Source organism: Pholis gunnellus (genome assembly GCF_910591455.1).
Source record: "Pholis gunnellus genome assembly, chromosome: 9".
NCBI lineage: Eukaryota > Metazoa > Chordata > Actinopteri > Perciformes > Pholidae > Pholis > Pholis gunnellus.
The window spans coordinates 12845714-12979771 of NC_136535.1; the positions used below are offsets into that span (position 1 = coordinate 12845714).

Below are 134058 nucleotides of genomic sequence, written 5' to 3' on the forward strand. Positions count from 1 at the left end.
ACTCGGGCTTGGTTGCTTTTTCTTGTCAGATTGTTTCTTCTCCTGCAAGCAAGTAATTGATTCCATTAAGCCAGACGTGCTGGATGAATCCATTATGCTGTTTAGTGTTGCACAGGTTGTTGGCTTGGAGGTTTGAGGATCATGGAGTGAGATGGTAAAAAAAAAAAAAGACTAATTTGTCACATTTCTTCACAGTCAGATGCCTTGATCATTTCTGTCCCTGCAGGCCTGCACCCGTGACCCGCCTTAAATCACGTCGGATCCTTTGCAGTCAGGACTTGCAGAGTCCTCACATAACACTAGCAGGGTTACAAACCTGCAGGAAAGCAAATATGAGTCTAAAAGAGTAATTTATTGTTGTCTGGCTTTGGTTTTTGTTCAGCTTGTACTGGCTTTAGGCAATACTTTGTTACCTGCTTCCTGTGTTTTTTCCACAGTGCAATAGGTCCATCTGGTGGACAAATCATGACTATTTGTGACCTGGTAATACTTATAAATTGTTTCACAGTTTTTCAAGTCTGTCTTTGAACAATGGTCAGGTATAGCCCATATGCCCACAGAAACAGTTTCTGCGTGCTCTAATCATTTCTCCTGTTCACACTGGCCCTAAAGAGATCCCTCCTTAATACAACGTAAGGAATGGGGCATAACATACACAGTCCTCGTTCTATATGCAAAAATATGTTCCAAAGTCTGAAGCAATCATGTGGCTTCAGCAGTCTGACATTGACACATCAAGTGTACTGTGTCCAGAATAGAGAGACCTATGATTGTGGGTATACAAGCCATTGTTGCGATACAAACATGAAACAAAGCAGTGTGTGCCGACCTTTTTCACACCTCTCTAATATTTATATATGATGAAGATGAAAGATGAGAAGGGCCTTCTGTGTGTACCCTGTTGAACAGCCAATCAGAGTGAACTCTCTCACCGACGGGTTCTGCCGCCAATTCAACATACTCGATTGGCCGAAAGGTGTCAACAAGGTCGACTCGTGCCAATGGTGTGAGACACTCAACAGACAGCTGTTTAGATGTCCAGGTCTTTTTACAGTAATGGTATTTGTAATGACTGATTAAGATCCCTGTGACACCATGAGCTTTCTGGTTTCACTGTAAACAGATTACCACCGCCCATTTTCATTTTAAAAACATTTTTTAAATACTAGTTTGCGATGCCCCTCCCTTGATGGGCCTTTATGCAAGTAGCACCAGATCATCCAGGACTACATGACAGATCCCTCTTCAAATGTCAGTGTGAGTCGAAGGTGATCTCATTCACGATCCATTTTGAGTACAAAGTTCCACATATTGAACAGAAAAATGTCTGTCCAAAGGCGAAAGGGCACCTTGTAGCTTACCACAGACGGGATGAGTGACAATTATCACGGGCCTCCAGAACAGCTTCAGTGCTCCTTGACAGAAAGCCTCCAAGACAGAAAGCCTACAGGAGAGGTGACCACCATTCCTCCATAAGATATCCCCGCATTCAGTGGTGGTGGTGGAGGTGTGCTCTTTAGCCCGCAGGTGTTTACTTAGGCTGTGATCTTAATTTCCATACTCATCAAACCACAGTGTCCCTTTCTCCTTTTATTTAATCACTTTTTCCTTGTCAAACACATATTAGCCAGGGGTCCATGGCGCGCAAATAACATGTTGAGGATGTCTTTATTTTCACCAGCGTTATTTTTAACAGCGTTAGTTATTCCAAAGGTTTTTTGCAAACGCAAGTTACCCTGACTCTGCACTAAACTAAATCTCTTTGAAAAACTTTGAAAAACTTCAAGTAATGTTGTTCACCTCGGTTAAATTTGAATACATTTGTTCATGTATTTATGGTAGGTAGGCAGAGAATGTTCGTTTCCATGGGTACTGCTACTGATGGATATTTCCTCACTCATCTCACGTAATAATCATTGTTACCAGGAGAGATGTGTGATGCAGTTTGGTCCACCGATGAGGATGTCACCTTCTCTTAACCCTCTCATAGCACATTGTTAGTCACTTCTGCCGCTTATTTTTTTGGAAAAAGGTCTATAATTAATAAACTCAGTCAATTAGTGGTGATGCAAACTGAACCTTAGTAAGTCTGTGAGAGAGAGAGAGAGAGAGAGAGAGAGAGAGAGAGAGGAGGGTAAAAGGTGTTTGTGTAAGACCATAAACTCCAGTCAGTGTTTGCATGGAATAAAATGCTGTGTATTATATGTGATATAACATTATTTTCGAAGAGTGGCGTGGCTTTAATTGCTATACACACATAGACACACATAAGCAAACACAAACAAGCACATCTTTACACTCTGCATCATTTTGCTATGTTTTTCCTGTTTTTTTTCTTCATGCTGATGTAATAGATGAATCAACAAGTAATGGAAATATGCTCAGGAAGGTAAGTATGATCTTCAAACACACTGCCTTTTGTATTATAGATGACAGCTCATGATCTGTCACATGCTCACACACGCACTTGCAGTAGTCATCAGGTACTAAGTGTACAGGTGCATGCATATACGACTAAATGCATGGTGTCAGGGTTGCCAACTGAAGTTATTGCTTTGAATTTTAACTATGCATTCAGAATTTGTATGTAGCTGTGAGAGCCAATGTTTTCATTCGTGTCTCATATTCATCAATATTTATGTTGTAACATTTTGAAATATGGATTTAATGGTGCTCTGTTAGATCATGTGACAGATCATGTGACACTTCAACAAGTGCACAGGTGGACTTTATTTAACTAATCATGTGACTTCTGAAAGTAGCACCAGATTGTCGGGGCTTTTCAGGTTTGTTTTGTTATTTTTGTTTTACTTTTTTTTCCCATTTCTCTTCACCAATGACTATTTTGTTAAGGTCCATTACATACAATCCCCAAAGAATCCAAACAAAATGTGCAAGGCAAATTCATAACAGGTCAATTAGCTGGGCACAACTCTAATATTTTTCAAATTCACTTTAACTTGCATAAGTGTAACTTATTTGAAATATTTTTTTAGATTTTAAAGTGTAATGCAAAATAATTTAAGACCAAATATACGATACAATATGCAGTCTCTGTCCCAGTCAATATCATCTCGACAATGTAGCAACGTGAAGCTGCATGAATTAACCCTTGGCCACTAGGGGGCAGAATACATCATAACAAGCTGTCAGACACACAGCGACCATATTTATGACTTAGAGATTTAAGTTGTTATGGCTGTGCATTTGCAAACACACATCCTGCAGACCCAGAGGAACATTAGCATTCATTGTGATGTTTATGTTGACCTGATAAATTCAAGTCTAATATTCACGCTCTTTTAAGCTCTGTTTTAGTCTCTCTCAACTCACAGAAAATATGATTTGCTCTAGCTAGATTAGATTCTAAATTTCCATTTTAACAGTTAAATGATGATCTTCTGTGGTTTCAGCACTGCGAGACATCCATTTCTCAACGGCATTTGATTCAGTGCAAAAAACATCACTGAAAATGACCGTAACATGCACTGCGTGAGTTTGACATGATGTAACCCATAAAGAGTTAAGGGATGAGTCATTATGAATTCATGGCACTAACTATTCATCCTGCTGTCCTCATTCAGTTTTATTTCTCTCTTTTATCTAAATACAATGTTCCATTCTGTTTCTGTTTCTATCTCTGTGTCAAGTGCTACTTCATTAATATTTGATGTGACTTGGGATAATGATGCACTTAGACGCTGTGTGTGTGTGTGTGCGCGTGTGTGTGTGTGTGTGTGTGTGTGTAGGTGTGTAGGTGTGGGTGGATTCGTGTTTGGTGGCAGAGAGAGGGAGGGGGAGACACTCAGTTCTACAATTTAAAGTTACAAAGCGTGCCGTGCTGAATTTAGGATGAACCACCAGAGGCCAGTAAGCAACAGAGAAATGGTAGTGTGTGATTTGTGCAAACATGTGTGCAGATATATGACCATATGTACAACTGAGTACATTATTAATGAATTTGAAGGGTATTTATACAACATATCGCAGTCATCTATCATTGATTGGCTGCTTCTATTTCATGGTTATGATGAATTGAGGCAGAGACACAATGAGGTTTTACTTCATATCACTCCCATGGTTTCATTTTCATTCCCAACCCAATATTTTACGGATAAATGATTTATTGGATGTTGATGGCTTTTAGTCTCACAATCAAAGTCTCACTTCATTAGTTTTAATGTCATGTCGTTTGGTTTTATGACTCAGTTAGATGTGTATCGGAGTAGATGCTGCGATGAAAATACAAGGTTTTAGCAAACACCTTTTTCTGTGTTAACACAAGGACAATATTGGTCATAACAGGCCTCATTTCACAGATTATCATAACTCTCTTCAAAGGACTCCACAATCTGTAAGGAGTGGAAGGTTCTGTTAGTGTTTACCAAACAGGTTTGCAGAGATTAGACTCTGTTTGTCATTAGAGCATCAAGTATCAGCGGGCAGGAACATCTGGATGTATATCAATCTGCGGATTGAGAAATATACTTCTTTGATCTAATTAATTCAGTAGAAAGTGAATATAAAAGCTAGAAAACATCGCGCTGGACTGTTTCTGTTTGTCACTCTGCTGTTGACATGCGATCGATGTCTAGAATTTTACGATTCAAAGTCTGATGTCTAGCTAGAGGACTCTGATTTTCATTTTTGCACAAGGCAGCCTTGGCCAACCATGGCAGCTCGGGGAAATTGGTCATTACTGCAACAAAATGAGTGGACATTATGTGTCACTATATTACTTTCAGCACCAAGTCTTCTTCCCTGTTAGGAAACATACATATGCTTACATCTAATCCAGAGTTAGGTGAGCTAATTATGTGAATGTATTCTCATACGGTAAATGTTATTTTTTTTGTGAGATTGTGTATCTCTTACTTTCCAGCTCTTCATCTAACTACCTTGATACAAGTATTTCCTCCATGAACAAATTATGCGATGCAATGTTTCCTATTTTCCAACAGATTCTGTTTCATTACACTATAGGCCTACTCTATTCCTTGTCTATGAAAACCTTTACAGAGTTGCACTCTCACCTTGTGCCTTTTCATGCAGTATGCATAAACACACAAAGTAGGTCACCTTGCTGTGTGATGCTGAGCTCAGCTTGTGTATACCTGTGTTTGTGTTTTTAAGCCTTGTGGATTGTGTTTTGTCCTCTTATTTTCCTCTCTGTGTCCCCCATGGACCCAGAGATAGTCTAGTCATTAGACTGGCTGTAAGTCCCTTAGCCCCAACTCTAATTCAATTACAAGACCTGAAGTCAGATGCACTTACAGTCATGTTTGCATCCATATCGATATACCTTTGAACAAGGCTGAACATCCATAGATACCGAAAAGGCTGAACATCCACAGATAGTGATATAATACTCTGAGTGAGAACATGATAGAGGGGTGAAAATAAACAAGCATGGGCTGTCATCATGCAGATCCATGTTTGCTTTTTTAAACAAAGAGCTTAAGTCCAACAGTACATCACCAGTGATAAATAGAGCACTACAAATCTATATATTTATGCACCACTGCGAGAACGCCCATGAACCATCCAAACAAACTGAGAAGTCCTTCAGCCTGAAAATCCTTGAAAGCTTCCCGGGAAGGATGAGTGAAGGCCAACTCACCAGGGTAGAGGATTCACATAAAGACACACACACAAATCTGCCTCTGGCCAGCCACAGGGAGTTTTGTGTCCCTCTAAACCTGCTTTAATGTTGTATCTAATAAAACTATCCAGCTGTTGTAATTACAACTTAATCATTGATTCAATTGTCTTTTCAAACACATGCCTCTGGTGACGAACAAGGTTAATATGTTTTCCTATGACAGTGTCCATTTGGATGATAACTAAGTATAACACAGTATTTGTCTTGACCTGAGGAGAAGGTTGAGCCAAGCCACGAACGAAAACGCAGCCTGATGCACGTGAGCAATTCCAAACAGAACATGTAGTAGTAGTAGGCAGCGTTTGGCCCAGCCCCAAATGACTACCGTGAGAGGACACGATGATGACGACAGCGCGTAAATCGGCAGCTGGAGACGAGAGGTGCCCTCGTTTGAACGGTGAACACAAGTGCCTCCCAGAACTGTTCCCGGAGGCTCCACATCCAACGCACCGGAAAGCTTTGATTACGCGTGCGTTCCAAGTTGGATCGGAGAGGGATATTGCCCAATGTCTCTCTCACCATCCCCACGGTGTGGTTTTTTAAGAAATGCGGTGCAGGTTGGGCCATCCTCACATCTTTGCAGCGAGTTAAACTACACCGGATAACGAGTCCGATTTGACCAACTAACAGTGCCAAAGGAGACAGAGAAGTTAATTCATTGAAAAATGACTACGACGCACGTCAGCTCCCCGGTGCCCAACCAGAGCGACCTTTCCACGGCCGCTCACGAGAAGACAGACGTCCCCTCGGAGGTGGAGAGGCAAACCCGCCTGGTGATTTTCGGCTTGTGCGTAATCTTCGCCGCTGCCACCTTCGTCGGAGGTGTGTATTCGCTGCTCTCTCTCCTCCGAATGAGGAGAAAAACCTCCCTGTGTCTTATTGTGGCTTCCATGTCGGTGGACGACCTGCTCAGTGTGGTCCCTCTCTCCCTCTTCATGCTCTTACAGTGGGAGACAGCTGGAGGTGGAGGGTCGGGCAGCCTGTGCACTTTATCTGGACTTCTGTACGTGTTCCAGGGGGCTTCTAGCAATATGAAGGCTTGCCTCATCGCAGCCTACACTTTTTATGTCACCAAGAGATTTGGAGTTCTTCAATCTGTCCGCCGGCCCCTAAGAGTGATGTGGGCCATTGCCGGTGTGTGGGCGGTCAGCCTTGCCGTTAGCGTGTTACCTTTGTGCGGATGGGGCAGCTTTAAGCCGGTCTCTCTCGGGTGTTTCCCAGAGAGCGATAGTTTTTACACCCTGCTGCTTTTCTCTTTATATTCCCTGTGTTTCTGCGGCTTGTTGTTTTTCTTTATCTCCCTCACCTACCAGCTGCTGTGCTCTAGGGAGCCCCAGAGGACTTTACTGTACCCCAGCTATTTGGATATGGCGAGGGGGCTGAGTGGCTCCGCTCCCCTCTGCGACCTTCCTTCCTTTTCCCGGGACAGCCTGAACAGTAGTTTCGGTGCTTACAACGAGCTGAGTCCAAGTTCATGCGGGACGGAGCTCAGGGAGAAACAGGCCAGCGGTGTGTCCGTCAGCGGACAGAGGACAGCAGCTGTCGGGGACACACCAGTTGTGTTTGCACAAAAGCGCTTCTCCATGATCCTGGCGGTTGTCCGAGTCATTTTATGGATGCCAATGATGGTGAGCAGCGTGATTAATTTTTTCTTTCTAACAACAGATACGTACTTTCAGCGTATGCCTTGCCAGATCATGTTATCCAATAGTCTTCAAATTATTTATGTTTTTGTTAATTAATGTCTTATGTTTGTACTAATTTCCAACTTGTTGAAAGGTGTTAGTTAGTTCAAAATGGCAGTAAAACTACAAACCAAACAAGTAGAACTGTCTCATTATATTGAATATATATTAAATAATATTCAATAAAATCACTTTAAGATAAACCTCCTCGCACCATTTAGACTCACCCAACCAACGTGTATGTTCTTAATGGGGAAGGTGAGCAGAACTAATCTCTCTTTTGTTCAACCAATTATACTTTCTACCCTGAAGACTAGTGAAGGAGTATGGAATTGTTTCAATGAAGGGTCAACAAAGAGATGTAAGAAAAGTGTTCAACAGCCAACTAGAAACTCATGGCTCTAATGTAGCACATGACAAGACTGCCAAACATATTAATGCCACACATCTCCTAACCGACCACCATTTCGGTTTCAGCTTGTGCATATGAGCTGTAATTTGTTTTTGTTGGAGACCCATTACAAACCCCTTGAGCCCACTTTGGGAAAAACTACAGTATTTTCTTCAATTTATTAATAATCTGTTTTGAAAGCATTTAGACATTTCGTCATGGTTTGTAGTCTCATTAAAATGATGACTGTACTGACATTAAAACAAACAAGCAGCAATGATTTTGTCACAACCAGTGTCCCATTTAATTAACCCCTAAAGGCCTTTAGAACAGTATTTGGCAGGTTTTAGTCAGTACCTAAAGGGCAGCATTTACTGGGGTACATTGTGAAACACTTTACATGATTGCCACACAATGAGCACTGCTGTTTCAAGAATTGTTCTGGTTCAAACCCCAAAAATGAATTTTTGGTGAAAAATGCTTTGCAGCCAGCAGGCAATGACGGGCAAACAGAGTTGCCATGCCAAACGTTCAACACTGAATGTGCAACAACCTTGGATATGATTACCACAGAAAATGTTCACTGATTATAAAAATTCAACGAATACAACTTGAAAATTCACAATGAGTTTCTTTTTTTTTCTCTTTTTCTGTCTTTGACAAACAAACAAGTCAACCTACGATGGTTTGTCTTTAGATATTTATTATTTGTATCTGTATCATCTACAGTTATGTTATTATTTTTTAAATGCAGGTCAATATCAGTACAACAGTAACTGTTGCTGGGCCAAAATGGCTGAATCACATAAACACCAATAAGCAATATAAATGTATTTCAATTTAGTACACCCATACACAATACAATAGTGCACCTCTCTCATATTGTTGTGTACAACTCACTTCCTCATGCATATATTACAGACTCCTCAGTGAATTAATGTCCCCTTCCCCTTCATTCACAGACTTTGGTGCTGGTAAGCCACACAGTGAATGCACGCAGCTACTCCCTGGAGACGCTGAGCTTCTTTCTCACTCTGCTTGCCCCTGTGGTCACTCCATTATTCGTGCTGTCTGAGCGCTGGATCCACATGCCATGTGGCTGCTTCATAAACTGCAAACGGGATCCAACGCAGGAACCCTCAGGTAAAAAAAATGAAGTCATAGAAATTGACCAACGATTCAGCATCAAGTGTGTTTCAACATAATTAATTCCTAAACAAGTCCCCCATTGTTATATGGCGGAAAGGGTACCAAAGGTGTAATTACATTATTCCCAATAACTTTTTTCACAGTGATGAAAAGAAGATTTGAGTTCAACCTTTCCCTCCAACAAGGCTATGGAGTGTACAAGTTGTCCCATGCCACCGTGTCTCCTAACAGTCCACCCCTCGAGAAGCCTGCCTATCACAGCCTCTTTAACTGTGACTTCCCTGATACCCGCCTTGATGCACTAGAAAGTGGGGGACTCTCCAGCCTCGGGCCTGGTTTTGATTTCAGCACCACCTGCCCTATGGACAGCTCCTCTCATGCAGACTTATCGTTGGAAGTGGTGGCCGGTGGAGGAGAGGCGCTGGCTGATTGTTCACTCCCTCATGAGAACCATGGAGATGATGGAGACTTCCTCTGTGTCTCTTCGCTTCCTTCTCATCACCGGGAGCAGGATCACAATCTCACTGACACGTCGTCTGTGTTCGAGGGCCCGGAGAGGAGGCTGTCACATGAGGAGTGTCGGAAAATCGAGCTGACAGACTGGGAGTGGTGCAGGAGCAAATCAGAGAGGACACCCAGACAGGTACACCACTGTCCAGAGTCAGCAGTTTATTCGTCTCACCATTAAATTAAGTCATTTCTATCTGTCATTCTGTGGTTTATGGCTGGCAATAATTGATCTTCCACACTCACACTATATTGCTTTCCAGCCAGTCAAACAACTGCTACATTAGCCTGCAACATATGGTGATGTACTCTAGAGATGATCGTTTTGGAGTGATTAGCATCCCAGGACCATAGACTGGATGGATTTTCAATCTCTGTTCAATCTTCATTTCTGTGTTTACATTTTGTTTAAAGGGGAAATTAAATGCTGTGTTGTAACAAAGATACAGAGACACACAGCTGTTGGACTAGGATGCGGCCTTTACATAACCAGGCTATTGAGCAGTGTGTGCATATTTGTGAGTTTTTGACTGTCTGAATGGCCTGAATGGTTTGGTAGTCTGTATCTCTGTGGGGGAGGGGGGGGGGGGGGGGGGGGGGGGGGGGCGTTCTGCATCTGTGAATATGGCTCTTCATAATCAAGCTGACAGACTGGGAGCTGCGCATGTGATTAAGATAAAATGGTTAAAGTCCCCTCTTCCTTCGCCTCTCTCATCTCCTCTCTCTGCCTCTCTTTGTTGGTGCTAAGCATCAAAGGATTTTGACAATTAGAGTATCTGATCAAGATACTATCAGCAGCATACCACTTGCAACAAATGTTATTTTGTTTTTTAAAAACAAAAGAATTCATTCATTGATGCTCCACTCTAAAATCAGATCAACTCTCAGGGCTCCACTCAGTTCATTGATTTAGTCTTGTGGTTTCCTGGAAGATTTAAGGCAGTGTTTACAGTTTCAAGATCAGATCAATGAGTTTTAACCTTCAGTGGTGGTTGAATCTCTGTATTAATGAATATGTTTGTCCATAGCTATGGTTTGATAAGAAAATAGAATGGAGATAGTCCATTTTTGATTCAGGGTTTAGTTGAATCAAACACAAGCTGTGTATCGATGTATCTGTAGTTAAGTACTCATAATGTGTACATGCATTATTCCCTCAAAACATGTTCCTAGCACATGATACACTATCCACGAATCCATTTTAAATCCATTTCTTTCTTTGTTGTTGACATCCTGTGATCTTGTAATAGCCGCGACAAAGCTTAATTCTCTCTTCGCTTTGTTTGCCCAAATGAAAGGTATCGTGGAATTGCAGAATCCAGACACAGATGAGAGAGCTGCCTCACTCTGTTCCAGAGAAACAGCAGAGCAGCCACATGCATACCCTTTTTTTAAACAGCATTACAGCATAGTAATTGGGACTTTTAGAGCAATGACACTATGAGCCTGTTTCAAAACTTACTGGGACATGAACAGGCAGTGGAAACATGCGTGCATACATGTGCATACGCACAAACACACTCACTATCTCTGTCTCTCTTCCTCTCCCCTCTCTGCTCTACTTATAAGTCTGAAATGTTTTGGTTTGAAAATCACCAGAGGGTGCAAAATCCACGAAGCATGCATATACAGCTTGGCTTTGGCACTCACTTTGCATCATGTATAAGTCTGAGATGCTCACTGCTGCTGTGTTGTGTGTGGGTGTGTGTGTGTGTGTGTGTGTGTGTGTGTGTGTGTGTGTCTGTCTATCTGTGTCCTACTTCTTAATTTCTTAGTAACAAACTCTATATTATGCTCCCTTAGGCCTTATTCATTGATTGGGGTCATTATATACAAGAAGCCTACAATATACAATGTGTATGTGAAGCCACACACTAGACAAAAAAACTAAACAAAGCTACACAGATCCAGCAACATCCCCCCTTGCCAAACACAGTCTTAATAGATATACAGCTCTAAATTAGCTCACAAACACAGATGTATACAAATGCAATATACAGTATACACACAAAGCCAAACGACAGATGAAAGCCAAGCATAAATAGTTTGGGATTTATTGCGCTTCCTGGCTTGTTCCTCATTAGCAGGCTAGATGTCATTACCCAGCGTCTATCCTCCTTACTGTCAGCCCTTCCGGCCTTCAGCATCCACAGGGGGAGGTGGAATTAGAGCTTAAAGACATCTTTACCCTCTCTGTGACTTTATGCTCTCTGCTAGCAAGCACAGACTGGGGGGGGGGCGCGTTCACAAGCCCTCTCCCAGAGGGGAAACTGAAACCTATTTACCCTTCTGAGAGCACATCCAAAACTGTAAATGAATGTTGTTCTCACCAATAAGCTACAAGATGGAGAAAGAAGACACAAAAACATTGATTTGGAATGGACAGTGGAATAAGAAAATGACACAACAAGAATCAATAACATGTTATGATCTGTATGCCTCCAATAACAGATATCTGACAGTGTTGCTTGTATAAAATAGGTGGGGTGTTCATACTTTATGTTATTCATGTGTCAAAATATAGGCACAAAAAGAGTCCATGACAGCAGCTCTCTGACAATGTAGTTAGGCAGATCGGTGCTAAATTTAGCCCGCTCACAATGATACCATCTTGATGTTTTCGTATTTACCTTGTTCATCATCTTTGTTATGTGAGTTAGCATGCTAACATTAAACACATGTGTCCAGCTGAGACTAATGGGAATGTCATTAGCTTTGCAAGTGGTCACAAGGATTATGGGGCTGGATGAAAGTGGGATCACCAACAGTTATTAAAATTACAACATTTCAATCTTAACCATAAAAGTGACCGTCATGTTGTGTGATTGTGATCTCATGAGAATATACCCATAACACGTACACACACACACACACACACACACACCTACACAAGTACACGCACACACACACGTCAATGCACTTCCCACATTGATCCTCAAAGCATTACTTGATGTGGTTTCAGCTCAACATGGTGGTCTCTCACTCTCTCTCCCTCTCCCTCTGTTTCTCTCCATTAGCAATGATACAAAGACAATGACAGGAAAACAGACAGAGTCAGGGAGGACAAGAGATTGACAATCCTTTTCGTTTCTATTGTGCGTCATACCCAGAATCAGATCATTATATTGAACACAATCTAAATAATTTGGGCAGCTTAATGAGACCTGTCACAGTCTCCCACTGTCGAACCACAGGATGGCTCTCCTTCCCCCTGCCAGCAATATGCATTTTCTCCAACACATCATGTTGACAGAAGCTCACTTTGATGTACTGTATGATGAATTAATCTCTTGGAAAATAATATTCAAATATGACTGTAAAAGATGAAATATGATTGAAAATGGGAGTGATAAAAATGAGCCCTGTAATTGAAAAATGATGACTGTGATAAGAAACCCAAAAGAAATTTGATAGATGTTTTACACACTGAAATTATATTATTCATATCATATAAATTCTGATAACAACTAAAGAGTTCATAGATCATATAGACCTTTTTGCTGTGAGCGTAAAAGGTCTCTGGTTGCCTATGGAGCCCTGACTCTCATATAACCGGCAGTGTGCTGTTGAAAGGCCTCTTATGTTTCAGCCTCATTAACTCGTGGGATAGAAATGGTTGGTCAACACATTCATCTCCTTGCCCGTGACAAGTTGACATCATGGACAAGGTGTAAGCTTAATTAGTTTGAACAAAGGGAACGAGATGCAAAAGGACCATTACACTTTTTACTCAATAACATGAAGAGCAGCCAATTGAAATGTTGTAATTTGCATGATAATATTCTCAAGAAATGAGACCTGCCAAGTTAATACGTGAATAGAAATGTTGTGGTGGATGTTGACTGAACTGTATTTTGCTCTTTACTTTGGTCTTCCTACGCAGCGGTCATCAGGTCTGTCAATCCCCCTGTGCGCCTTTCAGGGCACCGTATCTCTGCAAGCACCCACTGGGAAAACCCTCTCTCTCTCCACCTATGAAGTCAGCAGTGACGGACTCAAAATCTCCCCCAACAATACAAAGAAGGTAATAGCTCTCGCCGCAGTCTCTACTAACATTTTAAGGGTTCAATTCCTGTTGATTATAGGCAATTCATCATATGACTTGGGAAATACTCATGCATATTGCTTTCTTAGCCAAAACAATTATATCACGCTCATGTCTGGAAATATATGAAGGTAAGTGACTTGACTCGAAGCAGGAGGAAACAGCTCAAACCAGAACCAAAAACTACAAGTTGTGTATTGACGAGGAGTTGTGTGCTGCAGAAAAGCTTTGGATAGAGTCAGACCGGCTGTATCGCTCAGCACCCAGTCTCTATGCTAAACTAAGTGAATCTCTTCTTGGCTCTGTAGTTTCAGAAGTATGTCATATGTCATTTCAATCATCTAAGTCTCTGCAAAAAAAAGTGTAATTGACAAAATGTCAAACTATTCCTTTAACTTAGTCTTCAATTTGACCAATTACTGTCAAAAACAACTAGTTTACATAGACTTTGTCAATGTCCTATTGGCATCTGGGGGGAAATAGTATATAGCTGGAAGCATTTGGGAGTAGAGAGAAATGAAATAGCCCTATAACAAATCTGTGATGTGAAATAAGACATGTATGCACTGAAAATAGACTTGTATACACTGCATTCCAAGATGACTAATGGTAAGCCATGAGTGATCCCTGTGGTGGAATTGGGTTAGTTGAATTAGGACTAATGATGATTATATTGTGACCCCATACTGTTTGGGAATAACTTGAATTATAAATCTTCCTCTGCTTCAAAGGTGGAAGTGTATCGCTCAAAATCAGTTGGCCACGAGCCCAGCGCAGACGACCCGGCACCAGGAGGCCACGCTGGAGACGTGAACGTCAGCAGCGTAGGGATGGGCATGGAGATCGGAATGGGGATGGGTATAGGAGCTGGCGTGGGGGACACCAACGTCAAGATTCACCTTGAGGTTCTGGAGATCTGTGACAACGACGAGGCCATGGACAGCGTCTCCATCATCTCCAACATCAGCCAGTCGTCCACCCACGCCCGCTCGCCGTCGCTGCGTTACTCTCGAAGGGAGAACCGCTTTGTCTCCTGTGACCTGGGCGAGACGGCCTCCTACTCTCTGCTCATCCCCAGCGGTGGCAACTCAGAGGCAGAGACCATCAATATCACTATACCTGACACGGTGGAGGCCCACCGGCAGAACAGCCGACGGCAGACGCAGGAGAGCTCAGGGTACCGTGAGGAGATACAGCTGCTAAATGAGGCCTACCGAAAGCAAGCTGGGGAGACGGAAGAGTGACATACACACAGGATACCAAGAGGGTGTCTCTCAGGAGGAGGTTGAAAGACAAATTTCCTAATCATTCCACATCACCACTTTCCGATCACCACCCTTGAACTGTGAGGTGACCCAAATAGACATTTAACTTAAGACTGTTATGAAAGTCTGTTTGCCTACTCTTGTACTTCCTCTTCGGGTAACATCATGAGAGCACTTACATCACCGAGTACATAGAGATAGATTAGCCTGAAAAGGAAGAGAGATGGATGTGAAGAGTAAGAGAGAGAGAGAGAGAGAGAGAGAGAGAGAGAGAAACAGTATTCCAGGCAGAGCATCTGTATTCCTTGGGAGAGTTTCACCATATGGCAGCCTGTCACATATCTAAAATAGATACAGCAAGAGAGAAATCCACTTAGACGTTGAAAAGGAGGGGCCAAGGTCTAGTCACACGTCTAATATGAAGCAGCTCCTGTACACTACGTCAGCGGTGACTCAGCGGTGAGGGGAGGGGTCACCTGACCCATGTGTCTGACTCATCCCTGTGTGTGTTGTTCTGCACTTTTGTGTGTGAGAAGTAGCCTTGCCGGTAAGGCTGGGGGGGAGACATATGAGAATAATGGTTTGTAATCTCAGCCACCAAAAGTATTCACGTTTCCTTTATATGAATGTGCTTATTCTACATATATTTATTTGAACTCTGGTGTGTTTTCCTTTGCGTCCAAGTGCTATGATCAATATGTATTTACACAATTAATGTTGCCACTATCGAATGAGAGAGAGACCACTATCAACGCTGAAAATCTGAAAAATGAAAGGAGAGGCCGAGCATATGAGGGAGAGTGCAAGTGATTATTGAAGAAGAGGTCGATGGGATACTAATGCTGAGGAGTTTTCTGCCTCATGCACATTTAGTGCAATTTAAATGAGTGACATTGTGCATATTTTACTACAGTAGGCAGCATATGAATGTACATTTCAGAGCCACTTTGGGGGCTCATCTGCCCATCCAATCAGTTAGCCACTGGGCCTCTCACTTTCTATTGAAGACATGCATATATTCAGGACTGGAACACAATTTTCATATATAGTATATATATATGTAGGCCTATTTCAGCACTGTTTTTGAATGGTTACATGGACTGTAAACATCTGTCAGAAGCATATAAATCTTCCCTTTCCTGAATAATGTTAATATCCATATCTATATGCACATTTACATGTACATGTGTGTGTATATAATTGCAGTAACATAGTAAAAATAGGTATTTTAGAGTAACTAATATATATTTATTTGAGTTTGTTCTATTATGGTGTCTTTTATATGTCAGCCGTTTGGTTGCGTGATCTTCAACACAACATTGGCATTTTGTGGACTTTACTTGCTGGCGTTTGAATTGTCCTTTAGCGAGTCCACTTCATCAGCTGCCGCATTTCCCATCCTGCCGAAGAATGTTGTCATTAAAGATTCATACCAGAAAATTGCCTCCAACTGCATTGCGATGTCAAGAGCTCCCAGGCAAAATGTAAAAGAAAATAATGTACTGAATGAATCATACTGAATGTAAAGTAGTATTCAATGTCAACCATTTCAGCTGTTAATGGTGGCAACGTTTGTTCAGCTGAGCACAGCTTCATCTCACAGAGTGGAAGTAGTTTGATCATCTGCTTATTTTCACTTTCAGACAGGACAACAGCTCAGCTTCTGGTCTTGTGATCAATAAACTTGCTATTTGCATTTTTTTGTGAGAGACTCTGACTTTCACTTTCTCAGTCATGTCAACCATCTGAACTGGTTCGGTTACACAAAGTACTCAAATGCGATTCTTTATTCCAGAATAAAAGCAAATACAGTGCAGTGATTAACTAAGAGACTGACCTAGTTAGTTAGCCACCATCTTTGGTTGTTGTTTGGTTGTTGTGCCCCTAGGATGACATGTGACTAATCCTCAACCGCTGTATAACAATGTATTAATGCTCTTATCTGTGTTTCAGCTGACATAAAATCAGCACTAAAGACATGATATTTGCTTGTTTTTTTAGGAAGGTTTCACAAATTATATTTCTCCATTGTGTTTGTGAGCACATTTAAATATATGTCTTTGTGGAAGGAGAGTAGAGGGACAGATACCAGAAAGCAAATAGTAGGAAAGCAGGAGAGAATTTGAGAAAAGGGCACATGGCAGCAAAAACAAAAAGTAAAATAAAATGTAAAACGCAGTTATTAAAGACATATGCCAGCAGCTATTCCTAAACTTTTATCATTTCTCTCTGAACCAAGGACTTTCACCTCCCACTCACAGCTTTATTATGTGAGTGTGATTATGCTGAAGCAATACAGTGGAAGTAAGCCTGCATCAAAATGTAGCATCAATGGCACTGCTTGCGACCTCTAGCTCAACACATGCGGCGTCAGTGAATAGCATGCTTTGTTGAGAATGTACGTCTGAGCCAGAAGAGGAGAAAAGAACCAGCCAATGTCAAAACATGATGCTTTTCATCTGAGGTTTTCCATCTCGGTTAAATTATCATTTGTATGCATCACAGGTAGCCCTGAGGGTATGAAAACAAGTTGTGCAGAAGAATCCGCAACAGCACTAAGGGGAGTGTGTGTGTGTGTGTGTGGGGGGGGGGGGGGGGGGGGGGGGGGCTCAGCGCATACGAAACAGTCCGTTCTTACATCAAATACTTTTGTTTTTACGTCTCCCTCCACAAAGTCTTTCTGGTATTTCTCCCTCTCCCCATACATCTCAGATTCCCTCTCAACATGTTCCTTTACGCTTTCCTTAGTTTCTCACTATTGTCCTGCCTTGCTTACTCTTTGACTCCAGCTCATTTTCAATCCCTCATATGTTTCATTCAGTGTCACCAGCTGAGATATTGATTGTGCCCACACGTTTCAAAATAATGACACGGATGAAAGTATTGGCAGCTGAGTCGAAACCCTGTGAGCAACTGCTAATTCAAACAAAGTTTAGCTCATCACAGTCGATTTCAAACCGAGCCCTGCTCAAAGACAAGACTGAATCTATTTCTGTCAAAACTTAGAAACAGAGCCAGATATGGATTTAATGTGAGACAGATGATGAAAACAAACTCCTCAAGACACAGATTGAAACTGAAATTTCCCAGAAACTAGATGTATCTTTCACACCAAATGACAATAAATTAATTAATGTCATCCACGAATTATCTTCTTTCACTGCATCTGCGTGATTGTCTGTGTGGGCAGCTGCATTTACTTTAATTACAAAATGGTTGATGACACCATGAATGTGGACACGCTGCACAACTTTTCATTTCACAGACTATAAAATCAAACGTTTCACATCTTCGAATGTATCAGTGCTACGATAACGACGGAACGGGAGATTGGGTGAGGAAGAGAAGTTGATTTAAAAGTGGTGATGCATGATATTTCACGTGAGCGACACAGAGGTCGAGGGTGGGTGGTAGGCTACTCTGCAACCTCTCATGTGCATCATGCACAAACCTCACGATTATGTGGCATTTGGGCACTAATTGGGTTAATATTGCCTTCATTTTAGAAGAAAAATGCAGAAGGAGAGAGACAGACAAACACATCTTTCACTCATTCAAGTTTTCTGCTAATTTAAAACAAGACAATGTTTGACAATGAGACAATGAGACAGCGAAGCGTAATTGGTAACCACCACTGAACAATGCTATGCAATTATGTTTATGCATTTCAGTTAGAGGGTGATGGGTTTCTTTCACATTTATTGGAGTTGATAAATATTTCAGGAAAGAATGGACTACAATTTAATTGTGACTTTTTTATTTTTTAGAAACGTTTTCAGAAACGTGAGGTTAATGCTTTAGCAGTCTAGCAGTCATGGCAGATCTTTTTCATTTGGCTGTAACCTTTAAGGCCCCGACAACAGGTCATTCTCTGATGTTCCACTGAGCTGGTAGGGTTAGCCCATTACAGCAGTTTTTAGAGCCTCAGGACGTTGTTCATAAAGTCACATTACATGTTTTTTTCCCAATCCTTGATCCTTCAGTGACTCAAAACGTACTCATGTCTAACTATTGGCCATAGAGATGAGAATGATTAGGTTTCCTTGTAAACAGGAATGTCAGGGTTTGGGTCTGGAGATTAAATAGCCAAATATTTCATTTTTTGTTATATGGTATGTACAGAAGTCAAACATACAGCGGGATAATACAATACAATGCCTGAAAAATGCCTGATAGAAAATCCATGTTACACAAAGAGAAAATAAAATATGGAATAAATTGGGTATTCTGGGAACTGATCAAAATATGTTTCAAAATAAATGTATTCTCAATCACTTCAAATGCATATTTTAGCAAAAAATATTTTCAGAGAATCTTATTGTTCACAAGATACTCAAGATTCTTTCCTGCATAAATAATGAACAATATAGTTTTTTGTTTGCTTGTTATAAGATGTCCAGAAAAAAAAGAAGCAAAACTGAAGATCAAGCGAAAAAGATTTCACCAAAGGGACTATCAACAAAAGAGATGTGTGATCATGACACCTCTGATAAATGGAGTCAGTATCCTACATCAGGATTACTTTCAGCTCTTACAATTTTTTGGGAAGAAAATACAACAACAGACGTGTTAGGCTCTGATTTTTGATGTCACACAGTTTTCTGACGGAGCCGTTCAACAATCACAGCAGCGATCTTGTTATTACACTGAGCCTAAAAGCAAATTAGCCTTCAACATCTGAAGCAAATTAGTTATTGCAATATCTGTTTATGGATTGATGAGAAGTTAACATTACAGTTGCCTGGCTAAGTAAAAAACATGGTAAAAAATATGCTACCACCACGTCCACCAACCACAATTCGAACAACCAATCACAGAGCGCTGCCACGAGCATATCAGGCAGCTGGAAATTATTTCTGACGTCATTTTTGTGCGACATGCCGATGGAATCGAACAAGCGCCATATGAAAGTGTTGCATGTTGACAGCGTCATCTGCATGTAAACAACTGTATCAAGAAATGAACTGTCGGCAGCTACGTATGTTTAACTTCAGTCTCTGACCCACACGTCCTTTCAACACATCCAGCTAAGCACTGACGCTTAGCAACGTAAGCATTAGCGAGGAGCTAACATTACAATACATCGTAACGTTACGTTTTAGCATTCGTTGCTACCACCGCTTTTTACGGACGGCGGCATGAGTTCTGGCTATGGTGGTCGAGGAGGGAGGAGAGGCAGAAGAGGAGGTGGAGGATACAGAGATGGAAGCAGAGAAAGACGGGACAGAGGAGGTTCGAGTGGACACAGTTCCGACTTTGACCAGGACCGAGGAGGAGGTGGACCACGGGACCGTCCTCCTCCACACCTGAAGGGACGGGAGATTGGTCTGTGGTACGCAAGATACGGAGCCGTGAGGAGGAGGCAGGGTGACCGGAGATCGGTATGGATTGTGTTTGGTTGCGTGCTCTTGCACATTGTGTTGCGCAGGGCAGGTTGTCACTCCATTAGAAACAGAGAGCAGGACCTTAAGCACAGATAAGAGTCTGAGGCACTCTGAGGGCGACATTCCCTGCTAACCGATTTATGAACCCCTGTAGTAGACACCTGAGTGCCTGATTTCCAATGCAAAGTGTGGGGCATATGCTGATTTAATTGAAAAAAGGTTAAAAGCACAAAGTCTATGTGCAGATATTTGCACCCTAATCGATGGGCAAAATCCTGCAGATAGGTGGTACGTCACCCAGATCCTGACACATCCTATTCTAGCTCAATGTAGTAGATAGATAACGGCCTCAACAATAGAGACACCTGCCCTGAATGTTTTTTTTTTAACTTTGAGTCATAACTGTAATAAGTTGTTTGACATTATCAGAGCCGAAAACACATTTGTTGATTTAATTTACTGGATCGTGTGAATGGGCGTCTAACGTCTGAGGGTGACAGAATTGGTTTCAACCCTTAAAGCAAGCCAACAGAGTTCACGGTCCATGGCAGAGAAGTTACAATAGAAGTTGCATAGTGCTAAAAGAGCAAGTAATCATCCAGCTATCACTGAAAAGCAAAAATAACTTAATGTGTATCGCTGGTACATGGATTTTATATTTCAGAGGGATTCAGTTGGATTTTTCAATAATTCACTCATAACATTGCTTCAAACGGAGCGCTGGTGTCACATTTGTACAGGTTAACTGCAATGTTACGACTGAACTTTCCCCTTTTCATGTCCATGTGCAGCGGGCGGTGGTCCAGATGGATGAGGCCAGAGAACAGCATATTACAAAGCTGCTCAGCTCTGTCCAAAATGATCACCCTGGTTCGTGGAGAGATGCGAGAGCCTCTACGTCTAACAGCTTGCAGACAGCTGCAAATAACAGCAGTCATTGGTAAGAACAGCTTGTATAGCTATTCTGTTCAAGATAAATAAAGAAGATAGGAGCAAAAGTGTCTGGAGTGTCAGTTATTTTTTTTTTAGCTGCGAGTGCTGTTAAAAATGTCACTCTAATTTGTGAATGCAGTTACTTCGATGGCGACATGTCTGAGGAGGAAAAACAGAAGATTGAGCTGAAGTCTGAGGACGAGGAGGAAGAGGTTACTCCAGGCCAGAAGTCGCAACGGTAACTTTGCAAGCAAATAAGATGCATTGCTCCAAAAAATATAGTTCAATATTTGATGGTGTTCCATGCCACAATCACAGAACAACCAATATTGTCTGGTGATCCACCGTATTGTGGGTATTTACGCACTTTATTGTTTTTCTGTTCAGATACTTCTCCCGTGCAGTTGTTAAAGATGAGCCTCCGGACACGTGGGATGATGAAGAGCAGCAGCAGCAGCAGGAGAAGGTGGAGAAAGAGACGCTGAGAAGGAAAGACAAGGACCTGGAGTTCTTAATCCAGGAAGTAGCCAGAGACAGTTCACTTGATGACCGCTTAAAGAGAGACCTGCAGACCAAGAAATCAGATGCGAAGTACAAAGAAATGCTGGTGAGCAAACAGATTAGTATCAAGTTCATGATGTTGAATGTAATGATTTTATCATGTGTCTGCAAATATTAAGATGTCCACTGCACCAGACTTTTGTTGTTGGTTTGATGCCCAACATCATTTATATTTTTTTAGATAGGATGCATACCATCCAATTCAAAGGGTTGCATGATTATTTCTGTGGGGAAGATTGGTTTACTAAAGAAATGAAGAGTGGAGTAAAAATAGCCAACGCTAAAACGCAGCATAGGCGTCTTAATAATTAGTAAAACCTGCCCGTTAATTTGCAAGAATTCTTTGGCTTGTTTTGAGATTTATCGGTCAACAGATGTTTATCTTTATGGATCTGAATAGTTTAGTATAATACAGAGTACGGTTGGGAAATATGGGGAATTAATATCCCACATGTAAAATATTGGGAAATGTTTTAAAAATGAAATTACAGAGCAGATTAGTCCCAATATTGTAATGTCACATTATTCCACTTTGTGAATATTGAGGAATTACTGAATTATTGTCAACCCACTGTTCAGAATCTGGTTTGTAAGTTTAGAATAAGAGATGTTTTGGTATTTAAAAACTGTACTCATCATCAAGTTATAAAGAAAGAATGTCTTCTCTTTATTTTATTGATTTTCCTCAGTGTTAATAAATGTTTCCAATTTCTTTGCCTTCAGAAATTCAGGGAAAGACTTCCATCTTATAGCAAAAAAGAGGTAAGCTTTTGATTCCACTAACTCCTAAAAGCAAACACTCTTCCGCATCATTGTGTATTCTGCTAAATGAAATATTATCCTCTTCATCTCGTGACCTTTCCTCTCATTTGCTGCCATCTTTCTGTACTCAGGAGCTGGTTGAGCTCATCAACTCGAACCGTGTCCTGGTGGTGAGTGGGGAAACAGGGTGTGGAAAGACCACCCAGGTTACCCAGTTCATCCTCGATGACTACATCAACAGAGGCGTGGGCTCAATGTGTCGTGTGGTCTGCACGCAGCCTCGCCGCATCAGTGCCATCTCCGTATGTACATTTTTCGTTTTTTAGCTCTGTGTTGAATTACATGTTGCTTTGTGCATACCAAGGATATATGTGGTTGTGTTGTATTATGTTTATGGGCTGCGTATGTCATTTCCTGCTTCTGTCATGTAATTTAGATGAATATTCTTCAACAATGCTGATCGTGTTCTTACATTTTGTTTTGTGCGTCCTCCCTCTCAGGTAGCAGAGCGTGTAGCATCGGAGAGGGCAGAAAGTGTAGGAAATGGAAATTCTTGTGGTTACCAAATCCGCCTGCAGAGGTAAGGAAGTCTCTTCAAACATACGTTTTATAATGTAATCAACATAACTGATGCTATAGCAGCATCTACGCTAACCTCTTTAGGAGCCGCCATTGTTCGCCTCGCACACACCTAAGCCACGCCCATAGCTGCCAGTAGCTCGAACCGGATGTTTTCCAGCTGATTGGAATTTGATAAGCAGTGGAGAACAACCTTTAAAACATTATGTTGTATTGTAGTTCATTCCCATACATGCTGCTCAGAGTAATCGCAGTGACCGGCTGGCACAGTCGTAGCTAACAGCTAACATGCATTATGATGAGTTCAGTTTAAAGAAGTCCCATGAATAGGCTCTATGCACACGGTAGTGTTGACGGACTTCTGGTAAAAACTCTGCTAGCTTAACCACTTCCGCTGTAGCATATCTGTCCAGTCTACCCGTACCCTGGGTCAGACGCCCTCATCACCTCACTGTAAACATTGAGCACTGCTGGTGTGTAGCAGTTATTAAGCTATTCCGGGGTCACCCAAATTAACATCAAGGCTGGCAACACATTCAGGACCATACTTCTGTTCTTCACAACCACATTTCATGCATCAACAACTCCAAATTACGCTGTAAAAGCTCCTTCATTTCCATTTTGAGTTCACATCAGCACTCGCTGGAGGTTTTTCCAAACTCTTCTCAGTTCAATCACTTGCTAAGATTTATAATAGCTTATAACCACAAACATGAACGTTTTATTTTATTTTTTTTATTTAAAGATGAATGACTACAGCAAATGATGGAAGCGATGAGTATTCAGTGATATAATACATTTAGAAAAAGCAGAAATAGATAAACAAAATGAAACATCAAAACACCAACAATGGTCATCAGCGTGCAGCTCATTCTCCCGGTCCACCTAAATGGTGTGAAACCCAATTGTGGCAATTGTCACACTGGACCCACAGCCTTATATTCTCTTTCCAGAGGAAAAAAAAGACAATTGTCTCGAGTTGGCATGCAAAGATTGGGGGCAGGAAACTGGCCTGTTGGGGGCACAAGCAGATTGAGGGGCCAGTGATCGGAAAGGTTGTTCAATAAACAAACATAAACCTAGATAAAATCTGAGTACCATGTTATTACCATAGTTCTGGGTTATATACCACTCCAGATCAGTCACTGGGGCTGTGAGGTTGCACAAAGCTTCTTTAGCTGCCACACAGGTACACCGGCAGCTATGTTGCTGCACAGGATGGGAATCCCTAGAGGAGATTTGAAAAATGACAGTTACAAAATTAACTGTAGCCAAGTAACTTAGCTACAGTTAAAATACACTAAAAGTAGAAAAGCTGAATTGCAGACAAAATGATTCATTTAAGTTGTACTCATTTAAAACAAGGAACACAGATCGTAAACGCATTAAGTTAGCAGTATCACCAACGAAGAAAATGGTTTATTCTGCATCATGTTGGCTAAAGTGTTGTTGATGCTTTTATTAGATTAGATTATATTGTTTTTTAGCCACATGACCAAAGCCAGTGGAATTTGTTTGTGGTACAGTATTTTGTTCCCTTTAGCACAAATACATAATGTGGCCCCTGGCAAGCTGCTCCTTCAGCAGTTTCTTTAATTTTATAATAAACATGCTTGATTGCTGTTATCAATCTAACTCACTGTTATTTATAATGTTTTCTTATCTTTATCTATATGCTGTTGGATCATTGCTATTGATGATCTTATTAGGTCCTCTGTGTATTTGCTTGTTGTATGAGTGTGTGTATGTGTGTGTGTATATATATTTAGAATTAACAAAGTCATTTCAAGATTGCTATTTAATGAAGAAACTTTTCTTCTCTAATACTTGTGCAAAGTATGATAATGCCTATTGCAACAAATTACATGACTTATTAGAAAGCATTTTCTTTATCGACAACATTTTTTTAGCAACATCAATCTCAGCTTTATGTGAACTTCTGTGTACAGACTGAGCATCAATATGTCGCCGCTTTGAAATAATCTTTGTGTGTGTGTGTGTGTGTGTGTGTGTGTGTGTGTGTGTAATCCTGAACTGGAAAAGGAAGATGTGTGAAAGACAATGTTGTCTTTCACACATCTTAGTCATTTAGATTTTGACCCCAACACTTTGTTACAGTCGCATTCACAAATGTGGACTGAATGAGACTCATTCTGGCATCTTGCGTCTTCACTTTGTACTCGTCTTAATTAGTGTCCTTTGGGAAATGTTAAGTCTTTTTTTCTCTGCTTCTATTTCTCAGCCGGTTACCACGGAGACAAGGTTCGGTCCTGTACTGTACGACAGGCATTATTCTTCAGTGGCTTCGCACAGACCCGTAAGTTCCCCCCCCCCCCCCCTCATCATCACATCACCTCCCTGCGTTTCTTCTTCTCTGCTTTTCCTCTTTGTGTCTTTGTTGCAACTGTCCTTCCTCCAGTCTCTTATTCCATCTGCGTCACTCGTGTTTTATTCCCATTGGTTTGTGGTTGACTGTCTGCCGTCTGTGGAAGGTGCATTAGTATGGCTCCTCATCCTCAAAGGCAGAGAAATGAAGACACACACACACACACACACACACACACACACACACACACACACACACACACACACACACACACACACACAGCTTTTGTTGACTCATCCTTGCATTCTGAGTGTCTTCAGAAAAAAACCCCACAGAGACTAAGTGAGAGTGCCAGCTTCTCTTGTTGTCTTGCTTCATGGTCTTTTCAGAGTTGGCAGAGCTCTAGTGAGTCATTTTAGGACTACAGTCGTCTGGCAAAATGCTGCAACTCTTTGGCATTAAGATGTATTTAAGCAGCAGCTTGCTTTCAAGCTGACAGTTGTATGGACTGCAGCTATGTTTACACTTGTCAGTTTTTTGCCTCCAGCCATCAAGTGATACGTTTATATTTAAAGTCCCACAGAGCATTTTGATTCGTCATTAAACTACTGCTGTACAGATGAGCCTAATGAGGCCTAATGAGGACACTGCATTCCAAATCGCATATTTACTTTTAGTACATACTGCAGCTGCCCTTACTAAGTATGTTTTGTTGCATGCCGTTTGCCTTAAATTGGGACATACTACTTCGTCATAACAATGCACCTTGAACTATGACCCTCTTGCTCATATATCCGCTGATTGTGGGTCAGAATAGCCAGAAAAACATGCTGGCTTGCGTACTGCAAAATGCAACTTATACTATGTATTGGGACATACTAAATCTTATTTCGGGCATACTAAACAGTATTGTCGTATTGGGTATTGCAATGCACAGAGTGACCCAACCTAAAATCCACCACCGACTAAAACATTTCCCTTTATTTATTGTGTATGTGTCAGATTGTTGTCCAGCATCAGCCACCTGGTGTTGGACGAGATCCACGAGAGGAACCTGCAATCTGACGTTTTGCTCGTCATTGTGAAGAACATACTCACCCTTCGAGATGACCTCAAGATCATCCTCATGAGTGCCACGCTCAACGCAGAGAAGTTCTCTAAATATTTTGGTATGACATGCCGAAGTTTGTTCAGCACTGGTCTTGCAGGTTCGTTGTTTTGGATTGTTCCTCCTTCTCATCTAACCGTTTCCCTGCGTCAAACCTGTAGGCAACTGTGCAATGATCCACATCCCTGGTTTGGCGTTCCCGGTTGAGGAGTTCCTACTCGAGGACGTTGTGGAGATGACCAGGTAGAACGACACTGCTCCCAAACGCACACATACAAAGACAGTCGCACACTAACATGCACACACGCACACACAAATGCAAAGATACAAACGGAACCACACCCCTTTTTGTTTTACCGGGGTCTTCTATGAAGTGGTTGGTGTGTCTTCCAGGTATCGTCCCCAGAATAAGGACCGTCGCCCATCAAGGAAGAGAAACTTTTGGCAGGGGCACGCCTCCAGGCCTGAGAAGGAGGAGAAAGAGGCTGAATACAAGGAGAGTTGGCCCACGTATGCACGCACACTGCAGGGCAGGTGAGTTGGTGAGAACAGCCGGGTAGTTGGATTGTTAGAGAAGCTGCCAGGTTGATAGATGTGTTGTGTAGGTGGCGAATGGGAGGATATGGCTTTGTGCCATTCACATTTTAAAATGAATATCTCCTTTTCTTTGTGAATTTGAACTTTAAGTTTACCTTAGTGTTTAAAAGCTGAACTTGACCCTTTGATAGATTTGCTAGGTAAACACTACATTTATACATCTGCATTACAGTGTTGTACCCACGAAAAAACACTGCACCAACTGTAATCTACTACTGAATCTTTGTTGTGTGGTTTTCCATTCCGCAACTGCTTGAGGGGAGAAGCTCAACATCTCAATAAAACTCTTCTTGAATTATTACAGCTATTTGCAGTGAAGTCCTTTTTCTTTGCCACCATTTTTTACTGCTAAACAATGAAACCTGTTTTTCTCCCTGTAATCATTCCTGCTGTCCATGCTGAGGTCTCAGCAGTGAGTTAGACAAATCAAGTTTGTTCGAGATACAAGAGATGTATTTGTCATTTGCACCTTTTTAAAGGTATACAGTGGAATTCTTTGAACAATGCTCACTGAGTCAGTTTAAAAGGAAAACAAGAAAAAGGGCAAAGAGGTAATAAAAGGCACATAGGTAATACAATGAATTAAAATGGCAGCATTTATAAGTAAACAATAAATACATATATACACCCTTCATAAACATGGTAAATATCAAGTGTAAAATAGTGTGCACTTAGAAGTCCAAAGTGAAAAATATAAAACATGTTAAGGCACGGACGATGGAGGCTTGTCTATGTATTCATTGTCTGTGTCCCATGTTTTGCAGATACTCTGACCACACCATTGAGACAGTGGAGATGTTGGACGATGATGACAGGATTGACCTGGAGCTGATCGTGGCACTGATTCGCCATATTGTGCTCAATCAGGAGGTGAGTTTGTATGTCTGGGTTCAGGGCAGCCGTATGAAAGTGGCTAAATTGTGGTGTCTTGAATTGGATTTCTTCAATGAAGTATGAAGAAAATGGGATTCCAGGGAGTTTGTCATGTGTGTCGGAACCGCCTAAAAGCCCTGAGTGCTTGTGTCACGGACACTTGTCCTGTAGATTTTAAGGATTTTTTTTTTCCTGGACTTGAAAAGCTCCAAATATTTTGATCGTAGACAAAGCAGTGCTCCGCTCGGAACATGGTTTCAGATCAAATAAAAGTGAATAGTTGACAGAGGTACAGAAATGCTTAGACACACATCACATTCCTAGGTTAGAGCAGATGGAAGGAACGGGAGGGCTAGCTTCCAGACACGGAGCGACATTAGATCAGAGGAAATAACACGGATTCTGGCAGCAGATCTGTGCTAATGACTGATCGAACAGATGCTCTCCCGATGCACATCCATTTCCTTCTTCTTTTTTTCCTTTTTTTACTCTTTCCTGTTAAATTTCCTCTTTTTTATTTCATTTCAGTGTTCAGTTAAGACTCTGGTTATGTGGAGTATAATGTAAACTAAGTCGGATCAAACTTTTTTTTCCTTTATATCAGGAGTTGCATGTGCAGGTGAAATGAAGGCAGGGCAAAACATTTGAGAAACGGTGGCTATTTCAGTAAATCCCCTGTTCAAATTGTATTTGCAGCATGTTTCTTATGTTTTTCATCTGTGTCTATAGAGTCGCGTAGGTCAGTGCCAACATGTGTGATAACAAAGCTGCACAATGAAACCGATATATCACAAGCAATACCATGGAGTGTGGGCTTTTGTCCCCATTAAAAGGGAGAAAACAACGATGAGGACAACTTAGAAAATGGAGCGCCTGAATAGAAGGAAAACAATCGATGCTGCTCTCACTTTTCCTGTATTTTTTTCCAGATGAAGTGAAACTAGTTCAACGTATTTTGCTAGTTTGTTGGTGTATAGGAGAGAGAAACAGGAAAAAGAGACAGGCCCCAGAATGAGATGTGACTAACGCGGTCAGACAGAATAATTATCCCTTCCCCTATGAAGCCATATCTCTATCAGTCACGGCCACCCTGAGCCAGTCGACCAGCTGATTCGCCGTGGCGTTGTCCGGCGCTCGAGAGGGAACCGCTTGATTCTCCGTGACGGCGTTCTGAACCGAGGATACGGGGCCGTCTGCCACTGTGATGATTAGTTAATTATGTTGCAGGAGTCCGTGATTAGACACCTAGGGGGTTGACATACAGGCATTAATGAACACCTGCTGGCTACAACTGTGTGTGTATGTGGGTAGAGTGGTGTGTGTGTGTGTGTGTTAAGTAGTAGCCCTACACTACAGAGCTTGCTGTGCCGTTACTTGATTTTTAGTTGGAGTTAATCAGAGGCGCTTTCTGCACGTGTGTGAAGATGTGTTTCTGTCAGGTTGTAACTCGGCACGCCGCCTGCTCGGCTCTCCTCCTCCTTTATCTTTCACACACGCATGCACGGACATTAACGCACATAAATCTAGTCCCAAGTGGGTGCCAGTGAGTGAGCACTGGTGATAATAATTAGCTTTAATTAAAAGGCAGAGCTTCTCAGGACCCAGAAGCTATAGTCTGTTCGTCATCTCCCCTTCCTCTCAGGAAATGAAAAGTCCTTTTTAAAGACTGGGTTACTTTTGTATCCGCCTAATATTATCCTGACTATCATTTCTGTTTGATTTTAGGTCTTTAATGTAGCAAAGTATAGCACTTCCCTTTTGATATTGCATAAAAGTTGGATTTTGCTCCGGTTTCTAAAGTTTCGAGCTTCTAACTCATTGTTTATTTCTGACCTTTTCAACATAGTCTTTAAAAGCTGCTGATTATGAGAGTCGTTAATGATTCCAAAGCCAGGTATCAAAGCGCACTACTCTTTGTGTATTAACTGAAATGTGTTTGTAGCAACTGGCATTCAAATCCTGGTTCGGTTCTGTTTAGTTAAGGATATTTCCCGTTTTAAATCAGGAAACTCTGCTAACATAAGACAGTGTTTGAATAATGTAAAGTACCAGAATGGCCCCTTGTGGTCACCTTGTGTTTTATTTTAGAGAAAACATTTTATTGTAATCTGTAAATCTCTTTCAGGTATTCTGCGTTTTTTTTGCTGCTACAATAATACGATTGCTCCTCATCAATCATTCAAGTTGTCCTTATCCCTTGTATCATTATGGGATGTTGTTTTTAATGTTTGAGGAGCTGACACCTAATTTACGTTAAGTGGTCATCCTTTCCATTGTCAGACAGCTGAATTTGCTCGCGCTGGAATACTTCCAACTTTATTAGCCTCCGTCATCTGTTTATCCTGCTGATGTTTTCTCAGCTTGCATTTGTGTGCCTCTATATTTTCCAGGTGACTAATTGGTTTTCTTTTTCTTTCTTTTTTTTGTTGCTGTTTTGAGATCCCTGTGGTAATGTGAAGCCGAGGCCGCCCTGTAGTGGGAAGATGTTGTTGGCATTATGATGTTGGCAGGCAATGTCGGGGGCCTATTGTGTGGCCGAATGTGGCGGCTTGGAGCTCAGGGCGAGTCAGCTCCTCCGAGGACGCGGGAACCTCGCTCACTTGGCTCAGGTGTTGCTGAGGCTCCTCCGGCTAATGGCAGTTTGTTTATTGGTGTATTTCTTTTCCTCTTCTGAAACCCCGCTGTTTTTACTGTGTGGCTTTCAGCTGCTAAGTGTTGTGTCATGTCTTTGTCTGACAGGATGGAGCAATCTTGGTCTTCCTCCCTGGCTGGGACAACATCAGCGGTCTCAATGACCTGCTCACGGCTCAGCAGATGTTCCGATCAGGTACCAGCGTGGAAATACGTTCGAGCGTGATTATGTCACTAGTTTGGTCTCTGGTCCGATATAACTTACAGAAGTGTGTAGAGCTGAAACAGTTAATCCATTGGAAATTAATTGGTTTTTAGAAAATGGATTAATCAGGAACATATTCTTCTGATTCATTGATAATAGAAATAGTTGTTCGTTGCAGCCCTAGTGTGATATGAAAACTTATTGAGAATGGACTTTTCAGTGAAGTAGAAGACATCTTGTATTCTGTTGTTAAAACGTTTTGAAATTTGTATACATACATACAATTCTTCTTTGAGAGAGTACGAGTAGATACTGTATACATTTAAGCATTTTTAACTAATACAAAGTAAATACACTGGATTAAATACATTGTGTTTTTCTGTCCATATTTAATAACAATATGTTTTGTTACCAAAGATGAAGAAATGGTGACAGATTGTTGCATTCTTGATATTAGCCCGGAATTTCAAGGTTATATCTCTACACAACTGTTGAGCCTCACACACTAGCAGTATTCTCTTATGTTGTCAAATGGTTCTTTGTTTGAGCTTTTCTTTTCGTGTCCTGTTGTGTTTCAGACCGGTTTGTCATCATCCCTTTGCACTCCCTCATGCCTACCGTTAATCAGACGCAGGTTAGCGTTCTTCTGTTCCTCTCTGTGCTCGTCTCTCCAACTGTCTCTGCCAATTGTCCTCTTCAATATCACAAAAGTCTGATCTTATATTTCCCCCATCCTCTTCTCAGGTGTTCAAAAGGCCTCCTCCTGGAGTTAGAAAGATTGTGATTGCTACCAATATAGCTGAGACCAGGTATGTGAATGTGTGTGTGTGTGTGTGTGTGTGTGTATTTGTTTGGGTTGTGCAGCTTTCTTACTAGTTTTTGGCTGTTACTTTTGGGGAAAATGGGAAAAGAAATACTCCCCGTCTCAGTCAGTCATGTATGTGTGTGTGCTTGGGTGTACTAGTGTAATGCAGTAGGTCCAAGTCATTAATAGAAACGGCAGATTTGGGGCTAATTAGCATACATTTCCTGGAGTGATTATGGACATATTGGCTTGGATGGAGCACAATTTGTTAATGCATTCACTGAGCATTGTGCAAGCTGCCTGCACTCCCCTCACATCAGTCACCTAAATATAGACTCTAAACCTACCAGAGGGCTATATTTTAGTTTTCTTTACTTCTGAATGATTGCGCGTGAGTCTTAGCTAAGACTTCTTCCCAGACTGCTTTGAAGATTTGGTCTTTATTCCATCCTCTTTTTTTTTTTTTTCTGTCTCTCCCTCTTCTTCTCTCGCTACTCTTCCTCACAGCATCACCATAGATGACGTTGTTTACGTGATAGACGGAGGCAAGATTAAGGAGACCAACTTCGACACCAACAACAACATCAGCACCATGACAGCAGAGTGGGTCAGCCTGGCCAATGCCAAGCAGAGGAAAGGACGTGCTGGCAGGTATGTGTGTGGATATAACGAGGGCATGCTGCATGTTAGTGCCTCTGGGTATGCAGCGCTTATCTGGAGGCATTATTTCCCCTTCTATTTGTCAGCTCAGCTTTCTGACAGTCTTTCCCATCAACCCACTCCTTCCTGCCTTCCCATCTGTAAACACTGAGAAAGGCAAAGCGTAGTCACTCTCAGGTTGTTTCCAGTCTGTGACTGGAGATGTCTGTTCTGTTAGCTAGCTCTGACATCAAAGTGGAGCAAGGCCCAATTAGCAGGAGCTGCTCACCGAGGGAAGTTTCATCCCATTGATTTCAAATTAAGCTCTTGTCACAGGAGTGATGTAACACGCAACCTCTTTTTTTTTTCTTTCTTTTCTCTCTCCCTCTCTGTCCCACTCTCTTCTTCTGTGCATATTTCCAGAGTGTGTCCAGGGAAGTGCTATCATCTGTACAATGGTCTCAGGGCCAGCCTGCTGGATGCTTATCAATTACCCGAAATCATGAGGACACCACTGGAGGAGCTCTGTCTGCAGATCAAGGTTGTCTATGTGGAGAGACAAAATGGGTGTTGTCTGGGGAGTTGAGATGAGGACGTGAATGAGTTTAGTGAGCGCAGAAGGGGAACGAGGACAGCGCTGCTGTTTCTGATCCTGTGTTAAATTACAGCCTCTCCTGCCTAATGAGAACGAGGGATGAACATTCTGGGCTGACTCGTGCCCCTTTTTGCTCTCGAGCTCTTTTCGCTCCATTTTTGCCAAAAACATAATCGCTCCTCTTCTGAGCCTCGTTCTCTTACATGAACGGGCGCTTTCTTCTTTGGTTGCTTACTATTTTTATTTTTTTTTAAATCCTCATACTCCACTCAGACATATTTCAACCCATGCTAATGGAACATTGAGCCAGAGTTCACTCAGATCTAGTGTTTGCAATGATTGTTCTCACCAGTATTTTCTATTGGATATGCATTTGAGTGTGTGTCTTCCACTACTTCAGTTGGATGTTTTTGAAGCTAGTGGGTGAGAGGAGGACTAATGCATCAGGGTGTCCTTAAAGCGAGAGAAACACTGACAACACGCTAACCCTGAGCAGACTCTCTAATGCACAAGCAATCCAACACCAACCGATTAGTCAGACATAGAAATGCGGTCGCTTCCTTACTCTTCAGTTTCTCACAGGTAGATGTTTGGTGTATTTTAAAAATCTCTTATTTGATATGAAGGTCAATACATATTTAGAGAATCACCTTTTGTCACTAATGGTAACATGGTTAACTCAATAATGGCAAAGCGTGAGAAGACACGCATAAAGCTAAGTGCAGTCGACCTCACCATCGCTATATACTGTACTGCCCACAATTCAGTGCTGCAAGTGACAAGCAGTCAGACAAAGAGGAGGGAATGTAATATAAAAATAGTTTTGCTGATAAATGTGTAATGTGATTGTGATGTGTGCTGCCTAGATTTTGAAGCTTGGGTCTATAGCTCAATTCCTGGAGAAATCCCTGGACCCTCCCACCACAAACGCCATCAGCCTCGCCATTAAGAACCTCGTAGACCTGGTAAGAAACAGTGAAGATCAATCCTTTTATTTTCAAAGATCTAATCAGAAACAACAAGACGGCTGCAACTAACCAATAGTTACATTATCAATTAATCTGAGTCATTGTTTCAGCGTTAATCAATACTCGGCAAAGACGTGTACCAAAGTAATTTGGGAAACGGTAGCATTTCAGCAAGAGAGACCATCTCTTACCTGAGCATGTGGTTTCAAGGTCTCCTGTCTGGAAGTATTATTAATAAATCTGCTAGTACCAAGGATGCTTGTCCTCTAGTGGAGGAGGTAGGTTGGAAAAGAAATGAGGACTAAATGAGAAATCAGTACTAATTTAAAGGGTTCAAGAAGATAAAGCACGGTAATGAATTCACGCTAACAAGGTTAAAACTAATGGAAGAAAGTGGTATGTGACGGTAACAAAAGTCAAAGCAGCTAAGCCTTAATTAATACATCTTATTTGCCTGCTTTATATGTGGAAATGTTTTAACCCGTGTCGAGCTGTAGATCACTAAAGATGTGTGCTTTTCTTCTGGGTTTTGTGACTGTGTTGTGTGCTAGAACGCCCTGGACCGCTCAGAGAATCTGACATCGCTGGGTTTCCACCTGGCTCGCCTGCCTGTGGAGCCTCACATTGGCAAACTCATTCTGTTTGGAGCTCTGTTGGGCTGCCTCGACCCCGTACTCACCATTGCTGCTTCACTCAGCTTCAAAGACCCTTTCTTCATACCCCTGGTAAGGCACCGAGCTCACAGACATGAAAGCTTGTGTCAGCAGCGATACACAGGCACACTTCAACACATTGCCGCCTTCTTCTTCTTCTTCTTTCATTGCAAAGTAGGTATTACATGATTATTACATGCATTTGTCTGTCTCAGGGTAAAGAGAAGATGGCAGACATGAGGAGAAGGACCCTCTCCAGAAACTCCAAGAGTGACCACCTCACTATTGTCAATGCCTTCCAGGTAAGACAGCCCACATCTGTCCCATCGGTCTTTCATCTCTGTCTGCTGTATACATTGAGTCTGTTTTTATTTTATCCTGTGATTGACCAGGGCTGGGAGGAAGCGAAACGCAGCGGTGCCAGGTATGAGAGGGAGTACTGCTGGGACAACTTCCTGTCTGCCAATACACTCCAGGTGAGCCAGTCTGATTAGGAGTGTTGTGCCGAGCTCTATACTGATGTGCTTTTGCAAAGAAAACCACATTACATGTTGAAGTTGACTCCTGCCTGTGCTGATAAGGACATGCAGCCTTTTTAGAAGCAATTCGCCTTTTATCATTCAGATGCTGCACAACATGAAGGGTCAGTTTGCCGAGCATCTAATGCATACAGGCTTTGTCAGCAGCAGGGACCCCAAAGACCCCAAATCCAACGTCAACTCAGGTAACTAAAAAATCATCTATTCATCGACTGGTTGCGATTCAACTGTCTGAAAGTGCTCGCTCTTATGAATCTTAAAACCAGGCCGTGGAGCAGTAATGAAATCTCATATGCAACATGCTCATTTTTTTTTATTTCTCGAACTCTCACTTCCTTCATCAGACAATGAGAAGTTGATCAAGGCGGTGATTGTAGCTGGTCTGTACCCGAAGGTGGCAACGATCAAACCATCTCACAGCAAGAAGAGGCCCGGGTGAGTCTGCCAATTCAATGAGATGAGCAAAGACAGACAATAGAGAAGCGCACAATCATTCTTATTGAACTTTTGATCGAAAAATATCTCATCAGACCTCTCGGGTAAGAGTTTTGTAACGGTCCTGTGATAATTACCTGCAGCTATTCAGAGACCATGTCAGAAAAATTGTAGCTGAAGATCAATGCAGTCATCATAAAACTGGCCTCAGGCAGCCGTCATCGGCATCGTCTGTGACCGCTGCGCCAAAAGACACACACATGCAACAGGGAGACAGACACACACTCTCACAGTAGGCCTGTCACTTCTGTTTGTCTGTCTCAGTGACAGCTTTAGACCCAGTTGGACAGTGAAAATTGCCAAAATGGGTCATTTCCTCTGCATAAGTAGTTCTCAGCCCTTGTGGTGCTAAGCCATTTTGAAAGTTTTCACACGTCTGCAGTATTTAATGGAGGCCTTGCTCAATGGAGCACTCTTTTGTTTGTTTTGCTGCTAAATCAGACCGCTGTCTGGGACAAGCAGCTTTGTTCCCCGCAGTCAAGCGGTTGGGTTTTGTCGGGCTGACACGCAGGAGTGAACACGGTGTTGCTTTCATGTTAGGGAGGATTCGCAGACTGCATCACAACTTGTCTTTGGTACCCGCCGTGCTAAAATGTCAGGAGGCATTCTTTCTGCCTCGTATTAACAAGCCTAAAGCACCTGATGGGTCGTTTCTAGAACTACTTATGATCCGTTTTGTGGAAAATCTGTAGAGTTCCTCTTTTAATGACTAGACATCTTTACCATATACTGTAGCGCACGGTGGCAGTTTCCTACCTACAGTAATGAGAAATGTTTCCCCTTCTGTTCTGTTGTCCGTTATCAAGACAATGATGGTAGTAAAACTATAAGAATTTCCTTAATCAATAGTTTTTACCAAATGTACGTCACTCAGACAAACACAGGCACTCTAACATCTTATTTTCTCAGGGTTAAGGTGTACACCCAAGCTGATGGAAAGGTGTGCATCCACCCGAAATCAGTCAATGCTGAAGAGACGGAGTTCAACTACACGTGGCTCATCTACCACCTCAAGATGAGAACGAGCAGTGTGAGTAGGCGAGGGGACATGGGAATGCAATGCCCTGTGTTTCAACGCGGCTGCATGAATGTTGTGTTTTTTTACTCTCGAGTGCGTATTGCTTGCGTCTTGTCGATTTTGTATGTGTCCCTCTGAAGGGTGCGTGTGAGTGGAAAGAAGGGCCAGTGGTTTATTCCAGCTTTACTCCGAATGAATATTTGATTAAAACGCTGCCTTTCAACTCGCCCTCAAAGGCTTTTGTGCTTCAAAGCATCCAGACACAATGTAAGAGGTGGTGGGGGAAAAACGGTCAATGCGGCTCCTGACTGCCATGCTCTCTCCCCCGTTCTTTTTTTGTTTTGTTTTTGTTGTTGCCCCTTTTTACACTCCCATTTTCACCTCCCTTCCATCTGTCTGTCTTTGTTCTTTGTGTGCAATTTCTCTTTGTGAAGGTTACCCTTTCATGTCCTCTCTGATTTCATGTCCTCTCTGATTTCATGTCCTCTCTGATTTCATGTCCTCTCTGATTTCTGCCTCACTTTGGTCTTTATGAAGAAAAGTATTTTGCTGGATTTCCCCATTAGTATTGCCACCATTAAATGTTTTCTTTTTTTCTGGAAGTAGTTCTGTGCACAATGCTCTGCATTTGTGTCTATTATGAAAGTACGGTACTCAGAGAGTCCAAGCTTGTGACGGTCGTTTGTTTACTAAGTGAGAGAGAAGGGAGCAGAAAGTCCTGGAAAGAAAAAAAAAAAAAAAAAAAGCAAGGAAGGAAAGTGAGTGACGTTAAACTTTATCTGCTCTGACGCACTTGCACCTGGTGGTCTATTACTTCACACATTCATGAGGCAAATGCAGTTGTCCCTGCTCTCTGCTTGCTTCTTTTTTCTCTTTGTCTCCCACCCACCCTCCACCTTCTCTGATGCTAATTTATAACACTTCTGTCTGTTACCTTCCAAACTGAAATATATACACATATATACATACATAGTTTCAAATTTATATGAAACTTATTTCCGTAATTTCTTTAAAAAAAAAAAAGTTTTATCTGGGTGTCAATAGTCAAGCTACTCTACATGAGCAGAGTCAGTTGAGCACAGGAAGGAAAATGGATGGAAACGAGTGCAACACATTTGTGAAATTCACAGACCGGGCAAGATGACATTTCTCTTAACACTGGAGGCACTGAAACACATTTCAAACTCGCACAGCCTCTCTTCACTAATGGGACACTTTCAGCCCACACCACAGAGTAGCTGTCGGGCGCGGTGTGTCATAATGATCCCGCTCCCCGTCACCGACTGTTAGCGTGTGTTGTTGTCAAGCTCCTGTCGTTGTGCGTTAGCGACATCTCTCTGCGTGTCCTCAGATCTTCCTCTACGATTGCACCGAGGTGTCCCCGTTCTCGCTGCTGTTCTTCGGAGGAGACATCACGATCCAGAAAGACGAGGACCAGGAGACCATCGCCGTGGACCAGTGGATCGTCTTCAGATCCCCGGCGCGCATAGCGCACCTTGTCAAAGTAAGCACAGGACACACACTCGCAACAAAAGCGAATGATGAGATACTTTTTACTGACCCCGTCTTTTCTACAGAGTTTAAAGAAAGAGCTGGATTCTCTGCTGGAGGAGAAGATCCGTAACCCTGCTCCCGTGGACTGGCAAAATCGGCAGTCCAAAGACTGCGCTGTCATCACAGCCATCATAGACCTCATCACCACCCAGGAGAAGTCTACAGGCAGCACGAAGGGCTATGGCAGCACGAAGGGCTATGACAGACCGTGGGCGTCTGCCCCAAGAGCACAACGCATTCAGTTCAATGACGACGACGACGATGACGATTAGGTGTGGCCAGGTTTTGGGCTGGTTATGAGGAGAAGAGCTTCGGAACTTGACTGACTGCACCCTTGACCACGGAGGTTAGTTGGGATATTTATGACAACCAGCTGGCATCCTTGATGGTGCTTCTGAAACCCAGGACGCAATAGTACTGGGAAGTGTTATGCACTTGAATGACTCAAATTAGTGTTGTGTTTTTTTGGCCTATTCATGTTCCAATCCACACTCTGTAGCCGTTTTGTTAATTTGGTTTGAATAAATCTTGCTCCTTTTTTTTAAGCAATGTCACTTAATAGACTGCACAATAAAAGGATCAATGAAACAAAACGCATGGCTTTGCCTCATCTGCTTTACTAAAATGAAATTTAGGAATTCAAAAACAGAGAGAACCATTACTCTGAAATGTTGCAGGCTTTATTATGGGAAACCATAATCTGTTCTGAGCTTTGAGGGAGCAATCACTAACATCACCTGTGTAATATTTAGATGGCATGAACACCTGCATTGATATCTCATAAATATCTGGAAAAAGTGCCGCTGGCCGAAGGATTTATGTACATTTCTGATTAGTCTGCACTGAATACCCAGAGAACAATGTTGAACATGTAAAATACATAATTGAGAGTACATGACAGGCCCCAGGCAATTAAGCTTTTATTTTTTTTCGTGGCTGAAATATATAAAGGTTGACTAAACAAGTTTCTACAATATAAATCTGTATCTTGGCAAACGTATGTTACAATTGGAGGCTGCTTTACATATTTACATGTACACACATGATTTACAATAGTTACAAGTACAGGAAGTGATTTGAAATAAAGATCAATTCATGCTTATGTGTGGTATCGCAGAGCTCATTTTCCCTGAGTGCAAATGCAAAGCTCCGTCCGGGTACCCATGTCCTTCCCCTCTGGGTGCTCTGCCCGCTACCGTCATACCGCACTTCATGTAGCTCAACAGTTGAGGTTGTCATTCCGGCTGGGGCTTGATGGATTGGCGCTCTCGCCACTCTCTGACCAAGCCATTCATTTCCTTTGGCTGGACATGGCAACACTAAAAAAAAAAAGATGACTCACGCTGGACAATCACATTAAAAGCAGGGGCGCTCTTCTCTTCCGGTCAAACCATCGGCACACACAAATTAATTCAGCTTGCCTCTGTGACATCAGATATAAATCCTGGGGGGGGGGGGGTATTTATATTTACACCGCTGGCTGGCATCTAGGGAGCGTGATATTTCAGGCTGTCCAAATCATCGAGTGGATGGAGAGAAAAACGGGATCTGTGACACAAATGTAGAGTCTGATTCACGGCGGTGACAAACGGCCAAGGTAGAGGACAGATACTTGGCCCTTCTACTAAACCCGTGTGATGATGTCATGAGATTATACCTCGAACTGTAATTCTCAATATTCAATTAATGACTTATTCTGTTGACACAAAGTTTCATGGGCTTCAGACAAGTAGCATTCGCGTTTGTTTTTTCTGCAGCTCAACACACACCCTTCTGTATTTTCTTGTAAATATGGTAATAGTTTAACTTGCTATCGGATGCTACTGAAGTAGCATCTGTTCTACACTAACCCACACACTGTAAAGAAGCTACCAATCCCACCGTCTTGCCTCATTAGCTCTTTCACAACCAACATCTTCATAGTTACATTGTTTCTGGCAAAGCTCCTAGTTACAAGGCCCGATGATCGTCACTAACAGAGCACACATCGGGCTGCCGTCATCGCCACACTATTCGGTCTACTTTACCTCCTATGGCGATACTGTAGTTCCAATTGTTACATAGCACATCACTAAAAAATCACAACATACATTTACACATTTCACACCAAAAGTTGTAAGTAGCGTGGCGTTGAAAGAAGTGACTCTGGCAGTGGGTGTGAAGTCTTCTTACCAACCGGGTAATTATTGAATGTGACAGATCCCACCCACGCAGGGACCAATCTGCAATTAAGGAAATCTCTTCTTCTTCTTCTTCTTCTTCTTCTTCTTCTTCTTCTGTGTTCGCTTCTAAACTCCGACAGTATGCCTGATATTTAGTGGACGCTGAGCTGAAGTCTTAAGGACTCTGTCTTCATCTGGTCCCTGAAGGCGGGTCACTGATGTGGTTACTGAACTCATTTGTTTGGTTTCGCTTCTTAAAAAAAAGGAAGGTCACTGGCGAGTCAAAGGATCACTACCAGCTGAGAAAAAGCCCCTCTGTGGTTTTAAGCACCGGGCTCATCCGGCTCACACGTTGGTCTCCAACCCCTGCAGGCGGTCCATCCTCTGCATGTTGCGCTCGATGGTGGCCTGGCACGTGATTGGTTCGGCACACTCTGAGAGGAACCACCCCCTTTCTCCGTCGCGCAGTCGCTCGCCTTCATACCAGCCTAAGAGGAGAGAAATTGCACCGATACATAAAAAGAGAAGCATGTGTTGTGTTCCCACGTGATCTGCTTTTGATGCTCAATGCCGTCTGTTCTTTAACAGGAAAGACAGTTGCTATGGTCACTAAAAGGGAAAGGACCTTTGGCATCTGTGTGTTTGTTTAGGTTTAAGCCACATCTTCAAACATGTGTAAGGTCCATTATATAAGACAGATGGGTATCAAGAAAGACAGTTTATAAAAGCATGATTAACGGACACAGTTGAAACAGGAAGGTGAATGAGGGGAATACTAAAGATCACGAGAGCGCTAACGTACCGTCCTCTACAGTCTGCGAGACCAGCACCACATCAGCCACCTGCAGGGACAACTCATCTGGCTGCTTGGCTGTGTAAGTTCTGATCACCTCCACCTGCATGACATCTACAACACAAACGCAAACCTGTAAATCACTGGCCTCATTTGAATATATCTGAATGAACAAGCCAATTGTTTTAAAAATCTTATCTGAGGAAAGTCAGTTCATCAAATGACCACAAGGTGGCGCAATAGGCCAAAAGAAGAGTTCAGGGAGCCTTTTTTCAGATCGGGTATTTGTGGCAACTTACTGGTTCTGTCCAGACTCTTGTTGTTGTTGACATTCTGGCCCAGGGCGCTGATCCATCGAGCGCGCTCATTCCTAAAAGCACACATTTCAGCACATGAAGTTCGGGCTTTATTTACTTCACAACTCCTCAAACACGACAGTGCTGTGAGAGTCACACACCTCTTTAATTGTGGTTGAGGTGAGGTGTTCTTTTGAGCTTCTAATACAGATGTGGCACATGCGACGTCACAGCGGTTTTGAGAACGCAGCTATAAAAAGGGCCGTCGCATGCCGACAGGCTATTGAGGCAAATGGATTACTTAGTTGCTCAGCAAGTTTTGCCTTCTCCCTCCCTCCTCCCTCCTCCCTGTCCCCCGTCAATGAGAGAACAGAGGTGTGTTTCAGTCGCAGAGAACTGAGGAGAACAAGCACAAGGCCGTTTCCCAGGAGGGTACACAGACCTGCTTTTGCTTTCCCTTCCTCTTGTGCGTTTCATGGGAAAGAAACAGTGGGTGGAGTCGCACAGGTCAAGTTCCACGAAACTCATTTCACCTGTTCTCATAGACTGCAGAAGGGGGGGGGGGGGCGAGGATTTAGAAAGAGTGGGAGAGATAATGGGGGTTCGGGAAATGAACCAGAGGGGGTTATGTAGGCCCCCTCTGACTCAGCACCGTTGGCTTGAATCACGGAGATAGGTACAACATGCCCAGAGAATCACAGACTGAGAGCGGGACGCTCTTCCCAAAGGCACTAATGGACCTTGAACAGGCAAGTCCCATGAGTCAGACCTCATTATTGTGTTCCCATTGTACACATGCCGTTTTAATCCTTAACCGGACGCACAGGCTGTAACAAACGGGGTCACGTCAGCCTTCCACAACTAATTGGACTGTATGAAATCACTATAAAACCTTTAAATAAAATGATTAACTTAGAGCCATCAATGTGCGTCCACAATACAATATTATGACTGATAAAAGTGTGACCTTTGGAGTCAAAGGATACATTTTACAATCTCAAATCAACACCTATCGTGACAATCATCTCTCTTTGGTACCCTCTACTTAATTTTTAAATTAAATATTTCCTGGTGTAGGCCGTAGTGTTCCTGAACAACTACCCATTTTCAAATTATTTATTTTGTGAGCCATTGCATTCAGTGATGAAGCAACACTTGTTTATCTTCAAGACAAGTGTCTCTATGAGGCAGCTAACTTCATGCTAACTTTAGCAATGCTAACATGCTGATATTTGGCGGGTATAACGTGTGCCATGTTATCTTGACAGTCTTAGTTTAGCATGCTAACATTTGCTACTTAGCACCAAGTACAGCTGAGTCGGTTGGGAATGTCATTAGCTTAGTACGTATTTGGTCATTAACCAAAGCATGTGCTGTCATTTTGACCCGATGACGGGGCGAAATGAAAAGTGCAATTCATTTCCGACAGTAACGTGACCGTCTGGACCAAATCTCATGGCAAATCTTCCGACAGTTGCCGCTAGAGGAAAAGTGCCCGCTGACTTCCCCGCACTGAATGCGCAAGTCCTAACATTCGAGCCGCTCCGTGGGAAAGGCATCTGTTAGTCGCTGCACTTGACAGCTGGACACACAGGCCGACAGATTCATGTGCACATACATACACACACACACACAACACACCATCATGACAGGTCACGTTTTCTCATGCCTAAACATCTGAAATACTTTATGAATGCACATGTATTGGAATATATCGAGCACAGGCAACCACATGTGTTTGAGAAGCACTTAAAGGTTATCTGTGGAATGTGAGGCACATACCAAAGGGTAAAAAAAACAAAAAAACAGCCGTTGAAGTGTAAGAATGTTCATGTGTGTTTACATGCAGGCATGTGAATACTGCATATGCACAAACAGCAGGTGCTTGCCCCCTTCTCTAGATGATTACAAGCCTTTTCAAGTAGTAGAGCGCGGTAAAGCTCCCTCTGCCTTTAACCATTCATCCCAACGCGCAAGGTAGTGCCAAGAATCAGAAATCTGTTGTCAAAGGTTCTCTCTTAACCTCTGAAAAGAAGAGAGGCCTTGCTGCTGCACTATACAACCTCTTTCCCCACAAGCTGATAAAGAGCAATGACAGCCTCTCTCTATCGTCTGCCAATTTAAAATCACCACCAGACCACTGTTTTTTTACCCCCCCCCGCCACCCCTCTTGCCCTTTTCTGCACACTATCAAATTGTTTACTCTCAACCTAGTCCCTCGCTTCTTTCCACTTAACCACAGGTCACAACGATATTCGAGTACAATTCCCTTCTCCTCCGACAAAAACATGACATCTCTCTGACCGGAGCTCGCCAGCAAGGGAAAATCCCAGGAAGAGAGAACAATTCCCATCAGCGAATTCCTCGTTATCACATAAGCAAAAGCAGACCGAGTAAGATGATCAAAAACAACAACTTAAACAAAAGCAGACGGAGTAAAGAGAACCAAAAAAAAAAATGGAAAGGGATGCCAAAGTGTGCAACAGAAGTCCAGACTCCCCTCTCCGGTTACGTAACCGGTGCTGCTTTGTGTTATAGCTGCATATCTGTCTAACAGAACTGTTTTTGCTGCAGACTTCTGTAGCTGCTCTGTTCCACTAATAGAGAAGCGCAATTCAGTGACTCTGGACAGGACACAACGTCAGGGTCATGTGGAAGACGCGCGGACATGTGCACACCAAACAAAAGGGTACAGAGAAAAGGAGGACACGGACAGAAAGCAAGAGAATCACAGACGCTACACAGGCGTCCTTGTACCATCTCCGATCCAGCTGTCTGAATTCCTGATGTATCGTGTCACTGCCGTGGTCAAAGATCAGTCGATTGTATGCAGCTTCTTAGACCTCACACAGACGCAGGTATTGCACGAGCTTAACTGAAGTGAAAGTACAAACGCCCACACTGTACCAACATGAGATGAAGTTTATTTCTACGGTTTCATTTCCATAAAAAAAAAACCTAAAAAACACAGGCCCGCCTTCGGTCAGAATGTGTGGAATTTCACATTGTAACCCGACTTCAGTTGTACTGAAATTCACTGGTGAAGTAAAAAATATAGGGATGTGTATGCAATACAGCCACTATTTTTTTCCCCCCCAAGCAAAATGATGCATTTATACCCGCTTTAACTCATTAACAGAGGAGCCATGCACAAAGTAGTCCTGCAATTTTATGGTCTTTCCCTTTTGTATTGTGACAACGAGAACAAATCAGGAGGCTGTCCAGTCCTGTCCTTTTTTTCTAGTTTTGATAATTGAATTGGTTTTGGACTTGTTGAACAACACAAACAACTTAAATTTGACACTTATAGCTCTGAATTTATTCTTCATTTTTGAAAGATGATTATATAATAAAAATAGATTGTTGACACCATGCCTGACTATTACTCAAAAATAAGCAATTTGAGGTCGTCATCCTGGGCTCATGGAACTTGTGATAGGCATGTTTAACTATTATCTGATGTGTTATACACTTAAAGAGTATTCAAAATAATAATTTAATTGTGAAAAGCCTCCGTATTGTCCTCTCTACCTTATTCAACTCCGATAGAAGCCCAAAATAGGCTGGCTAATGTAACACCACTTCCATGTGTCATGCTGGGTTAGATCACTACATTGGGATGGATGGCCGAAAGAGGAGGAAGTTATTCTGGTCCCCACAAACAAAGAGCAGACACTGGCTGTCTAAAAGATGAGACGCGGGACTGTGAAGAAGAGGAGGGGAGGGTGAGGAAACAGGTGGGGGGGGGGGGGGGGGTAGTCGTGGGAAACAGCCCACCTAACAATGGGCCGCTGCTAGGCAACAGCTTAAACAATGCCTAGCAACTACCGTATCAATGGCTAGTTGCCAGGGTCTCCTCTCCTCGGCTTATTCAGTACTACAGTGAGCGGAGCGCTGCACTCGCATACATCATTACATCGTCGTAGAGGGGCCCCAAACTCAAGATATCAAGGGTGGGAGTCGAGGGGCTTTCCACAACGACACACACACACACACACACACACACACTGGACAATGGGCAGTTAGATGTGGAGACCCCCTCATGTATACATCGGCAGGACATATAAGTCATGTCACAGAGATTCCCTCCTGCACAGGCCCATGACAGTCACACTTAACACTATTACTGCTGTGGCTTTGTCAGCTTTCACAGCATGGGGGTTAACATCAGTGGACCAAGCTGCTATTCAACAACAAAACTGGTTTTAAATTCCAATTGCAAATGGGAACAATGTCACGCTCCATCCTTGGGCAGCGCTATGCCACCACTGACCCAAATCAACCACAGAAGATCAAATCCATGAGATTTAGTAACATAAAGACGCGCAAACAAGACAACTACATCCTAGGCTGAGCGGCAGTAAGATCAGCAGTCCCTGCGCCAGAGGCCTCTCCCTTCTCCTGCTGGCACAGGAGCTTTTAAGCGCTTCCTTCCCAGGCCAGGTGCACCTCGTTGAGCAATGCAGCACACCTGGGTAGAGCCACTGGAGAGGGTGAAGGGACGACAGCACGGGGGACACACACAGCTCTATAAACAAACACACACAGAAGTGTGCAGTGGAGATGAACACTAGTTTAGTGGTTTCCAGCCTGGGAGTCACAGGATGAACGGAAGGGGTTACAAGATAAATACCTGGGTAGAAAATCATTAAACAAAATGACTTCTGCTACATTAAGTGACATGTTCTTGTCTTCTTTCCGGACCTCTTAACGAAACAGTGACACGCAACCTTTTCGGAGCGGTCACAAGAAGACATAGCGTGGATAAACGGATCACAGGCAAAGAAAAGGTTGGGAACCGCTGCAGAAGGCGACGCTGAAGGGTGTTAACAAAACGTTGCATTTTGATGTAAGTTTGAAAGCTGCATTGACTTTAAGTTGTTTCTCTTCATCAACCTGCTTCTGATTGCTGCACCATGTACTGAGCTGCTGTTAGGAGGATGTTTAATTACCGTTGATTGAATCCGTTCTATTACCTTTAACAATGTACATCACAAAACTGTAGTAAAATAGTCATATTGAAACTTTTACAGATTATACCTTCACAGTCACAACATTACACAATATGTACCTGTGGAACATTCAGCTGATGCAAAAAAAAAAAAAAAGTTAAAAGAGACATTGAAAGGCAGTGTTTTGTACAGTGAAACTGAAAAACACTCCTCTGTAATGAGTATACAGAAAGGAGTTCTCGAACTACACAGGAATGAGGCGGAACCGGCCCTGTGCATATGAAAACACTCTTTAACAAAGCCTTCAACCACACAAAATAATTACAGTGAAAACTGTGTGTGTGTGTATGTGTGTGTGTTTGCGCATTTGTGTACGTGTGTGCACATGGACTGCAATTTCTATCACTAACCAGAACAAATAAGCCCCGTATGAAGCCCAATATATGACAGGTCCTCTTTGTTTGTGCGGGTTATATAATCTATCTAAACAACCTCGCGTTTCACTCTGTTTGCTGTACAAAGAGGGACAACACAGCTACAGACATGAATATCAAGGAAGCTCAAACCAGAAGACTGTGTTTCTACGTCAGAGTAATCATTTACGCTGCTCATGCAAAACATGTCAGCTACAACCAGCCGTCTTTAAACAAAGAGAGATGCTTTCCCCCGGAATAGATGGTTGGGGCTAGAAGATGCTCAGTCAACAAAACAATTATCCGGTACAGCCGGACTGTGTTACAGGACGACGGCAGACAGTACGACTAATAAACTTCCTTTTCCCTAGATCACATAAACAACAAGCAGTCAGGCTCAGGCTGTGGCTTGAAAATAGATGTAACGAAATACCCCTGTGACTTTTCATGGTCCAAAAAGAGACTCAGAAATAAGAGCTCAGGAGAGAGGATAATGGCATTTCCTTACTTCAAAGTATAAAAGCATATTAGAGCACATGAAGGAAAGATAAGGGAGTAGGAGTCGCGTTTCAGGGAGAAGATTAGGACCCGAGCTCTGCTCTCTTCACAGGAAACCAAACTATCAAACCGTAAGTGCACTTTGACCTACTCGTGTATGTACAAAGATGCAGCGGTGATTGTATCAGTGACTGACGCACAAGTGATACAAAAACAGCACAACAAAGAGGGACAACGGTAAGAAAATAAAAACACTCACAGCAGCTCCGTCCCCAGTACCATGGGCACCTTTTCGCCGGAGTGGTTGCTTCGGAAACGCAGACGGAAGAAATGGTTGGCGCCAGCTTGCCGTGAGCTCAGCATGCTGGCGGTGCTTCTGACCGGTGACAGGTTGACATCCTCGGGCTGGCAGGAACCCACCCAGATCTGGTCCCTCAGGGCGTAGTCGATCACAGTGTAACTCTCCTCGCTGAAAGAGACACAGGGCTTTAATACGATTGTACTTTACTGCATTTAATTCAGTGGCAGTCACCAGATTGAGTCAAGTAAGATCTATTTTAAGACTTAAGTTTTGGTGACGGAGGAATTGACAAATGTCAAATCGTACTGGCTCACTGGAACTGTATCCCAACAGCCAATGTAGTTAGATACAGATGCAAAAAAACACATTTCGACAATTCATTATTTCAGGATAAAATGTCAACCGTGTTTACTTTGAGCATCATGAAGGCAGATATTCTGTTTTTAGGAGGTTGATAATCAAACATAGATGTGGATTCATCTGCCTTTCTGAATTTTTTTGGAATGACTTATTTGTGCTTTAGCAGTCTGCTGAAAGCCCCAATCCACAATTGCCATAAAGCCCCCTTCACACTATACCATCCACCCACTCCCTGTTGCACATCACATTTAAGCTCATTGTTTTCAGTGGAGATTTAGTTTCATGGTACCTCAGCCATTCAACCCCTGAGTAGGTTGCAGACTGTGTAGTTAATCAAATTCACCTGGATTAATAAATCAGCTGTCACATTAGGTCTCTAGATTCTGTGCCGGTGAAAAGTCCGATCATTCATCCGTCTACATGTCCTTACACTAAATCAGCCGCCCTCTGGTTTCTTTCGTACATGCCTACATTTCCCACGAGTACCTTTACCATGACCCTGTGTCCAGCAGTATGGAGTGAGTGAGAAACATCTGGAGCTGATTGTGAAACACGGTACCTCTCATACGGCACTGAAACCTGGAGGAAAAGGTTGTGTGCGTTTTTTTCATAGTGCTCTGAAGAACAGGAGCTGAAGTGCAGCCCCACACGTGTTTCATCAACAGAAGACTGAAACAGCAGCCGAGCTGAGAAGCTACCGGACACCGTTAGCTTCACGTAAGCCAGCATGTCCAGTAAGTGTGCTGAACACACAAACACAAGAATGGACAATGGTAGCGGTTAAACAAGCAGCGGTGAACAGTTGATCTGTCCGTGTCTTACTGTCTCGCTCTTTCACTTACACACACACACGTGCTCACACTCATAGGGTCATGACTGGTTGGAGAATCCAGTCACGGTCGGGAGGCTCTCAACATGGTTTCGACTGTTACCCATCAGCCCCTATTGTCCACCAATCAATCAATAAAAGCCTGTTGACCACAACCAATTAGACTTCTTGGAAAAGGGGAAAGAGAGTTCAGGGAGAGACGGATCTGATGAAAACAGAAGGAGTGGATGGGAAAGCGAGCACGATGTATGTACTGTATCTAGCTGGACCACCTTGCTCTATGACACAGAATCCCCGTTTTATTTTAAAATTCAGTCATTTAAAATTAAAATCAATTTTGTGTATGCACAGTTGAAGTTGTTTCTTAAGCGTAGAACTCCTTAAACTGTGCACTTAGAAATGGAAATTTCACCTGAAACATTTAAGACCTTTATGTGAACCAAAATCCTAATGGTGCCATCTAAAACAGAACTAAAAATACACCCAAATACTGTTCAGGGGTAACATAAGATTCGAGGGTCCTTAGGGTCGTCACCTCTTTGGCTCCTGACAGCCCTACAGTCGAAATGCCTGGAATGCCATTAACATGACGCTAGGGAATGGGATGGGTGGGGAATCTGCAAGTTTGAGGGGTAGGTGGGTATACAGTGTTGGGTTATTGCTGAATCGGGGGAATGAAGGTGGGAAACAGTTAAAATATGTCGAAATGTGGGAGAGAGAGTGTTAGAAACTGATACAACAAGCGAAAGAATCTATCCACTGTTTGGCCTCCTCATAAGCTACTTACACAGAAACAAACTTGCTGGAATTAAAATCCCTCTGCCGCTAGAGATAGCGTAGGCATCTACCACACTCGCCACCACAACTGTGCCAGTTACCGTCTTCCTAGTGCGCAACCAGCTCTTCAACACAACCTGAATTAACACAAATCCTCAGAGATGTTCAGATACAACTCCAAGTCAAGCATGCAGGCAGACATGCCTGCATGAGCGAGCACGCACACACACACACTCTCTCTCTCTCACACACTGTTAGAGCATAATGTTCTGGTGCAAAGTACAGTAGGAGTGTTGAGACTATGGCATAGTCAAACAAACAGAGGGAAGAAGAAAAAAATGAACAGAAAGTGTTGGGATTATAGGCTTGCTTGCACGCATATACACACACACGCACACACACACACACAAAGAAAGGATTGACAAAAAAACAAAACACAGGGTCATGAAAAGAAAGGGAAAAGGACAGAGAGAGAAAAAAAAGAAAGAGAGATGAAGACTAACGATACTGAAGGTTTTAGATGATGTTTAGATGATGCCCAGCATCACACAGGAAAAAGGGGGGGAAGTGAAGATGAGAGAGGAGCCAGCTGGTGTGGACTCGGTGTTATGTAAGTGTTCCTGTGAGCCAGAGAGCAGCAGATCAAAACTTTCCCCGCTGCGTGACAATAGCCCAGTCTGACATGGGCTTGGTTTCCAAGAGCCAATTTCATTTTGGATCCAGTTTGAAGTTGATAAAACAATGTCTCATTTACAGCTATATGAAAACAGAGAATTGCAGCAAATCCCCACATTGGAGAACTAGAACTAGATCAGATTGGAACTAGTTTTGCATTTGTGCTTAAAAACAATTATCCAAATAGTTGCCATTTGACTGTAATACAGATTTGAAAGATTTTATATTTGATGAGCGGACACAATACAAGATGCATTTTCAGTTAAATGCTATTGAACCTCAACCGATGACAGCATACTAACCATAAGGATTCCCAACCAAATAAAACAGGCTAACACACTCCCTTTCTTCTGAATATATTTGATGTATAGTCCTATAAAACTGAAGACATTCTCAGGTCATAAGTTTTTTTTTTTCTCTACTGTGTAACTGCCGTGGCTTTGACCTTTGCCCACTTCCTTCTGGTGTTCATGGTACTCCTTAAAATGTATGCTGAGACAAGAAGCAGCCGAGAGGATTCAAGCAAACGACATTATTGCATTTGGCAACAACCTTCGGTTCGCTGATTGTAAGCTATCCCCCCAGCACACTCCCAAGTCATGATGACAAGGGAAAAAGCTATTACACCATTATGTCTACGACCGTGCTGTGCCTGGCTAGCCTCGTGGTACCCCTGGCGTGTTTTTGTTTTGATTACTGCAGATGGAGTGCAGTAGAGTAGCGTGCCACAGCAGGGCTCCGGCACTCACCTGCAGCACAAACCAATATTATAACAGCGTCTCCCATTCAAAAACGCACACACGCACTAATACACGCCGTGTTCCGGAGCACTCCCTTTCCCCAAATCCCTCTTCCAAACACAGGCCCGACACCACACACTGCTGGAGCATGCGGTCACTGGATCAGGTTCCCAGAAAAATATCACATGGAATGTTTCCTTTCCTTTTTTTTTAATGATTCTTAGGAAATCGTAGTTTTTGCAAGTGGCGGGAAAATCGTTTCCAGACACAGAGGGAGATGGCCGGGAAGGGATTTTTTTCTTTTTTTTTTTCTGGCAAAAATAGACACACTTGTGTGCGCAGACCCACACTGCACGCACCACAAATGAAAACCACACATTTCAAGGAAGTGCTCTTTGTGGCTTGTTTCATAGTGTTGCCTAAAACGAGACTCTCTAACAAGGCTGAGAATAAGCAGGTCTACTAGCTCCAGATGATGCATGGCACCAGGACATGTTGAGACCGTGACAACATTCAGAGAAACAGGCTCAGACTCATGATGCCAAGTCGCAGCAGGTAAAGATAACTGCACCTGTTCAGCCTAATAAACAACACACCCATAAAGCAGGGGGGGCAGCGTGGAAGATCAGTCTAATTGTACAGTGCATCTAAGGGTGTTGATCCCGATATCACAAAACAAGTTAAAACACGAGGATGCAGAGGACAATATTACATGCCCTGCTCTCAGGGTCTTGGCCATAATGCTGTTCATACACTCTCACACAGTGAAAACCAACGGCTTATGGTTACAATTTCACCCGCAACATGTCAGAACAGGTGAGTTATGAGAAATGCCTGCAGACTTAGGCCACATTTACACCAGAACCTGACTTACCTCTTCTTTCTAGTGACAATGAAGACGTCATTGAAGAGGAAGAAATAGACCTGTTGCCGAGACGTCCGCTTGAGGAAGATGCCGTTGTCCTCCACAAATGCCGTCAGTTCTCCTCTCTTTACCATCCACCTGGAGGAGGAGACCAGCGGGAAGGGCTGGGGGGAGGAATGAAAGGGATTGTGAAGAACCAGAAATAGCAATACATCTAACCATATGAAAGGAATTCAAAATATCTGAAATGTTGGTGCCGTCAGGAATTCCTGAATCGGAGTTTGCATGCGTGAACAGCTGGCTATGCAGACTGAGAATATGTTCGCGAGTCATCTGTGAATCCCAAATGTGCCAACAGCTATTTTCCCACACTGCTTAGGCACACTTCAACCTGCCAAGCCTTGTGTGCATTGTGTGTATAGATACTCGACCAAGCGAGCGACATTGGTGTGTTGCCTGTCAGTGCATGACTATATTAGCCCGTGTTCTATTTCATCCTTCCCGACCGCCATAGGCAGTTCCTTAACACTGACTATCTTCCGTCTCATGCACAAAGCGGTGGAGTCTTTATATCAACAAAAGTCACTCGGATGACCCCAGGCGCTTGTACGTTCTGGTGTCATCCACAAGATAATTCCTTTTTCCATCATCTCACTTACACAGGCTAACTACTGAGGTAGCAAAGGGAAGGCTGATGCATCCAATCCACCCATGACTGAGTTGGTTCCAGTGGAGGATATTGTCACAGTGGCAGCTTCAGCCAATCTCTTTAGTGGGTACGATGAATTTTCTCTTACTACAAAACATAACTACAGCAAGTTGCAGCGCCACGTCAGCCTCTGTTTTGTTTACATCTTCTTCCCCATGAGGTCACGTGAGAGAGATCACGTGAGGTGGTGCATTGATCCAGGCTGAACCCTGGCAGCCATGCGGCAAAATTTGGACTTGAATATGCTGGCCATTGAGCCTACTGTTGCTTCCCTCATAGTTTCCCCTGAAGAGGCTCCTGAGGCTGGATGCCAGGTGCCCTCAATCCCAATGTCAGGTCACAGATGAACTGCTTTCCAAGGCTTATGATACAGCGCTGCGCATGGGCCGTATCGGCAACTCCGTCTCAGATTCTCTACAGCAGAATACTTTTGACGCTTCCTCCAATGAACAGAGTAATGCTTCATTTCAGGCGTTTTCTCTAATGTCAAGGGAACTTGGGCGTCTGATGTCCACTCTGGTTCAGGCTTGCTGCCAGGTTTGGCTGGCGCAGTCACCCTAGTCAGAGGCATGTAGGAGGACCTCTGTACTGTCCCAGTGGAACCAAGGGAGCTGTTCGGTTTAGCTGCTCTACAGGAACTTAAGTGGACCGTCCAAAGCTAATCAGACCAGGCAGCAGTTCTCGGGTCCTATCATGTACCTAATGCCCTGAGAACTAGGGGTCCCGGATCTGCCCTTTAAGGCCACTCCCAGCCACCACCTCAATCCGGTGGCCACCATGGGTCTCAGTGGCCCATTAAGAGGCTGGTCCACTACCATCACAACCCTGCTCGCTTGCCCCCCAGGGTGACCTCATAGCCTAATAGTCGCCCACTATTGCACAAGATGTGTAGACGGCTCTTGTTAACCCTTATTACCAAGCTAAGCTAGCCGGTTGCTGGCTGCTGCTTCATATTTAAAAAGGACCCATATGAGAGTGGCATTTATCTTCTTATTTAACTCTCGACAAGATACAGGATAAGCACATTGCCAATAAAGTACAACTTTTGTGTGTAACAATTTGTGTCCATACCTTGATCTTGAACTCCAGCTGAGAGTTGATGGTATACATCATCTCAGTTCTTTCCATTGTGCGAGCTCCCTCATTACACTTTCTTACCACCTGCTCACACACGCACACACACACACAGTCTATTAATCACAATGTACAGTTTCCTTCTACTTTTCACATTGAATCCATTAATTGAATGCTGCATGATATGATGATAGTTAAATCATTCCTTGATTGAAGTGCTTATATCTCTCAGTAGAACTTTGTATAAGGCAAGTCTCCTGAGGCATAGCGTCACTATAGCAACATATATTAAATATGTATAAATGCACAGATACAAATTCACAAAAACATAAAATCCAGATTGCATAACATTTGTGGTTGACCCTTTAAACTCACGCACCTTGCTGACTGCTTGTAAAGCCTTCTTACACTCTTCGTATTGTGTGGAGTATTTAGGCGTCTTCTGACAAATTGTCTGCAACACAGATAGTCAGGGCTCAAATCAGTTATACTACTTTATAATGGAATGAAGTAGCTGGCAACGGTGGCGCATGCAGATGTACGAGGATTGGAATAAGTGCAGTCTCTCTTGAGACGATCATCGGCCACAGAATCTTCCGACCACTCAGCCAGCCCCGGCCGAACAAAATGCCATCGGAAGCGGTGCGATCGACCTCGGAAAAGGGGGACGAGAGCTGGGAAAAGCACTAAACAGCTTGGACCTACGGTTATTCCCAGCCTGCTCCTAGCTAATGCCCGGTCGCTGGAAAATAAGATGGATGAAATAAGAATCAGGCTGACCCAGCAACCGGAGATCGGAGACTGTCGTGCACACATCTTTACAGAAATCTGGCTTCATGATAACATCCCGGATCAAGCTATTGCACTAGACGGGCAGACTGTATAGCACGCCAACAGACTCCGATAGGAAGAGGGGCGGTGGACTGCGTCTTTTGATGATTGATGGACAATGTTCCCCAAATTTGGAATGCTAAGCCCACTTCTGTTCACGCTGTACACCCACAACTGCTACCCCAAACATGAAGAGAACTCTGTTGTGAAGTTTGCAGATGACACGACCATCATCGGCTGGATTACAAACAACAATGAGACTCCATATAGAGAGGACATCAACATCCTTGCAGAGGGGTGTTCAGAGAACAACCTCCTGCTCAACGCCAGTAAAACCAAGGGGCTGATTGTTGATTGAAGAAAAAAGAAAAAGACACACAAAGCTCATAAATGGCTGCATTTCTTAAGGAAACTTAAGAAAGCTAAATTCCATTGCCACGGTCTTGTCAACTTTTACAGAGGAGCAATAGAAAGCATCCCGACTGCAGGAGGAGGGCTCTACAGTGGGTGATTAAAAGCGCCCAGAACATCATTGGCACCTATCTGCTGAGCATCAGTGATATTGGTGAGAAGAGGGGCCTGCGAAGAGCTAAGGGGATATTAAAAGACAAAACCCACCCCAGCCACAACCTGTTCACCCTGCTGCCGTCTGGAAGGAGATACAGAACAATCAGCTGCCGAATCACCAGACTTCAAAACAGCTTCTTTCCTCTTGCTGTGAGACTCCTTAATTCATCCTCCACAATCCATATATATTCATATTCACTATATATATATATATATATATATATATATATATATATAGTTTTTTTTTTGTTGTTGTTTGTTTTCTTTCCTATGTAGCATATTAGGACTTCAATGTAAATTTCTTTGTGCAGCCCTGACGTACAATGACAAATAAAAACCCCTTGTAACCTTGTAATATTCTTGCACAAAAATACACAGAACAATGTGTGAATCATTTGCACACCATCATCAAAACCCTAAAAAAATACTGATGCATAAAGAGAGCTGTGGGAAGCAATGAATTAAAACCAAACTTTCTCAGGATCCAAAAGCCTCTGAGTGTACAAGCATAAACCCCATAGTCCCTATGGAGACACTGAGGGAGGACGGGGGAGAGGGGGATGAACGTAGAGCAAGGGAGAGGTAGAGAGAGAGAGAGAGAGAGAGAGAGAGGGACAGTAGGGACAGAATAATGTGGTGCCAAAGAAAGCATGAAACTGAAGAAGAGGAAGAAAAAAACATTAAACAAAAGAGGAGAAGAGTAAATGAGTTAAGATTATCGGGGAATTATGTAGGGTCACACAAACATCTTTGAGGTCAGAACACACCCCATGTAGAATTAGTCAGGGTAGTATGAATAAATAAACTGTTGCGCAAGAGTCAAAGCCTTGTTATTCCAAAGCTCATGCTACTTTATGTCTTCAATGCAACTCACATCCATGAGTAGGGGCAGGCGAGTGATCCTCTGCATGGGCAGGATAAGGAAGGAGATCATGGGGAGGTTCCTGCAGTCTGGGTGGCTCTCTATCCTGGTCAACACCTCCTTAAAAACTGGATTCTTGGACCTGCAGGAGAGGACGGAGGGAGTTTGGTTGTTCAGAAAGAGGAGTAACTGATATAGAGAGAGAGAGAAAGAGGAAAAACAAGCGCAAACCCTCTTGGTTCACAGTGTCAGAACAGTCACGTTGGATCAAATCCATGAGAGATATGATAAGAACGTCATTTGTGTAAGTCTGCTCGGTCACTCACACTAGCCTCTGCAGGGTTCTTTGCTGGTAGACCTCATTGGAGCAATATGTGACAAAGGGATCAAAGTTGGACTGAGCGTGCTTATCGACGATGTCGCTGATGTCGTCGATCACAATGTTCTGTTGGTGTCTCTCCTCCAATTCCTTAAAGAACCTGAGTACAGGATAAACAGAGGTTAGTTTGTCAGGGATTCATAGCGTACATGGCAACAGCTTGAGTCACAAGCATCAAATCAAGAGTCATCCCACACGGGGGGGGGGAAATATAGGACACAACGACAGATATAAAAGGCAGGAAGCAGAGACAACACCTTTCGTCTAAACCCGCTGTGAGATCACAAAAGAGGAACTCCCCGCCTCTTAAAATAGACATAGCCTACCATTAACCATAACACAGAGGTTTTTCCTCTTCCTGAGCTCCACCAGATGGCCCGTTTAACGGCACGCCACATGACCAACTTCAAGAGAATAAGTGTTTTTGCATGCACGATCCAAGGTGACAAACAGGAAGGTGTCGCACAGACACAGGACGCTGACCTTGACCAGTTGGACAGAGTTTGAGCTCATCTGCAAAAGCACCTCTAGTGCCCCCTCCCATCCCTACCTACTACACACACACTGTGCTATGACTATCTATGGGAAGCAACCGTGTAGCTTGTGTCCATGCCTGACGTACTCTTTGAACTATGACCTTTCTAACTAGGAAATGAGCCTACAGGATAACAGAGAACAAACGCATGTTGCTCTCTCTTCTGGCCCTTGGCTTAAAGGTGTATTCAGGTTCTTTAGCGGGTCAAAGCTGCTCAAGTTCAGGCCGGGCTCCCTCCTGGGGCAAAACTCTCTGAACCCCAAAACAGCATGCCGTCATGAGGGAAGAGGTCAAGGGAGAGGAGTTAAGTCAGGGTGAGAAAAAAAAAAGAAAAAGGAAATGGCCAAAAATTAGGCTGCTAGCCAATAATTATAGATGAAAAGGAAAGAGTTTAACACACCTGTATGTAAAATACTCAACAGACTACACAGGAGCCTGCAGTTGGAGTAATATTTCTGCTATTTTCTTTGAGAGGCTAAACTCAAAGCAAGACTATTTCAAGTAAAACATGTTGTTTAACTAGTGCTACTGGCCAACTTATAGCTCAAGAGCTGCTGTCCCTCCGTCTCCATGCCCCCCTCTCTACTCCCTGGGGCCACGCAGGTCTCCTTACTTAGGTGGGGAGGGTAAAGTATCGCATTAATGTGGGTGGCCTGTGTCTGGGAATGAGAAAGGGGAGTGAGATGGGCTGCAGCACGTCTGAACACAGGGAGGAATTGTTGAGGAATTTACAGATACCACCATTCATGCAAAGTGGGAATGAGGTGTAAATAAATGTACAAAATAATGTCCATCATAACCCACATCTGCTTAATAAGCTGCAGAAAGTGAGGGGTAGTATTTGTAGAAGCTGTTTTGCCTTCATGGTATATTGTATGCCATGAGGAGATCTTTCTCTCTGGAGGTGGGGGCTGCTCTCCTGACATGGAATCCTTTAACAAATGTCATGAACAGTTGCAGAGCAGAGGGGAGGCAGTGAATGCTCTCTGGGTAAACTTACGACCTAGGCAACAGAAAGACTAGAGGCTAGCTCAACCTCATTCCACGCTCAGATTTATTAACCCACAATATTGACACTGGGTTTTTGAGAATAACCCCGAAAATGTGGTAACAACTTGTCGGCAGAGTAGGTGCAGTAAACGTGTGGCTATGGGAATGTGAGAAGACTGTAAAACTTTGGACTAATTGTGGAATCTTTAGTCCTGAAAGCAGGCTTGTTGAATGTTATGAGACTGCTGCCACGATCAACAGTGATTTCAGGCCAGCATATTAGGCTGACTGACATGGAAATCACACATTAAATAGTTATATTATAGTTGCACCTCAGGCCATTATCATACTGAATAGTAATCGTATGAAAAACATAATGCAAAAATGATACCACAGTTAAAAGCACAGTCACATAAGAGCCTAACAAAGAACATGTGGGCTCAGAAAACTCTCCTGTCAATCATTTGTAGAAATGGCCCCGTACAGCACAGTAATTGCTGAGGCAACACGGTTTTCATCAGTCTCAACTTTCATGGCCTCTCATGCATGAGCGTTTCAGTTTATGGTACCATTGGAAGTTCATGGTTACGTGTGGCCATGAATGTCAAATCATGATGGACGGGTAAACTCAGAGGGCTCATACCAGCAAATTTTGGCCATTGCAATTATTTTATACGCTCACCTAAAAATACTGGCAAAAACTGGCACATGGAGTCTACTTGTGAGCTCGCTCAAACAGCAAGGAATTCACTCAATTTGCCCCGCAACATGTGACCACACATAAACTCCTACAATCACTTAGACACAACTGAAAACAACTCTGATTGAACCTATATAAAAATAAAGAAAACATACAGTAAACAGCGGTAACAGACACACCCCTCATGGAATGAGTGCGGCCTACCAAGTGCTGTTCAATAAGAAAATCATCTAACTCATTAACAGAACCACAAACACCGATAGACGTTTGGGAACATGTAAGAGCAGCATAAAACAACCAACACTTATCATAAGTCCTCAACACCAAAAAAGTTCTAGAAACATACACAGAGTGAAGCAAACATGACAACACACAGCAAGAATACGTCGGATGATCAGTCGGTCGACAAAAGCTAGACATTACAACGCTTACTTTTTGCTAGCCTCACAGACGTCGGTGATGTTGGAGAAGAGGTGGTGGTGTTCGGTCTTGGTCATGGCCTCGCTGAGCTCCGCGGAGTTCTTGAACATGCGGATCAGGATCTCCAGACTGTGGAGGTAAGAGTGCTCCGACGAGATCACCTCAAAAATGGCCTAGTGAGGAGCAGGAGAGAGCAACGGGAAGGAAACAAAAAAAAAAAAAGACTCATGTTCGTGTTTTTATTAACAGGTTGATACATCCATTAGTGACTTTGCTTGCTTCAGTTAACCCCACTAGGTCCTGACTCACTCACTGCTTTGTGAGATGGGCTCAGTCACGAACATGCTTGACATACCTGTGCTCTACAATTATGCTGGTATGCGCATGAACAATTCCATACCGATGAGAGCACCAATCCGTCACTGAATTTATAGTTTATGCACATTCGTCTTGTCATTCGTAATATGACTGGTATTCAGGTACATTTTAGTGGAATACCCGTCGTCCTCCCATTTACAAAGCATCTGCTTTAATGATATGATAGTCCATGATGCGTGTGTTTGAATGGGCTCTTTAAATGGGGTTTTAATTGGTCTGGAGTTTACAGAGACCAAATGGACAGCCACACTCCCCCAGGTGCTTAGCAACTCTTAACTAAGCATGCAACTAGCCCAACATTTTATTTTTCTCACTCTGGACTCAAGCGTCAAAGTGTAAAACATGATTCCTACCTCTTGTCTTTTGCGTTCCTCCTGATTCATCCGGTCAGAGAGACCACTTTTCTTCACCTAAACAGAGGGAAAAAAAAATCATGAAAAGCTTTCAAATACAAAGTCACACTTGTTTGACGACTGGGTTTTTAATTCAGGTTAGCTACCCTTTGCATTTGTAGCAGGGGTGTGTGCAATGTGTGTGTGTGTGTGCGCGCTTGTTTGTGTGCCACCGTTGTCCTCACACACAAAGACAGGAGCACTTTGCATACCGCACTGACTAGAGAGGCAATGAAGTTGTTGTAGGAAATGGGAACAGAAAGAACTTCACTGAATAAAGAGGCGAGTGTAGAAATAGGAAATTTGTTGAAAGCAAAAAAAAATCCTCTTGGGTCATTTGGCCGAAAACATACGGTTAAAAGGAAAGTGTATGTGCTGCGTGTTGGTATGTGGCTGGTGAGATCTGGTCCAGAAACATTTTAATAAGACTGGAATTAACTGGGTGTGCAGTGCTATTGAAATATTCAGCCTGTGGCTGAAGGTAAGGGCGAGTAAAAAGCATGCCTCAGTATCCTGTTCCACCAAATACAACCACTATGACCTGCGGCACACTCACATTACTATACTTCAGATCACACGTATAGGCAGAATAACAAAGAGGCCATCTCTCCACTAGCTTCTCATTCGGTTTAGAACAAACAAACCCACCGCAGACCAAACATCTTTAGTGGTTCTGTCTTTGTACTCCTTTCACACATACATCAGTTTCCCTTCTATCAAACCTTCAACACCATATCAGCAGAATCAGCTTTCAATATAAAGTTATGGTTTAATGAGCGAGCAGCCACGCACCCTGTCATGCCAACTGAACTTTGCCCTGTTTCCGCAGTTTCCCTGGGTGTGACTGAAACACCAATCAAATGTATTTATTTTTTTAAAAGCTTCAATCCATATATCCTAGCTCCACTGAAGCGTCACCTTCTGAAACTACAGAGGGCGATTCCTGGAAATGTGTCAATCCAGGGATGTAACGTTTCATCCAACCCTAAATGACGAGAGGTGCGCGGTTGGCAGGAAGAGAAGGGAGGAGTCGAGTGAGACGAGACTTGTTGGAAAGGCAAGACTCACACGATGACAACTTGTAGAGCTGGTTCTCGGCTTGACTGGAACTAAACTTATTTCCTGACGCAACAGGACAATAAAAGTGTCATGTCAGCATTTTATTCAGACTGTAAAGGATCCCGCAGCGTTTACATCATGTACTCCTCCTTCTACGCCCTCGCCTGTTTTCGCTCCCGCACTTTCCCTCCTCGACAAGTAAACAAACCGATGGGAACGCCGAAGTAGAAAACTAAATGAGCTTATTCTTCTCCTCTGTATTCCTCTAGCCTTCCATTCCGAACCCAAACTACATTGCGTGTTGTAGAGCCGCCGCACTTCTCCGTCGAGGCAACATTTTAAGCATATTTGCAGTCTGACGAATGTGTAGCGTTTGCCGACACACTGGCATTAGGCCCACCGGTGCTTGCAATACTTCCTGTGGGTCTGGCTGACTGTCGGCCTCCCTGCCAGCCTCAAGTCCTCAAAGAAATGCTCCTGCACTCCCTGATAAACAGAGCGAGGGGCAGAGGAAGGCAGAAAGCAGTGGGAGGATGGTTATGGACTGTGGCCAAACTGGATATGACGGCATTCTTCGGAGCGCTAGAATTCCAAGAGTCCATAGACCAAAGCACTTAGCGCATACTGTACGTTTGTCTAAGTACTGAATGTAGAGAACGAGTGAGAACCATACGAGAAGAATGGAAGCTACCACAAGTGTGCATGCGTCTGTGTGTGTGTGTGTGTGTGTTATGTCTGACCACACTGAGTTGGCTCCAGGAGGTGCGTATAGGTCTGTACTGCACCACGATGCCGTTATCGGGTTTGGGTCCTCTGGAGTCGGCATCCTCATCCGAGTCATTATGTAAGGCCTTCTCCTGGTAGTTCTGGTACAGCACCTCCTCTGAAACAGACAGAAAAGATCCATCATGTTGACGTTTTAAAAAAAAAAGGACGATGTGTTTCGGTTGACACGAGACAGAAAGGCAAAAAAAACAACATACATTAAAGTGGTAAAATGAAGGGTTTTCTCACCCTCACTGTCAAACGTCAGCTGAGGGGTTAAAACTTTCTTCTTGTCTGGACTCTGTAAGGAAAAAAAAGCAACACAATTTGAATGATTTGGACTAACTCTGAGGGGCGGAGCAGGCACACACACACAAACCTTAAATGAAATCGGCCTCTGTATCTCTGTCACCTGTCCGTGACCTGCTGACCTCCTTCGTTGACCCCTGTCTAATTACAGAGCCGCTGTGTGCATAAGCGTGTATGTGTGGGCATGGTGTCGCATTACGTCATGTCTCCCAAACAACCACATTAATTGTTTCCTTGTAAGGCCTTGTCTGACCTGCTGCTGAGTTTGTCCCACAATACTCAGTCTGTGTTGTCATTTTACAATTTGGGCTTTACCGCACAATACTGAAGTCGTATCAATGCCGTCTTTGTGCACAATCAAATACAAAACCATCAGATGGATTATGATTAACAGAGTCAAGAAATCTTAATCTGTTTGAACAAGAAGAACAAAAAAAACAATTCACTATCTACAGGGCTGTATGTGTGCATTGATAGAACAGCAACAGGCATTGGCTTTGCAGATGAATGCCAACATTGATTTCTTTGTGCATTCATGTCTCTAGAAACGTGTTGTAGAGCTGGTCAGGTATGCTAGAAACATTCTATATGGGCAACAGAAAATCAAACATGTACAAAACAGCAAGCCAGACCTTAAAAAGGCACAATGAGTAGGATTTGTCGGGTGAAAGCGAAGCTCACAGATTCACTCTGGTTTTGGAGCAAGCTTTGTCCGCTTGGCGTTTTGCCTATCTATGTTTGCAATATTTCAGCACCTGGACGTTCCTTTTCTATAGCGGTTGACGCCCAGAAAAGATCCCAAACACAGCAAAACAAAACGAAAAGAGAAAATACAGCCAGAGGGCGGGGTCATTGTAGCCTAACACTGCCAGTGGTACGAAGTGATGATTGAGAAGGATTATTTTAGTACGAGTCTATACATGGTTTTTTAGGAAACTCCTTCTCAATGTGCATTTACCATATTAAGGTTAAACGTCTTATTTTTTTCCATTGTCTCATGAAAAATCCATTCAAATAATAGCTTTTCATGGTATCCTCCAATTTGCTCCTGCTCCTAGAAGGTGTTTTTTGTATATTGTGGAAGATTTCAAACCCTTTTTTCCTTCAAGAGCAACAGTGTTTGTTTCTTGAATGCACCCACCTTGTTTTTCCCCGTGCTGGTAGGCTTTGCAGTCCCAGAGCTAGCAGGCTTTGAAATCCTGAAGATGGCCGATTTGGGTGTCCCAGGGTCGGCAAGTTTGGGTGTCCCAGGGCTGGAGGACTTTGCAGTTCCAGGGCTAGAGAGGCTTGCAGTGCCAGGACTTGCTGGTCTGACTAGTGAATCCGTCTTATCCTCATCCAGCCATCTGATGACAGGCTGGGACAACCGATGGGCCTTGGGATCTACCGATGGGACCTCCAAGTCTACTCCACTCTCCACAACTGCCCTCCGATAGGAAGTACTCCTCAGGCCTCTTTTTAGTGTCCCCGTGCCCTCAGTTTCCCCATCTGTCCCCTCAGCGAGACCCCCTCCTGTAGAAAAGTAGGATCCTGTTTCTACCATGCTGAGGGCTTTCAACGCCCGCTTGGAATGATCCAACCCCAGCAGCCCTGTTAAACCTTGGCCTTGCTGCTCAGGGGGAGGCACCTTGCTCTGCCGAATATCGGATGCCAAACCCTTGGGAATGAGCTGCTGGGTGCCCATCTTCAGGGCGGCGGGGCTGTGGGTGCTGAGTACGATGGAGGGGGAGGGAGAGGGAGAGATCGATGGGGAAAGTGAGGAAGAAACTGAGGAGATGGAAGAAGAGAAAGACGCGTGCCTGGTGTCCTGTGAGGAGGCAGGCGACAATGAGGACGTTCTAAGGAGCGCTTGTCCTCTGTCCGCTGGCGACGGGGAGCGTGGGGTCGGGGGGTCTGAGGAGGTAAGGGAAGAGAGGGAGGGGATGCTGGACGTGGAGCTGTGGGAGGGGGTGGGGGTACGCCGGGCTGGAGGAGAGGGGCTGGATGCGGACGAAAGGGAGGAGAGTTCTTGGGAGTTGTAGTTGTTGTTGTTGTTGTTAGGAGTGCATGGAGACAGGACAGGAGAGGAGCTAAGAACAGCGTCAGATGAGGGTGAACTCATCTCAAATGCTTTCGGGTCTTTCCGTGAGCGCAGGCTGAACGGGCTGGACATGCGTTTCTGGGGGTCCTGGAGATGCTTTTCCTGCCACACTGTCACCCCGTTGCTGGTTTTCGGCCCGTCTCCATTGCACACTCTATTGTCCAGTGAGGCGGATCTGCCATCGTCAGACCTAAATTTTGACAGTGAGAAGAGTCCGTTGTACATGTGCCCGATGCTAATGCTTCGGATAACTCTGGATTTCTTGGAGGGTTTGTGCAGAACGTGCTTCAACACCACAGTGGTCTTGCCCCAACTCGGGGGAGTGACCACCAGCCTCTCAGCAGGTTGGCTCAAGGTGAAGGAACACTTGTTATCCTCCACAGGGAAGTCCGTCGTCATGACCCCGTTTGTGTGGTAACTGAGGGGTCGCGGTTTTGGTTTGCTCGAGTCCTGGGGGGGTTTATAATTGCCTGTGCGGCGTCTCCACAACGGGGTGATGTTTGTATTGGACAGATCCACATCGTTGCCGATATCCATGGTGCTAGATCGCCTGTGACCTCTTCACCGTCTGTGTCCAAACCTACAGGTCCCAGTGCAAACACTGCAGTCCTGTAGAAAACGGATCACACCCCTAAGAGTAAACAAAAAGAAGAGGAGCTAAGTTCAGTGTCCAATTTCACCAAGTTTACTCATTAACAGAGATCCAGTGCTGATACTGGAGGCCAAACTTCAGCACATGAGTAAAAAAAAAAGGTTTTGAGTGGCGCAAAACAGAAGCCAGGCCAGTGAAGACAGCTGGTAATCCTTTTATACATGTTCACTGTGGTGGAATGGCCTTATTACAAGCACAAAGCAGACAGGATATTGTTAGCTGTGAGCAATCACTGTAAATATTCCAAAAGGGAAACAACAGTGAGTTTAGAGAGTATTGTTTTTATGGTTTATCACTTAAAACACCAAACACTCGGGAACTTGCATTTCTGTTCCGTGTGTATAAACATCGCTACATAAGCATGCATGCTACCGTTATCTACTGCACAGCAAAAAAAGAGATTTAACTGTAGAAGAAACTGCTTTCCCAGTTATCGTTACATTGACTGTCCAAAGTGCTGGGGCTCAACCAGCGCTTCAACTTACCTCTAATCAGTGGATCTGCTGCAGAATGCGGTCATTGTACCTGCGCTGTCGTAAAACAAACCTCCTCTGGCCGAATAACAAACGGTCAGTGGGCTTAATCCAGCATGGTTCTCGAGACCTCGTGAAGTTTGTGAAACCAAAGTTGGAGCCGCAAAGTCACTGGGAAGTATATGTGGTCGACTGGAAAACTCGTGTGCGCGGCGGTGAGCGCGTCTGAAGCGCTGCTCTCAGTGAGCTGCACAGTTTCTATGAGGGAGGAGGGAGGAGGAGGAGGAGGAGGAGGAGGAGGAGGAGGAGGAAGGAGGAGGAGGAGGGAGGGGAGCTGAACAGAAGTGGGACAGGAGCGGAACTCCCAAATTCACAGAAACTCACCTCCGGTACTACTTGAAGGCGTGGTTGTAGTTTGTTTAGACGTGACGCCTCCACTTATTCTAATAAAGCTTCACAATGAGTTGACATGATTATCTTCTTCCCAAGTTGCTACATTTATTGTAGTTTAATTAAATTCCCATACCCCCATATCAAACAAAAACGTGAGCGTAGAATGTTATACTTTATTTCATTATTTTCCTGTAGCCCCGAGTTAATATTGATCATTTCATATTATTTTCTATGTTCTTTTTTAACATTCACTTTCATTTATTTACGTTTCATATTTAATTTGTGTGGCTTTGCTTCTTTATTTAAGCTTGACAACTATCGTGTTAATATGATCATATACCGTTAGAGAGCTCTCCCGGGAAGTCTATAGCTACACTGTCCAGGTCATTTCAGAAAAAAATAATTTTAAAACAGGTTTTAACACACCTGCACAGAGGGATTCATATTGGGATAGTAAAGTGTCCCGTTGCTGTTGTGCGCCATCGTGTGGTTTGTGGCGTCATTGCAACAGGCCTGCAGTCATAAAATAGAAAATGTTCCAAAAGTAGCCAACTTGTGAGTGCACTGGCAGTCAACAAGAGTGAGGGCAGAGGCAGGAAGTTATAGCATTCCCAATATTTGGACACTCATGAAAAAACACTTTATTCCCAAAACATTCCAATACAGATGTAGTAATAATAACCCCACCCTGCATGTTACTTTATTAAGCTCCTCCCAAAGGCTAGTATACAATATCCCCTTTTTGATTTGCAGTGACGATGACAGATGCTTCAAAAAAGCAAATAATGATGATCTGATAAAAAAAAAATCTTGTTGTGCAACTTGAGGCTGTGGTTAATTCATGCATCACTGAAGAATTGAGATTGCGAAATCTTGTGTGACAAAACTATTTTCTCATTAAATCCACACACGTAATAACCCTCTTTCATTTTTCTAAAACATAAAGATCAAAGACATTCAGAAGTAGATGTTAACATTTTTTTAAACTGGTACTTACAGTAAATAATTTATCAGGCTGACGTATTGTAGGCTGTGATGTATGGATGGTGCCCCACCGCGTGGCTCTTGTGCGCCAGTATTTAAACTATTTGACCGCTAGAAGGCGCCACTGCCCCGTTTACCACAATAAGGGGTCGAATATCAACACAGTAGATTACATGTTTCATTTAAGTGCAAATGATTTATAGATGCATGGTCACAATGCTTGCTCTCTGATTGCATTGCGGTGGCAGGCCATGACATTTATTCTCAATTTCCATAAACATTTGGGAACCAATCGTGTCACTGTTAGGCAAACATCAGACATCCAGTGTGTCAAAGAGATAAGATGTGCAAAGGCATGTCAGGATTAGACAACTGTCACCTACATTAGAAGCGTACAGACACAATAACAGAGAGCAAGAAAGAGATCACACACATCTTTACACAGCTTGTTCTTGCAGTCAGATAACAGCATTTCTTTTAATTTTCCAAGATCTGGAGGAAAGGGAAACGTTAATTAAGAGTCAAACCCAGGTCAAGAACATACTGTTTAATGTGTACCATCAGTGCTTCATTCTGTTAAAAAAAAATAAAACAACTTAATTATTACAACATGGACTTTCATCCTTCTGGATGTGTATCACTTCTGTATGCAACATTGCCAAATTAGTCTCCCATTAATCCACAGCAATATAAATGTCATCACCAGAAACATTACCCTCGTCACTTTTGTTTTTCCATCATAATTACCGTCATCAATTACCAAAATGTATTCTCATAGCATTCGTCACACAGACCCCATGTGGTGTGACTGGCCTCATTATGTTCTATAGAGGAAGTGCAGCAGCCTCTCCTGTTGTATTGTTTGAAAGAGCTATATGTTTCCTCATGTTGTTTTGGTTCCTCTGCCATCGGACATGACACTCACTCACCGTCCTGAAAGCAAGTCCCCTGAGCCAGCGAACATCCGCCCCTGATGTAAAGTTCTTGAGTGAGACAGTGAATTTCCACACTGCTCTGACCAGCACTCTTTGTCAGGGGACACAAATATAAACTTGCTCTTGGTGGTTCAGGGAAGTGCTACAATGGGGGAACAGGGTAGAGAATCTAAGGAACAACCATTGGTATCTTCTCCGATGGACCATTTAAAGAAGCTACAGAGCAGGCATGCTTAGTTCTTGCAGACTGAGATTACACCTTCAGCGTCTTTATGCTTCCACACAGCAATGACTGGTAAGGCAAGAGCATTAGCTTTGTCTAACAACCTGGCAGGGAAAGCAAAAGTAATATGATCAATAGAACAGACAGGATCCTCATAAAGCCATTCATATCATCGGGGGAATTCTGATTCTGATTCTGATTGCTGTGAAAATGAAGTGGAAGACTGTGGAGGAGTTGTTTGCATCAACAAGAAATACAAAAATAACATTTTGATTGGACTGGAAACTGTAATTGTCTTGTTGAATCAGGTAAGTAACTCGTGTTGTTCGTGGAGCATGGTGGTGACATAAGGGCTTTAAAATCGCATCATTTTCACAGTCATGGAATGTATTTTTATTTAAAGCAAAGGTTTGTTTGAGGGATGAGCTGCAAGGAAGGCGGAAGTTAAATCTCAGTGATCAGGGCGGATGAACCAGGTTTTCTGGTGGAGGTATGTTTATGAGGAAAAGAGTGAGTAGAAAGAAAAGAAATCTACCATTGTGATCCCGCCCACTTTTACTCATACAAAGGCATGGAGTATGTAAGTGGTCTAGTTTATCTTCAAATGAGTCATCTCCGCTCTCCACTCCATGTATGAATTAGCTACTCTTCTGACCCTCTATCAATAGTCCAGCGTTCCCTGCAGGCTTCCTCTGTAGGCAGCTCTGCTCCAATGATAACACTCACAAAGTTCATTGAGTTCATCCTTCAGAGAATACTGACAAAAGATATGAATTATTATGTATTTCTTAAATATTTGCACACATTCAAATTTAAAAGCAACAGATTCTGATCTGAGAAAAAAATAGGTAAAAGTAAAAAAAAAAATGGAAAAGAAATACTCACGCAAAATGCTTTACAGGTAAAATAGGTTATAGCCTAAATGTAGTTTATATTACAGGAAGTGACACCTTTCCTTTGTATTTAAGCTGCTTAACCTGCAGGGTTTAACTTTAAGTGTTCTCTGCTTTAGTGTGCAATATGTAAATGGTGTCAGACCGCACTGGAACGACATCAAGAGTGTTAAGTTTTGAAATTGTATTTTAGATACATGATCCATCGAACCATACTTTAGGTTAAGATAGACTACTTGTTTTCAAAGCAAATAAACTTGCTTCATGACTTTCCTTGTACACAGTCCTCTGATTTCGTTTAGATATGTATATGAACTGTTATGTGTGTGTTATGTTATTTGTCTCAGCTTTTCACTTGTTTAGGACTGTTTAGGAGACATTTCACCCAAATTGCAAAAACAAACAAACTAAAACAATATAATCTCTGGTTTTCTGGGAGGTTTTCAAGATAATTGTTTCTAGTATTTCTGTTTCTGCCGCAGTACAAAGAGAATGGATGGAATTACATCCTCGCAGGATTTAAAAAATAAATAAATGAAAGGCACCAGAAACACATGAAACACACCGTCAAACGTTTCTATAGAGGCCATTTCTTTGGGCAAACAAAATGTCCCAGTGAAAATTGTCCACAACAAGGGTCACTGAGTAACAGGGACACTGTCTCTGAAAAGACAGGCTGCTGTTGAAGTTTTAAGTGTATTTTGTTGATACTGTGAGCACTACAAATGAAATCCCATTCATCTCTATGTTATGGTTCTGGAGGCAGAAATCTCAGAGTTGCATGTCTAAAAAACTACCTGCATGGTTATACATTCTTCAAGACTTATCCCTCCTAGAGAATACAAGGACTACAATCAAACCATTAATGCAAATACACCAGTAAAGCTCTTGCTAGAGGCAGATGTGTGACACCGAGATGTTGGAAAGATGTTGAAGTCTGAGCTGTGTATATGAACAGCTGGCATGACTGTGGTGTGTGTGTTTTCCTGCTTGGTGTGCAAAGCAGTGTAGCATATAATTTGATCACAGACAATGGGAATAACATCATTGTGTGTCGTCTTGGGAGTCAGGAATGCAGGGGTCAGATGATTCCGCGTCGAGATGATGGCGTGGCACAAACAAGTAATCAGTGAATGACGAAGCAGGAGAGACAAATAAATACAAATACAAATGAATGTATTCTAGGAGGAGAAATTCATTGCTGTATGTCGTTTAATACATTTTCATGTTGCGCCCTCGGTTGAGTAGCGCTCCCCCCCCCCCCCCCCCCCCACTCTCTCCTCTGTTCAATGTGAGTCACCTGCTGGAGTCTCGGCCAGATATTAACATTAAAGCCATGAAACAGAGGGATAGTGTGAGCACAGCATTCCTGAGCTTTTCTCGTCTTCTGGCATTTCTTTCTTTTTTTTAAAAGCCCTCCACATTGACCTTTTCTCAGCACACCTATATCTTTCTCTCTTCCCTCTCTCCTCCTTTTCCCTCTGACTCACAGCCCGTTGTACTTCTCCTACTCAGCAGTGTTGTTTGCTCGCTGTCCATGGCCTCCCCTCACCCTTCACTGCCACCCACACGTCTCCTCATCCGTCCTCTCCGAGAACAATGCAGAGGAGAGCAAATGGCTGTAATTACCACAGCTAAGTAACAAGGGCTCAGAAAAAAAAGTGAGTAACAAACTGGAGAAGAAGCATGTGTAATACATGTACGGATCACATTATGAATGCATAAGCCATATGTTACCAAACTAGGACAGCAGCTCGTTATTGTATGTGAGTTCACTTCAGCGTCCAGCGATGACAACTCTGTGCCCCTTCATGCGTGTGCCCACCCACAGCGTAGGATTACTGCAGCGGGCCCGTCTCCCGTACACAAGTGCATAAGGAACCAACGCAGGGGGGGCATCTGCCACACATACACGTATTTGAACCCAGGCTAATCGCCATGGTTACGTGGCCTATCAGGCTCGTGCCGATTGGCCAGCGTTATTGCGACGACGACCCGAGATTGACTCCCCCCCCCCCCTGTGGGTTCTCATTGGCCGTTTGCCCACGGGATGATGACGTCATCGTGTGTGCCATGTTGCAGTAGATGTGGCATTGGGACATGCACTACTGGGCATGGATGGAGAAAAAAAGGAATCAGATCAAAGCTGGAGGTGATGGCTGTGTCCTTAGCTTCCTGACAGTAGATGTTATAGGAGACCTCATGGCGCATTGCGCTCACAGACCTGTTACAGTGGCTTCATGTTTGGATCAGATCCTCTGGGTAGAACAGCAGGGTGGTTTAGAAGCACAGCATTACACATTGACAACTATAACCAGTAGAAGGAATATTTAGAGAGGAAGAAAGAAAGGAAGATAAAGAGACAGTCATGAGAGAAATACTGTGCAGATGCTTTCATTTGCACTTTATGATGTTTCATAGGTGTCGTTGGCAGATTGGAGTGAGCCATTTCCCCGAGGCCCAAACACTCCTGTGACAGCATATTGATGGATGAAATCACAAGTACATTCTTCATCCCATCTGGTCTTTAATTAATGACTATTTAAATGAAGACAACAAGATGTTGTGCACTAGGTAGACACAATAATCTAGGCTGTGGCTTCACTGGTTTTAGTGCAATCAACTGCTTCCAGAGTCAATAAACTGCCCTCATTGATCAGCTCGGTTCCTGAGATCAATAAAACACACAAAGTATTTGTTTGAAAGCTACTTTTTATAGGAATATAAATGAAGTATTGACCGTGTTGTATCTTGTGAATGACAATCTGAAGGTGATATTGCTATAAGTCCCTGTGGAGCTAATTATGTTGCCATGAAGTACAGTGAACAGTGAATGTGATAACGGGACTCGATGGAATCTTAAGACAATAGCTCAATAACACAGCAGGCATGCATAAAGGTCAGCGCACATACAAACAGTAAAAAGATTATAAATTTGTGCAATTATATATGCAAAAATAACATAAACTCAAATGCAGGAGAAAGACATATTTATGAGCAATGAAAAGCTATCATTTTGAAAGTTCTTCTCTTATAAAAGTACAGATGTTATTTCATACTTATGTTGTGGAATAAAGAGCTTAAGTCTAAAATAAAGTAATATGAGTAATAATTAGTGAATTATAATTCAACCATTTAATAAAAGACCACGAGTCTCTGCAGCCAGAACGGCACATTCATGGGTTAAGTAAGAGAATAAATTAAAACAAATAGAGGAGGAAAGCTATCAGCCATCAATCCAACTCTCTGTTGATGAAGAGGAAGGGGTCAATAAATTCATAATGCTCATTATGTACACATACTCCACATACACCCACCAGGACCAACAACTCCAACAGGAAGAGGTGATGGCATCACTTCCTCCCCGGGACCTATGGAGTAAGGTCTGCAGTTGAGAGTGGGAAAGAAATTGTGAATGTGTGTCTTTCCTCTGGAGTTTCTTTACACCGCTGGACTGACTGAGGGTTATATAAACCTTCACCAGAACTGCAAAGTGAATATTCTTCTGTTAATGCAGTGTAACAACTGATTAACGGATGGACCCTAATACTTCTCCCTCGGTAATTTCCCCCTGCAGCTAATGATTCATCATTGAAATTTAGGTAAATAGCTGCAACAACTGAGACCCATTAGCGATATGTTGGCTGTAATTACGGATAATTGCTTACCTTTGGGATTTACGACAAGACACAAGTCCCGAAGGTTCTCACCTTTCTGTCTTTCCACTTACAAACACACATGCAACAAGGGGCTTGCCATTCACCCGGTGGCAGAACGTCTCATAGAGGAACAGAAGCAAAGCAAAAAGGACAGATTGTGGTATGGAAGCAGGGAGAAGAAGAAGAAGAAGAAGAAGAAGAAGAAGCTCTTGTGGCGCAAATCACATCAAAACTGGAAGAGGAAGTGTGAAAAGAGACAGAGGACGCAGGAATGTTGGGATATTGTTAAGTGATTGTGTGTGTGTGTTTGTGTTTGGACACAAGGTCGCCAAACAGCCACTGCAATTTACCCTCAGGCGATACGAACAAACAAATAAATACAAATAAAAAACACACACGCAAAACCAACTGACAGGTAAATCAGGGAAGACACAGTCAATAAACTTATTCCCTCCAAACTGCATGATAAGCGATATCTTTGTGGTGGAGACAAACAAAGAAACAGCGACACATTGGACACAAGCAAACACATGCACACACACACACACACACACACACAATAGAGGGCCACATCTCTGTCCCTCTGCAATTAAAGTCTTAGTCATACTGCACCAAAGGCTATTTCAGTCTTCTTCCAGCCCAGTTTCCTCAGGCATCTTCATAGCATGTTTTTTTTTTCTTCCCCCCTCTTCCATATTTATTTCCTCCCTCCTTCTGTCTCTTTTGCTTGGTGACAAGGTTGTGAGTCAAAGTCTATTGAAGCTGATCACTATTGACGCATGCTAAGGTCAATCTGAACCTACAAAACTGGATGTAGTTGAATAAACTGGGTATTTGTGTGTGTATTTTGAGGGACAGGGGGAAAAAAAAAGCTCTTTTCATTCCTGTCACAGCACACACACACACACACCTACATACATATACAACAATATATACATATATACACAAAAAAAAATCATCCACCTCCTCTGCTTGACATGAGCACATAATACGCTCAACACTAAAGTCCCTCTAAATCACTTGGATTGTCAGCCCTCTAACACACCTCACTGTCCTGTCACTCAGTCATAACACAAAGAGGCTCTCTGAATAGATCCCTCTGCTCCCTCTCTTGTCAGTCCTCCCTCCCACACTTCTCAGCTTGCCGTAGACCCACTGCTTCTGAAGCAGCCCAGAATACGGCTGAATGACAGTTCAGTCCAACATGCCACGTCTGCTGCCGCTGACAAAATTTGGCAGCATCCCTTTCTCTCTCATCTTGCGGGCCAAATTCCTGTCTCTGTGTTTTTCAACTGGTTTTAATTTCTTTCTATACACTGACACTATATGTCAATTTGTCAATTTGGTGCGGACATTTTTTTTTTTCTGTGAGTGTCGGCGTCGCAAATTTGCAAAGTTGCAAAAAGTGCACACACGTTTTTGTCACATGAACCTTGTGACAAAAAACACTGGAGCAGCTGGAGGAGAGACATGACACTCACCACCGTGTTAATGCTTCCCAGCACTCGTGACACATTATGAAAGACATTTTTCTCTGTCCTTCTCCAAATGTGATTTTCTGGAAATACCCTGCGGGATGTATTGACACGGCTTACACTCTGAGACTGAGGCAGTAATATCAAGTCACTGTCACATAATCAAAGTCTGCAGGGCGAAGATATATCTACAATAAATCATTTAAGATGGCTCGCCTCCACAAAAACAATGATATCATCAGGGCATACTGACTGACATCACTGACAAATGTACGCCCTTCCACTGCAGGGTGACTAAAACGATAGTGGGAAATCTCTGAGGGTGAATGGTTGAGATTTTAAGTCACCGTGGGGAGGAACAGGTAGAGGTTTTATTTTTTTTTCCAAAGAAGCAATCTTGGCCATGAGTGAACAAAGACACTGCAGCATGAGCTCACCAGGGAAAGAAGTGAGCTCATGTCTTAACCGTTAAAGCGGTACGCCGTAATTCAGATTTTGGTTTTTCAACTTCTTGGTCAAAAATAGAGCTTTGCCCCAAATCACTCCCTTGTTCTCTCGTTCATTATTATCATCAGTGAGCAGTGAAATGAAGTGTTGGACACGTATGTGAACTATGCCCTTCAAGGACTCGCTAGACTGTTGAGCATGCTTTGTCTTGACAGGTTTAGATATTTTGTTTTTCATTATTACTGCTCTGTACCTGACCGTGAGCCAGTTTGGGTTTCAAATGTATTTTTCCTATTGTAGTAAAATAGAGATTTTAAAGGCAGCTTTCAACAGAGTTGCAACTCTTTAAAATCGTTCTCACACAAATTGAAATGGTGGAATGGCAATATAGTGAAGTACAGAAAACAAGAGGTGGTTTTGGACACACAGTTATAGTGTTTTTGCATTGCATCAGCACATGTATTATTGCCTTGTAGTAGTTTTATCTCTCGGCCTGTTAAAGGGCTATCACCTTAACATGCTACCTAACCTAACTGTGAGGTTGGGACGGTGCTTTCGGCGGTAACCACCATATGAGCGCAGTGCAGAGTGGTGGTGATTAGCACACACTAGGACTCACATGCATGAAAAGCATGCACAGCTGGCTACGTAAACAAAGCACAGAGAAGCTCATTACAACACACACAGGCAGAGCGACCTAATTCTCTGCTCAGATGGACATGACTCCACTATATATTTACATAGCAAATAGTCGTCTGCTGCTATATTAACCTTTAATCTATCACTGACAAATAACCCAATTTGATGTAAGTGCTAGACTAAATGATTTAAGTATCTTAATTGAAAACAAAGGTTAAAAGTGATGCAGCAGAGGAAAAATAACCTGATCTTCAGTCATTAGCATGCGTTAAAATCCCCCAAAACTGCCATAATGCAAATCTGTAGCGACACTGATAAGACCTGTTCGGCATGGTACCCACAGCTTTCAAACTCCATCGTTCCAGATTGCACCACAGGACTAGTTGATGAAAATTTGGCAAGCCTAATCTGAGACAACCTCTCTACATCACCAGGGTTTTTTTTCTCAAACTCTTTTTCTCAGGAAGTACATTATTCAACTGTTTTCATTATCCTCCCAATGACGAGTAAACTGATCTTCATGTGTAAAAACCGTGAAGTGCTCCTTCAAGACTTGTCTTGCAATCGATGTTGCAGAGGCCAAGAGATCCACACCTTTAGTCCTTAATAATTTTCTATACAGTCTTTCAAAGTCTTCACGCCCAGTTTACAATTTTTCTGGCCTCAACAAAGCTCCTTCAGAGCCACAGAGGGCATTGTACAACAGTTGTCATAGTCTGTGTAGTACTCTCAGCTGGTAAATTGTCTAAAACAGGTGGAGTTGCTCGTTGATAAAACTATAATTTTATATTTGACAGCAACAAAATCTAAATCTATTTACATGCAAACATCACAGATTATCACACTCATTATCATCTTTGTTCCAGTCCTCGCATATGCCTCATCTTGTTTTATGTCAGTCATGTAATGAGTGGTGCCATAATGCAGATGCCTGCTCTTCATCTCAGAACAATGTAAAAGCTCTGCTGACTGACACTTTACACGCCCACACAGCAGGAGAGAGACAGAGGCAGGGAAGCAGAAAACAAATATTTAGATAGAGAGAGAGATGGATGGGTGGGTGGATGGATGGATGGATGGGTGGGTGGGTGGGTTAGGTAGGTAGGAGATAGATAGATAGATAGATAGATAGATGGATGGATAGATAGATATATAGATAGATAGATAGATAGATAGATAGATAGATAGATAGATAGATAGATAGATAGATGGTCTTTAGCTGTCACGTTGCTCTGAGCAACAGTCTTTATTTTTGCACCATTCTTTCACTCTTACAAGATAAATGCGAGACAAAATAAAAGGCCTCAGGGTCCAGAGGACTTTAATCTATTTTTCCTGCACCTACACACTGTGAGTCATCCATCCACACTCAGCTTACCCCTCCTTCATCTCCCTCTCTCTGAGGATGGCACATTGGAAGAGAGGCTCCTCTCCCAGACGAGCGGTTTGAATGCGACCCCCCCCACCACAGACTAATGGAGCACTTCACTGTAACACCCTTTCAGATCACAACCCGAAGTAAAAGACAGTATGTAAAAGAGGCCGCAGAGTTCATTCCGCCTGCCGTTGAACCTGGAATACAGGTTGTATTGGATTCAATACACAAAGTGCTTTGCGCTGTTTCATACCTCTTAGGTTTGTGCATGTGGCGAGAAGAAGAATGAACTAGAAGGAACTTTGTTTATAGTGTCGACTTACCAAATCTACTTTGATTGTCTGGATTTGGTTTGTGAGTCATAATCATCATAAGTGGAGCTTATTTGTTTAACTTTGAGTCATAATAATTGTGGTCGGATGTTTTGGAATAAATTCATTGGATATGTGGACAAACACCTGACGTTGTATCCTGTGAGTATTCTCACAGCTTTCCCTCAGTCCTTGAACTTATTTCATTCACTCTAAGCTTCACAAGTGGTTCTCTGAGAAACCAGAGAACCACTTGACCCACAGGTGGGTCGCAGGAGATTTTATTTGGGTTGCCAAATCATTTTGGAGAATTTCATACATAACATTTTATTAAACATTTATATATGCAGTACACCATTGAGCCACATGACGGAGGCTAAATGTTGCGATAATTGTAACACTGAATGTAATATGAAAGGCTAGTGTAGATTCGGTTTGTCTAACTGATAAGAGGAAATTAAAAGAATACAAAAGCAAACCTGTTTTGTGATGTGACAGGGGAAATATTATACTTCCAATGTCCAAAAATACAATAGCCTATTCATACGTTTATCCCACATACTAGATGTGAAGTTCTTGTTTTCACACTTGGATTACATTAGCACGTGAAATATGTGAGAATCCCACATGCCTATAGCATCAATAATTCACAAAGCAGCACTTGAACCCAGTGACTTGGATAGAAAACAGAGCTAGGTCAGTGTGTTTGTGGGTCGACGACAGGGCCTCCATTCACAAGAATACAATAGTGCCAGCCAGTACAGTCGCCCTACTGTCCCGTCTGGTGGCCAAATGGCAGAATGCAGACTGACCTGCAGTATGGCTCCTCTCTCTCTCTCTCTCTAATCTTTTTTTTGGGGCGGACACATTCATTTACGCAGAGCACAAGAGCCCACTCAGCCCACGAGTAAGACGAGGCATTCATCGAGGGGAAAACAGTATATTTGGGAAACAATTGGGCCAGCGTTTGACAGGAGGGGAGAGGGCACACGTTCACACAAGCACAACACACACACAAACACACACACACACACACACAGACACAAACAGGCATGTAGATTTGGAGCCGCACCATCCCACCCTGTTTCAGTTTCCTGTCAACGGCTACAATAGTATCTGCCTGCAAGCTGTGCAACCCAACCCTATCTTATCAACTGCAGGCTCAGACACAGCCACAATACTCTGCAGTGTGTGTGTGTGTGTGTGTGTGTGTGTGTGTGTGTATGAGAGAGAGAGAATGTGTGTGAGTGTAAGTAAGTGAGTTGGTGTGTGTTCCCCAGGAGGCGTGAGGAATGAATTCACTTCACAGGAATGCACAGCTGAGGGTGTTTTTACATCAAAACACCTACTGTATGTTTTTGATGAACGGTTGCTCCTTTCTCCTCATTTTTCTATTAACGCGTGTGCTTTGTTGACTTCACTACCTTGTTGTTTTGGGGTCCCACTGACCGCACGGGCGCAAAATATCAATAATAATAATAACTGCAATATCAATGGTTTTATTTCTTCAAATAGCTTAATTTTTATCTGACTCTAATACAATTAAATATAAAGAAAAGTGTTAATGTTGCCACAAACTTACAGGCTCACACATTTGATGAAAATGACAAAATAATTAAATGAGCGTAAGTAAATATTTCATGTTATATATATAAGTTATTAGGGACTTACATAAAAAATCATTTGATTCGCCCTTCACAAACAAATACATGTGAATTGTGTTTGGGGTGAGTAAACTAAGTAAACTGCCTGTAAATGTGGGAGTGTGGCCCGTAGGAGTTAGTGGGTTGAAAATGTTTCAACTTTAGGGTCAAATTTGTCTTGGAGCTTTACTTATCGGATCATTCAAGGCAAAAATCTAAAATTTAAAAGCAATTTTCATTAAATCAGTAAAACATCAAGTTGTATCAAGGTGATAACAACACATCTATGAAGGCTTGCAGCCTTGTCTTTTATGAGCTACACAAGAATAGCCTATAGCTTAGTTTGTTGTTTGTATTTACATACAGGCTCCTTTCATCCTATATTTCTGTTAACAGTGATTCCTATCTGCTTATTGTCCTCTCCTTGTGCATGTACATCTACTGTATGTCCCTGCAGCTGTTACATTCTTAACAGAACATCTCATCTTGTCCTGGCTTGAATACTTGCTCCTCACCGCCTACAGTTCTCTGAAAATAGACAAATAACCCGTAGGGGGGGGGGGGGGGGGGGGGGGCTGAGAGACACATTCAGAGCTCTGCACCTTGAAAAGTGGTAAATTGCTGTTTGCCAACCAGGGAACTCACTTTTCCTAAATGTTTTGTGCACTTCTATGATCAGCTATTACACCAAATACTGAAACCTGAAGAAGTACTGGTTAGACAGAGGCTGAACACTAGACATGCTTGAAGCAAAATGTCAAAACCAAAAACACAGTTTAATGTTTTAAGCTCTCCAGACTTGAATTTTGTGCAAAAGCCTGCTCTTCACACAAGTCCCGACCTGAAACTAAACAATTAAAACTGCAACTAATTACTTATTACACTGGTATTTGGATGATGGAAGCGAGAGGAAATTCTCCGCAAAAGGTTGCCTTTGGACCCAACATTCAAACAAAGAATCTACACTAGCATCAAATTTGCTGGAAAATGAGCAGATAGCTAATCCCTTTGTCCGATACGAGCAGCTTTTAGAAGATAAATAGGATGTGACACAAACATGTGACACCCATTCTCTCACACATGCAAGTACAAACCGGTACAAATCCTTGCGCTAGTTCCACAGAACCTGTCATCTATGACTCATCTACTAACGCTCATGCTCTCAAAAGATCTCTCACAATGCACTCCCAAATCTTTAAACACTGCCTGGCAAAAGAAATGTCCAATTCAGTGTGTACAGTGCAGGCACCACATTCCTGTTCTTTGCATGTAATGGTTAGTTATCCTTTTTGGTGATCTAAAAATGCAAGCCTAATCTGCAGTGGCAGTCACATATTACAGTCTAACTTTACAAACCCGACATAACAAGATATACCATATCGTAGGCAGGTCTGTGCTGGTACACGATGCCCACAAATCACAGTGTAATTACTGTACACAGAGGGAGCTGGATGGAGATACAACAGACAAGTGCAGACAGCACCAATTAAATGCTGGTTAAATGTGTTGTTGTCATGGAGACTAAGCAATAGGCCACCTCTGAAATTCAGTTTCATATTAAATGCTGTTGCTTTTGTTCCTGTTCTCTTTATCCTTCACCTTCCTCCGCGTGTGTGTCTGCCTCTCACTTCATCCCCGCCTGTATCCGTCTGACTGGTTGAAAAACATCAAAAATAGTCAAAATCGGTCTCAGTTAACTGGCTTCACACCGCCTCGTCTCCCTCTCCGCCCCTCTCTTTGTACGTCTCTTTCCATTTCTCCTCCAGCTGTGCCCTCATCCATGTTACCACGTTCGACAGTTAGCAGCCATTGTGGCACAGGATGCAGTGGGGGTGGAGGATTTGTGCCACGGGGGGGTTTACAATCTGTCTCTCCCCACATTCCCAAAGAAAACACCCATGTAGTTGATCGTTTACCTCGGTGTTCTGAGACAGCGAGGTAAATGGTTTTATGTGATGTGCCTAATTGGAGAGCGAGAGAGCCTGACTAGAGGAGAAGCGTGGGAGCTTTAGAGTACTTTGATGACAGTGACCTTCTCTTTTCATGCAGTCTGGCTCAGCTGCAAGTCTACGCAGGTATAACACACAGACGGACGGACAGACGCGCAGACAAGCAAACATAGATACGGTTCAGGGATGATAGCAGCGGTTTTTGCAAGTTTGGATTTCTTATAAACAAACCACATTTGCTTGCTATGATCAAAACAAAGATTTACATAGTTCCAGGAATCCTATTCCAATTATTTATGACAACAGAACGCTTGCTTCAGATGTGTCATCTATCACAGTGAATATTAAGTCCACTATGTATTGTTTGTCAAAGCCGCATTATTGCTGCGTATTTACGCAGTGCAGACTTTTCAAATCAATTCATCTTAAAAATATTAAAACTGCTTATGATATATATTCTTATATTTCAGATTTTCATGGCTTTGTCTGTACTTTCTATCAGTTATGTTATACCATTGAAGTCACCACATTAACTGATGAGATCTGGCAACACAGGAAAGACAACAAGCTCTGGCAGGGCAAGAAACACAAGCGGTCTGACACTCAAAACAACAGTTTAGTCAGATTATCTAAACCATTTTATTTTGAGGTTCAACAAAAGCACGTAATTGTATGTGACATCAACGTTGCAACCAGGAAGTTGGTCTGTAAACTGTGAAAGATGTTTGCTAAGCACAGTTTGGATAATAATTTAAGCTTTTTGTATACCGAATACATACATATAACCCGTCCGATTGTCTATCCAGAGCTGAGTCGAGGGCAACTGGACGAGATTCTTGATGCAGTGCTCGAACTGCTTGTGTTCATACAATCAAATCAGATTGGAACAATATCCCAAATATTTGAACACAAGACGGTAAGACGGAGAAAGAGAGAATAGGGGGAGACAGAGTGAGAAAGTGCAGCTCGCTGAACCGACGAAGCAAATAGACAAACTGGTTGGACGTGTGGGAAGAAGTTATGAGTTGACTTCTGCGTAGTGGCTCAGGAAAGGCCTGATGACTCAGGTAGGCTGGGGGCAACTTGCTTCGGAGAAAGATGGAAGGTTAAAGATGTAGACAAGTATAGGCAGGCGGGTGGAAAGCAAATCAGCGGAGGAGGAGGAGGAGGAGGAGGAGGAGGAGGAGGAGGAGGAGGGACGACAGCAAGAGCGAGGGGAGCAGAGAGACTGACAGATGAACAGAAGAAAGGCCTGTTGGGTATTGCTGTTATACAACAACAAACGTGAAGGTGTAGACTAATTACAATGCACAATACAAGTACATGATACTGACGTCGGAACAATTGTGTGGAGTGTGTGTGTGTGTGTGTGTGTAAGTGTGTACGGGTGGCTCTGCCGCCTTTGCATGCGGGATTTATCTTTGCCCAGCAGGCAGTGTTGTACCATATGGTCCACAGAGAAGATATTCCTAAAACAACACACACACACACACACACACTCAGACACAAAGGCATGCAGGCTCACACATGAACACATTATGGGCACATGAAGAAAAAAAAAGAAAAAAAGTGATAGAGAGAAGAAGAGGAAGAGAGAGACGGAGAGTCATTAGTGAGCAAGATAGAGCCATCTGCCCACCCTGGACTGCTGAGAAGCACAGATCACAAACCAAATGATAATTACACAACAAGCTAAAGCCGTGCTGATTAAAGCAATGAATATTATATTTGCTTACGAATAATGCAAAACGTTAGGGCTAGAATAAAGTCAGACAGGCGGGCGAAAGAGGAGAGGAAAGGAGAGCAAGATAACAAAATGATAACCCCTCTGACTTCTCTTTATTCTCCGGACAGGAAGTTTGAAACACCTGAAAAGATGACAGCATGGCCCCTGAATCCCCCTCACACAGCAGGCCCTCCAAGGGGAAGGGCTGGCTGGAGGTCCACTAAGCCCCTCAGAGCCCATATGGTCTGGAGGCTTACGCACCCTGAGATGACATGAGAAGGCAAGTCTGGAGGCTGGCTACGTGGTGCAGGAAGAGGAAACAGAGCATTCAGAGATGTGCGCTCACGTGTGACACATTCTAGAGAAGGCGTCATTGGTGTGAGCCCATGAGCATGTTTGGATAACCATTTGTCTGGCTTCAAGGCTAGAGGGGGGAACCTAACTATACAGGATGTGTGACATGCTGGAATGTGTGTGTGCGTCAGGGTAAATAAATAAGGAGCAATAATGACTCTGTGTCATATGATCCGCCTGCACGGTGACACTAATGGCATTAGCTCCAATGAGAGACCATCAGTGTGGCCTCCTCTCGTCCCTCATGTCCCTGTGTTTTCTCCTCTCCTCCGTTTCCTCTCCTCTGTCCGACACTTTTCCCTCTCCTGCACTCATCTGTTCAATCTTGTTCATTGATTTGTTTTAGATTGTTCTAGACACACTGCTGCTGCAAGGATTAGGCCTGCGCACCTTTTTAATTGGATGGCATCTCATTACAGATTCACAGACTCGGAGATACACAACCCAGATATCAATCGGTAGTATCACGATCAACTCGCTGTTCCAAATTGAAAGAGGATCAAGGGAAGACATTAAGATACTGAAGATGTGATGTGCCTGTTTGAGTAATTATCCTGAGAACACAGAGCGGTTTGTTGTCGGATGTTTTGTTACATGTGGAAAACAGCTTTGAAGACATAATAATGGATAATGGAGTCCTATTAAACTAATACAGAACACAGATAAAAGGAATAGTTTTATTTTGGGGTAAAAGCTTTTTGGCTTTTCTTACCGAGAATGATTAGAGAAAAAAAAAACGATACTACTCGTGAACGGTAAATATGAAGCTCCCGCGAGCAGCTGGTTAGCTTAGGTTAGCATAAAGATTGGCAAACAGAGTGAATCTTAAGGCAACAACATTTGTCTACCAGCACCTTTTAAAGCTCACACATTTTTACATTATATCTTGTTTGTTCAATTTGTACAAAAACAACAATAATTTACAGCTTTTCGGGGGTTATGTGCTGCACTAGCTCTTGGGCATAGTGACATCCTGGAGTCTTGTCATCATGTGCGTACATATATATATATATATATATATATTAGTGAGGATAGTCTTAGGCATGCCCTGGGGCAGAGAGGAAAAGAAGAGTGAAGGGAAAAGGAAAAGAGCGGCACAAGGACCGACACTGAGTCACTCAGCGGGACAGGAAGTCTTGGATGGAGACACCCTTCCTTCCTGTCAGCGCACTGATCCCCAACACTGGACACCATTCAGTCTCACATCACATGACAAGTGTGACAAGTATTGCGGTGGACAGCTTCGCGCGTTGGATTTAGTGCAGTTTATTCAGAGCTGTAGTCAAGGCTATGTGTTGCCCATGGTAACTTGTTTTAGTAAAACTGCGGCATCGAGTCCAAGACTCTGGCTCCACAGGAAGTCAGTCAGTGTGAAATCGTCTCAGGGAACCGTAGGTTTTTTCCCACCTTCTGCTTTTGATTTCAGTGCCTGTGATGATGAAAGATTGATCTCCCAGGGAGTGTATATTTATCCTAGTGTTTTCTTTTGCTAAAAGCCCACAGGCAGCAGGATTAGGACACACTGAAATCTCAGTAGCCAGACAGTGAATTTGAGCACACCCATTGATCAGCAAATTACTTTGTAACCAAGCACAACATGCCAAAGGCAGAAAGGAGCAGAGAGCTCCAGATTTATGTGCAGCCCCCCATCTGTTAACATGCTTTTCAGTTATCTTATTGTGCCTGTAGCCCAGCAAGATATTTGCATACGAGCACACACAGACTGCAAATATCATTTTGACACCTTTAAAAATCAGTGAGCAGGACTGGATGTTATTTTCACAGGGAGACATTGGATAAGTTGGATCACACCACTAAAACTGTGAACCTGTCATAATGGAGGAAAAATTGACAAATAGCTCAAATGGTCTCCAATCGGATACCACACACGCCCCTACCATTGCTCCGCTATTGTACCCAATATGTCTGGAAGTACTAGGATTGACATTAAGAGTTATACCTCATTCACGTCACATCGTTCAGACCATTATTACGTGCAACCCAGTGAGAAAATCAAGTCACGTCAGCCTCAGCTGCTTAATTCAAAGTCTGAAATATTGGGAAGTTGCCATAACTCCCACTTGCCGCAAAGAACTACTAATGTTATCTAAATAATATCCTACATTGGCACTAATAGAATCAATTCAGAGAGCAATAACCAGTGTTTGTTTCTGGCTTCAATTGTTTACAAACTGCAATATATATGGAAAAAAAACAAGCAAATTTAAGATATATTATATCAGGTGTGACTATAAGATTAGCGTTATACGGTGAATGCTACCAAATACGTGAACAGAAGGCTTTGCTGTTCTTTACACTGTGCCGACATTACATGAATGCACTATTAAGCACCCTTAAGATACCTTGTTGGACAGTATTAGCACTATGGTGCTATGTTTTGGTGAGTTGTTTGCACCTTGTGCTCTACTATTATGCACAAAAGGAGCCACATGTTTGTGCATGAGCATGGAGGTGAAAGTTTCATGCTATTCCAGTAATGAAAAAGGACCCAAACACATATAAAGCTAGCTTATTATTCAAAACATAAAAAAACATGTTTGATGTGAAAGGAAATGCATGCAGGCCTCAAGTAAAAATGTGATTTGTAGAGAAACACTGAATAAAAGCAAAACTGTTGTTTGTTTACATGCAACTCCTCAGGGCACCGTTAAGTATAACTGCACCAAACATAATAATGCAACATGTTCTCCAATTACTGACATCAGAATTATGACAATTCAAATTTCCATAGGCCATGAAGTATAAACTTTAACGCTGCAAAGCAGTAGTGCTGGTAGCCAAAGCGCAGCAGGATCCAGAGCCCGGTGATGTGGGTCAGTAGACTGGAGATTCCCAGTGTCACAGGAGACTTCCTCTTCCAGCTCCACACAGGATATGAGCAATTTCCTCCGAGCCTAGCGTCTCCAAAATTCCCAGAAATAAATTCAATGTAAAAAGGTCATTTCTGGGGCATCGGCTATATCTACAACATGTAATAACAGTTTCATGTATGACAATTATGCTATTGTGTATGTGAACAATGAGGAAATGCAGGTGTAATTGCACACACACACACACACACACGCACACTGCAACTTGTCAGCACAAACACATCACAGTGGTTTCGGCGAAAATGAAAGAGACCAACGTGTGACTCATGACTTTGTAACCTGGTGTTAGGTGTTGACACTGATTTGGCTGTAGAGGTATGAATGTTTGGTTCTGACTACTGCGTCGTCATGCTCACTTCCTGCTGCAGTGTGTTGGTGTATGAGACAGGGACTCTGGCATTCTGGGTGGGGCTTCAGTGTAATTTGACTAAGTGTGTAACAGTCAGCAGTGCCACACTCTGATTTGTCCGTGGACGAAAATGTTTCCGAAAAGGTAAATAAACAGGCTCTGATACCCCGGCTGTTGTGTAACTGTAGAAAATAATAATTATAATAAACTTCAAAGAAAATAAAGATTTAAAAAAGATCTCCAAATCACATTTTTACAAATTATTTTTCAGACATATCTTTTTTTTACTTTATCTGTGTTTTATATTGTGTGTCAGATAAGAAACCATAATTAAAAAAAAGGCCTCAAATTCAAGGCTCTCAACATGGAGATATGTGACATACCGGGCTTTGACTAACTTTAATGTAAATCCTCCCGTAGCATTAGAGGACGGTAAGACAAACCGATGTTTGTGTCCCGCGCGAAACTAAAAGCTAACATTGACATTTTGTCTCCCGAGTCATCCGAGTTGCTATTCACGTGACCTGTTTGTCAGTCCCTAGTGACCAGAGTCGATAGTAACTGTTGCCTATACCTAACTTCCTGTGAAGACGGAAGTTTATTTTGAAAGGACACATATGCGCGTAACTAAATGTTGAAAAGTGACACTTGAGTTCAATCTCCGATGCCACGGGGCACTGGCAAAAGCGGCGGTATTTGATGAGTTGGGAGTGAGAATGTGTTTGCGAAGTTGCAGACTGGGACTCACATGCACTAGAAGGCATGCACGGCCGGCCCGGCTATATAAACAAATCTCATCTCACACGTACTTCTCACCATACATGACAACCTCAGCTCTTCCTTTTTTAGCGTTTCTCTCCCACAAGGTTCTTTTTCTGCCCCCTGGTTGCTCAGGTTATAAAAGAGATGTTGCATAACCCTGCCTCCAGAGAAAAGTTTGATGATGAATCTGGACTGATAACTGGGGGAAGGAACGAGGCAAACGTAGAGAGACTGAGGAGGAGTAAATAACTCTATAAGCACACCGAGACAGTAACATGGTATCTATCTAAAAAAAAAAAGAAATCTTCTGTTCTCAGAAAAGTGACAAATTCCTAGAATGGAAAAACAAACCAAATTGTATGAAAAAGGTGGCGGAAATGACAGAATATAGAGAATCGATGACAACAGTCAGAAACTCAGTAAAGGAGGAAACAAATGTGATGGAATGAGAAAAAGACATGAGACTGCAAATGACCTAGGATCAGGCCCTGGAGGAGGATGCCACAAACCCTCCTTCTGACCACAGATCTACCAGATGGGGGGGGGAGGGGGGGGGGTGATGATGAAGCTGATTGTAAGTTACGTGTTTGTGTAAAAGTTCAACTCTGAACAAAGAGGGAAGCAGAATAATGTAGCGAGTGAATACAGATCTCAGAAGGCCAGGCCAGGGTTCAGACCCCATTGACATCAAGCATCCTGTCGTGCTATAGTGTCCATAGCACGACGTTTACTCCCACCAGGAGCCACTTGCACCAAACTGAGCCAAGCAGCAACTGTGGAGACAACCCTAACCCTAACCCATGTAAAGATAACTGGACTAACTGACAATGCTAAAGTTAGCTTGAGAATGTTTAGAATGAAGAGTAATATCTGACCTCAAATTACAAAACATAAGGCCAATAACATTAGACTGAATGAGAAAATGATGCCAGGTAGATAAACATAATATTTCCCTGCATGATAGCAGGTTCAACCCAATCCAGATCCAGAGATGCTGTTGTGTTGCTGACTGTGCCCTGAGACGTCCTTATGGTGGAGGTGCAGAATTATTATATCACACCAGAACTCCCCCTGGGCATTATCACAACCAATACTTACAAACTTCTAACTTCCCTCTTCTGTGGTCTCACCCAAACATTCCAAAATCACACAAATCACATGGTCGGGTCCAAATGATGTCGTTTTCCCTTCTCTGAACGTGACCTAATGCGTCACTTCTAACCATCTGATGTAGGCCTCTGATCAAACAGGCCGTTCACTTCGTGCAAGTCCTCTGGCAGAGAAGCCGGCCTGTCATTCAAGTGAGAAACCACACCCAAACCTCAGGAGCTACATCTGAGGCCTACTGGAGAGCCACAGCAGCCAAGTGACAGACACAGTGCCTGACTCAGTGAGGCCAAAGGTAACAACATGTTATTGAAGGTCTTAATACCCTAAATTCTTGAGAATTATATATTTAATTATACCTCCAGAAAGATCAAACTGCACTCTGCCATGCCTCCACAAACGTAATGACCTGCTTTCCACCCCATCATAATTAAAACACTGATTTCAACTGAACTCAATTACAAATCAGGTCTTTAAGCATTGCTTGTCCTCACTGACACCAGTGAACAAAAGCTATTTATCCGCACAGGGGACGTTGTGAGTAACTAGTACTGTGTAGCTGGCTCATTTGGCCTAGTTTCCATGTCAGATCGAGCTCTGGTGTGAACTAAGGCAACCGTGCTATGATTATCTAAAGATGGGTATAAAGAGCAGTTTAACTGCACGCCCGGTGGGATCCATCTTGTGACACAGTGGGCCCAGAAAAACGTTGCACTCTCTTTCATCCTTTATCTCAGCTGCTCTCTCTCTTTCTCTACCTTAGTTTGTTATCGCTTCTTGGCCACAATCAAGAGTTTTGATCAGCAAAGAAAAAAAACAAGGAAAGCTGGGGGAACAACAAGGAAAAGTCATTTCTAATCAGATTTGAGGGGCAACCGCCCTGAAATTAACCAAAAAGTACACAAAAACAACTCCTTGTCACATCCCAACTTTCTCTCCCGATCCATCGCTCTTTCAGCTCTCAGGCTGAAGACGTGTCCAGACATTACAGCTGAAGGAATGACAAGAATGAGAGGCATTCCGGGGCATTCCCCTCTCAATACAGTCAGCTCTGAATGAGAAGGCCACTCCCTGATTTACAGATCAGAGAGACAAGAGAACGGAACGAATAACCAGTCACGACCCTTCTGACTCTCAACTGACCCGTGTTGGGTTTCCTCCGTCCAGTAGAACAACTAGTTTACACCATCGAGCCCCCTCTTCTGTGCGGAGCAACACAGTAGCGCTCTTGAAGTACTGCGATAGAGTCAACTTTCTCCAGCAAAACGTACATATTTGCGGATCTCTCACAAGACACCACTCTTAATTGCAGGAAAGACTATGCTAGTCCCATGGACTAGGTAATAACTGGGTAATAAGGAAAAGGAATCCGTTACAATAGAAGAGGAGAGTGATGCCTCTGCTGCTTGTGTCTGGACACAGTTTGGGTGTTGGAATGCAGCAGGAATCTAAACTGCAGTGGGTTTAAATGTGCACAACGTGAGTTAACTGCAGTGTGTGTGTGTGTGTGTGTTCATGCGTGACTGAAAGAGTGCAAAAACAAAGCTTATTCAACCTTCTAGTGAAAGACAAATAAGGAGCGAATGGTTATTTCTGTGTTGTTACGGTAATGCCGAATACCAAAAGAAATGAGTGCGAGACAAACAATAAAATGAACAATGCTGCCCCATTCCAACTAAATGCAAGCACCGTCAAATGCGTATATTGTTGAATTATATGCGTCGTGTGATGTGTCAAAATAAACATGCAGAAGAAGAGAGGCCAATAGAGTGAAATGGATTCCAGAGAGCGCACTGCCTCAGACAGATACAGTACATAACGGGCACATCTGCCAAGACAAGCAGGCGAAAACCACACTCTTCAACACAACACAGCCTCAAAAATAGCATGATGACGCTGGGAGAGGAAGAGAAGTCTGTAATTCAACAAGGAGCCTATATAGTGATTAAGTCCCATGTAAAAAATGCAAACACACACCACCCACTCTCACTGCCTCGGTCGCAACACTTCCTGTCAGAGCAACTGCTACCAACAGCAAAATAAGAGAGGAGACGCCGAAGATCTGCGCAGCAAACAACGCACTTAACCCTTATTTTAAATCATTTTTAAAAAAAATCAATTTAGTTCATTGCAACCAAGGAAGGGAAAATATTTATCTACGGCTGTTAAACCTCGACATATCTCTTTACATAGCAAATAAGCTTTAAAAAAGGAAAATCGCACTTCCTGTCATGAGCAAAGAAAATATATTGTTTGTGGAAACTCAAGAGGAAGATGATCAAACAGAGCGACACCCTCCTCTCTTTACAGTCACCATTCCAGCAGTGGCTGAACTCCCATAGGTCACGAGGCCACCCCCGAGCTGCCATACCACATCCCAACCCCCCTTAACCATGGCAACCACATCACATGACCATCTCCCATGACCAGCAACCACCGACGAGCCGGGCCGCCGGTAAAGCCGAACACAACCGATTTCCTGTTGGCTGCAACTGAAACTAATAGATTTAAAAAAAAAAAAAAAACAGCCTAATTAAATTAGTTGACATTTAAAAAAGAAAAAAGGAGGTATGCAAAAATGTGAATTACTGAAACTTAAAGGCTGAAACTAATTAAACCCACGGCGACAACATTGGAGCTGAATTGTGCAACAACAACAAAAAAAAGCAGCAGGAAGTTAAACTTTCACCGTCTCTCTTTAGAACGAGAGAGATAAAAAAGAAACAGGAACTCGACAGGCCCCTTTCTCTCTAAAGGGCAGAAACGTTCTGCTATCAGATGTTTTTACCACACAAGAGGCAGAAGCAGGCGGAGATGGTGTGTGTGTGTGTACATGTACAGAATCTGGGACATAGCTGTAATAACATCTCCCTCTCATCCAACACAGGTTTAACTTGTCTTTTTTTTCTTCTTATAAAAGGCAGAGTTAAACTTCAGCTCTGTTCATGTCTAATCACACAATCTGTATCAGAGCCTTGGAGAAAACGCACTATCAGTTCTGGCATTACATAGATAACACAGCTGTGAACTAGCTGGGGCTCTACGGTGGTTGTGAGGAAGATCTGAGAGCTGAAACCAAATGTTAAGCTGTAGTTCAGCTTTGGGGAGTGAGAAGAATACACAGTCTGTCTGTGTGTGTGTGTGTGTATGTACACGGTTGTCCACACTCCCACAGGAAAAATCTGCAAATACTATAAAAAGATTGTTGTTTACACAGTAGGGCTTGGCTATATCAGTGTTTATCATCGTTCAGTTAAACAGTTTTGTGATGCTATGGATGTAGACATAGTGTGTCATCATTGATCAAAGTCTAAATTAATGATTTTAAGCCCTAATTGTAACATAGGAAATAACAATTAGTAATCGCATGAGGACTATTGTCGAATATAAGGCCCACTTCACTGCAATAAGCTAATATCTGATTATATTCACATCGGTTTCGGCATACATTTAGGATAGATCATTAAAAGTATTTTCAATACAAGAATATTGATTTCAACCACGTGGCCCAGCTATAATGTACTCAACTGTTCGATCACACCTGTTGGATGCAATGCCCCCACGGTCACATGGCAAAGCCAAAGAACACACATGATACAACCGCTTACTCCGGCTAACAGGCACAGATACCCTGCTCGGTCCCACGTGTGGTCCGAGCCCCGTGAAGGACAGCGACAGGCAGACACACATGCTGCGACTCATGGAGTACATACCATAACGCAACACATATACAGTACAACACATGTCCAGCACATATCCACCCTCAGAAAGCTCTACGTCAAGCTCTTCTCCAAACCGCGGTCGACCAGCCAGCCGGGTGCTAGGTCCTCCCTGCAGGTAAACAGAAGCAGAGGGGGGCTGCTCAGAGCGGGGGGGGCCTGCTCAGTCATACCGGCCTCTCCACATCTCACTGCTACACCCCCACACACACTGCACCCAGGCTGAAGCTCTGGGCTGAAACACTACTACACCCACGCAGTCAAAAAGGAGACATTTCTCTCGTTATGCATGTTAGATCGGCGAGCAGATAAGAGGCGTTTTCATCCTGATTACGTGTTGTTGGTGAATCCGGCTACGGTTCATCAAAGAGGCAGCAATGACGAATCTCCCCAGGTACTTAACAGCTATCTTCACACAAATTCTTGCTGTTCGGGGCACATCGCATGGGCTCTGATAGCCTGACAGTAACCATGCGGAGATTAGCAGTGTCATGTAAACACTGCGACGGGCTAACAGAGGTGAGTTACAGACCATGTAAGCACCTCGGTCTGGTTTCTGTCAGCCTTTGATTTTGTACATTCATCACAGCGGTCTCAGGTTTACCACACAGAAGTGGCTTTGGCCACAGAAGAAAAAAAAACTGATCTAAAAACAGTCTTTGGGGCAAAATGACTTTCATGTTAACTTGAAGGTGCCCAGTGAATTTGTCAACATAAAACTTGAACACATTGCTTTTTCCTATTGTGGTCCTACTACACGTTACCCTGTGGGTTATCCTCAACTATCAAGGACCTCATGCAAGTTTGGGTTTAAGTCATGTTACTAAATGAGACACACAACTGAACGTTTACTTTTTGACCTACTGTGTTACTTGTGGGTATTTCTGGTAATCCCATTATTTGCGTGTATAAACCCTAGTTCAAACTGCTCACGGCAACTTTGTTTAGGATCAGCAAACTGGCATTCAGCCATTGTGGTTGAAACACGTTGAAACAAGTGGATGACGTCAACAAAGAGAAAACACAGCCTGGTTTCTTTTTTTAAAAATGCAATTTGTATTAAAAGTCTTGTTTGCTTTTTTTTTTTTTAAAACAGACAGCCCGTTGTTACAGGGCGTGTCTGAAATTAAAAACGTACAATCAGGTTAGATTTGTCAACGGTACATCATCACATTTCCTGTTAAAAACAACAAAATAAACATAAAGAGAATTGGATTTAAGTGGTCTGGAAGGTGAGCGTTTGGTGTTGTTGTCACGTCCAGGAAGATTCCAGTACCTGTGCATTTCAAGAGATCGGTTTGGCCGGACTAAGTAGACATTAAAAAATGAACACCGTAGACTTCAAAAAGGCCAACGTAAAACATACAGAACACCGCCATTCCATTAACAAAAAAGCCTATCGTAGTTTCTTTTTAGCCTCCACCCCTACGAGATTATCCAGAAGAACAGTTCACTAAATTGTGGATTGCCATGAAGAAGGGTTCTTTTGGTGATGATACTTGTAGGTTGGCACTAAATCTGAACAGCTGACTTGTTTTGGAAAGGCACTCGACACGAGGGCGATCGGGTCACCGGCCCCATGTCACTTAAGTTAAGGTCCTCTCTCACACTGAAGAGAAGATGGAGAAGGAAGAAAAAAAAAAAAAAAAAAGTGGCACTCGTCACGTTTACTCCACCAGCAGATAAGTGGTGTCATCTTATTTTGAAAAAAGAAAAATAGGATTTGGAGTGTTGTGGAGCATTGCTCCAAAAAACGGATTAGGCAGAGATATCCCCCAAATCTTTACCAGCCCCAGACTGTGCAGTGTCTTTAACAAAATATACTCTCTCTGTCTCCTTATACAGAAATATCCATTTATGAGTGTCTCTAAGTGTTGCCCTCCATTTCTTTTCCGTTGGGGGTTTAAGTTCCAGTTGTGAGTACAGTTGGAACTGGTGAGGGGGGGTGCTGCTGAAACTCTGGATCTGTCACTGCGTTGACATCAATGGTGGACACTGATCGTGCAGCAAAAGATACTCCAACCCAGCAGAATTCCTGAAGAGTGGACCCCTCCCTCTGAGTCTCAGTTGCTCCCCTCCTCCTCCTCTCGTCCCCCTGCAGCATTCCTCCCCGTGTTTTCCTCCAAGGCCAGGGTGAGACACGAAGAAGAGCTCAACAGTACACACTTGCTGCAACACACTGCCACAAAGGAGAGATAAGAAGAGTCATGAATGAACTACAACAACCACCTCTGACCAAAGATAAAGAAAGAAGAAGAAAACACAGTGAACTGAGGCTAAACTCTGGGCCCTGGATGTAGGTCATACATACATATGAAACTCCCGGCTCCTGCTAACCTGTTTAGCAACTCCAAACTGTGGGTGTACAGAGTGAACCACTAACTTTTGGAAACCTATTTAAATCCGCCATAACTCGCCACTCTCGTTCTGCAAGTGAGTCAGACACTTCCTCAAATGTGCTCAGCAAAACAAGACACTGCAAGTGTCTCTCTGTATGTCACCAGTGAAAACTAACTAACGGTGAGAAGTGACAATAAAGAGGCTAATGTTTGACGTTAAGCTAAGTTGAGCTTACATCCGGTATACTTAATGTGGACATGTGTACAAGTAGCGGTTGATATCACTTATGTCAGCTTTACATCTCCAGTGTGTGGTGTCTCAACTCACCATTGCAAACTTAAAACCGAGCAAAGAATAAAACTTTATGGTTGTCCTTGTTCTTAAAGGATGACACAAGACGAGCAGCACTGGTCGTCGCTGTTTGGTGTCGAGGCATAGTTCATCTGTCGGACTATCTCTGCAAACAGTTCGTCCACCGACGTCTTATTTTTGGCCGAAGTTTCGATGAACGGGCAGTTCCACTCGTCCGCCAGTGCCTTCCCCTCGGCGGACGAGACCTCCCTCTCGCCCTCCAGGTCCACTTTGTTTCCGACCAGAATCATCGGCACTCTTTCGTACCGTTTCACCCGAATGATCTGATCCCTCATCGGTTTGATGTCCTGGAAGCTCTGCTGGTTCACCATGCTGTAGACCAGGATGAAACCCTGGCCGTTCTTGATGTACAGGTCTCGCATGGAGGCGAACTGCTCGGTGCCCGCCGTGTCCAGGATCTCCAGGACGGACGGAGAGGAGTCCACCTCGATCTCCTTCCTGTAGAAATCCTCTATCGTGGGGTCGTATTTCTCTATGAAGGATCCCGTCACGAACTGGACGGTTAACGCGGATTTACCGACCCCTCCGGACCCGAGAACCACTACTTTGTACTCTCTCATGGTTCCCAAAACAGCAGACACTCCGCTGTGAGCCCGCTAGCCGCCCTGCTGGGTTTCAAACCGCTCACCGTTGCGTCTCCGCCAGCAGTTTTGTTCGGGCTCTGGTCGGTGGATTACGGGGCGTGGTCGTCAACTATCGCCGTTCAGGGGGTAAATACGCTTGTTTCGGAGCCACACTCAGCATTTGTATTGTGGCATGTTGAGTTCCCGACGAAAGCCAAGCCGGTTGTTGAGCGAGCTTCCCCCGTTTTCGTTCAAGTAGCCACCGTGCGCCCGTTTCAGCCTCTGATAGAGTCAAGTCACACGTAACTAGAACCGTCTACTTCCTGTAGGAGCTTTCAAAATAAACGTCTAATGGCATACTGTGTCGTGACCATTGCCCTCCAAAATCAATCCAGCTACGGTCTCACGACTTGTTTAAAACAACAACTCACAAACTGTTTTTCTAAGATTGTTGCGCATTCGTCTCGCTAAGTATTACGTTATGTAATAACTACAGCCTTCCCCCTTGAACGCGAGCCACTTCCTTTCCGGTATAGTCTTTTTCTAACTCGAGCTAACTTGACGACGTGAGCTTTTATGCACTTCCTGCCCACAATCAGCACGCAGTCTGCGTCCCACGTCACTCAATAAATACTCTCCAGTGTTTAGTTAAAGGTGCAGTGCGGCTGCAATCGCACAGTCAGCGCTGCTGCTACACTCCAGCTACCCACGCAGACCTGCCACACCTTAGTTTCGACATCACTGATCCTTGGGCTTACTACCGCTTGACTCATGCTCACACAATTTACTGGAAAGGCCTATCTACTGCAATCTGTGCAGTCAGCTTATTGCTTAACCCCCAGACACAACATGGGTCTTTGGCCTACTTCGTGCCTCTTGAACTTTGGGTCCATCACATTCATTTCAAACCCCCAAAGATACTAACTAAATCAACCTGAATTTAAAAAAAAAAAAGAAAACTAACATTTTTCAAAATTGAAAGGGAACCCCAAGAGTTAAGATGTGGATTTTGACCATAATGTTGCCGCTGTTAAAAAGTATCAGCAAACCTGAAAGGCAGGGAAGTGGAAGTGACTCACTTTATCCTGTGAAGCATTACCCCACATATTACACATTATAGAGTTGTTGTCTTACATGTCCCCACACTCTTGTACTTATTTGGTTTGCTTGTTGCAACCCAGTAGTTACGAGATTAATCTTAATTTCTTTGTTCACTGACTTGTGCCATTGAGTCTCTTTTCTGCAGTCAGTTAAATCAATATCTGATCCTCATGCAGACCGACCAGGAAGAAAAGTTTTTCTCTTGGTTGTCTCTCAAACTATCCTGAATCTGGAAGTTATCCCCGACTCATGAATTGTGGTGTGATCAACCCAAGTGGAAACCACGTGAAACATTTGTAATAAAATAAATCATTTAAGTCATCACATTTCTCAGTTGACGTATGTGTGCATGTGGGGTGTGTATAAACTCATCATTACATCCTTGTGAAACAACCACTGTTTCCAATCAATGCGCGTCAGTGCAGCACAGTGATGATTAAACCACAGTCATGACCTCATCACCTCGAGGGATGGCTGGGAAAACTCTGCCGGATCAATGGAATTTTTATTCATCCACAAATCACCATCAGCGATACAACACACACTCGTGCAGTGCGGTTAGACCCGTGAATGGGGAAGTAAATCTGTGAGTCGGGGCATCACTGTGGTTGTTGGAGCTCAAGCAACATGTCATAATGCTCATATACAAATGCATAGGATTTCCATAAACCTACACACAGTAAGGCACATGCAGACGTTGACATCAGAAGGATTTTGCCTCAGTTAGGTGACGGTAAAGTGAAACATGTAGATTAGCCGGTCATGTGTGCTTTCCAGGTGCCCTGAAGCTGGCCGCTCCCCAAATCCTGTTAACAAACAACAAGTCAAAGCCTGAAGACAATCAGCACTCTGCCCCATGGGGAGTGAGACTAATGTGACACGGAGCCTTGTGATGTGGATTGTCACGTCTGTGAGAGTGATGACCCTGAATGTAAAACCATGCCATCCTGCCGGAGTTTATTTTCACACACCACTGATAATTAGATAGACATGTCACTTAATCAGTTAAAGGAATCCCAAATGTGAATGTATCTCAACAAAGAGCTGGGTTATGGTGATGCGTGGCCCTTCACACACAGTTGTCATTGTGTTTAGGGCTTCTGGCTTGAATTAACATTTACTGAGATATTTGATGCTAATGTTACTGGTTCCAAGTTGTTTTATTTTGTAACACATAAATGAGTGCAAGACTTTATGGGAAGTTTTCTTTTCCACTGCATCTTTAAAGAAAATAAATACATTTCAAGAGTTATTGGTCACTTTTTGTGTTACTGTCCCATTACTGCAGCTCAGCAAGGTGTCAGGTGAAACTCAAACTTTCAGACTAAAAAGCAAATTTCAATAGCAACTTTGGAATAAGATAAAATAAGATAAGATAATCCTTTATTAGTCCCGCAGTGGGGAAATTCACAGGAATATACAGCTGCTTAATGTTCCATTATGTTCACCAGCTATGTCTGTCTGCCATCTGGTGCAGGGCAGGTATACATATGGTGCAGGGCAGGTATAGTGTTTTATGGGAGCTTTTTTGGTGAAAACAGCCCGTTGCATCTGGAGCCAACGCTGATGAGAGCAGTGAGAATGAACCGGACATGAGTTCAAACTTGCTGCTAAGTAATTTGTCTAATTAGCGATCTACTGTACATACATATTTCATTTGATCCATTGTTAATATCGAAATATTGATTATTGCCGCTTTACGGTATACTTGCATTGCTCTTTTCCCACATGTTTTAGCTGTCCTTACTCCTTATAACCTCTGCCGAGGGGCCTGGACTCCTCGCCCCTGACCTAATACCACTTCCATCCCATATCATCCCCAGCATGCTCTAATTGAAATAGCCTGAAATAGCCCGAGGACTGCCCCTGTGTGATCTATTCAGTAAGAGGTGAAGGTCGACAACAACACACTAAGATGTACAGCGACAGGTCTTTAATCCTCACTCCTTGTCCTGTGAGAGTGACGGCAGACTAATTAACATGTCTGAGACCACAGAGCTAATTAATAACAGAGATAAGTCCCCTCCAGAAAACCTTCATATCACAGGGACTCAGAGGCCTTTCAAGCTAATTTCAGTTTCTAATTTCAAAAGGAAAAGACCTGTGGCAACATTTTTTTACTTGGTTTGGATGCACTGTTTGTAGCCTCTTGACCTTGAATTAATTACTCTATTTTCATAGTTTGTATTTCCACTCATCCTCTGTGGCAACATGTGTGTTTTGATTTATGAATGATTCAGATGGTGGGAGATGCCCATTCATCATTTCAGTAGCATCAGAGCACGGGGTGAATAAAATGCCTTCCAAAGCCATCTTGTGATTAGACTGCCCACGCAATATAAAAGCCACAATTATGGGTTAGGACGTGCATGGCGGCTGTAGATATGACATTAGGGTTTTAAATTGTTCTCTCATTCCACAAATAAAGTAAATTAAGGGTTGTTATGTAAATTGATTCCTCTGTGTTATCGAGTCCTCTAACAAGAGTTGAACACAGCAGCTCCTCTTGCCTGTGTTACCTGAGCCGCTCAGCATGTGGTCTTCACAGGTCCCACAATCGTGTCCATGTTGATTTCTTTTGTTAAAGACAGGGAGTAACAGTTCATTCTTGACCTTGGAAATGCTAGTTTGACAAAATAAAAGTAAGCCTAATGATCTGTTTGGGGTCCTTGAAACATAGTCCACACATTTGTCTTACATCGTTTTATCAACTTCATACTTGGGGACTTTTCCTGATTTTATGAAAAATGCTTATAAACACCCTCTGCTAGAGGAATTACACATTATTTCTGTTTGGGGTCTCTTTCATTTGACTGAAAAGTAAAGCTTTACACCTCTCTGCAATTTAATTGACCACAAACATCACTAAGTATCATAACACACTGTGCATTTTATGTTGTTTGTGAATAACTTGTTGGCCTCCAAAAGCAATTTGTGAAGGCAACGCCCATATAATGCTTGACAGTTTGAGCAAACTTTGTAAAGAACATTTCAAGGGCTTTATTTTGCACAGTGAAAATAGATGGGAAAGACTGAGATGAGTGACAACAATATGGAGGACTAGAGAAAAACCAGCTGTATTGATTAAGTTGATTTTCTTCTGACTTTTTGTTTGCTAGAAATGTTGGGAAGACTGGACTAGAGTTCTGCTTCTGCAGTGAGACGCTTTGTCCAATGGAGGGCAGCAGCCCTACATCCAACCTTGTTAGAGCGCTGGCAGTTCCTCGGATGTTGTTTTCATAGCTCAGGTGAGCTAGAGACTCCACACTGAGGTGAGAGTGCTGTGAAATGTGCAGGGTATGTGTCATTTTTACACAGGAAAAAATGGAATCGCCTATGGTAAATTGATGGGAGTGTGCATAAGAAGTAAACACGTTGAAACGTGTGATTGTATTTAGATTTGTGTCAGAAAATGTTTTATTGCAAACATATACAATGTAGCTTCACAATTCTGAAAGCGACATGAATATAACGCACAAACACAGCAAGCGGGGGATTTTCTGTTGACATCTTGCTGGATGAGGATTCAGTATTGTTCAAACTGAAAGAATGAAGACAAAAGCCTGTTGTCTCGCGTCAAATGCCATTATATTCATCAAGGAAGCAGGAGCGGTCTGGAGAGAAACTGATAGACATTGTGGCGTACACTTTTTCAACCAAACTGATTACAAAACGAAAAAGAAAAAAAGAACAAGAGAACACATGATGTGCAGAAAACAGAAAGAAGTAGTAGAAAAAAACCGGGTGACAGAGATAGAGAGTAGCAGACACAGGGTCTTTCATCGAGCCCACAATGCCAGCCTTTCATGCGTGGAATTTGGCCATCATTAATAATACATACAGCTCTGTCCAGTGCGGTACAGTCGAGTGCTGGAGGTTAAAGTTTAGGGTTGAGAGTCACAGTAACCATCATCATCACAGAGAAGAGCCTGACAATCTCACTTCCTCACTGAAGCTGATTGAGGGTACTTCATAATAATGAGAAATGCTGTAAGCGAGTGTGTTGTTGTCATGGTTTGGAGCTCGAAGGCTGCCTCGGGAGGCTGCAGCAGTTTTGTAAAGTCCTCAGGCAGATGTGAATATTCTTGTCGTACCCAGAGGACATTCTGGGGAGTGTGATGTCCACGGTTCAGTGTTGTGTCCAAAGAGAAATGGCAGAATCCCAGCAGCAATGTAATTACTGCTGCTGCTAACACAATGGGAGCAATTCATCCATTAAAAGAGGTGTGTGTGTGTGTGTGTGTGTATGTGTGTGTCTGTGCGTGCACTCATCCTTTACCACTCCACACACTCTCTCACACTATCTGTGCTAAGGAATTGGAATTGGAAAGTCTCTGAGGTCCACTGGGGTTTTTCACAGAAGACCTCAAATTGACACAAAAAAGCGTCTGACTTTCACTGGGTGAAATTTTGGCCATGTTCCCACTAATAGTTAGGATTGTAACTATTTCGTGGTTTACTCACAAACCATTAAAGGCAAAGTTCAACATATTAGCTTTCTTGCTGAGAGTTAGATAAGAAGTTTGACACCGTTTGTCCATGTAGATTAGTATATGAACCTTGAAGACAACACTCCAGGGGGTCACTGCACCCGGCCGATAAATAGTCCGTTACTAAATCCCCAGTAACACCGCATCATCATTTTTACACTTTACTATTAGTACATATTTAATAAATTAGATAAATTGTGGTAATTGATTAGCTTTAGATGTGCTGGAAGGTGGATTTCTTCTTAGTCTGAGGGCTAGCTGTTTCCCTCTGCCTCCAGTCTTTATGCTTATGTGAAAATAAAATAAAATATTTTCCTAATCCTAGACTTCCCAGCCATTTCAGGAGGTATTGACAGTGATACATGGTCTCCATCAGTAGATATAGTTTGCACAGATGTCATGGAAATGCGTTGAGAGCTAAGTCGCTGCCATGATTTCATCCATAGCATTTTTAGGACTTCTGCCCGGAGATGGCTTAACAGTTATGCAGGAACGTTCATTCTTGACCCTGTAAATGGTAGTTTCATGAAATAATCCCATCTCAGGGTCCACTTAGCTTTTTCCGAGAGGCTCTCAACCCTTTCCCATATACTTCCTCATGAAGATTGTGTGAAAAAAGTACATTACCGCCATCATCGCAGTAAAAGAATACAATTAATGGAGTAACACTTTGATTGTGTCATCTCCAGCTCTGTCTCTGATGAGTTGCATTTATCTTACAATAATCCTTTTTCACAGCAGACATTTTGACTTGAAGTGTTAAACTTCACTCTGTGCTGTTCCATTCATTTCATTTAAAAAAAGCGTTTTAGAAAAAAAGAAATACTCATATTTAAATTGTATCCACATTAGAGAGGACATGACCTTAAACCCGCTGTCAGCCAATAAAACCTTGCATCGGTCCACCGCTGTCTGCAGCTGGATCAATGTTCTTTTGATCCGTAAGTTCATGTTGTGTGAGATCAGCAGGCTGCAGCAACAGGTACTCAGGCCTGCTGGACCCAGAAAAAGAGGACTGGGCTCGCCTGAGATCCGCTCAGTGAACCCTGCTGATGACCGCTCAATCATGAACACAGTCAGTCGGCTAAGTTTAGCAGGGAATCCAGGACACACGGATCAGCTTACAGACACTCACACAAGTATTAAAACACACACATGCATATAAGCCCAGAGGGGAATCCCAAACAGAGGAATCAAAAGTTGGGTCCAAAAACTGTTACAAGCAGTGCAGAGCAAAACCGTTGACAGGCTAACTGTTGTCTGAAGCAGTTTTCTCTTAATCATCAAACTTTGTGTGTTCAGGAGAGTTAAGCTGTTGTGGTCAGCAGCAAGTTTCACAATTACAGTACATTCCCCTTCAATGATCCACAGCATCGCTTCCACTTCATTTTAACCACATCCCCAATCCGCTTCTCCCGTCTGACACAGTCCATTGAGAGAGACACAACCCCTACAGACAAGATATTACCAGGACACCTGCGCAAGGTGAGTGTGTGTGTGTGTGTGTGTGAGTGTGTGAGTGTGTGTTGCCATTTTTCACCTCACCTAACACGGACCATTAATCATTCGCAGCCATTCGGTAGCGTCTACACTCACACACAGGCACCGCTCATAGTCTACGCAGACATCTATAAACACACACACACACACACACACACACACACACACACACTGAACTGCTAGGATTAATAGGGTGAGGCAACCGAGCATGACAGGATAATAGAACCCAAACAACAAGGCTGAAGAGGAAGAGAAAAGGAGAAATGGAAAGACGAGGCGTCTGGAGAGAGAGACGACTTATCACTGGAGGAGGTCGGGGAAGGGCAGGTGAATTTATGGTGGAGAGCGAGAGGTCTGAGATGAAATTGGTAACGCAAAGTACGTTTTTAAAGTGGAAAAATACAAATTTTGTCCAGCTGTCTTTTTTTTTTTTTTCTTTGATTAACTCTCACACTCTGGATGCGCATAGGTGTTGGTGCAGCAGTTTTAGAGGGCAAAATGTCTTGTCAGCTATTTCCCTGAGAGGAGAATGCACTCCACTGCTGATCATGGCTTTCTGCTAATGGATAATAGAGGAGTGTGTGCATGTGCAGCGTGTGGATGCATCTGTGTGTGGCCTCGTCAGTATTTGTGAATGTTTGTGTGTGTTTCAGAAGAATTAAAAGACAGTAGCCAACGGTTCACATAGAGAAAATAAATTTAAAAAAAATCTGGTGTTAAATGTAAAATAAAAATGTTCATGTTATGAACCATTTTCTACTTCACTGACTGATTTACCGGGACGCTGTCACAACCTTCCTTTGGACTTTCCACTCCAAACACACCAAAACCAACAATGGAGCAGCAATTAAATAACTAAACACCGGAGAGTCACCTGCTAAGCGTGCAAGGTGTATCTGATTCTTGATAACACAGCTTCACCTGCAGCGGGTCATTAACACTCACATGACAGAACAGGAAGTACAACACATGAGTGTATACGGATACTGTCTCAGTGTGCTTACGGTGGAATCTACAGCACACACACATTCAGTACGGTGAGGAGGAAAGTGACAAAACAATGGAGGCACAGAAAAAGGACTTTGAAGTGCTTAACTATGAAGTAGCTAAATCACAGTTACAAAGGCAAAGTTAAATGCCAATTAGCACGACGTGTCAGCATTAAAAGAGATTCGCTATCGGTGCTTTTTCATGTGATTTTTCAAAGCTACAGTTGTTAATTAGATTGTAAAGGAATTTTAAGCCCTCCACGAATATTTTGAAACTTAATCAGTTTTGTAATGTATAAAATAAGTCTGCGTTAAAGTTCTAAGTGATAGGAACATTTTGACTTTTCTACCAGCAGTTGACTCCTCCAGTATGTAACAAAGCATTTAACGCGATGTCAGGCCCTTCAGAATCACATTTCTGTTCTATGGTGCACACAGCAGCCACACATTTTATTTAAATGGTTACCATTCCACATGATTTACCCAAACAGCTGTGAACTGGACGCATCAGGATGAATACGTATTTATTGTCCAATGTCATCAAAAGTTCAACACACAGCCGCTGCAGATTCTGACCCTCTGTCCAGCATGTTTGCTATCGTGCCAAATGATTACATAGAACTTCAGTGAACGTCTGCACAAATACGTGTGCATTACGTTATTTAAGAAAACTCTCACATTCCACTCCACACGCAGAAGTAAATGTTCACGGCATATGTTGTAAACATCCATCAGTAATTTCAATCTGTACGTTGAAAAAAAGAAAAAGATGATTACAAAATGTTTAGACTTGTTTGTGACTTCACAGCTGCTCATGCTCAAGCACTTTCTGAATCGGTAAATAAGAGTTCTGACCTCTTCTGCTTCCGTTTCACTCTACAGAGCAGGCCGATGGAATACAAGCAGTGCCACACATGTTTGATTTTGTACAGTGTCTGAACGGTGTGTATGGTACTGGTACAATAGGGATAAAATAAAAATAAAAGTATAAATAAGTTACAAAAACAGTCCAGACTCATATTTCCCTATTGATTCACTTTTGTGTAAATTACACCATCAAGGTACACATCTTAATCTTTAGGGCCACTGAGAACGCAAGGACCTGACCTGAGGTAACAGTATTACAAATTACATATTATCAAATTACAATTTCTTTTATAGGTTGACGTTTTTGGCTCAAAAATATTATCTAGAAATGCCAATAAAATAAAACATAACTTAAGCAGTTGATTTAGAAATTGGTAAAATGGACTCATGACCTTTAAATACATAAAATCCTGGCTAAATCCCTTTTATTATAGGCCCTGAAAATGTATTTTCCTAATCAGTTTTTTACTATGATTTGTCTTTTGAATCCTCCATGAAAACAACATTTTCAGTCACAGATTCTCTTTTTTTTTTGAAGATTGAATTTTCTGGGATTTGTTTATACTCCGGGCTCTTCCCACTGGTTTGAGGAGGGCAGTGCTCAACTGGAGAGAGATGATGTCATGTTCTTCTGTGCACCAATCAAGTTTTTACAGTTGTTGGTTGTTTGGTCACTGTCAATCAAATCCGATCAAACCACACCCATACAATCCTTCAGATTAGTTGTTGAGCTTTTAATAAATAATAACTTCATACATTTTGAGGCAGATTGTTGCTTATTAGTCATACATGTTTGATTTAAATAGAGGAATGTTTGAAAGACTTAAGGTCAAGTTTGCAGGGGCTTTAATGTTTCGAGAGGCCATATCATAGTCTGATTGCCCTGCAGAGTCATGTACTAAGACACATGGCATTCAATCAATTACTAAGCTTCTATAAAGGTTTCCTTATGATCCTCTACCATTTTAAGATAATAAAGGATCCATCAACTCAAGAGATAAGTCAGCTTTTAATAAAAATGAATCTTCATGGTAGCTTGTAGTACATGGTGTGTAGGAGTCCCACGGAGGCTTCTGTCTATCCCACCACACACAGCTTGAAACCAAAGGTGGTGAGGGGGAGTGAACCTGCGAAGGCGAAAGTCACTACTTCCCTTTCCTTAGATGGCATATATGGTTATGTTTGTTCAATATTTCCATTTTTCACCTGCTGTATATATAGATATGCCTACACACCGCTTGTTGCAAAGCTCTTGTTCCCTTTTTCGCTTTTGTACACACAGGCTTTTTCCCTCTCTCTGTAACACACACTGACACACTGTGGAAATGGTGCAGTGGATGTATTCTGCCAGTGTATAAACTTTAGTAGGGCAGACTGACAGGTTGCCAGCTAATAAAAGCATTGGACTTTCAGTGGCGCGCATAGCTCGATCTTCACCCTTTACAGTACTTTCATAACTTTGAGTGGATCTTGTTTCAGAAGGTATTCCAAATATATTTCTAGAAGCCATTTCATATGTTGGCCTCATGAGCAATGGTCCTTCGTCTTTCACTTAGATTGCAGAAGCCTGTGCAGTAATTGATGTGATCTGCCAAACCTGCTACATTAAGATTAAGGTTTGTTTGTACCTTTACATCAACACATTTCTCTCTATTTACTATTGTGACCTTAATCCATTTTTCTTCCTCCCGCATCCTTCACTAGCCCCTGTATATTCTGTATGTATAGTGCACAGAACAGCATGTGCCCGTTTATTTTTAGCTCTTTCTTCTTTAGTACCTTCTTTCTCCTGCAGCTTTTTTTATATGCCCACAGCACAGTCGTTGTCGCCGTAGTTCTCAGCCTCTTGTTCTCACACCTAGCCTTATCTCGTCCCTTCCCTATCCCCTCAAGCAGCGAGCAACCTGTAATTTAACCTCAGCTCATTTCAGAGCTTTCACTTCTTATCTCAGAACCTTTATCTAGACTGTTATCGTCTGCACTCTGACGATGCTCGTGTCAGTCTGTCTGCGAAACTGACATTCTGATATCTAAACTGCAAACAGCATCTGCTTTACTTAACACATATACCGTTATCAGTGCAACGCCAACCACTTTTAGACTTTCGCACATCTTCCTCTCACATCCAGGTCAAACTGTTTCATTTGATCATTTTAACCCCATGAAATCACAGACCGTGGTTTGTGGATGTCAACCAGTAAGCCAATAACTCAAGTTGATCGACGATGACGCCAAGAAGCGGCCGAAAATCAACAAAAAGCCAGACGGGAGTGGCTGCAGAGATATCGATCATAAACCTCATGACAGCCAAAATATGACTGCCCCTGCTCTCTCTCACACACACACACACACACACACACACACACACACACACACACACACACACACACACACACACACACACACACACACACACACACACACACACACACACACACACACACACACCCTCTCCCACTTGGGCTTCCAGTGCCATCTAATCCTTCCACATCTTATATACAATGTCAGTCTAATATTGTTTCTGGTAGCAGCCCAAGACATAAAAATGTCATTACAGCAACCCATAAGAGTTTATAATAATGATGGCTCTCGTTTACACCATCTGTAAAGTGAAAGAGCAAGGAGTTAGCAAGGTGTGTTTCATTTAGTTTTTACTTGTCCATACAAGTCTTAGAGGATCACGGTCTATTTTTAGCTTCACGGGCCAAACAATGTGGAGTGTGTCTGATAACATGATGAACATGAAGTCATTTAATAGGGTCAGCACCTGAGGTGACAGTGAACATATTGCCCCGAAGACAATCTCATTTCAAATGGCTTTTTCTGTCAAGAGCAGCCACACCTCAGGTTATCATTCATGCTGCATGGCCATATATATATATATATATATCTTTTATCTTGGCAGTATTGTTGTGGATGCAGATCTACAAACACAAACAAAAGGATGGTCATTATTAAGATTATCCAATTCAACTGAAATAAATAAAAAAATACTTCAGAACTTGCTTATATTTACTCGCTTCTGACATACATTTTGTTTTTGTGCAATTTTTGTTTGGTAAATTACATTTAGTTGCTCTTGGGTTTGTTACAATTCTACTTCATGTTAGATGTTCTCATTGCAAAGCGCTAAAAATAAATCTTATTTACTTACATGTGTTACACCCAGTGGGAAAAGAGGTATTTAGAATCCTTAGTAAAAGTAAAAGTAGCAAGATCACAATGTAAAAATACTCTGTTTTGACAGGGCAGGATGCAGACTCAATGAAGGTACCTTTAATAAATACGGGGGGTCTTATGGGGACACAGTCCAAAAGGCAGGCAGGTACAACTAGCAGAAACCAGGAAACCCAAAAGTCCTTGCAGCAACAACAACAAACTGACAGAGAATAAAGGAACTGGTATAAATAGTGAGTGAGTCATGGGGAAGTGGGATTAGGTGAGCGGGCGGTCTGGTGACTGCAGGGCTAACGAGAGACACGTGAAACTCATTAGGGCGGGGCACACAGTCAGAACTGGCGGGAAAGCACACATAAACAGGAAGTGAAGTGATCTGAAACAGTAGGAGAGGCGAGTAACAAAATAAAGCAGGAAACAAACGTGATTTAATTAATGACATGAATTGAACTGATCCAAACAAAAGAATAAAAAAAACAACAGCAGGGCACGTTACAAAACCCACATTGTTTTGTTTACTTGTCAGTATTATGCTAAATATTGAAGTACAAGAACATTTATATTGTTCTCTAGGATACTTCAGTAAATGTATTTATTTGCTTTCCACCAATGGTTGCAAATTCATAAAATATTAAGAATGTACCACACAAACAAGACAGATTTGAGTTTAAACACATTCATGGTCATGGATACATATTCATCTGTATGGTCTATAAAACACTACATGTCATCCCACCTTAACACATTGACAATCATGTTCAGTAGCGATAATGTGTGTTGTCAAATCTGCTAAATTGTGTCATTACTCTGTTTGACTATTAATTTGTGTGTGTGTGTGTGTGTGTGTGTGTGCCTGCAACTGCATGCACACACTCACCTTTCGCATCTGGTGGATGCCTGATAGAAGCAAGTAAACACATGTTAACATCAGAGCTTAGCAGTAGCACAGTGTTGCAACCAAGAGTTACTGAACAAAATATTTTCCTGAAGTGTTTACTTAATTGCTCCGATCGGAAAACATGTACCTCGTTGTGTGACTTCTTCCGGAAAAACTGCATCAAATTGTGTACAAACACTGCACCGCCCACCCTCAATCTTCAATGTAACATCTGAAACTAAAGCCTGATAAGGTCACAGGTGCATGATTCATTATGATGCAGCAACAACTCTAGTCATCAGAGTTTATATTTACTTGTGTGACCTTTGCACTTTTGCAGCATTGTCAAATGGTGTCAGTGGGTTCACTAAATTGTGCAGCAAGACAACAGCACAGCACTCACACTGTCCCATGGCCGTTTGTACCATGGGTTGCTCACCAGAGACCAAAACGCTGACATTTTGATCATGTTTGGGTTTCGTGTGGTTAGTTTTTGGCTCAAGCAGCCGGTGCCCCTGTGAGGAAAGTAGGTGTGCCAGGTCACATTGTAAATCTCCAGGAACAAAGCTCAGTATTTCAGTTTAGCTGCCCTGACTGTGATTCCCCCGTGCCGCCCCCCCCTCTGCCACCAACAGCGTCCTCGGGAAAAACACGCACAATCTTTGTTCTCCACAGCTGCCGTTACTCTTCACACTCGACTCTTCCTTCTGTTCCTTCTTCCCAGCGCTTACACAAACAGGATTCCCTTGAAGGTAGTGAAATGCAGTGAAGAAAGGGCTTTTTTTCGAATTCTAGATTGAGAATAAAGAACGGAGGTTGTGAGAGAAAAGAGGTGAAAGGTGGCTTAGAAGGGAGGGAGGAGATACTGGCACGCATCCCAACTTTCTGCAAGTCAAGATTTGACACTCAAAAGCACTGGCGTTGGCCTCGAGATCTGGTGCTGGCTGAATCTCAACTTGCTTTCATCTGATCACGTGTACACGGAGCACAGAGGATGTATAGTATACATATACATACATATGAACATGCCCATGTGCATGCCACGGCGCCTTTTGATGATGAAACCTCAACCAATGACCAACAAACAGATATTATGGCAATAACAGCCACCTACTCAAATAAGTTCTCCGTTGCCTTACACAGAGACACACTCACACACACACCCACACACACACACACACACACACACACACACACACACACACACACACACACACAGTCACTCGTTTGCCAAGTCCAGCTATGCAGTTTGCACCTCAGAGCCAGGAAATCAAAAGCCGTTTGTATTCATGTGCCCTGTTTGGAGGAAGAGGGTTGGTCGGTTTCCTGTGCCCACAACAGCACGCAGCCCTGGGGTCCTGGCGACAGCCTCTCACCCCTGTCTGCATCAATAACTCCACACCATTGTGACGGGCACAAAAGCTGTCTTAGGATAAGCCAGGAGAAAAAGGTGCCACTCTTTATTCCTCCCTCGTCCCCTCGCTTCCTCCTGGCTGTGTTGGGAAATAAATTCAACAGGAGCGCGGAGAGAGAGAGGAGGAGGAGCAGCGAGAGGACGGATCTCTGCATTAACATCTCCACAACCAAAAGTGTTTTGTTCGCTCAGCGTCACAGTGCACACATTTAGCTAAGAACACATGCAGCTGGCACAAAGAAGGAGACATAAATGCTTCAAATCATAGACTTAAAATGAGGCACCATCTTGAAAGAATTATGCAAGTCTTATTACATCGTCTGGCATGTTTTAAATATAAAAATTTATTGACAAAGATACACGTGGCCCCAAACATCCTGTACAGGTGAGTCACTTCCTTTCTCGACAATAGCTGACCACATTACAGATTAACAAATGTATTAGTACAGACATCAAACACCTACGCAGTCCAGGGTGAAATACCGCTCCACAATCATTTCTCCACAGTGATTACAACAGATGCAAAAGAGAAATGACTATCTGTCAAAACACGGACATAGTGCAGTATTTACTTTGAGGTATCGCATACAAAACAAGTCTTCAATATGTTGGAGTCACAAAGCAGGTGATTGAGTGTGTGTGTGTTATGCTCATTAACAAGACATTATTTAATCCCTATGGAGCAATAAACACGAGAATAGTTGTAACCGGCTGCGGTTAGTGTTTCACTGATGGCATTTGATTGTGGGCTCATGCACTAAAGGTCCGGATTAGTGACACCGACTGGAACAAAACAGTTAACAACACAAAAATTGGAAATCTGGAACGTCACAACATCCTGTACAGCACACACCGCCCCAAAAAAAAACATTCATCGTAGTATTATATACACAAAAATACTGTATGTATTATCTTCTCTTTTATTCTGTAAGGAACATGTTAACAAGGGGAGAAAGGTTGTAGTAACAGAGCCATTGCGGACCTTAACCTCAGAGCCGTCAAAAATGATAAACTAAATCGACCACATTCCTCGCCCAGTCCGTACTCGATGGAGAAAGAAACGAGGAGTGATAGGTAGCCCTCTGAGCAGAGAGTACCTGGTCATAGTGCATTACAATAGTCTGCACGGCACATCCATGCAGCAATCTCAGGTTCAGTGCATTTACTTTTTCCCCCTCTAAGAGCCATCGCAGGTGCACCTCCTTAACCACAAAGCTCTCCTGCTTAATAGCTATTGATCAAGCACCAGCTCAGTGGCTAGAGGAGGTGCAATCCGTTCTCAGTCCCATTTTTCTTTCTCCAGAACAAATTGATGAACAGGACATCACAGCTTGTGGGGACACCTATTTCCCCCAGCTTGCCCGGTCATAATCCATTTTGTCCAATAGTGAAAGGAACTCCGGCTACTCGATAAGAATGACGAGTGATGGCTCTAACATTTAGAGTACAACACGTGTACGTGACGATACAGTACAATAGCTTATCAACAACGACAGGCTGCGATGGTTATCACAGGGTTAAATTAAGTATTTATCCTACAGCTCTATAAGCCATCAACCGTTACGTTTTACACACAGCCTTCAGTCCACACGGTGCATTTATTTAATCAATACAAAGTCCATCATGGTTTCTTGAGCCAACATGGATCCGCACCTGTGACTAAGCACACAGAGGTGCCCTGTCACAGCCTCCGGTCCCCATTCTCCACATACTCTGCCAGGCTGTTGAGAGCCGTCTCCTCGCTCTTGGACTGAAGGACATTGTCCCCCTTCCTGGAGGGCTTTTTAGTGGCCCGTGACAGCTTCCTCCTGAAGTTATCTCCAGCTAGGAAGTAAAGAATAGGATCCACACAGCTATTGAGGCTGGCCAGCCCCCGCGTCACCTGGTAGGTGGCGTAGACGCGGTTATTAAAATCACACATGTCAGGGCCCTGAAAGTAGAGCCTGGCCCTCATGTTGAGGTTCTTCATCACGTGGAAAGGCAGGTAGGAGACGGCGAAGACTGCCAGCACGATGATAACCAGGTGGATGGATTTCCGCCGCAGGGGCGCGTTGTTCATATCATTGCAGATCAACGCTTTGACAATCATGCCATAGCAACAAAATATGATAATGAAGGGGATGCAGAACCCAAACACAGTCAAAGTCATGCTGTAGATAAAATAACCAGGCAACTCATCCTCAGTGGTGGTGTCATAACAAGTGGTTGCGTTACGCTTCAAGCCAGTCCTGGAATAATAAAGGATGGGGGAGATGGCTATAACAACCACTGCCCACACCAACGCGCTGGTAATAACCGCATTTTTCTTCTTCAGTCTGCCCAGAGACTTGAGCGGGTGCACGACCCCGGTGTACCTGTGAACACTGATGCAGGTCAGAAACAAGATGCTCCCGTAAAGATTCACATGGAATATAAAGCGCTGCAGTCGGCACAGAACATCCCCGAATATCCAGTCCGTTTTGTTGAAGTAGTAGAAGATGAGGAAAGGCAGAGAGAGCACATAGCAGAAGTCGGCCAGCGCCAGGTTAAACATGTAGACGGAGATGCTGCTCCAGGGTCTCATGTGGCACACAAACATCCAAATGGCCAGGCTGTTGCCCACCAGCCCCGTGATGAAGACCATGATGTAAACAGTGGGCAGGTAGTAGAACTGGAAACCTGTCCTGGTGAGGGAACATCCTCTTGTGTGATTGTGAAGGTCAGTTACATTCAGCAGGGAGGTCAAGTTCAGGTCCGTGGTCATGGTGTCAGGGGCAGAGGCAGGTCCTTTTACTGCGTGAGAGGGATGGACAGATGAGGAAATATTTCATGTCTAAGCTTATATTTGGTATTAAAGTACTGTCTTAAACACACAATAATAGGTCAAATATATAAGTGACCTGTTCCTATATGCTATAAATGTTTGTTTTTTGAATCGTAAACGACGTTTGCATTCAAAACCACTCGACGCTTAAGCTCCAAACTTATTTTTTTGCGGAACGCCTACGCGTAGTCCGACAAAACACTTGTGTACACACAGAAAGAGAGAGAGGAATTTCAAACGTATTACAACACTCACCGCTGAGATAGACTTGTATTCCACATTCCTATAGCCGTCACAGCTGCAAAGATTCCAGTCACCACGCAGCTGGGGCGTTACGAGCTGTCAGGTGTTTTCATTCAGCCCCCCCAACTGTGTTGGGAACTGTCTTAAAGTTGCAATATCCTTTAGGTTTGCGCAGACACTTCAAGGGGGATATAGTCTGCCGTCGGTTCGTCACGCGGGGTCGACGACTTCCCACAGCAGCAACAGTGGGACGCAACAGAGACAGCTGCAGGCTCTGGCACGAAGAGCAGGATTTGCAAGCGGGCTCCGTAAAGGGAGAGGAAGCTCTTGTGCGCTATGGAGAGGGGAGGTGCGCACTAGGCAAAGCACTGAGCAGCTTCCCGTCTCCAAGCGCGCTCTTTCTGTTCCTCCCTCCTATCATTGGACCATTATCAGATCTGACCCGCCGGCACGAGCGGGATATATGGAAATGTTTATTCATATGTTTAGCCAGGCAGAGTACATGTTTGCTCCGGTTATAGAGAGTAAATAAGATTAAAACATCGCTACAAATTTGCCATCCCTGTCTAACCAGAAGAACATTAGCTTTATGGATTTTGTGCAACACACACACACAGTAATGATATTAGGTCTATAATGTACAGATTTACCAAAAAGTTAAGTAATGACATTGGTCTCTTTTCAATTGGACATTACAAGGTAAACGAGAAATATTTCCCCAAATCACAGTGAGAATAATGATTTGAAAATATAGTGCGAGTTTTACAGCAGTGTGTGGGGGAAAAAACATGACAATTTAAATGGGAAGCTGACAGAGCTATAAGAGTTAGGGTTAGGGCGTCATTGCAATTCATATGTTGCATGAAATACCCTTTGACAATAATGAAGACTCGAAAGGAGTCTTTGATTAAAAAAAAAAACGGCAGAAGGTTAGACAGGTCAGAAGCATAAAAACAATATATTACTGTTGTCTACATCGAGGTGGTCATTTGTGTCTAAGACAGACAACTGGATGTGTCTGACACAGCCAAGGGCAAAGCAAACTCTGGCAGCAGTGAGAGGAAGGATGGTGATGATGAAGAATAGTGAAGGGATGGGGGCAGTGGAGAGAGTGAGCCAAAGGTTAAGTTAATTATGCTGTGATGCCAAACATTTAAAAAGCCAAGACTCGAGCAATAATCTAACGGATGTTATTAATGGACAGAGAATTAATGTCCACCCTTGGATTTGGTAGATATAAGTTATGACCCATGAGGTGAGATGTCATTTGGTGGCTTATTCGTGCCATGAAACTCCTTCCCAATTCTTTTTTTTTTCTTTTCGAAGCAACAAAGCATGTCAGGGAAGAAACATGCTTCATACATATAAGTTCTTTGGCATTTGCTGCTATCCCAGCAAAACACAAACATGGCAACACTTTATTTCCCAGGTGCTGTAGTTTCCTACTAATAAGGATATTGTTACATAATAATTCCAGAGAAAGGATGTGCAGGAAAATGGGTGCAGCATTCTAGGTTGACATTCAACATTCATTCAACATTCAACATTCTTTCCAATTGATTGTAGCATATCAGAGCGTCTTAAAGCAGTTATTAAAGTGGGTATTTACCCTGTGTGCTGTCTGACTAGCAACTTCTTAAATCATCATTAAGAAATTCTAGGACCCGTAAAATGACGCCTAACCAAACAGATACTTTTCCCATCGTCCCACCAAACCATCACAACCAACTAAATGTTCACAGCTGACAAAGCAGGTTAAGCAGTTACAACAACACATTGTGTGCTTGGTGAGCTCAATCGTTTTTCCAAGTAAAGATTAGTGCTGGGCTCTCAGCCAAAATACCAGCTATGAGGAAACTATTCCACCACAAACTCATCTAAGGTTCCTTGTAGCACATAAGATAATATCTCAAATACAAATGTATGGTAATTCTTGATTTTAATAAGTAATAGTTATTTTTCATGTGAAATAAAAAAAAACACAGATACGCAGCTAACATGTAGTTTAGTATTGAGCTGCATGGGCCACCTCAGTTGCGTAGTAACAATTTTGTACATTCACAGGTCCGAAGTACCTCTCATGTGTAGTTGTACCTGTCCCATAAATGGGACATTTGAGCACATTTAACCCAAATTATGCTTCTTCTACTCTAATATGCACAATAGTTGCAGACATTTAAATATTTGTAAATGCTTGTATGAGAGTTGCTGTAATGGAAACTTGCAGTGCGACAACTCACTGTTGTACATAATCAGTTCAAGATATCTACAAGGGCAAAGCGGTACATCTGGCAACACAAACTACAGAGGGATGAAACATGCCCCTAGTGGTTTATCATTTCAGTGAAGTGTGAACACAGCAAATGTGCATCTCTTGGCACTGAAGAAGACACGTCAATCTAAACATATACAAATATCTGCAAGTATTTTGATTGAGCAAACACATTCCTAAAGCTTAGCTTACGAGCTAGTTTGAGATGTGATATTTAGAACGCTTACTCAGTCGTCTCTTATATCCCCTCCAAACTGCCCGCTGTGTTGAAAATAAGACAGAAGTGAAACGGAAAGCAAGGATGTAATATTCAAAGTCTCAAGGCAGGGTGAGCAAAGTTAAATACTCACTGCATCTATCATTACATTTTCTGCCAAGGTGCGTAATCTATATGGCTTTGACCTCCATTTTCTGCCCCAGAGGCCGACAGGGACAGAGACATATTGGGCACGGCTGGACGCATTCGGTTTAGTTTGAATTTGTGAAGCACACACATTGGCAAGGTCAGCGTAGGCAACCTACACAGCAGAGGAGCTGCTGTGTAGGTTAATCCTTTCACCACGTTTTTAAAACAAAGGAGACATTTTGTTGCATTTGTTCCTTTGAGTGAAGACCCCGAAAATTGAATTATTATGTTTCAGTGTTGCTATGTCACTTGACAGACTGATAAAAACATATTGCAAAAAATATGTTTATGCGGTTTGTTTTAATTGAAACCACCAACATTATCTCTGTTTGATTACCTTTGTATGTGCTCATTTCTTACTGTGTTGTATTCATAGAATATTGCCTCATGCACACAGGTGTGAAGGAGAATGAAGGCATTCAAAAAGAAGGTACGAAACACTGTCCGCATTAAGAAAACTACCTTTTGGACAGAGGTCTTGTTCGGCATTAAACTCACAATACAAAAATAAATAAACAATCCAAGCAAGGGCTGCAAAAAAAGCAATCAAGAGAGTCGTGAAATCATCTGAGATAATTGACTAAATAGATTTATAAATACTACAAGCAGTGTATCTCAAAAATCAAGAATACAAAAATTCTTACTTACTGTAAAAATATCCTGGACCATCAACAAAGAAATAAGCAAATATTATGTCACGATACATTTTTTACCTGTTCTGGAGCTTCCGTATTGGCATGGTCTTCCTCTGCAGATGGATTCTGTCTTATTCACTACATGGAATTGTCATTATTTACATTGTTCTGAGAACTATTAATGTAAAGTATGTTTCAAAATACATTCTTAAATTTGGAAACAGCAGTTTACAATCTCACCTGACTCAAAAGATGAGTTAGGTGGTAAACCAAATAAAGGTTGACACAATTAGTGGAAACAAAATGATGCAGACACGTGAACTTTTTCTCAATTTATTGAACACTAGTTATAAAAGAAACAGCTATGGCGATCTTTTCATTACAAACAGTCCTAGCAAAAAAATAACAGACTGTTAATGCCAACAGCTGAGGTCCAATCATGAAATAAAGTAAACCCACAAAAATATTAGCAAACCCTTGTAGTTGGCAGCAACATTTCGATAGCCCATCCACATATTATATTAGCTGGGTCTACTAGGAATACATGTGCAAAATCAAGGCACAGATTCAGCACAGTAGCATACAGGCAAACAGCAGCAGCTATGGTAACTCTAAAATGACAACAAATATTACATATGTACAAAACTCACTAAATGATGTTAGTTTAGTAACTTTTGTTCCCAGCAACTGCGGTACAATGTAAGCCAATGTTATACATCACAGGCAATATATACACACTCAGGTACAACTGAATGACTAACAAGGTAACTTACCTCAGTGGGATATCATCTGCCAATGCCTGCCCTGTAGTGCGCACCAGTAAAACAGATGTTAACATATAACATGAAATGATCTCATCTAGCACTAAGACAGGCATACAGATCAAAACAGATTATCCAGCCTACAGGGCAACAGGTTGCTTCAAGTGACTGTAAAGAGCTAAACTGATCAATAAAAGTCTTTAAAAAAGGTCTTCAAAGTTGAAATAAGGTCAGTTTCAAAACATACCCCATGGGAGACTAGCCTGTTCCATTAGCCACACTTGACACCTGCATAACAGTGAGGTCCTGAGTGATACCTCTATATATCAGCTCTTAATGAGAAAATAAAAGTCTCCAGGTGTTTACCTGCAGTGAGACAGGCAAAGGGCAGAGCTTCCGTGGAGAGTACGTGCTAAGATGATGACATTACCAAACTGAGAGCCGACCTATCACACTTAGAAACACAACAAGTTAGTGAGGGAGAGGCTGAGTCCAAGTGGCAGGCTGGGGTCAGCAAGAAGCAGGCAAACAAATTCTGTGGCAAAGAAAACAGATGTGGGGCTAGACACCGGGCTAAAAGTCATAAAGCGGATGGGTTGGAAAAGCTGGCAAGCTAAACAGGCAGGGAGGCACACTAGACAATCTGACGGGGAATTAGTGGAAGTGGGCAGTTTCAGGAGTAATGAGGGGGAACGGGTATGTTAGTCAGGTGATCTTGGTGATGGCGGGAAGAACGGGGTTACAGCCGGGCAGGTTGGAAATATGAATTAGCAGAAATTGACACTGCGGGTTAAAACAGGTGAGAGGGGAAAGAAGATCCGACAGCAACTAGTACAAGTATCCAAATCAATACCACAAAATGTAACTTTTGATAAAAGACATTTCACACAATTCCTCTTAAAAATTGGAAAGTTTAATTAATGAGCAATAAAATGCGTCCTTGCCTGATTCAACACACACACATGCACCTTTCAGCGACAACCTCACTTGGTCTGGTACGACCAGTAGCGCATGGTGAGTGTGTTGACTTTATGAGTCTTTTCTGCTCATGCATTATGTTTCAGCATGTACCATTATCAAGTAATTGTCACAACATTGGCAGAAAATGTAATATTTCCCACTGGTACTAATATAGACAAATCCAAAGACAATGAAGTCAATGAGGCTTTAATTGAAATGAGAAACACCCTGTCACACTGCTGCACGTCAAACATTTATTTATGCATAAAGATGGCCTGGCTTTCACTTGCTCGGCTCACACTGGCACACATTTTGGTGAGTCAGGTGTTCCCAGTCAGAAGCAATCCATGTCTGAGGGAGCAGCTTTGCCATGCACATGCTTCCAGGTGTGAAGTCAGATAAGGACAAAGTTGAAATAGCCTTCTGCAGCGCCCATCCTCTCACTCAGTGTGGCTTACGGATCACTGCCTAGTTCCAAACACCCTAACCACTGCCTCATTTGGTCTCAAGTGTGTAAAAAGTTGAAAGTTACAGCTTTGAAATGCTTTAGAACACATTGTTAACTTCAACAAGCCCGTTGGGTTGTGTTGTTTTTCAGCTGCACCAGTGAATTTATTCCCAAGTCTCTGAACTGATTGGATTCAACCTGTTAACACTTCTCTTCATCATAATAACATAGCACGGGAGGGAAATTCTATTTGTCTCAGGCTCTGACTTGTATTTCTTTGCATCCTGCTTCGCTGGCTCCTCTGACAACCCGATCACCGTCAGAGGCTAATAGTGTGTCCTGCTTGTGTCATTCACATTAACTGTGGGGTTACCGGTTCTCTGCAGCAACGCCGAGCAATGAAAACCACGTCCAAAGCTGCATTAGCGTATTTAGACCAGCATGCATCTGTAGAAATGAAATTTCACAAATTAGCAGATTTGTGAGAATGTAATTTTCCTCTTTGCAGTTAAATTCCTGTGTATCTCTGAAGCTCCAGTCCAGCGCCCCATTTTATCTTCCACTCTGTTACTCCATTCATCTGCATGTTTCTGTCCCGTCATTCATTTTTTGGTTTTCTTTCTCTGCCTTTGTGCCCAGTCTGTCTATAGTTTTCTCCTCTGTTAGATTGGTTGGTTTATTTGCTTTGTTTCATCCAATTCCCGGCTCAACACGTGCCCAGAGGAAGACCACCGCAAACAACGCACGTGTGATTCTGATGAGCATCTCCGCTGGTTTTGATCTCTCTTATCAGCTGTCAGACAGACTGGGCTGGAACATAATGAATTTTTCTTTTGCCTCTCTTTGTCTGTCACTCCAAAACACTCCACCATTCTGTTTCCTTTTGTAATCCCTCTTTTATGTTTCTTTTGAACTCCCATCTATTCATCCTTCATTTCAGATGAACATCCACCCACCCCACTCTCTCCCCTGAATGAACACCGAAAAAGGTGAGGTGACTTGAATTCAGTATTTAGAGCTTTACCCACATGGAAACTCTCAGTAGCCTGTGTTTTCCTGTGCATGTTCTGTGTTTCCAGCCTAAACACCAATTACCACTAAGGACCTGGGAGAGCAAAAATATTTAGCCACATTTCCAGTAATAGCATGTCTGATAGCCTGTCTGACTCTTTCCCTGTGGGACTCTTGCTGTAATGACACCGCACAGCTCACTTGGTAACAAACTTGGCATGAAACACAGTGTGATCACAGTGCATCTGCTGTCAAAAAGGTTATTGTTGTGTTTGTAGTACCGAGCAGTGTGCAACAGGACCCAGATCAGTGTTGACAGTATTCCATCGTGCACGTTTGGAATCAAAGTATAACAATGATGATATCACATTCTTTGAAGTCAGGCTTTTTGTGAGTTTATGTTTAGCCTCACAGGAAATATGGCATTTGAAAATATACCATGTACACTTGATGAATAGACATACTATACAGTCTTAACAGTGGTGACTTGTTTAATCCACATGAATGTAAACTCATTAAAAAATGTAAAATCAGGTTAGAGCACACAGTGTAACTGAATGAAAACGATCGTGATTCTTATTAGTGGGGTGAGCAGTGCGTTTATTATGAAAGAGATCTCTCATCAGCAGTTTCATTGGACTGCTTTGTAATCATAGACGGGAACGGTTTACTTAAAGCTGCTACACTCAATATATTTTTATGAACAATGGATCAAATGACTGCTTGTGTGTGAAAGGGGTTGTTCGTAGTGATGAACCCGTGAAGAATTGTCTTGGCTCTTCAGCTCCCTCTCAGCTCTACAGGGCATTTTAGCATCTTTCGGCTAGGACTTATGGCCCCTCAAATCTGATAAGCACTCTCACCGCTGCCATTAGCATTGTATCCAGCGGCATCTGTTTTCAGTAAAAAAAAGCTCTAAAAACTAAATATGCATCAAAAAACAAAGAAGGTTAGTTTGAATCAGAGAGGTGTCTGCTAAAGAGACAGATACCTCTGGAGTTAGTGGAGAAAAGGAGAATGCAAATCAAACTTGCAAAGTGACCACAAACACAACTCCAAATGAATGCTGATGTTGCTATATGCCTAATGAGTGTGTAGGCCTACTGCCCCAAGAGGCCAAAATAATCAGTTAATTTGAGATATATGGGAGAGATTCATGGGCAGAGTGTAATGTTCCTTGCAAATCATCCATCATCACAGTAACCTTGAAAAGTTTATCATTAACTCATCTAAAGTACCATACTCTCCTGCTGTCCAGATATGATTGCCAGAGAACTAACATTCACGCTAGATGGACCTTAAAAGAAAGGTCAGTTAAGTAAGGTGCACTCTTTAGTTTTCAGTAAACAGCTTGGGTGTGTTCCCACACACACACACACATGCAAAGGTCAGCTGCTCCCTGGGGTTCCTCTGACTGCAACTGTGATCAACAGGCTAAATCTTATGACCAACCCCACATGCAGCCATATGCTCCATCTTTTCTTCTTTCTTTAATCTTCCTTCCTATCACTCCATCTGTATTTCTCGAATCCTCGATCAGTCTATCTTAACCAAATGGCCAGGTATCATTTACTTTCGCCGGTCCACATTGAGCAGCTGACTTTTCTATAATCTGATCAATGCAGCTGAATGTCACAGAGGTTTTCTATCAAGCAGAGAGAAGGTCAGTGTGTCTGCTCTGTGTAAATAAATACCACAGTAACGTTGCACCCGGACCGCCATTCTGCCAGGCCGTTTTCAGAGGAGTGAGTCGAAGCATTTTGACTACATATTCAGCAGTTATTGTACATTTCAAACTGTTACTAATCCCACTTCAATCGTTTTCCATCACAGTTTCTTCTCATGTTCCCAGGGGGTCACAAACATGCTATCAGAAAAAAGGAACTTTGTTTATAAAATGTGATGCAGTGAATCAACTTTTGACATCCGTTGCAAGTCTTGCCACTTTGATGGGATTTTACCCATTACAGTCTGGTTTAGTGTTCTTTTCTTTGCTTGTTTATTTTCATCCACCATTCTTCATCGAATATTTCCATTTTATGCAACTTTATACTCCTACTCCACTTCATTTTCTTGACTGCTGTAGTCATTTGCTAGACTGCTTTAGTTTTAGACCGTGGCTACCATAGCTTGTTTTATAAAATGTCAACCATTTTTGTTTATTTTAATCTGAGTTTTGCCTCTTTTCTGTTTCTTGTGAGGCTATACTGGATGCAGTTGTATATTTAAAATGTATAATCAACTGTATGAACGGATTACTGCAGAGTCTATGTATTTAGTAGGGCTAGCAGTACATCCCCAACCCCACAATCCAGCCCATCATCTATCCCCTAGTAGATCCCTATGAGACTGATCATTGAGGGATCCATGAGAACATATGTCTGCATGCACTGGCAGCAGAAGGAGCTTGTGTATCACAAGTTTAAAGGCACAAGATCTGAGATTGGGAACATTTCGATTGCCTCTCAACAGCTCTCAACATGTCAGTTAGCATTGCCAACTAAGGTTATCAGCTGCAACCGCTATATGACAGCAGTACAGAGCGGCGTCTGTGGGCTAGCCGGTGGGGCGCACTTACATGCACTAAAAGCACACAGGGTCAACTAGATGACCTAAGCTAGGAGAAGCTTGAATACAAAACATACATATTTAATAGAGGTTGTAAGGGTAGGTGGTATCTGTTGCTTCCAGGAGATGGGAGTAGATCTAGTGGCGATTAAGGAAGTGCATGCTCACATGGAGACACAACATTAAAAAAAGAAAAAATATGAATGTGATGATTGGCCTTCATTATGGCTTAAATGTTTGTTGTTGCCTCAAAACAATTAGTAGTCACTTTTTCACCTTTTATCACTTACAGTACATCTCCACATAATATCATACAACATCCATATTTATCTCTTTTCATTCTGGAGGTGGGGGATCACATGCTTTTTGGTAAGTTGGAAAGAAGAAAGATCATGAGAACTGCCAAAACACAAGATAAGAAAGACAGATCCCCCAAAAAAAAGTCTTAATGAGACTAAAACAGAAAGATTCTGAAATACGCTGAAACGTCAGCAGCCAGACGAGAGAGCAAACAGCTTCAGCAGTGATGTGAAAGTGAATTAACAACAACAGACTGCATTTTGCAATTGGTTAAAGGCAGAGAAGGCAGCGTCAGTGTTTAAAAGTTATTTTTACTCAGGTCGGTGCGAGCAATATCGATCTAATTAGTTCTGGAAATTAGGAGAATAGTTGTTCACATATTTTTGTTTTTGTTAAATAGATAAGGTGGTTGTGACCACAAAAATGTTTTTTATAGATGCGTGTGTGCCAGTGTCCACAAGGCAACCAGAGGACCTAAAAGATTGACAACTGGATTTAAACTATTTTTGAGAGCAGGGAATGACTGACTAGACACATTTAAATTTTAGACGAATGTCATTCCAATCAAATAAATCCTTGCTCCATAAATGATTTGCTTTATGTTAGCAATAAAATTCTAGTAAACAAAATGAGGTAAGGTCAGGCCACCCAGATCCTAATGACTTAGTTTTTTCAATTATCCGATCACTTTCTTACAATACTCAAAAATGTTCTCTTTGTAAGTCGAGGAGCACCAGTTTCAACTTAAATGACAAAACAAGCACATTTGTTAACTGAATTTGCAACGGTGAAGCTGTAAAAACAGATTGAAACTACTTACTTAACCTGATTTTTGAGAGGAGTCGGGTCAAATGACGAACACATTTCCAAAGTGGAGGGTTTAAAGTGTCAAATGTGAGGATTGCGGAGGGCTGGATGGAGAGGTTGCTTAATGGAGCGGGTTCTCCGTTACTCAATAATTTGTTGCCCCATGGCTACGAAAACAAGGATGCTGAAATGCTGAGAGCAAAGTGGGAGTGAAAGAGTATAGGGCTAATGGCGAACATTTGCGTGAAGCTCTTTGGCTATATAGTGGGGCTAATTCTGACTGAGACTCACAGGAGCTCGGTGAGACGTACAGGATGTACATTACCATGCTTTCAGGAGAGCCCCACATTGATCTACACTCTGCTAATACTGCTATAGTAATATATACAATTTGAATGAAATATTTCCATTTTTACCCAACATAACTGTAGTACGCGTCTGCAGTATTACTTAGCGGAAAGGAGCTGTAATTTGTGTTAGTGTTTCTTTGTGTATATTTGTATGAACGCATAAGTGCCAAGGAGAATTATCCTATTATGTGTGGAAGAAGATCAAAGGAGTGAATGAATGGTGCCGTCTGAATGTACAGCATTACAATAATTGTCCTGTCTGTGAACCATAATCAGAATTGCTTAATGGAATAAAGCCCGATGATAAAAACGAATGGAAGAAATGGAGAAAAGAGAGGAGTAAATTACTTTGTCAAACTTTTCCCATTTGGCGACCAAGCCACCGTAAAATTGCATTAAACATTCAGAGAGGAAAGCGAAGGAGGTTGTGCATTTCATGAGAAGTTTGACGAGGTAAAAATTAACGTAAGTTTGGTGTATTTGAGGCAAAGCACAAAACGTGAGCAGTAAATCATGCCTTGGAGTAGATACCTACTGTTCGTGTTCAAACTTACATCACATTACAGTCATTTAGCAGACACTTTTATCCAAAGCGACTTACAATTCAGATTATATCACAATTCTGGGGTTTAGTGTCTTGCTCAAGGACACATCAACATGCGACTAGAGGAGCCTGGACCGGGGATCGAACCGCCGATCCTCTGATTGAAAGATGGCCCTGCTATCCATTTCGCCACAGTCGCCCAAACCTGCTTGTGGGAACATGCTAAGGACTGTTACTGCACATTTGGCAGGCAATATAGAGGAAAAGGAAAGAAAAAAAGAGGATTATTGAGGGTGATAGGTAGAAGTGGGAATTGCATGATGCAACAAGTTCACACTATTATTTATTCTCTGTCTCTCTCTTTGTCTTACACGCACACTTGCATTAATCCATGAATACCAACAATGTAGTCTAAAATATTTTCTCAAGAATGCAAATAGCAGAATGATCACAATCCAAAGCATTCACCCACTCACGTTATTTTGTTGTTTCTTAATAATTGATACCCACTACCGCCTTGACACAGATAAAAATAAACAGTTAATGGTTGTACGTTCAAAAACTAATGTTCAAAAGTTTTAACTATAAAATGTCGTGCTTATGTGAAGCCACAAGACAGCTTGCCAATTCAGACAAGTCTTAAGTAAATGTCTGTCTAAGAAATAAAAAGAAAACATTAAATGCTGTGGAGGATTTTCATGAGTTGCAGTTAAGGGTCTCTCCTTGTCAGACTGCTGCTTATAAATATTCTGCACCGTTACAGGAGAGGGATGGATGAAACGCAGGAGGGAAGGAAGACTTAAAAGGCAGATGAAGGGACAGCACACAGAGAGAAGAGAGATGTGACGACGGGAAGCATAAATTACAAAGAGGGGGACCAAAGGGTGAATGAATAAAAGAGAAGCAGAGAAAGAGGACAAGGGAAGAAGACTGAATGTAGAGCTAAAAGCAGAGGGAGAACAGATAGGAGAAGAAAAAGGGAGCAACAGAGTGTTACATCTGGGAGAGAAGGGAGCGCCAAGACCGAAACAATCCATCCTTTCTTTTATAGGAGGCAAAGAAAGGGACAGGAAGGCAGCAGTGCACCATGGGAGTTCTGAGACATTTAATTGGAAAATGAAGAGTAAGCAAGCTAAGAGCCAGGTTCAAACTGAGAAGCACTGAAGAAAATAATTTGATGTTGAGGACAAACGGTCAACGATATCGCACTCTTAACTTGCAACCTGAGGCAGGAACTTATGAGTTCTGTTTCAGAAGTAAAAAAAATCGGGTCATCATTTGGATTTGCGCAATAATTAGTGTAGCGGACCCCAGCCGGACAATGGTGAAGCTTACTGATATTTCCAGAGGCCTTTATTCTTGTTCAACTTTTATCCTTCCTTTGATGAACAGAAATTTCTCCAGAAAACACCGTAAGAGCTACGAAACAGATAAAACATGAGTGAGCTCTTACGAGTTTAAACATTCAGTGGCTTACATTTAAATATACATGGGGCATTAATCAAACATTTTCTCATGTATATCAACAGCATATGTAAAACCGAAATCTAGTATTAGCTTAAAATTACAGCTGAGTCATTTTGCTATACCCGTTAAGCTAACATTAGCATCTAGTTGAAACAGTAATACAATAAAACAGAATAAACAGAATAAACACACAATACCTTGTTCCCGTTCCACCTAGGTGCTTAAACGTTAATTATGAAAATATATTGCAGAGTAATATATTTCATGTCACCTTTCCTTTCAGTCTGTACCGTAAATTTCTTTCTTAGCTTGAAGCGAAGTCAAGCTACCATACTCAGACGAGATATGGCTCAGCTTCCGCTGGCCATAAGGACTTCAAAATAAAAGACCCAAAACGTAAAAAGGCACTTACAAAATAAAAGCTAGCAGGAAGTGATTAACTTGGGTAACTTGCAAAGTAAAAGGTTTGGAGGAAATAATCACATAACCTCTTAAGAGTCCTTTACAATTAGATTCAATCATCTTAAATGGTGATTATGGTAACCATGACACCTGCTAAACATCAGCATGTTAGCATTGTCATTGTAAGCATGTTAGCATGACAACATCAGCATTTAGCTCAAAGCAGCACTGTGCCTAGAATAGCCTCACAGAGCTGCTAGCATGGCTGTAGACTCTTTGTATTAAAACAAATAATTGGATGTAATCGTTTCAGGCTTTAGCTGGCATTTAATAAACATAATTTACTATTATGAGCCCAAGACCATCGCAGGTTAAATTGACATGTCAAATCCATATTTCTACAGACCATTCATTGAGATATTACACAGAGTTACAGAGGCTAGTGGAACAGCAGTTTACCAGGGAGTGAAGTCATAAAAATGTGAAACAACCTCATATGCTGCTACTTACTGCATAAAGAACCATCCTACGTAACTTTGTCCCTTCCTCCTCCTTCCCACATTCTTCTGCTGTTACCCCCTCCTACTTTCTCAGACGCATTAAACCAAAGAACAGATATGCAACTTTTTTCATCTTCATATTAGAGAGCTGTATGGTCTGGTGAGCACCATGTTCCAAGCCTAATATGGTGAAAGAAAGGATTACAAGAGGAAGTCAGTACAACTTGCAACACTTTGCTCCTCTAGTTTTTTCCACTGCGCCTGTGATTATTGGCTAATTAATATCAGAATGGCAAATACAGATTAGTCAAAATGGGATTAACCTTGAAATAGGATCTGGTGCTACCCCCGATCCAACCACAGCTCAGACAACATACGGACTCCTGAGCAGCTGTTTGTTCTTGTGTGATGAAGAGTCTGTCTGAGTCACGGTGCTATTGAGAATTATTCACACATGGATTCATGAGAAACTGCCTGCCTCAGGTTTGGCTGCCTACATGAATACACTCAAGCCGAAGGTCACATGGAGGAACACGGTGGTGGGTTGGGCACAGCAGCAGGAAATAAGAGATTAGACTGATTGGCCATTAATAAAACAGGAAGTCACTATTTTCCCATTACCACAACAAGCTGTTTTTTTTAAAATGCAATTCAAGAATGTGATGATCAACCTGATAAGACATCATTTGGAGGAAAAGCAGTGGTCTGTGCTGTGTGAGGCCAGGGAAGACAAAAAGAGACTAATCTCAGCGAAGAAGCCTGCAGGCAAAGTACATCTTCTGCACTGTGATTGCTATCTTTTATATAAATAGCACAAATGTTTCCTGGAAGTTTAAATGTATGAATGAAGCAATACCCGCACATCAGGAAGCTTGTGCATTAGAATGTGTTGTGAGGGGCTGGATCGATGAAACAATATGCAATATTTAAAACATTAGTTTGCTATCATGCCGAGATGAGAAGGTTAAGGCCACTCTCATATCTGTCCGTTACATATGAAGGAGCTTTCAGACAGTGAGCAGTTGCGACTGTATCTGCTGCACTATGACGTTAATTTGCATTTTGAAAACCAGTGCACATCTCCCCAGCTGGGAACCTCAGCTAGACACGTCCGATTCTATAATGACCTGTACTATGTGGACACAATGGTGCTGGCAACTGCTAACTGTGTGAAAGTAGGCTTAGACAACAGTTAGCAGATGATTAGCTTAGCATAAAATGTGGAAAATGAATTAGGCCGCCCCCTCTTAGTCAATTAGTTGACAAATCGGTTGTTTTAGTCTCAGTCGACTAAGGTCTCGTTAGTGCAATGGTAGTTTTTTATGCAGAAGGACTTATTTCCAAGAAACTAATGAGCGCATCTCTCGTAAACATAATATTTAAAGTGGTGTCAATTAAATCAATTAGTCAATAAAATTGTATGAGTGTTAGTCGACTAATAATTTCTTTAGTAAAGGAATGCCCTTAAAAGGGAGAAACGGCTGTGTCCAAAGGTAAATAAGCCACCAGCTGGCACCTAAAGCTCACTGATTAACACTTTATTTATTTAATTTGTATAGAAAACAATATTTTGGCTTCATATTGAACAGGCATAGTGGTATCAATTGTCCGATCTAACTCCCAGCAAGAAAGCTTAAATGTGTATGTCAAACCATTCCTTTAAGAAAACCTTGTAAAGAAGTACAACAACTAATGACAGGAAAAGATATATTTGAAACCACCGGAGATGAGGTCTCTGTAAAACAGTTGTGCGATAAAACATCTGAGGCAAGCTACTGAGCGAAGGGGAGAGCTGCATATGTCCTCTATGCCAAACTGCCTGTCTCAGCATCAGGCCCCTCTCACTCTTCCTAAATCACTGTGATTTAATTACCCCAATGGTGATTTAGATACCAACCACTTTAGCCTGTTGATAGGCTCAGTGAGCAGACTGCTTTATGTGCTAAACATGAGCAGAGATGGGACAGATATGGTAGCGTGAGGGAGGGGAATCGCATTAATGAGAGGGATAGATTAAGGGTGTTTCGCATACACACATTCACACGAGCGGCATACTGATTTATACTCTGTCAACCCCGAAGTGCCGATTTATATTAAAAGCTTCAAATAATGTCTTTGTGATCCCCACCTCCTTTCTCCTCCCCTCCCCACTCCACCTTCCCATGCTTTGGGGCGAGGCTGTGCCAGAGTTGACTTGAATCCCTTTTGGCTCCTCACTCATGTGACTGTTCACTTCATCCTGCGAGCTGTCCACAGAGTCCTGTCACAAAGATGAAGTTTAGCCTGCACCACAGCTGTTACAACAGATTTTTTTCCCTTCTTTCTTCCTGTGAGCGCTGGTGTCACAGTGCAATCTTTCTTTAGGCTTTGTCTCTCCGGCTCACATTCTCCGTCAAATTTCCTCACTGCTCCTTCGTTTGTCCTCGAATAGCATCACACAGTACAGTAAAGACAGATGACTGGCTAATTATCTCACAATAAAGGATATCACATAGCATATTAATAGGACCTACATCATGCCTTCCCTGACCTCCTCTCTCCTTCTTTATTACTGTCTTTGTGTGCTACACGTAACGCCGAGGGACATCCTGTCACCATGTGAATAGTGGCCGTTCATATCTGGGTACAGCTGTGCCCTCAGTACCCTCTTTGTATGACCCATATTCTGTGAGCAAAATGCCCTGCCGGTTGTTATGTACTCTTCGACTTGTTCTACTTCCGCTATCTAAGAGCCAAAATATTCAGTAAACTGCAAATTCTGTCACTGAAATTTAGTAGAGGCTCAAGGTCATACCGTCGGCCTACATATGACATGTGGCGTTCTGATTGTAGTTTGAAGTTCAACTATTCAATGCATTGTTGAACTCCCATTCCAATTACGAAACACCACAGGCATTCCAAGTCTTCTCTAACTCTCGAGTCTTTTACAAACAAACCAGAACCAGGCCTGAGCAGGGCAGACTGTCAGACCCGGCTGCAGTAAAATAAGAAGTTTTCTGAAGGGAATCTGGTGCTCAGAAACACTACTACCTTTGTCCAGAGAGACCGCCAGAATCAACACAAAACTGAAGTTCATTGCAGTAGCTTTAAATGGTGTTTAAGTAGGTTTAATGCTGCATTCAACATGCAAACAAACTAATTGCGTATTCAGGCAGTCTTCTTAAGATGCTAAAGTTGGCAATGTTCAAGTTAACTACCAGGAAGTTGCCCTGAAATTGTGTTATTGTGTGTGAAAAGTGTTAAGCCCATGGGAACTCATTTGAGGATACAGAGCAGTGGATGGTTGCTTCCAACTTTCAAAGGCTGGCACATGTGTTGCTATAGGGTTAAAGGAAGCTAAATAAATGGTAGCCAAGGCCTAAGTGGAACAAGGGATTCAGTTACATGACTCCCATCAAAACACAACAAAATCGCAGCCCTGTTATTGGCAGCGCAGCAGACGGTTGGTGTTAAATTCTGTGATGGACTGCAACCGGTAAAATCGATACCGCTCCTCGTCCAGGAGGAGAGCCTAACCTGCTTCTCCCACTCTCTTTTTTCCATGAGCACAGGAAGAAAACACTCACACTTAAAGTAAACACAAACACACACACACACACACACACACACACACACACACACACACAAACACACTTACCGTAATCAAATACACCTGGATGCATGCACACACACACACCCTGGAGAAAATTGGATGTTTGAGTCGTGCTCCAAGTAGCACTCAGTGAGAGTCAAGTGGTGACTCAGCAGACAGACAGGGTTTAAGTCAAGGTGGGGATGAAATGTTTGCTTTTAAGTAAAGGTGTCAAAAAGTGAAGATGATAATCCATGTTGTTTGAGATCATCATGCATCAACCCTGGAATTACCTGTCTGTCTCTTTTTGTCGGCACATAAAAACCTTCATGATTCCTATTTTCTCGGATCTCTTGTTTATCTCGGATCTCAAAGGAAACACATCATCATTATTTCTTCATACACTTGCATTTCACTATTGTACCTCCTGCCACATCCAATACTCAGTGACTCTAAAGATTCACCTCTGCCACCATCACGTTCTCTTCGGCTTCTCTTGTTGTTTTTTTCTCCGGTCCCTCTTTGGCTTGTTTCCAAGCTCTCTTCTTCTCCCTCCCTTGTTTCTCATTATTGCCTCCATAATGAGGTCAGAGCATTAGTTCGTCACGGGGTCACTTTAAAATAAAGAAAAGAAAAAAAGGTCGAACCCCTGAGTTGAACAGACATCCAGAAAACCTCATCACTGTTTTGTCTCTATCTAAAATTCACAAATGAAAGCGTTTGCATTTTAATTGTATTTCTCAATATTTTCCTCCCCTGAGAGGTAAGTCATTAAATGAAATGTGCATTGTATATTAATATAGTTACGGCTGAGTGTGTTCAAACTGCAACTTCCTTCTGCTTTTTTGTTTTTTCCACATGACAACTTGGCTGGGGGTGCAATCTTTTGTATCCCCCCACACACACACAGAATCACACACAAACTCACACACTATTCAGCCTTCTTTGTTGTTATAAAAAGAGCCTAATTGAAAAACTGGGCATGTTGAGGGGGCAGTGGTAAGTGAGATTCATGATGCGTTGTGGACAAGAGGTCGTACATCATACTTTGTGAGGCGGGCGACAGAAGCTGCCATTATTGGATCAGCATTGCTTCATTAAGTCTCCACACGACACAGTCTGCCGCTAACGCCTGTGGACAGAGAGATGGAGGAGAGGGAGTGGAGAGAGACAACTGAGGAGGAGAGTTAGGACAAAAGCTGTGAGGGAAAGAGATGCAAGGGGAGAGATGGAAGGAAAGAGACAAGGAAAAGGGAGCTGGAGTGGACAGGAGGGAGCCAAAATAGTTGTGCAAGGAGAAAAGGGAAAGAGAGAGAAGAGCGAGATTAAACGTGATAAGAAGAAAACAGTGGAATAAAAAAACAACACAGTCATCACAATTTTCTGTGAGTCAAGGTAATTTGATGATTTCCTTTTTCAGGCAGATAATCTGACGTAGAAATCGACGAGTAAGGACACAATGCATTAGGGATAATGGCCTGCAGCTTCCTGTTAATGCTGGCTTAGTCAACATTTCCACAACAACTCAAGCAGTGGGTTGGCAAACCCCCCAGCAGCTCACTGCATCCAAGCTTCAGGGGATAATTTCCATCCGACTGTCTGTCCGCCTCATTTTCCCTGACAACTGTCGCTGTTATGTCATTTGATTCGATTGTGGAATGACCAGAGGAAGATAAATCACCAGGGACAATAATCTCAGACCTTTTTCAAATACTTCTATGATTAAATAAAAAACATCCAAAGATTTGATATATGCATCGCTCAAATGATGGACTTTGTGATTGCAGATTCTTGCGTTGTGCAGTCACTGCTGGACTGTGAGCCCCAACCGACAAAGAGATGGTGCTATCTGGTGGCTGTTCTGTGCATCACATCTTTAAACCGGCAGCATGGTTATGATTTTTGCTTGAAGAAAAAGGCACATTACCTGTGACTGGTTTCTGTGAAAAGGCACGATGCAGCCCCTGCAAACTGCAAGCAGGTGTTTTCAATTACTTTGGCTGATTAGACACCTTATCAGGCCCGTGTGGACATGCGCAGACTGTTCTAATCATGCACTTTAACTGAAAACACCTGTGAAACCGGGGTGGCCAACATATTGTTTTAAATGCCAAAATGCTCCTCCACAATGTGTGAACACGCTATGTAAGTAGAATGAATGGCCTCAATATTTCAACGCTCACCCCACTGACTTAATTTGCTTCTTTTTTTAAAAAAAAGTACATGTTTTGCAAAGAAATTAGGCTGATATCTCTATCTCAATTAAAATCTTTGCTCCTAATCAGAAGCTTCAGTGGGCAGGACAAATTGATGCATTGTATCTATAATAGGATTTTAATGAATCGCAATATTGATTTGGAGTCACTGAGTGCAATAAAAATATAAAAAAATAAATATGTAACATGTTGGACCAATGTTCACTCACTGAATATGAGTACATGTAATTAATAAAGTTACTGCAGATATACAATAATTACATGAAAGAAGATAAGTATATCTATTTGACAATAGAGGGTATCTTACGGTGAATAAATCAGAGCTTTTGTAACAGGATACAATTATAAAATAAAGTGTTTGCTTAATGAAGTATCGGTGATGAGTAGACAGATTTCATCAAGTTGGTTTGTCAATGAGTGCTTTCAACTAGTCTCCATGACGCTGTAATGTATTGTAAATGGCCTGTGTAGTACAGTGATCTATGCAATGACGCATACATACGTTATTCAGTCACAGTGGTGCACTGTAACTATGGCAACACTTGTCGTTGAATTTCTTGCTCAACATAGTGGCTTGTTCAGAGGATTAACAACTCTACATGACATCACGGTTCCTGTTATCCAGCGTATTTGTGATTGGTTATTAGTTAGAATGTGGCTTTACTTCAAGAAATAGTTCAACATTTGGGGAAATTTGCCTCTTAGCTTTCTTGCTCGGATGAGAAGTAGTGGTTGTGTCCAGTTGTATCCCCGTTCCCAGTGTTTCTGCTTAGCTAAGCTAACTAGCTACTGGCTGCAGTCTTATATGAACGATATCAGGGCTCTATCAATTTTCTCATCACAGCTTTGGCAGGAAAGCAAATCTTTTTCTAAAATGTGGAACTACTACTTTAATTCGACAGAACAACATTTAGCTACAAATCCCATATGTATGAAATAATGTACGAAGCAATTTCCTCAGTTCATTTGTACATTTTTATTATTTTTTTCTTTTTTTTAATTCATAACAGCAAGAATCAAATATAGCAACGCAGGCCCCGTGAAAAAATGTGTCAAGAAGTTTTTTCTCTCTTAACCACAGACATCCATCAAAGTTGGTACAGCACACAGGTTAGATGAGCTACATTCACGACTTTAATTATTTCATGATGTTGTAGTTTATGAAACCCCAGCGGACATTCCTACCAGCTTCAGAAGGTGCCGTTTCCTACCTCGATTCCATTTCTGATTTCCTCACACACATTTCGTTCTGATGAGATTATATTTTATGGCTTTAGACTGTGGCAATCAGAGATTTTCTCTACAGGTGCTTTTCAGAGGAGGTGGCCGTTAAACATGAAAACATCCTTTCAAGGGGCCTGGAGCAATAAAACAAGCAAAAATAATTGCAGCAGAAGACAGAATACATCATATTAGCACTACGAGCAGAGAAAACAAACAAGAAATGAAAAGAAAAAAAAAAGAGTTCAGTTTACATTATATCATAAACGTAAGCATGCGTGCTTGTAGGAGATGAGAGATAACAAAGGTGATCAGGACACAATTTCAAACAAACGACTTAATGACCAAACCACAAAACAGTATTTCAATCTGAAATGATTCTTACATTTCACCTGATGTTGAACTATATTCCTGTTTGGTCAGTTTCATCTACTAGAAGCACAGCTTACATAAACATAAAGAACGTACTTATAGCTATGGTGTTTGTGTTGCATGTACTCTCCAAGTGGTAACACTTTAGTGAGTATGTTCTCAGGAATCTTTTTTTTTTCTTCTATTTTTTAAATAAACCACTATTCTATTTTTGTATTTTTATATATATATATTTTATTCAATTACATTGATAGAATATTGTATACTGTAAATACATCTTTCTGTGTAACATATTTTCTTAATCAATATTGCTGCTGTGATTCTTTTTCGACGGTATATGTATTTCCTTTAACATGCATTCCTCTCTGAGTTAAGTAAGGAGACAGGACGTGTTGTGATTGGTTGGGCCTGGTATGGGCGTGGCCATGACACACAGACCTGTCAGTACAGGCGGGTTAGGGGACCAGACAAACCCAGTCAGGCCCTCACGCTGGAGGGCAGTGGACGCCTCCTCCGGAAGGTTACCTGGCAAACTACAAGCTGCTGACAAAAAAGAAGAGCAACACTTGGCCTTTTCTGAAACGGGTCGGAGCGTGAGAACTCTGTGACCTTTTGATGCAAGCAATTTTGTTCAGCCTTTCATAAGATTTTTTTTTTTTGTTATCCTAGCAAAATTCCGTGTCATTATAGACACAATTTTTTTTATTCAAAATAAGATCTCAATATACATGAATCTCTCTTTTTTGACTATGTACAGAAGTGCAAAAAAGTCAACCTTTATCACCTTTATCGCCTCAAGATTCCCCATCCCCTCCCTTGTTGTTTGCAGTTGGCTAAGTAAGAGATTGGGTGTGCAGACTCAGTTCCCTACTCACCCCGTTCACCTGACCCTGCCAGCGACGCCCCCAAAAAGTGATCAAATATGCAGCTTGTTTTCCAACATGGCCCAATTTCCAGGGAGAGTAAAAATATTAAAACAATATTTACTATTTGAAATGGATACAGTAGAAAATAACATCTTTACTCTAAACATCCAAGAACTATATTTTTACAAGTCTTTTTTTTTTTTTCTTGTATGACTAGTTACAAACCTTACAATCGTTAAAATATTACTCAGTTATCGGCGATGGTTGCCACAGTGACAACTTAGCCTCTCTGTTCTATTATTTCATCACTGTTAGATACTCATATAAAACATTTTTGTTCAAAGAACACAAATAGACTAGAGAAATTAACAATATGCATACAGTTCAACAATATGCATAACGTAGAAAATATTGAGTTTACAATCATAATCATACTCAAATTAACATTACATGGAATTTCAGGAAACTGTGCATGAGGAACACACAAACACACCATTTCTTCTTTTTTTAAAACCTCATGTTCATTATTAGAATGATAAATATGAGCAAAACTAAAAATCCGAACTAAATATCAAAATATCATCAAACAGAATAAAGTAAAACACTCCTCATCTAAAGAAAAAAACACAAGAAAGTGACAATAACATAGTGCTCTGTGTGTATGTGTAAGTTAATATGGCGTGGATTAGGCAACTGGATGGTTCAAAATGGCATGTTGCATTGTGCTGACCCGATGGTACATTCTAAGGCTTTGGATGAGTAATACAATCGTTTATATTCTTGCCACTTTCCCTGTACTATCCACCGATTTAAATATGCCTGAAGAACACCCAGAACACAACAAAAACAAAGACTTCTAGAGATCTACTCTATACACCCGATCCTGCTTTGGGCCCGCTTGTGAGGCCCACACATTTTTTAAATTTAGTCTCACTAGTCTACCCACGATATCTAGTAACGGTGACACAAAAAGACTTTGGCTGACAATCTGAAAACAGCTCTCAGGTAGACGTATTCAACAAATATTTTTTTAAATATGTCAGACT

General features: G+C 42.5%; 5 protein-coding genes across 5 annotated transcripts; 2 read left to right on the forward strand and 3 right to left on the reverse strand.

The window, feature by feature from the left end:
• Positions 1-6327: 6327 nt before the first annotated feature.
• Positions 6328-14683, forward strand: LOC306700732 (putative G-protein coupled receptor 149; the record flags this gene model as incomplete). The annotated part of the gene is made up of 5 exons (XM_079165827.1): positions 6328-7290; positions 8701-8881; positions 9031-9530; positions 13278-13418; positions 14171-14683. 5 exons carry the CDS (start codon positions 6328-6330, stop codon positions 14681-14683), a joined length of 2298 nt encoding a protein of 765 aa, XP_079021953.1.
• A 4926-nt stretch (positions 14684-19609) lies between these two features.
• Positions 19610-38218, forward strand: dhx36 (DEAH (Asp-Glu-Ala-His) box polypeptide 36). Its single transcript, XM_079166888.1, has 26 exons — positions 19610-20085; positions 20880-21028; positions 21161-21259; positions 21409-21628; positions 22306-22344; positions 22476-22646; positions 22845-22924; positions 25166-25240; positions 26252-26418; positions 26519-26600; positions 26751-26891; positions 27719-27824; positions 30567-30654; positions 31242-31297; positions 31408-31472; positions 31976-32119; positions 32531-32648; positions 33569-33667; positions 34222-34395; positions 34539-34625; positions 34716-34799; positions 34948-35047; positions 35207-35297; positions 36267-36387; positions 37727-37879; positions 37953-38218. Exons 1-26 carry the CDS (start codon positions 19843-19845, stop codon positions 38199-38201), a joined length of 3201 nt encoding a protein of 1066 aa, XP_079023014.1. The 5' UTR covers positions 19610-19842; the 3' UTR covers positions 38202-38218.
• Positions 38219-40433: 2215 nt separating this feature from the next.
• LOC306701550 (rho guanine nucleotide exchange factor 26-like) lies at positions 40434-64964 on the reverse strand. The gene is made up of 15 exons (XM_079166889.1): positions 64778-64964; positions 62702-64271; positions 61501-61552; positions 61227-61369; positions 59389-59445; positions 58670-58830; positions 55960-56112; positions 55646-55775; positions 53753-53827; positions 53371-53460; positions 51600-51754; positions 47303-47512; positions 41184-41254; positions 40894-40998; positions 40434-40579 (listed from the first exon to the last, which is right to left on the reverse strand). The coding sequence occupies exons 2-15, from the start codon at positions 64175-64177 to the stop codon at positions 40437-40439; spliced, it is 3021 nt and encodes a 1006-aa protein (XP_079023015.1). The 5' UTR covers positions 64178-64271; positions 64778-64964; the 3' UTR covers positions 40434-40436.
• Positions 64965-91641: 26677 nt separating this feature from the next.
• On the reverse strand, positions 91642-94140 carry LOC306700884 (ras-related protein Rap-2a). Its single transcript, XM_079166020.1, has 2 exons — positions 93267-94140; positions 91642-92778 (listed from the first exon to the last, which is right to left on the reverse strand). Exon 1 carries the CDS (start codon positions 93869-93871, stop codon positions 93320-93322), a length of 552 nt encoding a protein of 183 aa, XP_079022146.1. The 5' UTR covers positions 93872-94140; the 3' UTR covers positions 91642-92778; positions 93267-93319.
• A 14516-nt stretch (positions 94141-108656) lies between these two features.
• Positions 108657-111579, reverse strand: p2ry1 (purinergic receptor P2Y1). Its single transcript, XM_079166244.1, has 2 exons — positions 111348-111579; positions 108657-111061 (listed from the first exon to the last, which is right to left on the reverse strand). Exon 2 carries the CDS (start codon positions 111030-111032, stop codon positions 109971-109973), a length of 1062 nt encoding a protein of 353 aa, XP_079022370.1. The 5' UTR covers positions 111033-111061; positions 111348-111579; the 3' UTR covers positions 108657-109970.
• Positions 111580-134058: the final 22479 nt, after the last annotated feature.

Coding starts and splice junctions, on each gene's coding strand:
- LOC306700884 (XM_079166020.1), bottom strand. CDS start 93,871: ATGAGAGAGTACAAAGTAGTGGTTCTCGGGTCCGGAGGGGTCGGTAAA.
- p2ry1 (XM_079166244.1), bottom strand. CDS start 111,032: ATGACCACGGACCTGAACTTGACCTCCCTGCTGAATGTAACTGACCTT.
- LOC306701550 (XM_079166889.1), bottom strand. CDS start 64,177: ATGGATATCGGCAACGATGTGGATCTGTCCAATACAAACATCACCCCG. Junction 58,831..59,388: donor AGGAACGCAAAAGACAAGAG/GTAGGAATCATG, acceptor GCTCCTCACTAG/GCCATTTTTGAGGTGATCTC. Junction 47,513..51,599: donor ATTGTCACTAGAAAGAAGAG/GTAAGTCAGGTT, acceptor TGTCTCTTTCAG/CGAGGAGAGTTACACTGTGA.
- dhx36 (XM_079166888.1), top strand. CDS start 19,843: ATGAGTTCTGGCTATGGTGGTCGAGGAGGGAGGAGAGGCAGAAGAGGA. Junction 32,649..33,568: donor AGCTCTGTCTGCAGATCAAG/GTTGTCTATGTG, acceptor TGTGCTGCCTAG/ATTTTGAAGCTTGGGTCTAT. Junction 35,048..35,206: donor CAAATCCAACGTCAACTCAG/GTAACTAAAAAA, acceptor TTCCTTCATCAG/ACAATGAGAAGTTGATCAAG.